Source organism: Chiloscyllium plagiosum, unplaced genomic scaffold, assembly GCF_037043375.1.
Source record: "Chiloscyllium plagiosum isolate Xiang-an unplaced genomic scaffold, Cpla_swu_hap1 HiC_scaffold_41, whole genome shotgun sequence".
Classification (NCBI taxonomy): domain Eukaryota; kingdom Metazoa; phylum Chordata; class Chondrichthyes; order Orectolobiformes; family Hemiscylliidae; genus Chiloscyllium; species Chiloscyllium plagiosum.
The window spans coordinates 40,722,779-40,866,957 of NW_028270179.1; the positions used below are offsets into that span (position 1 = coordinate 40,722,779).

At 46.5% G+C, this 144,179-nt stretch overlaps 1 protein-coding gene, 1 long non-coding RNA gene and 1 pseudogene across 3 annotated transcripts; 1 reads left to right on the forward strand and 2 right to left on the reverse strand.

Annotated features, from left to right (window-relative positions):
• Positions 1-32,293: 32,293 nt before the first annotated feature.
• LOC148138253 (putative G protein-coupled receptor 139) lies at positions 32,294-33,955 on the reverse strand (annotated as a pseudogene).
• Positions 33,956-50,613: 16,658 nt separating this feature from the next.
• Positions 50,614-114,293, reverse strand: LOC148138254 (uncharacterized). The gene is made up of 3 exons (XR_015754059.1): positions 114,061-114,293; positions 57,598-57,698; positions 50,614-50,816 (listed from the first exon to the last, which is right to left on the reverse strand). It is a non-coding gene; the product is annotated as an uncharacterized LOC148138254 (long non-coding RNA).
• On the forward strand, positions 89,821-109,645 carry LOC148138255 (perforin-1-like). 2 transcript variants are annotated; one of them, XM_087981920.1, is made up of 2 exons: positions 89,821-89,943; positions 107,713-109,645. In XM_087981920.1, exon 2 carries the CDS (start codon positions 107,743-107,745, stop codon positions 109,465-109,467), a length of 1,725 nt encoding a protein of 574 aa, XP_087838046.1. In that variant the 5' UTR covers positions 89,821-89,943; positions 107,713-107,742; the 3' UTR covers positions 109,468-109,645. The 2 variants fall into 2 exon arrangements, with proteins under 2 accessions (XP_087838046.1, XP_087838045.1); XM_087981919.1 differs by lacking the exon at positions 89,821-89,943 and adding an exon at positions 93,368-93,493.
• Positions 114,294-144,179: the final 29,886 nt, after the last annotated feature.

The following is a 144,179-nucleotide window of genomic DNA, read 5'->3' on the forward strand; positions in this document are numbered from 1 at the left end:
TATCTGCAGCCTGATGGTGTCTCTCAGTGCCGCCTCTCTCCGTCAAGGAGATAGAACATAGAACACAGAAAAGTACAGCACCGGAAAGGCCCTTGGCCCCACGATGCTATGACGAGGATTATTCCTCATCTGAAATGAAATAAGCTAACCTAAATACCCCTTAATTCACTGCTGTCCATATGCATGTCCAGCAGTCGCTTAAATGTTACTAATGACTGAGCTTCCATCAGCACCGCTGGCAACTCATTCCATGCATTCACAACTCTCTGCAATTTTACTGATACGTGTGTACTGGCTTCTGCATACTGCTGTGAGATAGAGAGAAAGGATAGTGAAAGACACCAGTCAGTGTCCAGATGTCTCCCAGAGAGAGAGGTGGGGGAGTGCGAATGACGAACACCAGTCAGTGTAAACATATCTCGCTGAAAGAGAGAAGTGGGGCAGGGAACAGAGAGACATTAGTCAGTGTGCAGATAACTCTCTGAGAGGGATAGAGAAAGACTGAGAGAGAGTGAGTGAGAGAGAGAGAGAGAGAGAGAGAGAGAAGACTGAGAGATACCAGTTCGATTCCCGCCTCGGTCATCTGTCAGTGTGGAGATTACACCTTCTTCCCATGTCTGCGTAGATTTCAGATGCCACAGTTTCCACTGACAATCCAAAGATTTGCAGGCTAGGGTGAATTAGCCATGCTAAATAGCCCTTATTGTCAGGTGCGTTATTCTTACTAGAGTTGGCGGGGACCTTTTCGGCCGAAGGGCATATTTCCATGCTGTAGGGAACCTAATTGAATTAATCAAAAGACACCAGTTAGTGGCCAGTAGTCTCCCTGAGAGAGAGAGACAATGGATGAAGAGACATTAGTCAATGTGCAGATGTCTCCCGAGAGAGAGTGAGGGGACTGAGAGTCACCAATCAGTATAGAGACATCCCCCTGAGAGAGAGAGTGAGGGAACTGAGAGACACAAGTCAGTAGTACAGATATCTCGCTGAGAGGAAGGCAGACAGACAGACAGACAGACAGATATTATTGAGAGAAACGAGTAAATGTGCAGATATCACCCAGAGAGAAAGGGGGTACTGAAAAACGCCAGTCAGGTTTGACAGGTCTCCCTGAGAAGGTGTTGTTTCTCAGGGAGGTGTCTGTACACTGATTGGTGTCTCTCAGTCCCCTCTCTCTCTCTCAGGGAGATATCTGTACACTGACTGGTGTCTCTCAGTCCTCTCTCTCAAGGAGATATCTGTATACTGACTGGTGTCTCTCAGTCCCCTCTCTCTCTCAGGGAGATATCTATACACTGATTGGTGTCTCTCAGTCCTCTCTCTCTCTCTCAGGTTGATATCTGTACACTGACTGGTGTCTCTCAGTTCCCCCCCCCCCTCCCCCTGTCTCTCAGGGAGATATCTGTACACTGACTGGTGTCTCTCAGTCCCTACTCTCTCTCTCAGGGAGATATCTGTACACTGACTTGTGTCTCTCAATCCCCTCTCTCAAGGAGATATCAGTACACTGACTGGTGTCTCTCAGTCCCCTCTCTCTCTCAGGGAGATATCTATACACTGACTGGTGTCTCTCAGTCCTCTCTCTCTCTCTCAGGTTGATATCTGTACACTGACTGGTGTCTCTCAGTTCCCTCTCTCTCTCTGGGAGATATCTGTACACTGACTGGAGTCTCTCAGTCCCCTCTCTCTCTGTCAGGGAGATATCTAAACACAGACTGGTTTCTCTCACTCCTCTCTCTCTCTCTCTCTCTCTCTCTCTCTCTCAGGAACATATCCGTCCACTGACTTCTTACGTTTCCCTTTGGTGGTGGAGATTTTCTTTTCTTTTTAGGGTATAGTTTCGAGTTGAGAGGACAAAGATTTAAAAATAACTTCAGGCGTTTTGTTTGTACAGTGGTTGCATCGTTTGTGATCTGAACGTCCAGAGGAAGCGGTGAATGTTGACACAGTTACAACGTGTAAATGTGTTTGAATAAAAGTGCATTAATAGGCAAGGTTGGTTGGATATGTGCCAAGCAGGCGTTGCTGGGACTGTTTTACTTTGGGATTCTGGGGTCAGCATGGATTGTTTGGGCCGAATGTTCTGTTTGCATACTCTATGAATCTTGAGGGTGCTCTCAGGCAGTTTCCAATCAACCCTCACTCTCAATGAAATATCTGTACAGGGACTGCTGTGTATAAGTACCCCCTCTCTGTATCTCGAGGAAATAACTGTCCACTGTTTAGTGTGTCTGATTCCCCACGCACGCTCAGGGGTGTATGTGTACACTTATTGGTATGTCTCAGTACACCCTCTCTCAAGGTGATATCTGTACACTGACTAGTGTCTCAGGATCCCTCTCTCTCTCAGGGAGATACATGTGCACTTTCTGGTGACTCACATTCCTCCATCTCTAAGTCATGGGAATATGTGTATACTGACTGGTGCCTCACGGTCCTCTCTCTGTCTTTCTCTCTGTCTTTGTCTCTGTCTCTGTCTTTCTCTCTCTCTCTCTCTCGCTCTCTCTCCCACCGCTCCTTCTCTCTCTCACACACTTTCTTTCTCCCACTCTCTCACTCTCCCTCTATGCCTCTCTGTCTCTGTCTCTGTTTTTGTCTCTTCCTCTCTGTCACTCTCTCTCTCTCTGTCTCTGTCTCTCTCTCTCTCTCGGACATATCTGTGCACTGACTGGTGTCTCAGTCCCTCTACTCTCCTTAAAGGAGATAGCTGGTGTCTGCCAGCACCCCCGTCTCTCTCAGGAAGACATTTGGACACTGACTGGTGTCTCTCAGAACCCCCCTCACTCTCTCGCTCAGGGACATATTTGCACACTGATTGGTGTCTCTCAATGCCCTCTCTCTCTCTCTCAGTGCCATTCCTGGACACTGACTTGTTTCATTTCCCTTGGATGGGGGAGTTTAGCTCTTTGGGATATGGTTTGGAATTGATAGGAGAAAGATTTAAAAATAACTTCAGGGGTTTTGTTTGTACAGTGGTTGGTTCATGTGTGATCTCAACGACCAGAGGATGTGGTGGATGTGGGTACAGTCACACATTGTAAACGTGTTTGAAGACAAGTGCATGAATAGGCAGGGTTGGAGGGATAAGTGCCATACAGGGGCTGATGGGTCTGGTTTTCGTTGGGATTCTGGGTTCAGCATGTATAGTTTCAGCCGAATGTTCTGTTCACATACTCTACGAATCTTGAGTGTTCACAGTAAGTTTCCTGTGAACCCTCTCTCTCAGTGAGATATCTGTACAGTGACTGGTGTGTCTCAGTCCCCCTCTCTAACTCTGATGGTACCTCAGCCCCATTTCTCTCTGTTAGGGAGATATCGGCACAATGACTGTTGCGTCTCAGTATAACCTCTAACCCAGGGATATATCTGCACACAGAAAGGTGTCTCTCCGACACCTCTCTCTCAAGGTGGTGTCTGTACCCTGACGGTGGTCTCTCAGTCTTTCTCTCTTTCTCTGGGGGACATGTGCACACTGACTGGTGACTTGCATCCCCCCCTCCTTCTGTAAGATATCTGTACACTACCTGGTGTCTCTCAGCTCCCCCTCGCCCTCTATCAGGGAGATGTCTGTACGCTGACACATTTTCCTTCCACCATTCTATGCCATGGCGATATCCTCTCTCTGTCTCTGTCTCAGTCTCCCACCCTCTCTCCCTCTCTCTCTATCTCTCTCTCTCTCTTGCAGGAAGATACGTGTACACTGACTGCTGTCTCACTGCAAAATCCCCTCCCCCACCCGCCGAGGGACATATCTATATTTTGAATTGCTTCTTTTCCCTTGGGTGTGGGACTTTTTTTTTCTCTTTTGGGGTATTTTTTTTTTTAAATTACTTTACAGTGTGGAAACAGGCCCTTCGGCCCAACAAGTCCACACCGACCCGCCGAAGTGTAACCCACCCATACCCCTACATTTACCCCTTACCTAACACTACGGGCAATTTAGTATGGCCAATTCACCTGATGTGCACATCTTTGGACTGTGGCAGGAAACCGGAGCACCCGGAGGAAACCCACGCAGACATGGGGAGAACGTGCAAATTCCACACAGTCAGTCGCCTGAGTAGGGAATTGAACCCGGGTCTCTGGCACTGTGAGGCAGCAGTGCTAACCACTGTGCCACCGTGCCGCCCACAGATGTTTGGATTCTCTCCCAATGATGACCCCCAGTATATTCTGAATGTCCAGAGGAAGTGGTGGATGTTGGCACAGTTACAACGTGGAAATGTGTTTCAATAAAAATGCATTTATAGGCAAGGTTGAGGTGATGTGTGCCAAGAGGTAGTTGCTGAACGGGATTCCGTTGGGATTCTGGGGTCAGCATGGATGGTTTGGGCCTAATGTACTGTTCTCATACACTGCGAATCTTGAGTTTTCTCGGGCGGTTTCCCGTCAACCCTCACTCTCAGTGAGATATCTATACAGGGACTTTTGTGTCTCAGTACCCCCTCTCTGTATATCGAGGAAATAACTGCCCACTGTTTCGTGTGTCTGAGTCCCCTTTCTCCCTCAGGGGTATACTGTACACTTACTGCTGTGTCTCAGTGCAACCTCTCACGAAGGGAGTTATCTGCACACTAAATGGTGTCTCTCAGTCCCCTCTCTCTCTCTCTCTCTCAAGTTGGTATCTGTACACTGACTGGTGTCTCTTCGTCCTTCTCTCTCTCTCTGGTGGATATGCACACACTGCTGGTGTCTCTCGGTCCTCTATATCTCTCAGAAAGATATCTGAACATTGACTGGTGTCTCCCAGTCTCCCTTCACTCCATTCGCGAGATATCCGTATACTGACTGGAGTCTCTCAGTCCCCTCTCCCTCTCTCCCAGGGAGATATCTATGCACTGACTGGTGTCTCTCGGTTCTCTCTCTCTCTCTCTCTCTCTCTCTCAGGTAGATATCTCAACACTGATTGGTGTCTCTCAGTAAACCCCCCCCCCCTCTCTTTCTCTCTCTCTCTCTCTCTCTCAGGGAGATATCTATACACTGACTGGTGTCTCTCTGTTCTCTCTCTTTCAGGTAGATATGTTAAAACTGACTGGTGTCTCTCGGTTCTCTCTCTCAGGTAGATATCTGAACACTGATTGTGGTCTCTCAGTCCCCCGACTCCTTCAGGGAGATGTCTGTACACTGACTGGCGTCTGTAAGTCTCTCCTCTCTCTCAGCGAGATATCTGTACACTGACTGATGTCTCTCTGACCTCTCTGTCTCTCTCAGTGTGACATCTCTTCACTGACTGGTCTCGCTTAGTCCTCGCTCTCTCATTCTCTCTCTCTCTCTCTCTCTCTCTCTCTGCCTCTTTCTGTGGGAGATATTTGCACACTAGTGTTTCTCCATTCCCCTCTCTGTGAGATATCTGTGCAATGACCAGTGTCTCTCAGTGCTGTGTGTGCGTGTGTGTGTGTGTGTCCCTGTCTGTCTGTCTCTCTCTCTCTCTCACTGTCTCTCTCTCTCTCGGGTTTATCTCAGACTGCTTTCTCTCGAGGGGGGATATATGCACATTGATTCGTATCTCTCAGTGCCCTCTCTCTCAAGGAGATATCTGGACACTGACTGGCGTCTCTCAATCCGCTCTGTCTCTCTCTCGCTCTCAGGGAGATATCTGAAAACGAGCTAGAGTCTCTCAATCCATTTCTCTCTCTCAGGGCGATATCTGTGCGCGATATGTGCATCTCTCATTGCCCTCTCTCTCTCTCTCACGTCCATATCTGTACACTGACTGGTGTCTCTCAGTCCCTTGGGCGGGCTTTTGCTCTTTGGGGTACAGTTCGGAGTTGAGATGAGAAAGATTTAAAAATGACTTCAGGGGTATTGTTTGTACAGTGGTTGGTTCATCTCTGATCTCAACTCCAGAGGAAGTGGTGCATGTGGATACAGTTACAAATTGAAAATGTGTTTGAATACAAGTGCATGAACAGGCAAAGTTGGAGGGATAAGTAGCAAGCAGGGTCTGGTGGGTCTGGTTTGCTTTGGGATTCTGTGGTCAGCATGGATTGTTTGGTCCGACTGATCTGTTCGAATACCCTATGAACCTTGCGTTTCCCATCAACCCTCTCTCTCAGTGAGATGTCTGTACAGTGTATTGAGTTCCCTCTCTCTCTCTCTCACTCTGTTGGAAATATCTGTCCACTGACTTCCTTTTTTTACCTTGGGTGGGGGAGATCATTTTTTTTCATTTTGGGGAATAGTTTGGAGTTGAGGTGAGAAAAATTTAAAAGTAACTTCAGGGGTTTTGTTTATACAGTGGTTGGTTCGTGTGTGATCTGAACGTCCAGAGGAAGTGGTGGATGTTGGCACAGTTACAACGTGTAAATGTGTTTGAATAAATGTGCATGAATAGGCAAGGTTGGGGGGATATGTGCCAAGCAGGGGTTGCTGGGACTCTTTTCCGTTGAGATTCTGGGACCAGCATGGATTATTTGGGCCGAATGTTTTGTTCGCATGCTCTAAGCATCTTGAGTGCTCTCAGGCAGATTCCCGTCTACCCTCACTCTCAGTGAGATATCTCAGAGACTGTTGGGTTTCAGTACACCCTCCTTCTATAACTGTCCACCGTTTGGTGTTTCTGATTTCCCACTCTCTCTCTCAGGGGTATATCTGTACATTTAGTGATGTGTCTCAGGGAGATATCTGTGCACTGACTGGTGGCTCACATTCCTCCATCTCTATCTCATGGAAGTATGTGTATACTGACTAGTTTCTAGATTTCCTCTCTCTGTCTTTCTTTGTCTATCTTTCTCTCTCTCTCCCTCTGTCTCTCTCTCTCTCTCCTCTCTCTCTCTCTATGCCTCTCTCACTTTCTCTCTCCCATTCTCTAACTGTATCTCTCTGTCTCACTCTGTCTGTCGCTTGCTCTCACTCTCTTCGGGGACATATCTGTGCACTGACTGGTGTCCCTCAGTGCCCTGACTCTCAGGGCCATACCTGGACACTGACTTGTTTCCTCAGTCCTTTAAGGAGATAGCTGGTGTCAGTCAGACCCTCGTCTCTCTAAGGAGATATCTGGACACTGACTGTTGTCTCTCAGACCCCCTCTCCCTCTCTCAGGGACATATCTGCGCACTGACTGGTGTCTCGCAGTGCCCTCTCTCTCTCTCTCAGGGCCATACCTGGACACTGACTTGTTTCTTTTCCCGTGGATGTGGTAGTTTAGCTCTTTGTTTTGGAGTTGATAGGAGAAAGATTTTTTAAAAACTTCAGTGGTCTTGTTTGTACAGTGGTTGGTTCATGTGTGGTCTCAACGTCCAGAGGAAGTGGCGGATGTCGGTTCAGTCACAAATTGTAAATGTGTTTGAATACATGTGCGTGAAAAGGCAAGTTTGGAGGGATAAGTGCCACGCAGGGGTTGATGGGATTGGTTTCCGTCGGGATTCTGGGTTCAGCATGCATTGTTTGGGCCAATTGCTCTGTTTCCATTCTCTACGAATCTTGAGTGCTCTCGGGCAGTTTCCTGTCAACCCTCTCTCTCAGTGAGATATCTGTACAATGACTGGTGTGTCTCAGTCACCCCCCCCCCCCCCCAACTCCAGCTCTGATTGTATCTCAGCCCCGTGTCTGTCTGTCAGGGCTTTATCCGTACACTGACTGGAGTCTCACGCCCCCCCTCTCTATTTAGGGAGATATCTGCACACTGACTGGTGACTTGCATCCCCTCTCCTTCAGTAAGATATCTGTACATTGACTGGTGTCTCTCATTCCCCCTCGCCCTCTATCAGAGAGATGTCTGTACAATGACTGGTGATTCTCATTTCCCCCTTTCTATCTCATGGAGATGTCTGTATACTGACTGGTGTCTCTCAGTCCTCTCTCTGTCTCTGTCTCAGTTTCTCTCTCTCTCTCTCTCTGACTCTTGCAGGAAGATATGTGTACACTGACTGCTGTCTCTCAGTTTTCCCCACCCCCCCCCCCCCCCCCAACTCTCTGAGGGATATATCTGTACCCTGAGTTCCTTATTTTCCCTTGGGTGTGGGAGTTTTTCTTTTTCTCTTTGGGGTACAGTTTAGAGTTGATAGGATAAGGTTTACAAATATCTTCAGGGCTTTTTTTTGTACTGCGGTAGGTTCATGTGTGATCTGAACGTCAAGAGGAAGTATTGGATGTTGGCACAGTTACAACGTGGAAATGTCTGAATAAAAGTGCATTAATAGGCAAGGTTGGGGGATACGTGCCAAGAAGGCGTCGCTGAACGGGTTTCCGTTGGGATTTTGAGGTCAGCATAGACTATTTCGGCCGAATGTACTGTTCGCTCACTCTAGGAGTCTTGGGTGCTCTCAGGCAGTTTCCCGTCAACCTCACTCTCAGTGAGATAGCTGTACAGAGACTGGTGTGTGTCAGTACCCCAGCTGTCTCTCTCGAGGAAATAACTGACTACTGTTTGGTGTGTCTGAGTCCCCCCTCCCTTTCAGGGGTATATCTGTACACTTACTGGTGTGTCTCAGTACACCCTCTCACTCAGGGGTACATTTGCACACTGAATGGTGTCTCTCCGGCCCCTCGTACTCAAGGTGGTGTCTGTACACTGACTGGCGTCTCTCAGTCCTTCTCTCTCTCTCTCTGGGGGATATATGCACACTGACTGGTGTCTCTTGGTCCTCTCTCTCTCTCTCAGGTAGGTATCTGAACACTGACTGGTATCTCTCAGTCTCCCTTCTCTCCATCAGCGAGATATCTGTACACTGAATGGTGTCTCTTGGTCCTCTCTGTGTCTCTCAGGTTGCTATCTGAATATTGACTGTTGTCTCTCAGTATCCCTTCACTCTATCAGCGAGATATCCATATGCTGACTGTGGTCTCTCAGTCCACTCTCTCCCTCTCAGGGAGATATCTGTACACTGACTGGTGTCTGTCACTCCCTCTGCTCTCTCAGCGAGATATTTGTACACTGACTGGTGTCTCTTATTCCTCTCTCTCTCTCTCTCTCTCTGACTCTCCCCCTCTCTCTCTCTCTATCACTCTCTCTCGCAGGGAGCTATCTGGACACTAACTGATGTCTCTCGGTGCCCCCCTGCCCCCACACTCTCTCAGGGACATATCTGTGCTCTGATTTGTTTCTTGTCCCTTGGGCCGGTGTGTTTACCTCTTTGGGGAATGCTTTGGATTTGAGAGGAGATATCTGTACACTGACTGGCGTCTCTCAGTCTCCCCTCTGTCTCTCAGGGAGATATCTGTACACTGACTGGTGTCTCTCAGTCCCCCCTCTCTCTCTCAGGGAGATATCTGTGCACTGACTGGTGTCTCTCAGTCTCCCCTCTGTCTCTCAGGGAGATATCTGTACACTGACTGGTGTCTCTCAGTCCCCCCTCTCTCTCTCAGGGAGATATCTGTACACTGACTGGTGTCTCTCAGTCCCCTCTCTCTCTCGGGGTGATATCTGTACACTGACTGGTGTCTTTCAGTCTCCTCTCTCTCAGGGAGATATCTGTGCACTGACTGTTGACTCTCAGTAACCCCACTCTATCTCAGAGAGATATCTGTGCACTGCCTGGTGTCTCAGTCCACTGCCACTCTATTAAGGACGTAACTGCACACTGAGCGGAGGCTCTCAATTTGCCTCACCTCCGCCCCCACCCCTCCTCCTCCCCGGTCCTATCGTCGCCTCCTTCTCTAAATGAAATATCCGTACACTAACCGGTGTCTCTCAGTCCCCTCTCACTCTGTCTGGGAGATATCAGCACACTGACTGCTGTTTCTCAGACCCTTCTCACTCTGCCTCAGGTAAACATGTGTACACTGGCTGGTGTGTCTCAGTGCCCTCTCTCTCTTTGGGGGATATGTGTATTCTGACGGGTGTCTCTCACTCTCTTTACTCTACCCCTCAGAATGGTATCTGTACACTGACTGGTGTCTCATAGCCGCTCTCTCTCTCAGCGAGACTAGTGACACCACTGACTGGTGACTCTCAATGCACTCTCTCTCTTATGGAGATACGTGTACACTGACTGGAGACTCTTAGGCCCTCCCCACCTTCTTTCTCTCTGGGAGATGTATGCACACTGACTGGCGAATCTCAGTCCCCTCACTCTCTCAGGGAGATATGTGTTCACTGCCTGGTGTCTCTCAGACCCGTCTCTCTCTCAGGGAGATTACTGTACACTAACTGTTATCACTCAGTCTCCTATCTCACTCTCAGTGAGAAATCTGTGCACTCATTGGTGTTTCTCAGTCCCCGCTCTCTCTCACGGAGATACATGCGCACTGACTTGTATCTCTCAGGATCCGCTCTCACTCTCTCAGGGAGATATCTGTACACTGACTGGGGTCTTTCAGTCCCCCTCACTCCTTAAGGGCGATATCTGTATAGTGATTGGTGTCGATCAGTTGCCTCTCTCTCTTTCTCTGTGTCTCTCAGGGAGTTGTCTGTACACTGGCGTCTGTCTCTCATTTCCTCTCTTTCGCTCAGGGAGAAATATGTGCTTTGACTGGGGTCTTTGAGTCCCATCTCTCAGTCTCAGTGAAAAGTCTGAACACTGACTGGTGCATCTCAGGTCCATCGCTCTCTCTCAGGGTGATATCTGTACATTGACTGATGTCTCTCACTCCCTCACTGTCTTTCTTCATTTCTCTATCTGGTTTTCTCTCTCTCTCTCTCTCTGTCGCTCTCTTTCTCAGTCAGAGAGATATCTATACACTGACTGGTATCTCTCAGCCCTCTCTCTCTCCCCGCTCTCTCTCTGTCTCTCTCTGTCTCTCTCTGTCTCTATCTATCTGTCTCTCTCTCTCTCTCTGCCTCCCTCTCTCTCTTTGTCTCTCTCTTTGAATGGTGCTTCCTTTTTTGTAAGAGATTTGGAGTTCAGATAACTTTTTGCAGCAATGCAGAGCCTTGATGAGACCATTCCTGGAGTAGTGTGGGAAGTTTTGATGTCCCAAGCTGAAACATGATATCATTATCACAGACAGCGTCCAGAGGATGCCACCAGACTGGTACCAGGGAAGGTTATTTCCACGAGGTGGAGTAGGTTCACCCGTGGCTGTGTTCACTGTAGTTCAGAAGGATGAGAGGGGGTCCTGATTGAAATGAACATGATTGTAACAGAATTCGACAGACTCGAGTCAGGGAGGATGTTTCCCCTGTTTTCGGGGGAACCCTCGGCCATAGGTGTACGTGCTCTCAGGGCATGAGGTCGGCCTGAGATGAGGAGACATTTCTTCTCTCAGAGCGTGGTCAGTCTGAGAAGTCTCTCCCACAGAAAGCTGGGGAGTCTGTGACACTGGGAATATTCCAGGCAGGTCGATCGATTGAACAATGATCGAGAGATGTGCACAGAAATTGGGTACAGAGATAGAGATACCAGTACTGACCATCTTGAATGAGGCAGCAGGTTTGACGGGCGGAATGGCCGACTCCAAGTTCGTCCAGTTTCTGTTCCTCAGTGGTGACCTATTCAAATGAACCTGTTGGACAAAAACTCGGTGTTGTGTGGTTTTTCGCATTGTTGACCTTGTCAAGCCCAGGCCATGGGAAGTGCCACTGGTCAGTGAAAAGATATCTTCCTGAGAGACAGAGAGAGAGGGCGAGAGAGTCCAGTTCGTGTTTCGATATCTCTCTGCGAGAGGGGACAGTGAGAGACACATGTTGGTGTCCAGATAATTCCACGAGAGAGGCGGTGGACTGAGAGGCATCAGTCAGTTTTCCCTGAGAGTGAGGGAACTGAGAGACACCAGTTAGTCTCCAGATACTTCGCTGAGAGAGAGAGGGGGACTGAGGGACATCAGTCAGTGTACAGATATCTCCCTGAGTCCCTGCTTCTTTCTCAGAAATGCTCTTTGACACTTTAATTGATGCTGTTGCTGGTAGTAATGCGTTGGAAACTTTCGAACGAGAGATGTCATTTTCAACTATCATTGCAAATCTCTCTTTCTCGCCCTCAGAGCTGTCATTGCCTTGTTCCCATTCCGGTTGCTGTGTCAGTCACAGTGAGAAACCTCATCCCCTCATTTCCTCCCCGCAGAGATTACAGAGATAGGGAGGGGGTGTAGGGACTGGAGTAGGTTACAGAGATAGGGACGGGGTGTGTGGGCTGGAGGGGGTTACAGAGATAGGAAGGGTGTGTATGGCCTGAAGGTAGGTAATGAGATAGGGAGGGGATGTTGAGGCTGGAGGAGTACTATCAACTTGTAAGTAATGCTGCCTCTGCAGTCTCCCTCCATCTGACACTTCCATTTCAGGGTCAGCACGGAGTTAACTACAGACTAAAGCTCCCTATGCACCCTCCCTCCATCCCAGAACAGGGACGGCTGTTAAATTAAGCGTAAAGCTCCGTCTACATTGTTCCCCCATCAAACATTCCCAAGACAGGAACAGCATGGGGTTTGATACAGATTCTACCTCCCTCTGCACTGTCCGCCCATCAAACACTACCTAGACAGGGAGAGCACGGGGGTTAGTTACAGAGCTTAGCTCCCTTTACACTGTCCATCAAAGAATTAGGGAAGTGGAAAGTTTTAAGCTCAGCGTCACTGAAGTTCTCTATCAGAGATGCAGTGTTCCGCTTCCTGACGTCCATTCTACAATCCGGAGCTTATGTCCATCCCTTGTTCTCCTGAAGGAGTAGAGGATTCTGGGTAAAGAGGTCATGGCTACTGGTTCCCGGTGGCATCATCTGCAAATAAGAGCAGAATACCCTCAGAATGCAGGGAGGAATGGAGGCCGCTCAGCCCCTCCAGCCATTCGCTCCCATCATGGCTGATCCCCCATCAGAACTGCAATGAAGAAACAAATATCAGCACTTTCCAAAACGCTCCGCAGTGGGTGCTTGACCTCACAACCATCCCAGTGCTAACAGCAAGCAGCATCCTACCGAGCCCCTCGGAATTCTGGGAGTGAGTGAGGCCTGCAGTCGCTGGAGATCAGAGTCGAAGAGTGTGGTGCTGGAAAAGCACAGCGGGTCTGGCTTGACTCCTTTGGGATTGAGATGACTTACAATGAACGTCCAGATCATTTAGCCATTGCGGTTGTCCCGAGGAGGAGTGTATTGGAAGGCGCTTCGATCCATTGGGATGGTGTAGAGTAAGAGTGAACAGTTGTGCGGACACTTACGAACTGAAAAGCAATGCGTGGTCCCTTTAAGAAGTAAAGTGCTTTTCTGAGCTGAGAGATTTTTCTAAAAAGGTGTGTGGGCGGGAGTATTCAGTTGCCCAATTTAAAACGTTTTGTCATCAAACACTCAAGCAGCATTTTTAACCAAGTTCACAACGTGACTCAGAGGCTCACAGCGCCAGGGATCCGGGTTCGATTCCAGCCTCGGGGTGACTGTCTGTGTGGAGCTTGTGCATTCTCCCCCTGTCTGCTTGGGAATCCTCTGGGTACTCCGGTTTCCTCCCACAATCCAGGTTAGGGGAACTGGTCATGTTAAGTTGCCCGTAGTGTACTGGGATGTGCAGGTGAGGGTGGATTAGCCATAGGAAAGTCTCCCAGTGTCTGGGGTGAGCAGGATAGACTGGCTTGCCATGCTATATTGTCCCATAGTGCCCAGGAATCTGCAGGTCAGGGTAGATTGGCCATGGGAAATGTTTCTGTAGTGTCCAGGGTGTACAGAATGGGGTGGATTGGCCACAGGAAATTGTCCCGTAGTGTCCAGGGATGTCTAGGTTCGGGTAGATTAGCCATGCTTAAATGTCCCATAGTGCCCAGGAATGTGCAGATCAGGGTAGATTGGCCATGGGAAATGTTTCTATAGTGTCCAGGGGTGTGCAGAATGGGGTGGATTGGCCACAGGAAATTGGCCCGTAGTGTCCAGGGATGTCCAGGTTAGGGTGGATTAGCCTTGCATAAATATCCCATAGAGTCCAGGGATGTGCAAGTCAGGGTGGATTCAATGTGGGAAATTGTCCCATAGTGTGAAGGGATGGGCAGCTTTGCGTAGATTGACCATGAGAAATTGTTCCATAACGTAGGGATTTGCAGGTTTGGGTAGATTGGCCATAGGAAATTGCCCCATAGTGCCCAGGGTTGTGCAGGTCAGGGTAGATTGGCCATGGGAAATGTTTCGACAGTGTCCAGGGATGCGTAGGTTAGGGTGGATTGGCCTTGGGAAGTTGTCCCTTTATACCTAGGAACGTGCAGGTTAGGCGCATTAGTCCCGGGTAAATGCTGCTTAAAAGGGTAGGGGAATGGGTCTGGGTGGGCTCCTTTTCAGCGGATTGGAGCAGATCTGTTGGTAAAATCCCAAATGGAGGTTCTATGATAGTTTAAACTCAGTCACTTTACAACGGCACTTGGAGACTCCGAACCAAATAAATTTATATTTGGGTGTTTTGACAACTCAGACCCAATCGGATTGTGAAGGCATGAATCTGTCACAGGGGCTATATAACCAAGGGGTTTTTTTTTTTAAATCAGGGGAGCGCCAATTGCCATCTGAAGAGAAATAATCACCTTGCTCTCACAAGAAATCTCTGCGATCTCTGAGATGAAAGCACCATCCAACCACCCATCCATAAACGGGACCACAGCACGTTCAGCCAACATTCCAGATATCAGCATTCGGTAGACAGAGACGTTCAGAACAGGCGACATTCCAGAGAAACATCCCTGACTGCAGGAGAGACAGAGGGGAAAGGCTGGAGATGTCAAAAGAACATTTCAGAAGACACATCCATTGTCAAAATTGAGAGATTAAGTTTTGATATATTGTATTGTTTTCTCAGTGGGAGTTGGATCTATTTGAACGCCATCTTTCTGGAATCTTGTTTTATTCAGGAATGGGCAGTGAAAGAGACATCGCTCGGTTATTACTGGTTCTGTTAATTTGTACCCTGTTGGAGTTCGTAAATACATTTTTACTTATTACAAATCACACTTTCCTTTCATATAACTGCATTTTTGACAGATTACAGGGTGGAAGGTGAGCTTTTCTGTGTGTTTCTGGTTTAATTATTCGAATATATCCTTTACCAACGTCTTAACAGATTGGGACTGGTGTTTCAGTTGAATTATCGGAGGTGCATGACCTTTGCCCCTTTGTAACATAGTGGGTTCGGATCCATTGGGTTTGTGTAGATATTGCGCTGCTGGAAAAGCTCAGCTGGTCAGGCAACATCCGAGGAGCAGGAGAATCGTCGTTTCGGGCAAAGGCCCTTCATCAGGAATGAGGTTGGCAGCCCCAGGGAGCTGAGAGAGAAATGGGAGGGGCTGGGGCTGTGCTGAAGGTAGCTGACTGTGTGACAGGTAGATGAATGTCGGAGGGAAATGGTGATAGGTCGGAGAGGAAGGTGGATCGGATAGAGGGGAAGGAAGATGGATAGGTAGGACAGGTCATGGGGGCGATGCCAGGTTGGAAGATTGGATCTGGGATAAGATGGGGGGGGGGGAGATGATGAATCTAAAGAAATCCACATTAATCACGTGTGGTTGGAGGGTTCCAAGGGGGAAGTTGAGGCATTCTTCCACCATGCGTTGGGTGGTTAGTGTTTGGCGATGGAGGAGGCCCAGGGCTCGCATGTCCTTGGTGGAGTGGGAGGGGGAGTTAAAGTGTTCGGCTGCGGGGTGATGAGATTGTTGGGAGCGTGTGTCCCAGAGATGCTTTCTGAAGCGTTCTGCAAGTAGGTACCCTGTCTGCCTAATGTAGAGGAGACCAGATCAGGAGCAGCGGATACAGTAGATGACATGTGTCAAAGTGCAGGTAAAACGTTGATGGATGTGGAAGGCTCCTTTGCGGCCTTCGATGAAGGTGAGTGCGCAGGTTTTCCATTTCCTGCGGTGGCAGGGGAAGGTGCCAGGAGAGGATGGTGGGTTGCTGGGAGGCGTGGTAGCAACAAGACAGAGGGAATGGTCTTTATGGAATGCAGATAGTGGTGGAAAAAGAAATATATCCATGGTGGGTTCCGTTTGTGCAGAGTGGGATTGAAGAAGAAGGAAATTTGGTTCATTAGGATTGTGCAGATTGGGAGTGAAATGGAAGGAGTTTGGGAGTGATTGGGAAGGATTTTAGTAACCATTGGGATGGTGCAGAGTGGAAGTGAATGGGAAAGGCGCTTGTGTCCATTGACATAGTGCAGTTGGGGAGTTAACGGGAAAGTGTTGGTGTCCATTTGGATTGTGAAGAATGAGAGTGAATGGGAAGGGGTTTCGTGTCCATTTGCACTTCATTGAGTGAGAGCGAATGAAAAGGGGCTTGGGACCATTGGGATTTTGTAGAGTGTGAGTGAATGGGATAGGGTTGGGTGTCCATTGGGGTTGTGTAGAAAAGGAGCGAATGGGAAGGGGCTTGGTACCATTGGGATTGTATTGATGGGAAGGGGTTTGGTGTCGTTTGGGATTCTGCCAAGTGGAAGTGAACGGGAAGATGTTTGGGACCATTATAAGCTTTGAGTATGAGAGTGAACAAAGAGGGGATTTGGTGTCCAATGGGATAGTGCAAAGTGGGAGTGAACGCGAAGGGGTTTGGTGCCCATTGGGATTGTGCAGAGTCGGAATGAAGGTGAAAGAATTCGGAACAATTGGGCTTGTGTTAAATCGTATTGAACATAATAGGCTTGGTGTCCATTGGGATAGCGTAGAGTGGCAGTGAACGGGCAGGGTTTTGGTGTCCATTGGGATTGTACAGAGTTAGAGTGAAGGGGAAGGGATGAGGGACAACTGGGCTTGTTTTGAGTGGGAGTGAACATATTGGGCTTGGTAACCATTGGCGTTGTTCCAAGTTGGAGTGAACGGGAAGGGGTTTGGATTCCATTGGGAATGTGCCAAGTTGGAGAGAAAGGGAAGGGGTTTGGATTTGTGGTTATTGATTTTGTATAGCTTGGGAGCAATTGGAAAGGGTTTTTAATGCGTTGTGATTATGAAGTATTGAGGTGAATTACAAAGGCTTTGGGTCCTTTGCGATTCTGTAGAGTTAAGGTGAATGGGAAGAGTTGTTGTTCCATTAGGCCCGTATAGAATGGGAGCAAATGGAAGGAGGTTTGGGTCAATTGGCATGAAGTAATGTGGGAATGCATGCGAAGGAGGTTATGTCCATTGGGCTGTGTGCAGCAGGAGTGAATACGAAGCAGATTTAGGAATGTGCATATTAGGATTGAATGGGATTTGGCTTTGGGTCCTTTGGATTCTAGACATTTGTAATGAACAGGAAGGAGGTTGGGTCCATTGGCAGTAAAGTGAAAGGGTTTTGAGTGAATCAATATTAAGAAGTTGTCATGGTCGATGTCAATTTCCCTCGGGTGTGGGATTTCAAGCCGAGAGAGCACATTTTTAAGGAGAGAGAAGAGAATTTTTATAAAGGCATGGGGGCATTGTTTTTTTTTCTACAGAAGGTGGTTGATGTGTGGAATGAACTTCCAGAGGAAGTGGTAGGTACAGTTACAGTTACAACGTTTAATGGACATTTGCATAATTACATACATGAGAATGGTTTGCAGAGATATACAGGCAGTTGGGACTAGTTTAGTTTGGGATTACTTTCGGCATGTATTGTTTGTATTGATGGTTCTGTTTCTGTGCTGTGAGTGTCTGCGACTCTGTAAAGTGTTTGAGTGAATGGGAAGGCATTATATTGAGTAGGAGTGAATGGGGAGTGGTTTAACTCCATTGGATCTCTGCAGAGTAAGAGCAAATTGGATTGGATTTAGGTGAATCGGGATTGTGTCGGGTTGGGGTGAATGGGAAATCAAATGATCTCTTTGAGATTGGTCACAAGACTGAATGGTGATTTTATGAAACCATGAGGGACATGGATAGGATGAATACACAAGGTCCTTTCCCCCGGGGTGGGCAAGTGCAAAACTAGAGGGTATAGGTTTAAGGGGAGAGGGAGAAGATTTGAAAGTGACCTGAGTGGCACTTTTTTTAATGCAGAGGCTGGCGCATGTATGGAATGAGCTGCCATGGAACTGGAAGATGTGGGTACAGTTGAAAAGACAATTGGACATGTCCATTAATGGGAAAAGTTTAGAGAGATCTGATCCAGAAGCAGATAGATCGCACCAGGTCAGTTTGGCGAACTTAGTCAGCATGGACTGGTTGGACTGAAGGGTCTGTTTCCAGGCTGTATGAAACCCTGGCTGTGAATGCAAAGGATTTTGGATGCATCAGGCTAGTGAAGATTGGGAGGAAATGGGAAGGGGTTTGGGTCCTTACAAAATGTGCCGACCAGGAGCCAACAAGAAGGATTATGCATAATTGCAGCGACCGTAGAGCGTTTTGGTTCCATTAGGATTGCGTAAAGTGGGAGTAAACGGGAAGGGAGTTGGGACAAGTCGAATTTTGTAGAGTGGGAGTCAATGGGAAGTGATTTGGGCCCATTGGGATTGTGTAGATTGGGAGTGAAAGGCAAGTGATTTGGGTCCATTGGTAATAACGAGACTGGGAGTGAACAGGGAGAGGTTTGGATGCATTTGGATTGTGTGCAGTGGAAATGAATGCGAAGGGGTTTCGGTCCATTTTGATTGTGTAGAGCGAATGTGAATGAGAAGGGTTTTGTGATTGTGCAGAGAGGGAGTGAAAGGGCAGGTGTTTTGGTCCATTGGGTTTGTGTACAGTAGAAGTAAATGGGAAAAACCTTTGGACCTTTAGGATTGTGTAGAGTGGGAATGAATGGGAAGGAGGTTGGATCCATTATGATTGTGTAAATTACGAGAGAGTCGGGAGGTGTTTTGCAATTAAGTAGAGTGGATGTGAACGGGAAGGGGTTTGGGTCCATTGGGATATGTAGGGTAGGAGTGATTGGGAAGGTATTTTTGGTCCATTAGGATTGCGTAGAGTGAGTGTGAATGAGAAAGTGTTTAGATTCATCGGGATTACATAGGGCGGGAGTAAACGCAAAGGGATTTGGGTCCATTGGGATTATGTTCAGTGGGAGAGAATGGCAAGGGATTTAGGATTGTGCAGAGTGACCGTGAATGAGACGGTGTTTGGGCCCATGATGACTGCATCGAGAGAGAGTCAATGAGAAGGGGGTGCGTCTTCTGAGATTGACGAGACAGGGAGACAATAGGAAGTATTTCTGTCGATTGGGATTGTGTGTTGTGGAAGTAAATGGGAAAACATTTTGAACATTTGGGAATGTGTTGAGGAGTTAAAACAATGTGGGTTGGAGTCCATAAAGATGGTGTATCCTGGGAGTGAACGCGAAAGGGTTTGAATATATCACAATTGTTGAGATTGTCAGTGAATATGGAAGAGTTTGGGTTCAGTGGGATTCAGATGAGTGAACGTGAATGGTCAGGGCTGTTTTCCTTTGAGATTATGCAGCATTGGAGTAAAGATAAACACACATTGCGTTCTAACCTTGTTATAGTGACAGCATCGCCACGATAGCAATCGCTGGAAATACCTTCCCACTCAGTCAAACTTTGCACCATCCCAGTAGATCAGAAACCATTCCCTTTCAGTCCCACTGTACATCAGCTCCATAGACCCAAACCCCTTCCCATAAACTCCCACTTCACAGCATCCCAATTGACCCAAACACCTTCCCATACACTTGCACTCTACGCCATCCCAATAGATCCAAATACCAATGCCCATGTAAGTATTAATATTGGCCCAGTCTGTCTAACAGACCGCCATGACACACTCCTTATTTTGATAACACAGGAAATCGAGTATCAGAGCTTATGCGACAGGACCCGACATGTCCTGACTGCAGTTTAAACCGAGGTAAGAGTTTTAACTAACTTGACCGAAATTCCCAGAATGCTCGATGTCGCTCAGAACTCTCTCTGCTGCTGGACACAGTGACCACAGATGCAAACAAGCATCTGATCGAAGAATTAATGTGCGTTATATATATATATAACTTCAACTCAATACACAGGACCAAGTTATTGACTGGAATCTATTCGAGAGATTTGGAGTGGTTGTGATATAGAATAATAGGTACCCAGGAGTGAGTTACCGACTGGAATGTATTTAAGGGGTTCAAATCGTTTTTTTTATATAGAATAACAGGTACCCAAAAGTGAGTTACAGTTTGGAATCCAATCGAGGGGTTTGGAGTTGTTTCCATACAGAATAACAGATAGCCAGGAGTGAGTGAGTGAGAAACTGAAATCTGATCGAAGGCTTCAATGTCAGTTACATATAGACATAGATACACTGGACTGAGTTACAACTGGAATGTTTTTAGATTAGATTAGATTAGATTAGATTACTTACAGTGTGGAAACAGGCCCTTCTGACCAACAAGTCCACATCGCCCCGCCGAAGCGCAATCCACCCATACCCCTACATTTACCCCTTACCTAACACAACGGGCAATTTAGCATGGCCAATTCACCTAACCTGCACATCTTTGGACTTTGGGAGGAAACCGGAGCACCCGGAGGAAACCCACGCCGACACAGGGAGAACGTGCAAACTCCACAGAGTCAGTCGCCTGAGGCGGGAATTGTACCCGGGTCTCTGGCGCTGTGAGGCAGCAGTGCTAACCACTGTTATCGAAGATGTCTGTGTGTTTTCAATACAAAATTTCAGTTACCTGGGAGTGTGTTACAGACTGGACATTAATCAAGAGAGTTTATAAAGCTTTATGAAGAGAAGAACAGATACTCAGGAGTGAGTCACAGATTAGAATCTAATCAAGGGGTTCAGGGTGGGTTTCAAATATATAAATAAAAGAAACCTGACCGTAGGTTGCAGACAGGTATCTCATAGAGGGGTTCAGGGTGGTTTATATGTAAACTAACAGATACCCAGGTGTGAATTACATCATGGAATGTCATTGAGGAGCCTGAGGTTAGTTTACATATCGAATTTCAAATGCTTGCGAGTGAGTTACGGAATGGAAGTTGACTGAGTAGTTTTGTCGCCTTTGTATATGCGGACAATACAAGATACCTGGGAGTGAGTTACAGACTGCAATCTAATCGAGGGGTTTGGGGTTCTTTATACATCGAATATCAGATATCCCCATGAGTGAATTACGGACTGGAATCTGAATGAGGAATACGGGGGCTGGTTTGTATCTATAATGTCAGACAAAGGGGATTGGAATCTATCGGGGTGGGTGAGGTGGTTATTGATAGAACATAGCACAGTACAGCACAGTGCAAACCCATCAGCCTCAATGTTGTGCCGGCCTTTTATTCTACTCTAAGATCAGACTAACCTACAGGCCCTGAATTTTTGCGATCATCCATGTGCCTATGCAACAATCGCTTAAATGTCCCAAATGTATCTGACTCTACCATCACTGATGGCAATGTATTCCACGCACCCGCCATTACCTGTGTCAATAATCTACCTCTGACATTGGCTCTAAATCTTCATCCAATCACTTTGAAATTATGCCCCCTCATTCTATCCATTTCCGCCGTGGGAAAAGAAAAACGTGTATCGGGTAATCCACGCTATCTATGCCTCTCAACAACTTGCACACCTCCATCAAGTCACCTCTCTTCCTTCTTCGCTCCAATGAGAAAAGCCCTAGCCCCCTCCATCTTTCTTCAGAAGACATGCACTTTAGTCCAGGCTGCATCCTGATAAATCTTCTTGGCACCCTCTCTAAAACTTCCATATCTTTCCTATGATGCGACCAGACCAATATTCCAATGTGGTCTAACCAGGATTCTATAGAGCTGCAACATAACCTCGCGGCTCTTCAACTCAATGCCCCTTCTAATGAAAACCAACGCACCATATGCCATTTTAACAGCACTATCAACTTGTGTGGCAATTTGGAGAGGTCCATGGACATGGACCCCCAACCTCCCTCTGTTCCACCACGCTGCCAAGAATCCTGCCTTCAACCTGTAATCTGCATTCAAATCCGACCTCCCAAAATGAATCACTTCACACTTTTCCAGGTTGAACTCCATCTGCCACTTCTCAGCAAAGCTCTGCACCTTGTCAATATCCTGTTGCAACCTGCAGCAGCCCTCCACACTATCCACAACTTCACCAACACTCGTGCCATCAGCAAAATTCCTCACACACCCTTCCATTTCCTCATCCAAGTCGTTTATAAAAAAGCACAAAGAGCAGAGTTCCCAGAATCGATCGCTGTGGAACACCACAGATTTGGGGCGGCACGGTGGCACAGTGGTTAGCACTGCTGCCTCACAGCGCCAGAGACCCGGGTTCAATTTCCGCCTCAGGCGACTGTCTGTGTGGAGTTTGCATATTCTCCCCGTGTCTGCGTGGGTTTCCTCCGGGTGCTCCGGTTTCCTCCCACAGTCCAAAGATGTGCAGGTCAGGTGAATTGGCCATGCTAAATTGCCCGTAGTGTTAGGTAAGGGGTAAATGTAGGGGTATGGATGGGTTGCGCTTCGGCGGGTCGGTGTGGACTTGTTGGGCCGAAGGGCCTGTTTCCACACTGTAATGTAATCTAATCTAACCACTGATGACTGAGCTCCAGGTTGAATACTTTCCATTGGCTACCACCCTCTGTCTTCCATGGGCCAGCCAATTCTGTCTCCAGACAGCCAGTTTTCCCTGTATCTAAAGCCACCTTACTTTCTGAATTAGTCTAACCATAACAAATGCCTTGTGAATATCCAGGTACACCATAGCCACCGCTCTGCCTTCACCAATGCGTTTTGTCACATTCTTAAAGAATGCAATAAGGCAGACAGCGTTGTGCTTGTCAGTGACAATCAGGCACATGACAGGACCGCCGTGATCTCAAGCAACAACAACTCCAACTGGAATGTGAAGTTGGACCCGGGCGAGGTCAAGGCCGAGAGTAGGGCAGGAGCTGACCATTGAGGTCTGGGACCAGGACACCAGGAACGGTGACCTCCTGGGCACCCTGCCGGGTCAGATTTTGTCTGCTGTGCAATAGCTGACAGACAGCTAGCGATTATCACCCTCCCTTCCCAGTGGCCAATAACAACTGACAGGAAGACGGAATGATGCTTCTGTCCATGTCCTAATGCCTTCATCAGCGAACTGCACACATCTGGAAAAATGGAGATTGAAGATGGGAAGGATTCGGATACAGGAAGGGGGAACATCTCATCGAAGTTTGGGGATCACTTCTGTTGAAATGTGATTTCTCCAATTTCTCATTTTTATCAATAACTTTGATGTTTCTGATCGTCGATATGTGTATGTGGATGTTGAATTGAGGTTATAGCTTCAGCCAGGCGAACTTTATAATTCATATTTTTACTTGGCAATGTTTAGAATGCATAAGGACCAGAAGTTCATGAGGAATGTAACTGAGAGGGTTAGGAAATAATAACCATTTAATGCATATGCCCTGAGGTAGAGAGAGAGGACTGAGAGACACCAGCAAGTGTACAGATATCACCCTGAGCGAGAGAGGGAGGACTGAGAGACACCAGTCAGTGTACATTTATCACTCTGAGCGAGAGAGAGGCAGAGAGCTCAGCGACACCAGTCAGTGTACAGATATCACACTGAGCGACAGAGATGGAGGACTGAGAGACACCAGTCAGTGTACAGATATCACCCTGAGCGAGAGAGAGGGAGGACTGAGAGACACCAGTCAGTGTACAGATATCACACTGAGCGATAGAGATGGAGGACTGAGAGACACCAGTCAGTGTACAGATATCACCCTGAGCGAGAGAGAGGGAGGACTGAGAGACACCAGTCAGTGTACAGATATCACACTGAGCGATAGAGATGGAGGACTGAGAGACACCAGTCAGTGTACAGATATCTGCCTGAGAGAGAGAGGGGACTGAGAGACACCAGTCAGTGTACAGATATCTCCCTGAGAGAGAGAGGGGACTGAGAGACAACAGTCAGTGGACAGATATCTCCCTGAGAGAGAGAGCGGACTGAGAGACAACAGTCAGTGGACAGATATCACACTGAGCGATAGAGATGGAGGACTGAGAGACACCAGTCAGTTTACAGATATCTCCCTGACAGAGAGAGAGAAGAGATTGACAAACACCTGTCAGTGCGAGGACATCTCCATGGAAGACAGAGAGTGTGGAGGAAGAGACACCCGTCAATTTACAGACATCTCTCTGAGAGAGAGGGAGCGAGAGAGAGAGAGAGAGAGAGAAAGAGAGGAGATTGACAGACACCTGTCAGTATATACATATTGTCCTGAGGGGTAGAGAAGGGACTGAGAGACAACAGTAATTGCAGAGATATCTCCATGACAGAGAGAGAGGGGGGACATTTTGAAACATTATTTCTCGACTACATAAATCAAGAAGAGGAAATTCAGCCCCTCCAGTCTGTTTCCCCGTTCTACAGGATCATTGATGATCCAACATTTCTCGCATACTGTTTGCTGCCCCTTACCTCCTGCCATTGATTCCCTGCTGATCAACTACCTATTTGTCTCAGACTTAAATCTACAAAAGGGCTCTGCCATATAACTCGCTGAGCCAAGGAGTTCTGAAGATTGACAACCTCCTGAGAGAAGAAAGACTTCTTCCTCTCAATCTTCACTTTGCATCCCATTCTTCTGAGATTGTGCCCTCTGTTCTTAGACTCTCCTATGAGGGAAAACGTTCCCTCAGCATTGACCCTGAGAAGCCCATTAAGAATACTGTTTTAGTTCAATGCGATCACTTGTCAAGCTTCCGAACTCCGGGAAGCAGAGTCCTAACCTGATTCATCATTGCTCATAAGGCAACCCCTCCATACCAGAGAATATTCCAGTGAGCTTCTCTGGACCTCATCCTGACTTAAACAGGGGGACCAAAACTGCTCACAGTACTCCAAATGTTGTCTACCAACATATTATAGAGTCTCAGAGCTATCAAGATGTACAGCACAGAAAGAGACTCTTCAGTCTAACGCATCCATACCAACTAGATATCCGAAAGTAATCAAGTCCCATTTGCTAGCATTCGTTCGATTATTAGATTACTTACAGTGTGGACACAGGTCCTTTGGCTGGGTCAGTGCAGCAAATCCTTTCATCACCACCCTGTTTGTCTGTGACTGAATCTTCAAGGAGCTGTGAACCTGAACTATAATATCTCTTTGTTCAGCAACGCTCCCTACCATTCAGTGCCTTCGCCTTTGCAAAATGCAGCAGCTCACATTTAACCCAGTTACACTCCATCCATTGTTGCATTTGGACTTCTGTGCTCCAATGCCCTTGAAATAAGTCCCAACATTGTATGGGCTTTACTGATTATCTTCTCACTCTGTGTGCTGCATATCTGTGTTCCCCACAATACATATTGTTTTCCAGATTTCTACAGATTTGCTCTGATTAAGTGATATTCTGTTCCTTTGTTGTCACTTACAAAATGAGCACCTTTGCCACTTCAATTTCACATCCCGCACCTCCCTTTCACATTGTCGGACTTTCTCTAAGCTTGGTTCACATTTTCCCCAGAACGTATTTTGAAGAATTCCTTGCACACTAAGCGTTTCACGTTTCATCCATCCCAATTATTATCTGGGAAGTCAAAACCTCCTGCTGCTCTTACCAAATTGCTGTTACGCGTCTTTGAGACTTGCAATCACATCGATAGAAGTGTTCTATGGACTCCGAAAGTGTCAGGGGGAGAAATTAAGCTTCCACTGTTCACCCCTGCATTATAGGTAAAGAAGCATCTTTGGCTAAGTGCTGGAATCCAGGCAGTCAATTTATGTGGAAGGAGGAAAAGGAAATTTAGTCAATCAGGAATCTGTACATTGTCGGTTCAAGTGACAACGTTCCACTTTTTATTCTTCCCAAATTCAATCTAAAGAATGATGTGCAGAACTTTAATTCAGTTTAACTGCTATTACACTCATCTTGGCATTGTGATCGGTTTTGCGTTATCGCTCATTTACATTTAGAACATAGAACATAGAACATAGAACAATACAGCACAGAACAGGCCCTTCGGCCCACGATGTTGTGCCGAACATTTGTCCCAGCTTAAGCACCCATTCATGTACCTATCCAATTGCCGCTTAAAGGCCACCAAAGATTCTGACTCTACCACTCCCACAGGCAGCGCATTCCATGCCCCCACCACTCTCTGGGTAAAGAACCCACCCCTGACATCTCCCCTATACCTTCCACCCTTCACCTTAAATTTATGTCCCCTTGTAACACTCTGTTGCGCCCGGGGAAAAAGTTTCTGACTGTCTATTCTATCTATCCCTCTGATCATCTTATAAACCTCTATCAAGTCACCCCTCATCCTTCGCCGTTCCAATGAGAAAAGGCCTAGCACTCTCAACCTATCCTCGTATGACCTATTCTCCATTCCAGGCAACATCCTGGTAAATCTTCTCTGCACCCTCTCCAAAGCTTCCACATCTTTCCTAAAGTGAGGCGACCAGAACTGCACACAGTACTCCAAATGTGGTCTAATAACTAATAAATGTGAATTTTTGGTCAACTCTGACAAAACACAAGGAGGAGAAGGACACCTTCGAGACCATCAAGTCTGCTTCGCCTTTCACTGAGAACATGGTTGAACTAATTTCCTCAATTCCATTGTCCTGCCTTTTCTCCCCCTTAACCCAATAATCCCCTCCGATCAAAGTTCTCTCTCTATCTCTCTCTCTCCCGGTCTCCCTTTCTCTAAGTCTCGAAATAGTTGTCTCGCCAACTTTAAGAGCAGTTAAATGGTCATTGGATAAACATATGGCTGAAAGTGGACTAGTTTAGGTTGGATGGGCTTCAGATTGGTTTCACAGGTCGGTGCAATATCGAGGGCCGAATGGCCTGTAATGCCCTATAATGTTCTATGTTCTATACTGAAAGAGCGAGCTTCAACAGACTTCTGCGGGGAAAGAATTCACTGTCCACAGAGATAAGGAATTTCTCCTCATCACTGCTTTAAAATTGCAGCACCTTAATGACCCACAATTCATCTCATCTCCTACCTATCGATTAACAGCCGCAGTTTGCAGCGTCTGGCAGGAGAAACTTCATAAGACCATGAGAAATAGGAGTGAAAGTAAGGTCATTGGGCCCATCGAGTCCACTCTGCCATTCAATCACAGCTGATGGGAATTTCAACGCCACTTACCTGCACTCTCCCGGTATCCCTTAATTCCTTGCGAGATTAAGAATTTAGCAACCTCTGCCTTGACGACATTTAACATCCCGGCCTCCACTGCACTCCATGACAATGAATTCCACAGGCCTACCACTCTCTAGCTGAAGAAACGTCTCCTCTTTCCCATTCTAAATTGAACACCTCTAATCTCAGGCTGTGCCTACGAGTTCTCGTATCCCCACCTGGCAGAAACAATTACCCAGCCTCCACCCTTTCTAAGCCATGCATTATCTTATAAGTTTCTATTAGATCTCACCTCAACCTTCTAAACGCTAATGAATACAATCCCAGGATCCTCAGCCGTTCATCGTATGTTAGTCAATTAGGTTTCATCAGTCTTTCATTGTATTTCCTGCAGAGTAGAAGGGCACTACCTCCTCTTGTGAAGTTGGGTAGAGAAGCTTAGAGTTAGAACGAACAGAGTTGTTGTCTCTGGTTTGTTACCCGTGCCACGTGATAGAGATTCGAGGAATAGGGAAAGAGAACACTTAAATGCGTGGCTACAGGGATGGTGCAGGAGGGAGGGATTCCGGTTTTTGGATAACTGGGGTTCTTTCTGGGGACGGTGGGACCTCTATAAACAGGATGGTCTACACCTGAACCTGAGGGGCACCAGTATCCTTGGGGGGAGGTTTGCTAGTGCTCTTGGGGGGGGTTTAAACTAACTCTGCAGGGGCATGGGAACCCAGATTGTAGCTTCAGGGTGCAGGGCCTGGAGTGTAGGGAGGTTAGGAACATGGCATCAATTTCCAAGGAGGGTGCCTGTAAACAGGAAAGTGGCTTGAAGTGTGTATACTTCAATGCAAGAAGTATACGAAATAAGGTAGGTGAACTTGCAGCGTGGGTTGGTACCTGGGACTTCGATGTTGTGGCTATTACGGAGACATGGCTAGAACAGGGACAGGATTGGCTGTTGCAGGTTCCAGGATTTAAATGTTTTAGTAGGGTCAGAGGTGGGGGTAAAAGAGGGGGAGGTGTGGCATTGCTTGTCAAAGATAGTATTACAGTGGTGGAAAGGACGATGGATGAGGACTTGCCATCTGAGGTAGTTTGGGCTGAGGTTAGGAATAGGAAAGGTGAGGTCACCCTGTTAGGAGTCTTTTACAGGCCTCCTAATAGTCCTAGAATCATTGAAGAAAGGATAGGGAAGGTGATTCAGGAGATGAGTGACAGTAATAGGGTGGTTGTTATGGGGACTTTAACTTTCCTGATATTGATTGGGAAAGCTATAGCTCAAGTTCGTTAGATGGGTCAGTGTTTGTTCAATGTGTGCAGGAGAGTTTCCAGACACAATATGTAGACAGGCCAACAAGAGGTGAGGCCATACTGGATTTGGTTCTGGGTAACGAACCAGGCCAGGTGTTAGAATTAGAGGAAGGTGAGCACTTTGGGGATAGTGACCATAATTCGGTGATTTTTACTCTCGTGATGGAGAGGGATAAGTGTGTACTACAGGGCAAGAGTTATAGCTGGGGTCAGGGAAATTATGATGCGGTGAGGCATGACTTAGGATGTGTGGCTTGGAAAAGTAGACTCCAAGGCAAGAGTGTAAATGATATGTGGAGCTTGTTCAAGGAGCAACTATTGAGTGTCCTTGATAATTATGTACCTGTCAGGCAGGGAGGAAAGGGTCGTGCGAGGGAGCCGTGGTTTAATAAGGAATTGGAATCCCTTGTTAAATGGAAGAGGGCGGCCTATCTCAAGATGAGACGTGAAGGTTCAATTGGGGCGATTGAGAGTTATAGGGTAGCCAGGAAGGACCTGAAGAGAGAGCTAAGAGCAGCAAGGAGGGGACATGAAAGGTCCTTAGTCGGTAGGATTAGGGAAAACCCTAAGGCTTTCGATAGGTATGTTAGGAATAAAAGAATGACTAGGGTAGGAATAGGTCCAGTCAAGGATAGTAGTGGGAAGTTGCGTGTGGAGGCGGAAGAGATTGGGGAGACACTGAATGAATACTTTTCTTCAGTATTTACTCAGGAACAGGGCATTGTCGTCGATGCGACAATGGTAGGCTACTGCAGAAAATACGGAGATATGGCATTGAGGGTGAGTTGGAGGTTTGGATTAGGAATTGGCTGGATGGAAGAAGACAGAGGGTAGTAGTTGATGGCAAAGTTTCTTCATGGAGTGCCGTCACTAGCGGTGTTCCGCAAGGATCTGTTTTGGGACCATTGCTGTTTGTCATTTTTATAAATGACCTGGAAGAGGGGTTAGAAGGTTGGGTGAGCAAGTTTGCGGATGATACGAAAGTCGGAGGAGTTGTTGACAGTGAGGAAGGATGTGGCAGGTTACAGCAGGATATAGAGAAGCTGCAGAGCTGGGCAGAAAGGTGGCAAATGGAATTCAATGTAGCTAAGTGTGAGGTGATTCACTTTGGGAAGAATAACAAAAAGATGGGGTACTGTGCTAATGGTCGGATACTTGGTAGTGTGGATGAGCAGAGGGATCTTGGTGTCCATGTACACAGATCTCTGAAAGTTGCCACCCAGGTAAATAGTGCAGTGAAGAAGGCATATGGCGTACTGGCTTTTATTGGTAGAGGAATTGAGTTCCGGAGTCCTGAGGTCATGATGCAGTTGTATAAGACTCTGGTGCGGCCGCATCTGGAATATTGTGTGCAGTTTTGGTCGCCATACTATAGGAAGGACGTGGAGGCACTGGAACGGGTGCAGAGGAGGTTTACCAGGATGTTGCCTGGTATGGAAGGAAGATCGTATGAGGAAAGACTGAGACACTTGGGGCTGTTTTCATTAGAGAAAAGAAGGTTTAGGGGTGACTTGATTGAGGTGTACAAGATGATTAGGGGGTTAGATAGGGTTGACAGTGTGAACCTTTTCCCGCGTATGGAGTCGGGTATTACAAGGGGGCATAGCTTTAAATTAAGGGGGGGTAGATATAGGACTGAAGTTAGGGGTAGGTTCTTCACTCAGCGAGTCGTAAGTTCATGGAATGCCCTGCCAGTAGCAGTGGTGGACTCTCCCTCTTTATGGGCATTTAAGCGGGCATTGGATAGGTATATGGAGGATAGTGGGTTAGTATAGGTTAGGTGGGCTTGGATCGGCGCAACATCGAGGGCCAAAGGGCCTGTACTGCGCTGTATTCTTCTATGTTCTATGTTCTAATTGCAGACATGTAAGCAATAAGTTCGAAGTTGATGTTTGCAAAATTGTAAACTGCTGAGGGGGAAGCGTTTTAAAAGCTTTTTATTTATTTTCCATGCTTAGCAATTTAAATGCTTCCACATAGAAAGCCTGAACAGAAACATTTGTACCAAAAGGCCGAACAGTTACTAGGCCAAGGAGCAGTTCTTACCAAGATCAGCAGACATTTGAATTCAACCAATCAATTTGAACCAGTCACCTAGATACCAAATTCGCTGGAACTAATGGCCCTCAACTCTCAACAGAGACTCACTGACTCTCATAGTCTCCTGTGTGTTTTCCAGAAGGACCATTTAAATAACAACAGTGTCAATGACAAGAGAAGGTGTTCCTGACCGAACAATGGATGGAGAATTGAATTGAACTGAATTATTGTCACGTGTACTGAGGCACAGTGAAGTCTTTGCCTTGAGAGCAATACAGGCAGATCACACAGTTAAGTAGCATATATAAGTAAACCATAAGCAAGCAGTGGCAAAGGAATAAAATATACCACAAGACACGTAATCTGACTGTTATTTTGAGAAGCTACATTCTATTTTTTGTAATCTGAGTGGGAATTGTCTGATTGGAGCAGCATTCCATTAGAATCTTGTTCAACTCAGGAATAGTTAGAAGTTAAAAAGGTTTTTTTTTTCCAGTTGCTAATCGTTTAATTACGTTGCTCACTGGTAGAGTCAGATAAATAACTTGTTATTTCTTCATTTTAAAGTGAGTGTCAGGGATTTATTTCATTTAACCACGAGAAGCAGGTTACACCACTTTTCGCAGTGGGCGGCACGGTGGCACAGTGGTTAGCACGGCTGCCTCACAGCGCCAGAGACCCGGGTTCAGTTCTCCGCCTCAGGCGACTGACTGTGTGGAGTTTGCACATTCTCCCCTGTGGGTTTCCTCCCACAGTCCAACAATGTGCAGGTTAGGTGAATTAGCCATGCTAAATTGCCCGTAGTGTTAGATGCAGGGGTAAATGTAGGGGAATGGGTCTGGGTGGGTTACGCTTCGGCGGGTCGGTGTGGACTTGTTGGGCCGAAGGGCCCGTTTCCACACTGTAAGTAATCTAATCACACGTTTTATCGATTATACAGCGGACATGTTTGGATGTTTCGGTTTTATTTCTCAAAGGGGTGGTCAACCCTCGCTTTCTAACATTCCCCTTTCAGATGTATAAATGGTTCTGACATTATTGTGAGAATCACAAACCCTTCGGCTGCCTCCGAGCCAATCACGTCACTTTGGGCATATGGAAGCCTTTGTTATGAACAACGGGTCCTCATTCCATAGGCCAATCACACGATCCTTTATTGGAGGGGTTATTCCATGAGTGAAGATTAAACAGGATCGGACTCGACAAGCTGCCAGCCAAATGTACTTTTCCACACATTCCTTGGTGCCATTTCATTGGTAATTAAATAAATAGAACAGACTTTAAAGAAAACTTCTGAAACTTCATTTGCAATAAGCTTTGAAGAGAGGATTTAATTTTAATTTTGACTATGAAATTTGAGGCAGTCCAGTGAAATCTTTAGGTGAGTGTGGCTGTATATGCGCATGCTCCTGTGACAGAACGATGTGGAAATGGAGCCTTTGGGGATAGACTGTGATGTTTGTCTTTTTTTAACATTGTTCCTTGTTTTTCTGACCTGTGTGTTCCTGTATCTAATTTGGTTTTTATTTCTTCATTTCTTAAATCTCTAACTAATCCTGAACACATCATTTAGAACTGAGTATATTTATGGTTCATAGTATAATACGCAGAAAGAAGCTATCTACATCATCGAGGGCCGAAGGGCCTGTACTGCGCTATATTTATAATCTACAAGTTGAAAACACGAATGAGTTAAAACAACTGAGCTGATGGTACAGAGTTTTTGCTATGAGTGAGAGTTGTTTCGGATACAGTGTTGGCGTTGTTTTGTGTTCTGAAGCTGAATTGTTTTTTTTTATTGAAACACGTGCTACAATCAAATGTTTTAATAGGATGTATTTGTTTCAACTACTTAACTTCGTGTAATTTGTCAATCTTTGTTGCATTGTGAAAACAAAACCTGCACTGCTTTTCTTACTCAGTTAGAGTCACCTCATTGAAAAACAAACCAATTCAAAATGTCACCTTACAAGACAGATTTCAGTCTTGGTGTTGACTGGCTCCATTATTCAAGGCCGTCGCGGTAAAACATTGAATTGGGAATTTCTCTAGAATCAGAGCAAATTTGGGAGTCTTCTCTAACCAGGAATGTGTTCTGCTGACGCAAATGCTTATGCCCTCCTCATCATTTCATGGCGTTCACAATCAGGACGAAGGGATATTTCACCACATTCTTCAACTCCCTTCTGAACATAGTTTGGGTCACTGCATAAATTGCAGTGTTGGTGCAGCAGCTCAGTAACTGCAACATGAATCCCAATTCTTGCACAAAGTCTGGTATATGCATAGTCACTCGTGCAACAAATATCATGCGGGTATATATAGAAATCAGCATTAACATTGACCATAACAGGATGAAGTTAGCAGAGATAACAAAGAGTAGAGTGATGGATTTCCTTCGACTCTCCATCTCTGGGTCTCTGGGACTCTCCCCCTTGCTGCGATTCCGGAGTCTCTTACGGGCTCTGCTACTCACCAAAATGTATCTGACGGTGAATGCATTGAGCATCAGGATGAGGACAAATGGGACACATGGCGTTAGAATGTGATGGAGAAATTCAATTGCAACCCAAGCCTTTGACATCAGTTACAACACGGCAGAACCAAGGCATGTTCTGAAGTTGATACCATTGTGTTAACATGAAATACCAGAAAATATTCTTTGAACAGCTCAGTGCAGTCACTGTTAAGAGAGCCACAACCACTGTTTTCTCAGTGCAATATCTACTTTTCAGCTTCTGGAGACAAATGGCCACAAATCTGTCAAAGGTGAATGTGACGGTGAACCAGACAGAACAGTCAGTGACTGCATAAAGCAGGACAGCATGTATATTGCATACAGGGAGGTGCGTCAGAAAGGAGAAGTCTTCCCGAAAGACAACAGGAATGTGTCTCAATATCAGGTCCAGTATAACGATCAGAAGATCCGCCACTGCCATGGCCACCAGGTAGCGAGTGATACACTTCGAGAGACCACACTTTCCCCGAGACAGGACAACAATAGTCAGTACATTGACTGTGAGGAATGTGAACACACAATGTTGATATACATTCAGACTTAGTGCAAGCTTACCAGTTTAATGGAGTAACATCTGGCATTTGGAAACACGTTAGTCTCTCTAGCCCTGAAGTGAATGAGTCTGTCCATTGGTTGCAAATCAGAGTCAATGTGTTGGAATGAAATTGACCATAAAATAAACTTGACATTTTTGGTTCCCATACATTCAGAAATAAGGAGCTGCTCATAACCCAATCGTGAGAATGGAGTAATGAACCTGATCCTACACAGTCCTCTGGGTCACACTGAGACCAATTTACAGAGTTAACCTGAAAGTCAATGCTATGTACAGAGATCTTCCTTTTCTTGGAAAAATGACAGCAGTAAACAGAACGCGCATAATGTCGATACCACCCAGACATTTCTGATTAACTTCCAGTGTTAATAGTGGAGGCAGATATACTCACCAGTAACTCCAATCACAGCCAGGACAGGATAGTAGCCAGCCTGAGCGATCTGCAGTATGTAATATATTCGATCCGATACGGATAATGGGAGGAAGCCAACATAATGTTCAAGCATATAATACGCCCATGATATACCCCGCCCCATTGCTGTGCGATTCCCAACTATTGATCTCAGGTTTGACTCCATTGTGGGAACACTTTCGTCCATTTCTCTCCCATTGCTTTCTCGCCTCTCCTTCTCCAACGGATGTTTCCAGTTAATGCCCGATGTGATGTTCCCACTGACGACATGCACTCGTACATCGAAGCTCATATATAGAGGGCTGTAACCTCTACAGAGAAATGCTTAGGATCTGTAGGGATTGGGATTAATTCCAGTCACTGAAACAAACAAGTTTAGTTAACTCATGTTAATCCGGCTTTTTTAAGATTCTGACATAATTATGTTTAAAGTTAACTGAGTCGCAATTGGAGGTGGTGTCTGAGGATCACTGAGGGAAGGGACAGAACAGAATCTCTGAAGAGCCCAGGTCAATCTTACTGAATCTGGCAGAGAGGGCAAAAGATCAAGTGATTGTGTGCTCCCTGAATGGGAGAGGACTTACTCTGTAGCGAAAAATCATTCATTGCTACTAGTGTCTGGGGAGGATTACAGGAACAAATATATAAAAATGAGCCGTTTGATTCTTGATGGGAAATAAAATGGGGTAATTATGGATCAGTAAGACTGCATTGTGATATGTGAAACTCTGATAGGACTGGGTATACATTTCAAAAGGGTGCGTTAATCAGGTCAGTGTCCATGATAATTTGATAATAGGTGATACAACCATCATACCAATATGATCAATGTTTTCCCTATCAATAAAACCGACAGCATCAAAATCTGTGGTTTATCATTTAGAGGGAATCTAACTATGGCCCCTGCTGTACAATGGACTAAGCATCACTAAAGTCCCACAAGAACAACATCCTAATTGTTACCTTTGAGAGAGAAAATAAGTAGCGAGCCCTTGACCTTCAATGATGTTGCCATCACTTAATGCCAGCACTATCAACATCCGGGGTTTCCCATTGAGAGAGGATATAATCATCACCCCCTTGACATTCAAAGGTGTCACGAGCACTGAAAAGTCTCAAATTCAATATCCTATGCGTTACCATTGAGAAGGAATCAAACCACGGCCCACTGAACTTTCATTGGTGTTACAATCACTGATGCACCTCAGCAGCTTTGGAGTTTAAGTTGAGAGATTATCTAACAATTGCCCCCTTGACGTTCAATGGGTTTGACTCACATCAGGAATCGACATCCTGGCGATTACCATTGAAAGGAAACTGACGTAGAGCCAGGCACATCAATCCTGCGGCTACAAGAACAGATAAGGTGGTAAATCCTACAGAATACAACTACCCTCCCCGACCAGACACCACCCTCTCAACACCTGTCCCACTCTCGACAAGGCACAAGCAAGGAGTGTGATTATATGTTCATAATGCTCTTAGTCTGGCCTGATAAGAGCCACCTCCAAACGGACCCCACCACCAGGGATATATTTCCCTCCCCTCCCCTATCAGCGTTCCGAAAAGACCACTCCCTCCGTGACTCCCTCGTCAGGTCCACACCCACCACCAACCCAACCTCCACTCCCGGCACCTTCCCCTGCAACTGCAAGAAATGCAAAACTTGCGCCCACACCTCCCCCCTCACTTCCCTCCAAGGCCACAAGGGATACTTCCATATCGGCCACAAATTCACCTGCACCTTCACACGCATCATTTACTGTATCCGCTGCACCCGATGTGGCTTCCACTATATCGGGGAGACAGGCCGCCAACTTGCGGAACGTTTCAGAGAACACCTCTGGGACACTCGGACCAACCAACCCAACCGCTCGTGGCTCAACACTTTAATTCCCCCTCCCACTCCACCAAGGACATGCAGTTCCTTGGACTCCTCCATCGCCAGACCATAGCAACACGACGGTTGGAGGAAGAGCGCCTCATCTTCTGCCGAGGAGCCCTCCAACCACAAGGGATGAACTCGGATTTCTACAGTTTCCTCATTTCCCCTCCCCCCCGCCTTGTCTCAGTCAAATCCCTTGAATCTTCTTCCTGACCTCTCCGCCCCCACCCCCACTCCGGCCTATCACCCTCACCTTGACCTCCTTCCACCTATCGCTTTTCCAACGCCCCTCCCCCAAGTCCCTCCTCCCTACTTTTTATCTTAGCCTGCTGGGCACACTCTCCTCATTCCTGAAGAAGGGCTCATGCCCGAAACGTCGATTCTCCTGCTCCTTGGATGCTGCCTGACCAGCTGCACTTTTCCAGCAACACATTTTCAGCTCTGATCTCCAGCATCTGCAGTCCTCACTTTCATCCCCCCTGATAAGAGCTTTGGAAAGCCTCAGAAGTACCTCTCTGCTTTTATATTCACATCCTCTTGGGCTGCTTGACGACATTGCAGTTACCTTCCTATCTCCCGTTTCAAACTTCAAATTAATCTTAACAGAAACCTGGCCGAAGAGTCCCAAGTCCTTTTGCACTTCAGGTTTTTGAAGTTAATCCCCATTCTGAAAATCATAGATGACTCTATTCTTGGAGCCAAAGGGCATGACCTCCCATTTGCCCATGTCGTAATCCCTCTGCCATTCATTGCCCGCTCTCCCAGCATGTCTAAATCTACCTGAATCTCCGTGCCTCCTCAACACTATCTCTCCCTGCACATATCTTTGCATTATCTTCACGTCGGTGGCTCGCCACCATCGTACCAAGGGGAAAGACGATAAGTGGTGAGGAAGAAAATGACGCACACGTCTGGGTGGATTTCTCTTCAGAGGGTCGGAGTGGATGTCTTGGGCAGAATGGCCTGTTTCTGCCCTGTAGTTTCTATTCTTTTTATGCCTTCTATGTTTGGCAAAAAAAACGACATTCTTGTGCAGTCCAGGCCAGTGAAAATGTTCGTGGATTTTAGCTTCAGTTTTTCTCACCCCTAAATGACCACATAGAGTCAGCTTGTGCGCCATTTGCAACACCTCCTTTCTATAAATAAATGGCAATTCGATTTGATGAATTTCTGCCCATTTCTCATCCATCTGAATATGTGATGTCCTCCATTCCGAGTTAAGACGACATTTTTACGATAATAACATCCAAGGATACATTCAGATTACTTTTCTGTGTATACATTTTGATGCAATTGTTTTAAATTTTCATCTTTCTGCTGTAACTCAGTTAATTTCTCTAAGATAAAGATGTCTGCTGTGTCATTTATCTCTTCTGCTTGTGTCATCCATTTGATCAAAACGGGTCTGTGATAATTCCACTTCAATTTCCTTTTCTGTGCTCTTTGATCTTTCCTGTTTCATCTGGTTGAGTTGAATTGAATTGTGTTTATTGTCACGGGTACCGAGGCACAGGGAAAAGCTATGTCTTGTGAGCAATATCGGCAGATCACAGATTTAAGTAGCTTAGATAATTAAATAATAGGGAAACAGCGGCAAAAACAAAAACTTAGGTACAGGCGAATACTTAGAGTTTGTGAGTCCATTCAGTATTCCAACAAGAGTAGGTTAGATTTTTTTATGAAACCGGCTGGTGCGTGTATTCAGGCTTCTGCATCTTCTCCCCGATGGTAGAGGCTGTGGAAAAGTATTAGGAGAAAGTGAGGACTGCAAATGCTGGAGATCAGAGCTGAAAAATGTGTTGCTGGAAAAGCGCAGCAGGGTCAGGCAGCATCCAAGAAGGGCTCATGCCCGAAACGTCGATTCTCCTGCTCCTTGGATGCTGCACTTTTCCAACAACACATTTTTCGGCTGTGGGAAAAGTATTGCCAGGGTAGGATGGACCTTTGGGAATGCTGCTGCACTTTTCCAACAACACATTTTTCGGCTGTGGGAAAAGTATTGTCAGAGTAGGATGGACCTTTGGGAATGCTGGTGCCTTTCCTTGACAGCCGGCCTGGTAGATGGATTCTCTAGATGGGAGGTTGGCCTTTGTGATTGTCCTGGCCGGGTTCACCACTCTCTGTAACTGTCTACAATCTTGAATGATACAAATGCTATACCAGGTAATGGTACACCCAGACAGAATGTCCTCGATGGCGCACATTTAAAAGCTGACAATGGTATTCACCATCATGCCAAATTTCCTCAGCTGCCTGAGGAAGAAGAGGCGTTGATGGGCCTTGTAACCAGTGCGACCACATGAAGAGTCCAAGAAAGCTTGTTATGGATGACCACTCCCAGGAGCTTGACACTCTCCACTCGTTCCACCTCGGTGCTGATAATGTGTAGGAGGACATGAGTAACATCCCACCAAAAGCGATTTTGTCACTTTGCAACCTCGTTGCCACGCATTCAGGAGAAATCCCAGGATACGTGACCTGCAATAATTCAGTTGTCTGAATTTCCACTGGCTTTTCAATCACAGTCAGCAGCACACCTACCAATGAATTGTCTTTATCATTGTCATTCCTGATGAAAGGCCTATGCCCGAAATGTCGATTCTCCTACTCCTCGGATGCTGCCTGACCTGCTGTTCATTTTGCATCGACAAATTCTCGACTCTGATCTCTAGCATCTGCACTCCACACTTCCTGCTGTATCATTCCCAAGGACAAATTGAACTCCTGGAGGTGCGAGCTTGTCCAGTGCTCCTACCCAGACTTCTCCACTGGACACTAGGCACACGAGCCTCACTTCACACAATTGAGCACTTCTTGTTCACCGTGAATTCGCATTACTAGCACATTTTCTGCCAATAGTCGTTCTGGGGTACATACCTCCTCATCTTGCAGCATCACAGATTGAGAGCACCCTGTGTCACTTAATATTGTAACCTCTGTACCTGCTGCTCCTGGCCTATGTGAATAAATTTTACCTTGGCTACTATATGGTTTAAGAAGATCTTGCACTTCCTCATTGACCAACTTCCGACCAGCTTGCACATTCTGATGCAGCTTTGTAGCCTCCACTGTGCTTTCCCACGAAATTCACTGGCTTATCCTGTTTTCCTCCATCTGGCTTCCCACTCCTTTTCTGAGCCAACCAAAACTGTCATTTCATGTGGCCTCCTGTATTGCAGAGAAAACACCGGAGCATTTGAACTTCTCTTTCCCCTTAAACGGTTTCCTTTTACCCTGTGGTAAGTCATCCTGATGATCGTCACTAAAAATCTACCTTTCCCTTTCCACGCGAGCATTTCTCATTCTCGCTCACGGATTGAAATTGATTTCGGAAGCCAATCTTTTGATTTATGGACCAACTCATAACCATCAGCCCTTTCAGCTGCTGATCTCGGCTCTTCCACTTGGGGTCTCACTACATCAGGAAGTGCATTTCTGAACTCCTCCAAAAGAATCGTCTCTCTAAAAGTGTCAAAGGTTAACGCTATAATTTATGCACTTATCCACCTGTTCAAAATACTTTGTTTGGTCCTTTCAAATTCAGTGTCTGTTTGACCAGGATCTCTAATTTGATTCATGAAACGTTGTATATAGACTTAGAACATAGAACATAGAACAGAGAAGAATACAGCGCAGTACAGGCCCTTCGGCCCTCGATGTTGCGCCGATCCAAGCCCACCTAACCTACACTAGCCCACTATCCTCCATATGCCTATCCAATGCCCGCTTAAATGCCCATAATGAGGGAGAGTCCACCACTGCTACTGGCAGGGCATTCCATGAACTCACGACTCGCTGAGTAAAGAACCTACCCCTAACATCTGTCCTATACCTACCCTCACCCTTAATTTAAAGCTATGCCCCCTTGTAATAGCTGACTCCATACGTGGAAAAAGATTCTCACTGTCGACCCTATCTAAACCCCTAATCATCTTATACACCTCTATCAAGTCACCCCTAAACCTTCTTTTCTCCAATGAAAACAACCCCAAGTGCCTCAGCCTTTCCTCATACGGTCTTCCTACCATACCAGGCAACATCCTGGTAAACCTCCTCTGCACCCGTTCCAGTGCCTCCACATCCTTCCTATAGTATGGCGACCAAAACTGCACACAATACTCCAGATGCGGCCGCACCAGAGTCTTATACAACTGCAACATGACCTCAGGGCTCCGGAACTCAATTCCTCTACCAATAAAAGCCAGTACGCCATATGCCTTCTTCACTGCACTATTTACCTGGGTGGCAACTTTCAAAGATCTGTGTACATGGATACCAAGATCCCTCTGCTCATCCACACTACCAAGTATCCGACCATTAGCCCAGTACCCCATCTTTTTATTACTCTTATTACTTCTGGCATAAGTTCATATGCACACTTAAGATGGCTTTCTTCCCCTCCTCACATACCCCAGATACCTCGTCTGAGAGTGATGCGAGGGCCTCACTAGCTCGACCTACATGTTTTGTTTGGACAAACAACACCCCCATGGTCACTGACCACGGCATTTGTTTAAACACCTTTTCAAATGACATTAAAAATGCTTCCACATCGTGCTCGTCAAATGTAGGCAATGCTTGAATATATTTAAAGGGTTTATCACAAGGTCTTTTGAGAAGCATTAAACGTTTGTCACCGGGGCTTCGGCTACCCTGGGTTTGTTCATTCTCACTCTGTCCCTCGCTAAGCTAACCTTCGTCCTTCATCTCCATCCTTTTCAGGTGACTTTCCAGTCTAAGCGCCAATTTCTGAAGTATAAACACCCTCTCTTTTTTTTCCTTTCCTCCTTCTCTTTTCCTATCTCTTCTCTCTCTCTTTCCCGCTCTTCTCTCCATCTCTTTCTCTTTCCTCTGCCTTTATCCGTAATACCTTGCCTTGAGCCTCCAACTCAAGGTGCTTTCTTTTCAATGTGAATTTTGGCCATCTATAAAGATTCTGCTGGTGTTCCCAGCAACTCAAAATGCTCATCTGATGCTGCAATTATCTCTCCTTTCCTCAGGGAAGGAGGCAGCTCCAGCTTCAGTTTGTTGGCTAATTCCAGCACCTTAGCCTCCATTGCCTTTCGCAAAACACTCAAAGTCACTTCTTCCACCCCCAGAAAACCCTTGGTGACGTAAAGAGCCATTGTCATCCCAAGCACTGCTGAAAACAATCCAACGCAAGACCCAGAACAAAGGACACTAATGCTTCCAACTCGATGCCTTCTCAAGGAGTCCCACGTCTGGTGTGGACAAGGACAAACCCTCGTAAACGTTTCAAGAAAATAGACGGGACCCAAATTTGCTTGTAGTTTGAAGGAGGTGTAGGATGGATATTCCACGAGAGAAAGTGAGGTCTGCAGATGCTGGAGATCAGAGCTGAAAATGTTTTTGCATGGAGGTTGGTGGGGTGGTAGGTGAGGACCAGTGGGGTTCTGTCCTGGTGGCGGTTGAGGGGGGGGGGGGGGGGGGCTCAAGGGCGGAGGAGCGGGAAGTGGAAGAAATGCGGTGGAGGGCATCGTCGGGGGGGAAATTGCGGTCCTTGAAGAAGGAGGCCATCTGGGTTGTATGTTTTTGGAACTGGTCCTCCTGGGAGCAGATGCGGCAGAGACGAAGGAATTGGGAGAATGGGATGGCGTTTTTACAGGGGGCAGGGTGGGAGGAGGTGTAGTCCAGGTAGCTGTGGGAGTCGGTCGGTTTGTAGTAGATGTCCGCGTTGATTCGGTCGCCCGAGATAGAAATAGAAAGGTCGAGGAAGGGGAGGGAGGGGTCTGAGACTGTTCAGGTGTCCTGAAGAAGGGTTTATGCCCGAAACGCGATTCTCCTGTTCCCTGGATGCTGTCTGACCTGCTGCGCTGTTCCAGCAACACATTTTCAGCTATTCCACGAGAGATGCAGCTGATCAAACCATGTAGCTTCAAGCAAAACAGAATTTATTCACAAGATTACGGAATGGAACACGATCAAAAAAGGACAGATTACCGAACCTATCCGAAAACCCGACAGAGCACCCCAATGTACAGATGTCCTTCCAAATACTCGCAAAAATCTCCTTGGCACAAAAGGTTAATGAAAGTCCAGGATATGACAGGAGAGAAGTCAGAGAGAGAGAGTGTGTGTGTGAGAGAGTGAGAGAGAGAAACAGAGAGAGAGAGAAAAAGAGAGAGTACTAAGAGACACCAGTCAGTGTACAGATATCTCCCTGAGAGAGAGGGGAGTGGGACTGAGAGACACCAGTCAGTGTACAGATATCTCCCTGAGAGAGAGAGAGAGGGGACTGAGAGACACCAGTCAGTGTACAGATATCTCCCTGAGAGAGAGAGAGAGGGGACTGAGAGACACCAGTCAATGTACAAGAATCTTCCACAGAGCGAGAGAGATAGATAGAGAGAGAGAGAGAATTGAGAGACACCAGTCAGTGTACAGATATCTCCCTGAGAGAGAGAGGGGAAGGGGACTGAGAGACACCAGTCAATGCACAAGCATCTTCCACAGAGAGAGAGAGAGAGAGAGAGAGAATTGAGAGACACAAGTCAGTGTACAGATATCTCCCTGAGAGAGAGAGGGGAGGGGGACTGAGAGACACCAGTCAGTGTACAAGCATCTTCCACAGAGAGAGAGATAGAGAGAGAGAGAGAATTGAGAGACACCAGTCAGTGTACAGATATCTCCCTGAGAGAGAGGGGACTGAGAGACACCAGTCAGTGTACAGATATCTCCCTGAGAGATAGGGAGACGAGAGTCAGAGACACAATTCCCATGAATACGCCTTGGCACAAACGGTAAAATCAATCCCAGGGTCTGACAGTGGAGATGTTAGAGAGAGAGAGAGAGAGGAGGGGAGAGTGAGACGAGAGAGAGACAGAGAGAGCGTGAGAGAGAGAGGAGAGAGACAGAGAGAGAAAGAGACTATGTGTGTGAGAGAGAGAAATTCCCAGCCTGAGCCTGCTTGTTTGAGTCCAGCAGTTTCAGAACACTGCTGTGCGAAAACCAAATCAAACCAGGGTGAGGCTGAGCTTGGAGGACTGGCCACTCCCCTTCCATTGTGCAAGTGTTTTTATTTACAAAAGACTTGAATACCTTTGGCCTGAGGCAGTTAGCTATAATCAAAATGGACTTAAAACCGTCGATTCAGACATTTGAGAATCTGTGTCTTTTACGACCTCTTTGAAAAAAACATCAATGACATCATAACCTTGATAAAGAAGCAGCGTTGACATCATCCTTTAAACTCTATCCTGTGGTCTGGCGATCAGAAACACGCACAATGCTCCAAATGTGGACTCACTGAAGTTTAAAACAGCTGGCACATCACTTACCAGATTTTAGCCTGAAATGCTCTCGAAAACAGAAGCCTGCAGACAGAGTTGATGCCCCCGAAAGATTAACGGCCTGGAGCTCATTGTGAGTTGTGTTTACACTGTTGCTTGATTGGCACAGTGGGGAAAGATGTTTGAGACCCTGTGGTGGTGGGGGATGTGCGAAAAATCGTTCATGGGCAAGTGTCTCGCAGTGGGGCAGGCAGTGTGGTGCTTTTTCCCAAAGGACCATAGGTTCGGCCCAACATCTTCATCAGAGAAGACTTCTTTGCTGTGCGATTGGGCAGCTACAGATATCGTGTGCACTTGCTGCAGAGGGAGGATTTTCTCTGCTGCGCAGTAGCTGACAGAGATCCAGCTACACTCGCTCTCCCTTTTTGCAGTTGCCAATAGCCAATGACTGGAGGACTGAGTAATGATGATATCCTTGTCCTCGTGCTTTCAGCAAGGAACTGAAACTATATGGAAACATATGGATTGAGGATTAGAAGGAGTCATATCCACAAAAAGGGGACACTTGATCGAAGTTTGGGGAATGTACTATTCAACTGTGATTCCCCAACATATCTCTTTAAACTAGAGCAATTATGTGACCATTTGTGTGTGTGCGTGGATTGTTGAAGAAGGGATTTTGGTTCCACCGAGCATAAGCTTATAAATCGTACTTTTATTTGCCAGGGTTCAGAATGCATAAGGTCCAGAAGACCATAAGGAAAAGAACTGAGAGGAATAGAGGAATAAGAAGCAGTCTACATATATGCCCTGTGATATCGAGATAGGTCCGAGATGCACCGATCAGTGCACACATATCGCCCTGAAAAGAGAGAGGGGACTGAGAGACAACGATCAGTGCACAGCCATCTCCCAGAGAGGGGGAAAACTGAGAGACATCAGTCAGTCTACAGACATCTCCCTGAAAAAGAGGGAGGTGACTGTGGGATACCAGTCAGTGTACAGAAAAATGCAGGGCGGGGGAATAGTGAAACACCATTTCGGAATACACAAGATGTGCAAGAGGGGTTATTTGGACCCTCCTGTCTGTTTCGCCATTGCCCAGGATCATTTATGATCCAACATTTCTCACGGATACTTTCCCCCCTCTTACGTACAGCACTTAATTCCCCCTGCTGATCAACACTCTATTAAAAAGACGAAATGACTCTGCCCCATGGCTCTCTGTACCAAGGAGTTCTGAAGAACGACAACTCCTGAGAAAAGAAATTCTTCTTCCTCTCAATGTTAAATTAATCCTTCGTTATTCCGAGATTGCTTCTTAGAATCTCTCCTGAAGGGGGGCACACTCTCTCAGCATTGGCCCTGAGAAGCCCGTTGAGAAACTTGGACGTTCCAATGAGATTATTTCTCATTTTTTCGAAACTCCATGGAGCAGAGTCCCGAGCTGTTCGTAAGACATTGCCTCCACATCAGAGATTACACTAGTGAGTCTTCCCTGAACTACCCACAATGACGTATCTTTACTTTAAAAAGGGAACCAAAACTGCTCACAGTACTCCAGATTTCATCTACGAACACCTTATAAAGTCTTAGAGTTTTAGAGTTTTACAGCATGGAACTGAGTGCTCAGTCCAAAATATCTGTGCCGACCAGATATCCTAAATTAGTCTCATCCCATTTGCCAGCAGTTGGTCTAAACCCCTCAAAACACTTCCTATTCACACCCCCAACCAGATGCCAGTTAAATTTTGTTATTGTATCAGCCTGCACCACTTCCTCTGGCAGCCTATTTCATGCAGACATCACCCTCTGCGTGAAAACGTTGCCCCTTAGGTCCCTTTTAAATCTTTCCCATTTAACCTTAAACCTGTGCCATCTACTTTTGGACTTTCCTACCCGAGGGAAAAAGACATTGTCTCTTCACCCTGTCTGTACTTCTCATGATTTTGTGAACTTCGAAAGGTCACCCCTCAGCCTCAGACGCTCCAGTGAAAGCATCCCCGGTCTATTCAGCCTCTCCCTAAAGCTCAAACCCTCCAACTTCCTTGTAAATCTTTTCCGAACACTTTCAAGTTTAACAAAACATTTTCAACAATGGGGCAGCAGAACTGAAAGCACAAAAGTGGCTTACCCAATGTGCAGCTGCAGCATGACATCCCAACTCCTATACTCAACGTACAAAACAATAAGGTTAAATGTACCAAAATAGTCATTCGCCACCCTGTCGACTTATAACTAAACCTTCACGAAACTATGATCCTGAGCTCGAAGCTCTCTTTGTTCAGCAACACTCCGCAGAACCCTCCCATTAAGTGCATTAGTTCTTACCAAGTATGCATTTCCAAACTGCAGTGCCTCAGTTACCTAAATAAAACTCCATCCAGTGTTGCAGGAAGACGTTCCCTTCTCCTTCAAATAAGAACCAAACATTCCTGCTGACACTGTGTGCTAGCTCTCGGTGTTTCACACAATTCCTTTTGTGTTCCAGTTTTCTTCGTTCAAATAAGATTCTGTTCCTTTGCTGTCACTTCCTAAATGACCAACTTCGCATCTTCAATATTAAATCCAGCCCCACCCTTTGACGCTGAAGGACTTTCTTCAAGCTGACTTGAAACTCTCTGCAGGACACATTTTTAAGATTTCCATGCCCACTAAGTGTTTTATGCATCCCAATTAAATCCGGAGACTTCGAAATCTCCTACAATTATTACCCAATTAGTTTTACATTTCTCTGTGATTTCCCACCCTATGTGCCCTGCTATGACTTCGTGACTGTATAAGCGTTTATAGAACACGCCCATCAACGTGGTTGTCCTCTGTGTTGTGTTCTACTCACATCACCTAACATTGTGGTTATCCCCCCCTCTTTACGCACTTCGCACTTCACTTCTCAGCTGAAGATTGTGCATCCCCAGCTATTGGGACGCTGGTCTATACCCTCCACCAACAATATCACTGTGACAACGCTGACATCAGCTCACACAACCAACACCCTCAACTCATCTACCTGCACTGGGGTGTAAAAGCATAGCCTCAAACGTTTCATCACATCAGGTTCTCTATCTTAAGTGTAACTCTCAGCACTTGCCTCAGGCTGAGTTGAAATGATTTCCTTCGCCTGGCTCCTTTGGATTTCGCTTCCAGCAATGCCACCTCGTTCCCACATCCTTACCGCTGCGCCTGCGCCCTTTCCAGAAACCACATCATCCCTGTCTCAAAATCCAACTCGAACCTGGTCTGTGTGCACTCACAAGCTGAGACAGTCGTGCGTGCTGGCCTGGCTGGAAGTGTCGTTGAATAAGCGTCCACTAATACATCCTGTTCTGAGTGCTGAAATCCTGCCAGTCTATCAATATGGAAGGGGACAGAGAAAGTCCAATTAAACAGAAATCTGTCAGATGACAGTTTCAACTGTGAACCTTCCAGTGGTCACTTCTTCTGAATACTTTATAAAGAATGACCCACAGACCTTTAATTCAGTTAAACTGTTATTACGCTCATTTCATCCATCTGACCTGATTTGCGATCTCTCTCATTTCCATTTCATACCTAATAATAGCGCATTTTTGTCAACTCTTTATGAGCCAACATTTCCATTTCCATTTCAAAAGGAGCAGAAGGTTACCCTCGAGCCCATCGAGTCTGCTTCACCATCCAGTCAGAACATGACTGACCTGATCACCCTCAATACCGTTCTGCTGCCTTTGTTTCCCATGCCCTCTTTCTCTCTCTCTCTCTCTCTCTCTCTCTCTCTTTCATCTCTCATTCTCTTTCTCTCTCTGTCCCCGCTCTCTCAGACCTCTGCGGGAAAGAATTCCAGAGATTGGTCTCTATAGAGATAAGAAATCTCTCCTCGTCTCTTTATCAAATTTCCTTATTCTGAGGTGACACCCTCAATTTATCGAGTCTCCTCCCTGTTAATTAAACGCCGCAGCTTACAACAACTCCAAGGAGAAATAAATAAGGCTTTCATTCTATTTCCTGCAGAGTAGTAAGATGGGGCCTCTTGTTGTGAAACTGGATCGAGTAAATGTCGATTTGGAGGCAGGAAGTTAGAATTTGGAGCCGTAATACTGTAAAATGCTCAGGAGGAAAGCATTTTAAAAGATGGTGTTTTCCCATGCTCAGAAATTAAAATGCATCAACATAAAAACACCAAACTGAAACATTTTATCCAAAGGCCTTACAGTTTTTTCCATGCCTAGAACTTAAATGCAACAACATACAAACGCTGAACTGGAACAATTCCTCCAAAGGCCGGACAGTTCGCACTGCAAGGGGCAGTTTTAACTAAGACAACAGACATTTGAATTCAACCAAACAGTTTGAACCAATAACCGAGTAAATTTTAATCTGACGTTTTTGAGAACTTAGGACAAATCTCATTGGAGGAAATATAAAAAATGTCATCATGTGTATAAAAGAAGTGGACAGTTGAAGAAAGATTTCAGAGCTACCTGCCATTTGCCTGAGCTAAGAAACCTGAGCTCTCAGGAGTGAGTCGTTGGCTCTGACAGCTTCCTCTATGTCTTGGAGAAAGCACCATTAAAAAAAAAACAACGGGACCAGTGATGGAGAAGGGACAGAACATTCTGGAAGACACTTAACGTACATAGAACATTGAACATTACAGCGCAGTACAGGCCCTTCGGCCCTCGATGTTGCGCCGCCCTGTCATACTAACCTGAAGCTCATCCCACCTGCACTATTCCATGTACATCCATATGCCTGTCCAATGACGACTTAAATGCACTTGAACATGACGAATCTACTACCGTTGCAGGCAAAGCATTCCATGCCCTTACTACTCTCTGAGTAAAGAAACTACCTTTGACATCTGTCTTATACCTATCTCCCCTCACTTTAAAGTTGTGTCCCCTCGTGCCCGCCTTCACCATACTTGAAAAAGGCTCTCGCTGTCCACCCTATCTCACCCTCTGATTATCTTGGATGTCTCTATTAAGTCACCTCTCAACCTTCTTCTCTCTAACGAGAACAGCCTCAAGGCCCTCAGCCTTTCCTCGTAAGACATTCCTTCCATACCAGGCAACATCCTAGTAAATCTCCTCTGCACCCTTTCCTAAGTTTCCACATCCTTCTTATAATGCGGTGTCCAGAACTGTACACAATACTCCAAGTGTGGCCGTACCAGAGCTTTGTACAGCCGCAGCATAACCTCCTGGTTCCGGAACTCAATCCCTGTATTAATAAAGGCCAAAACACTGTATGCCTTCTTAACAACCCTGTCAACCTGGGTGGCAACTTTCAGGGATCTGTGTACATGGACACCGAGATCTCTCTGCTCATCTGCACTCCCAAGAATCTTACCATTAGGTCAGGGCTTTGCATTCCAATTACTCCGGTCAAAGCATATCACCTCACACTTGTCCACATTAAACTCCATTTGTCACCTCTCAGCCCAGCTCTGCATCCGATCTATGTCTCTCTGCAGCCAACCACATCCTTCGTCACTATCCACAATTCCACCAACCTCAGTGTCGACTGCAAATTTACTAACCCACCCTTCTAAGCCCTCATCCAGGTCATTTATGAAAATGACGAACAGCAGTGGACCCAACACCGACCCTTGGGGTATGCCGCGCGTCACTGGACACCAAGATGAACATGTTCCATCAGCTTCAACCCTCTGTTTTCTTTCAGCGAGCCAATTACTGACCCAAACTGCTATGTCTCCCACAATCCCATTCCTCCGCATTTAGAGCGAGTCAAAGCACCGTTAGTTACCTAAAATCCTCTGGGGAGATGCACGGTCACCTGAAGAGTTGTATTCCAACCAGGCAGTCTCCCCAAATACAACAATCATCATTCTTTTATACCTTTGACCAGAAAAAGCGTGTAGGTTCGATTCCTCTTGATGATTCTCAGGCTGTTCCAGTCCTTGGTCAGTCGTAAAATATTCCCATTGGCAACAAGCTGAAGCGTGATGTTTCACAGTTATAATACTACTATTCTCAATAACAGGGACAGTATCTTACCATTATAGGAACATTTGCTGCAGCTACCTGCGGAATCTTGATTCTCTTTCCTCTTAGCACACCACTTGTCCATTGTCTTGCACAACAGTTGTTTCCTGCCTGTGGTTAGTTTTGCTAACATTCTCGTTACACGCAATTACAGTGGGAAATACAGAACGTTTTATCAGCAAGCAGGTTTTGGCCGAGTATCCCAATATACACTCGCAGTATTAACATTGTTCCCATGTTCAGTAACTAATGTCATCACTGAAAAAGTTGTACCTTGGTACTTTTGTAACTATAGTTGTGCTGCATGTGATGACTCATACACTTCTCACCAGGACTCATTTGAGTACATGTGACAACAAAGCTAATTCATTCATTCATGGCCATCTCCTGGGGAGTTGACGTTTCTCGTTGATAGAAGTATTGGCATAAAACCCTGAACAGATCCACATAGAACTGAATATATTTACGTTCATGTGTACAATACGTAGAAAGAAGCTGTCTACATTGGTAGTCTAAAGTTGAAAACACAAATGAGTTAAACCTACTGAGGTCATGGTACACAGATTCTACGACAAGTGTTGTTTGATAGTTGTTTTGGGTATAGTCCTGGTGGTTGTTTTGTGTCCTGTGCTAAAGTTACTACGCGATTTTATCCAAATCTATGCCTAAATATCTTCAAACTCATATCTTAACAGGATGGATTTGTTTCAACACTTTAACTTCATTTAATTTGACCATAAACTTTGCTAACATTTTCTAAAAAGTCTGCATTTTTCTGGCTGTTTCATTCAGAGTCGTCTCATTGAAAACCAAAGCAATTCACAACGTGCCCCAATCAGGCCAGGTGTCAGTCTGGGTGCTCAGTGGCTCCCCTGGTTACGGTCATCACAAACAAATATAGAATTGGTGTTTCTCTGGAATCAGAGTAACATTAAGTTAAAAATCACACAAAACCAGGTTCTAGTCCAACAGGTTTAATTGAAAGCCCCTGTTGGACTATAACCTGGTGTTGTGTGATTTTTAACTTTGTTCACCACAGTCCAACACCAGCATCTCCAAATCAGAGTAATATTGGGGGTCTTCTCCAACCAGGAAAATTGTTCCGCTGATGCAAATGTAGTTGTCCTCCTCACCGTTTCTTGACATTCACAAGCAGGGTGAAGGGATATTTCACCACATTCTTCAACTCCATTCTGAACATAGTTTGGGTCACTGCATAAATTACCGTGTTGGTGCAACAGCTCAGCAACTGCAACATGAATCCCAATTCTTGCACAAAGTCAGGTACATATATAGCCACCTGTGCCACAAATGTCATGCGGGTATATATAGAAATCAGCATTAACATTGACCATAACAGGATGAAGTTAGCAGAGATAACAAACAGTAAAATGATGGATTTCTTTCGATTCTCCATCTCTTGGTCTCTGGGACCCTCCCCATTGCTGTGATTCCGGAGTCGCTTACGGGCTCTGCTACTCACTAAAATGTATCTGACAGTGAAAATGTTGAGGGTCACAATGAGGACAAATGGGACACATGGCGTTAGAATGTGATGGAGAAATTCAATTGCAACCCAAACAATTGAATACCTGACCTCAGCCTCAACATGGCAGAACCAAGGCATGTTCTGAAGTTGATACCGTTCTGTTAACATGAAATACCAGAAAATGTTCTTCAAACAGCTCAGCAAAGTCACTATTGCCAGAACAACAGTGGCTGTTTTCTCAGTGCAACATCTAGTTTTAAGCTTCTGGCAGCAAATAGCCACAAATCTGTCAAAGGTGAAAGTGACGGTGAACCAGACAGAACAGTCAGTTATTGCATAAAGCAGGACAGCGTGCATATTACAAACAGGGATGTGAAACAGGAAGGAAAAGCCCTCCCAAAATACAACAGGGATATGTCTCAATATCAGATCCAGTATGATGACCAGAAGATCCGCCACTGCCATGGCCACCAGATAGCGAGTGATACACGTGGAGAGACCACACTTGCCCCTTAGCATGATGACAATCGTCAGTAGGTTCACTGTGAGGAACGAAAAAAAAACAGTGTTGATATACATTCAGACTTAGTGCAAGCTTACCAGTTTGACGGAGCAACACTTGGCATTTTGAAGCACATTACTCCATCCAGCCCTGACGTGATTGTGTCTGTCCTTTGGCTGCAGATGACAGTCAATGCATTGGCATGAAATTAACTATAGATCAAAATTGATATTTTTGGAAACTGGGTTCGCTTCCAGCCTCGGGTGACTGCCTGTGTGGAGTGTGCACATTGTCCCCGTGTCTGTGTCGGTTTCCTCCGGTTTCCTCCCACAGTACAAAGATGTGCAGTTCAGGTGAATTGGTTATGTTAAGTTGTCCATAGTGTTAGGTGCATTAGTCAGAGGGAAATGGGTTTGGGCCGATTAGTCTTCGAAGGGTCGGTGTGGACTTGTAGGGCCAATGGGCTGTTTCCACACTGTAGGGAATCTAATCGAAATCCACAAATAAGGAGCACCACTTAACTCAATTAAGAGAATGGCAGAATTAACTCAAAGTCAGGGTCACACTGAGATCAACATACAGAAAGTGAAAGTCAAGGCTGTGTACATTTTGGTACAGAGGTGTGCTTGCCTTGAGAAAGCTAAAGCAGTAAACAGAAGATACTTAATTTCATCATCATTCATACAATTCTGATTAATTTCCAGTGTTAATAGTGGAGGCAGATATACTCACCTGGAACTCCAATCACAGCCAGGACAGGATAGTAGCCAGCTTGAGCAATCTGCACTATGTAATATATCCGATCGGATAAGGATAATGGGAGGAAGCCATTATAATGTTCAAGCATATAATACGCCCAGGATATATCCCGTGCTATTGCTGTGAGATTCCCATCTATTGATCTCAGGTTTGACTCCATTATGGGAACACTTCAGTCTGTTTTTCTCAGACCGCGCTCTTGCCTCTCCCTCTCTAAAAGATGATCCCTGGTAATATCTGACGTGATCTTCCTGCTCGCGGTATGTGCTCACACAATGAAAGGTGTTGCAAATATAAACAGGGCAGTGAACTCTCCAAAGACACAGTTAGGATTCCTGGGGATTTGTATTAATTGCAGTCACTGAAACAAACATGTTTGGTTAACCCTGATTAATGCTGCGCTTTTTAAAAAATTTCTAACACACTTGAGATGAAAGTTAACTCTGTCGGGCAGGGTGGGTGGTGGTGTGAAGGTCACTGAGGGAAGGGAATGTCGTGGATCTCTGAAGATCCCTGGTCAACCCTCTTCCGACCTGGCACAGAGGACACAAGAACATGCTCTGTGCACAGTCGATTCTCAGTTGCAGCAGTGCGTACTATCCACAGGATTCAACAAGGCCATAACAAACACAAGGCTACTTCAGTCGAGAAGGACAAGGGCAGCAAACACAAGGTAACACCAACTCCTGCAAGCTCCCCTGCGATCAACACCACTCCATCACACCTTGGCGCAATATCAGCTGTTCATTCAGTGTCACTGGAGTCAAACCCTTGGAGCTCCCTCCCTCACGGCACTTTGCTGGGTGTCCCTGTACCACACACGGGGACGGCAGCAGCTTAGGTATTGAACATAGACAAGTCAAGATAACGTAAGATAAAATAAGTTGAGGTGAGATAAGACAAGACAAGACAAAACATGAAAGCAGAAATTAGCCCATTCGGCTCATTAAATCTGCTCTGCCTTCAGTCATGACTCTTCAGTACTTTTGACATTCTTCCCTTTTTTTCCAATATCTTTGATGTTACCACCCTGGGAAAAAAACTGCGATTATCCATGCCTATAATCATTTTATGTGCACGATGTCATCGCCCCTCCGCCTCCAATGCTCTCCCACCAATAACACACGTCTGCCCAATCCTTCCTCCTAACTAATATACTTCAATACAGGCACCAGCCTGGTAAACTTGTTTTTGCACTCTCTCCACAGCCTCCCAATAGTTTGGCGACGTGAACTGCACATGGTATCTCAGAATCGTGTTGTGTGGATACAGGCCATTCAAACAACTGAGTCCATGGAAGCGCTCTGAAGAACATTCCAGCCAAACCCTGCATTTCTCGTGACTAATCTTCTGAGGCTATACATCGCTGAACTCAATGGGACAATTTAGCGTGGCCAATCCATCCTAAACTGCACATTACTGGACTGCAGGGGCGATCTGGCATGGCCAAATCATCCTAACTAACACATCCCTGGATATTCTGCAATAATTTAGTACAGCCAATGCCACCAATCCTGTGTATCGCTGAACACATCTGGAGAATATAGCGTAGCCAACCGAGCCGAGCCTCCGCATCCCTGGACAGCTTGGGATAATTTAGTATGGCCAAGCCACCCCAAACTGCACATCCCTGGGCACTATGCATAATTCAGCCTGGCCAATCCATCCTATCCTGCACATCCATGGACATGTGGGACAATTTAGCACGGCCACTCCATTCTAACCTGCACATCTCTGGGCACTATCGGCAATTTAGCACAGCCAATCCACCCCAACCTACACATCTTTCGACTATGGAAGGAAACAAGAGTATCTGGAGGAATCCCACGCAGACACAGGGATGATGTGCAAACTCCACACAGACAGGCGCCCGAGGCTGGAATCGAACCCGGATCCCTGGCACCGTGAGGCAGTAGTGCTAACCAAGTATTCACTGCAATCATTGGACGTAAGAATAATAATTTGGGTTGGGAGGCTCCCATTGTTTATTTTTTTCTCAAATCCAAGGCTTTTTAGTCATGTGTTTACCCATTTGTCCCCCATGCCAATGGGATGAGAGTTCCTGTCCATTAACTACAGCCCTTTGTTTTAAAGCACTTGGAGCAAATCTGTCACCTTGGGCAGAGTTTGCATTTCTTAATTTCTTAACACTCAATTCCCCAAAGCGTGTGTGCCATTGTAAGATCATACTTTCCTTTTAATTATTGATAAACTACAAACTTTGGAATGCCTGTTCCCAAACATCTTTTGTGGTGGGCAGCACGGTGGCACAGTGGTTAGCACTGCTGCCTCACAGTGCCGGAGACCCGGGTTCAATTCCCGCCTCAGGCGACTGACTGTGTGGAGTTTGCACGTTCTTCCTGTGTCTGCGTGGGTTTCCTCCAGGTGCTCCGGTTTCCTCCCACAGTCCAAAGATTTGCAGGTCAGGTGAATTGGCCATTTTAAACTGCCCATAGGGTTAGGTGCATTAATCAGAGAGAAATGGGTCATAATGGCTCTTCGGAGGGTCTATGTGGACTTGTTGGGCCGAAGGGCCTGTTTCCACGCTGTAGGGAATCTAATCTAGGAAGGAAAATTAGAGTGGCTCTTTCTATCTTCAGATTAATTCTCAGCAGCTGCCTCGGTCGAATGTGAACACATTTCCTCAGTCTGGAATCTTTGTATTTCGAGTCCAGCAACATCACCTCTTTGTGATATCCTTCCCACATCACGTGTCCCCTTTCAACAATCTACAGGCAAAATCCATAATCAAAATCCAGTCGATACCTCCCCTGAGTGCACTCTGGCAGTGGAGCTGTTCATGTGTACTATCCAGGGATAGAGCAGTGGTCAACTCAACATGTGCTAGTCACCCCTGCATTTCAGGTGAAGGTGTCTCTTGCTCGGAATGCTGGAAGCCAGCAAGTCAGTGAAAAGGGAAAAGGGCAGAAGGAATTCATTCAGGAATCGACAGTTCAACTGTTAATGTTCTGCTAGTCAATCTTACTGAATAAAGAACACTCCATCGATCTTTAATTCAGTTTTAACTGTTTTTACACTCACATCGACGGGTTGTTCAAAAAAGCATAACAACGCCCTTACTTCCTCAGGAGATTTAGGAAATTTGGCACGTCCACAAAGACTCTTAATAATTTTTATATGAATAGCGAAATGTGGAACTTGGAGCTTTGCTGTTTATTTCTCTATTTTTGTACTTAATCTATTTTAGCATCTAATTTTTATGTATGTACTTTGCACCAAAGACAGCACCATGTGTCGTGACATGCTACTCCTTTCACTGTCCTCCTGTCCGTTCTACCTGGGGACACGTGACAATATAACAAATTCTAATTCTAATGCGAGAAAGCATCCTATCTGGATGCATCACACCGCGGCATAGCAACTGCGCTTTCCAAGGTTGCATGAACGTGCGAAGAGTTGTGAGCGCATCTAGTCCATCACGCAAAGCAACCTTCCATCCGTTGATTCCAACGAGATTTTCCGCTGCCTCGGGAAACCAACAACAGGAGCAAAGACCCCCCTCAATCATTGGGTTACTGTTTTGCATCCTCTTCGGTGGGGCAGAAGATTCCAAAGGTTAAATAAATGGATGAACGGCTTCAAGGACAGTTCCTGCCTCGCTGTCAGAGACTTTTGACCTGATCTGTCAAATGCTCATTCCAATCTCTCTCCCTCTGCACCTTCCCCGCGTCTGTGACACTGTACTCTGCACTCTGGTCTGTTAGTCTCAAGCATTTTGTTAGGTACGATCAGCTGTAGAGCATGCAAACAACACTTTTCACTGTATCCTGGCACGTGGAAACAACAATAAATCGATCTCAAACTCACTTCTTATTCTTGATGCTTTTGCATTGTCATCGTTCTTTTCCCATTTAAGTGATGGACCGAGATACAGTGAAAAGTTTTGGTTTGCGTGCTGTGCAGTTCGATAATTCTCAACTCTCCTGCCTTTCTTCTGTAGTCCATTACTCCCTCTCTGGTAGAAACATCTGTTTCTTTCTCAACCTCGCATCGACCGAATGACCCAGCATCGATACACCTCTGGGGTAAAGAATTCACTCGCCTCTGAGAGAAGATGTTCCTCCTCATCTCCGACTAAAATGTCCAACCCCTTATTCTGAGTTGATACCTTCAATTGATCAAGTCTCTGATCTGTTGGTTCAAGCTGCACATTATAGTAATGGGTGTGTGTCTGTAGTGAGGTATGGGGGGGGGGGGGGGGGGTGTGGTGGGGGATGGAGAAAATGACCTGCCATTACTCAGGTTTTCGTTATTTAATTACTGCAGAGAAGAAATACAGTCTCTCCCCTTTCAGAAGCCCAAACGATTCCGGCTACATTGTGCACAATCACATGCTGTCTCAGGGTCAATCATAGTGGGAAGTCAGAACCTTTGTGAATCGACACTTGGCCATCAGATTGCTCACTTGGCCAAACAGCAAGGGATGCCGGGGACATTGGCCAAGTTAAAACCTGTTGCCGCAAAATGCACCCATGTGCGAAACAGTGCTAATGACATGAGCATCATGTAAAATGCAGCAGTTATCCTGGATAGCCAGCCCTCCAACAACTTACCCACGAAATCCGGAAAGACATGAGGCCCTGTTACGCGTAGAAATTAACAGGAACATTTCAATCTGAATTATTAACTCTTTTTTCCAATTATGAAGTTTATGCCCTCGATTGGTTCTAAAAGCATGGTTAACTTGCAGAAAATCTGAGCAGGACTTACACACTTAATGGCGAGAACATTGCTGAACAAAAAGTCTTTCTGGCACTTGTTTATAGTTTCTTTAAAGTGGAGTTGCAGGGGGTAGACAGGATAGTGAAGGTGGTGTTAGGTACACTTTCCCATTACACATGCCCCCTTTCAAAAATTTGCAGTCAAAATCCACGATCAAATTTGTCTTTAATTAATTCCAAAGTACCTTTTACTTTATGACCGAATATTAACTGAAAGGGAGTAAACTGAGTAGATTCATTTGGGGCATCGCTAATGGCAAACAATACGAATGGGATACCTTTATCCCAATCATTTGGGTAATCCTGACAGTCTGCTCTAACATGGTCTGCAGGGTCTGTGCCACCATTCCAGAGGTCCCTGGGATTCCGGATTATACGCACTTTATTTAAAGTGTTATATTTCAAAGCTATCCAAGACATCCTGAAAGAACCTAGCAGTAGAATTCGGCCCTTCATCTGACTGAATCCTCTCTGCATAGCCCATACCGCATGAAGAAAGGGAATAACTGCTCTACCTGATACTCCACAATGGAATTGCTTTCGGAAATCTGGGTAAACACATTCATTATGGTTAGCAAGTACTGGTTGCTTCTTTTAGTTCTCGGGAGGGGGCCGACACGGTCAATCATAACCCATGTGAAAGCTTCTTAGAATGTGGAAATTGACAACAAAGGTGCTGGTTTTATGACTGCCTGTGGCTTACCTACTATTTAGCATTTCTGACAAGTTAACCACATCCCTGTGCTTTCCCGGCTAATGAAAATGCTTTTGTACCTCAGCCTGAGTCTTTCGTCCCCCTCAGTGACCTCTCACAGGCAGTCCATGTGCTACCTGTAACACTTCCTGTCTGTATGCTACCAGGAACACCATCTGGTGTACTTCGGCCCATTTCTCCTCCTCACTGACCTGCCGTGGTCTCCATTTTCATTGTAGGATTTATCTTTGAGATCATACCCCTGAGGAATACATTCTGCCTCCTTTATTGATTGGAAAGAGTGCAAATACTGTCATCTCTTACTATTCGAGACTGATTACACCCCGTATCTCTCAAACATAACTTCTTTCCCTTCTCCATCTTCTTTCTGAATAAACGTTACTCACAGAGGCAAAGTCTTTATGGAGCTCAGGCACTGACTCCATACTCAGCCCCTGCTGAGGCTGTGCGCTCTCCTGCAGCTCCTCGCCTGTTCTTGGCTTTCCTCTACTACCTTCACTAATGCAATTGGCTTAGCTTCTTTTACCACATCTTTACCCACAGTGCCTTTCCTGAACGACCAGCACTGTGACTTTACGTGTCCCACTTCCTCGCACTGAAATTACCTTTTCCATCGGCACTGTAATTTTCTGTGTCCCACTCCATTACAGAGGAAACAGCCGAGGCCTTTCACCTCTTTTCCACCCTCTTGGGCTTCTTCTTTAACCTGCTGAAAACAATTACAAGCGTGCTCTAATCCTTGCTTTGCAGTGGAGGATCTCCCCTTCTCCCAATTTCTGTCCCTCACAGGATGAAATTCTTGCCGGAAGCTAAGCTTTGCCCTATGCACCAATGCATCTGCCATATCTGCTGTCCATCTCACTTTCTGAACTTTCTGTTTATCCACATGAATTGTATCATCTCGAGAAGTGAGGTTTTAAACTGCTCCAGCAGAAAAAATCTCTCTTAGAGCCTCATGGGTCTGATCTATTTTTACGGCCCACACCAATCTATCAAAATTACTATCTTTCATTCTTTTGAACTCAACATAAGTCTGACCTTGTTCCTTCTGTATGTTTCTGAAATGCTGTCTAAATGCTTCTGGTACCAATTCCTAAGCACTCAAAATCGTCTGTTTGACCTCTTCATAATCTCTTGACCCCTCTTCTGACACTGCAGTAAATACCTGACGAGATTTGCCTCCCAGGTCAGTCTAAACTAGCATTACCCATAAGCTATCTGACCATTCCATCTGCCTAAGCAATTTTTCAAATGACGTATAGAAGTCTTCAACATCTTTCACATCAAAATGTGGCAGTGTTTTAACATTTTTGTGTACATCCCTATCTCTCCATTTTTATCCAGTGAACACGACTTTCCTGAGTAATTCGCAACTTCAGAAGTTCAAATTCTCTCCCCCTTTCTCTTTCCTCTCTCTCTAACTTTTTTCTCTCTCTTTCTCTCCCTTTTCACTCAACAAAGAACTTTTCTACTTTTCTTTTTTCTCTCTATCTTTCTCTTTCTCTCACCTTTCCTTCTCTCTCTCTCTCTCTCTCTCTCTATCTCGCTATCATTCTGTCTATCGCTATCATTCTCTCTCTCTTCTCTCATGGCTATTCTTTCCCTTTCTTTATCTCCATTTTCCTCATGTGTACTTTAAGTTTTTTTTTCTCTCACTCTACTGTACTTGTCTGTTACTTTAACACACCTAAGTACTTTTCTAACTTTTCAGCTTTACTATTGTCCCTGGTTAAATCCAATTCAAACCTATTTGCTCATTCTGAAAGTATGGCCTTTCTCTATCTTTCGAAACTTACTTGGAAAATTTGGGAATGTGGGAATCATCTTCAAACCCCACAACCTCTTTCACAATTTTAAGAGCCATTTCTTTCACTTTTAAGTTAACTATCGACGAATAACCAAAATTAATCAAATGACGTTTTATTTGAAGATCTAGGACACTAATCAGCAAATGCTTAAATCTGCTGAGATCTTTCGTACCCCAAATCGATTCAAATCTGTCCAAATCTCAGATTGAATCTGTCTAACCGTGTCCAAATCACGGACGTGAGCCCTGAAACTGTTCCAAAGCAGTGTGAACTCTCTGTTAATTATGCCAAGCAGCAGAAAAAGCTCACCTCACCTCGTAATCTGTATAATACAAGTGACAGAGAACTCCCAAATCCCACTCTTGAAAGAAAATGTCATCAATCTATTTTAACTCTCAAAGTGAACATTAAATAACAACGATTCACAACTCTAAGACCCCTTTCGCTTAACAGCTTATTATCTGCTGACAACTCTGCAAACATATACTCTTCCAATAACAAAAACAATTATTTAAATCACATCAACTTTATTTCAAAATCAGACAGCAGCTGTCGTCTCTGGCGTCATTCTGGGAAGGGTTGCAGGGCTGGCAGGGGCTACAGAGATACGGAGGGGATGTAGCGGCCAGAGGACATCAGAGAGATAGAGAAGGCTGGAGGGATCAGACGAGGGTACACAGATCAGGAGGGGTGTGGGTGCTGGAGGAAGTGCCAGAGTTAGGCAGGGGGTGTTTGAGCTGGCGGGGGATACAGAGATACGGAGGGATTGTAGGAGCTGCAGGGCGTTATGGGATACGGAATGTATGTAGCGTCTGGCAGAGTTGACAGAGATAGGATGGGCTGGAGGAGGCTGCAGACTCAGGGAGGATGTGTAGGGCTGGAGGAATCTACAGAGGTTGGAAGGGGTCGTTGTATCTGGACGGGGTTAAAGTGACAGGGAGAGGATCTGGGTGTGGAAGAGGTTACAGAAATAGGGAGTGATAGTAGGGTCCAGGCGGTTTTAAGAGTTAGGGATGGGGTGTAAGGGCTGGAAGAGGCGTCAAGGATGGGGAGGAAATGTCTGGGCTGGAGAGGATTATGAGATCGGGAGGGGGTGTAATGGAGGGGGTGTAAGGGGCTGGATGGAATAACAGAGATAGGGAGGGGGCATAGCGGCTGGAAGAGGTGTCAAAGATAGGGCAGGAGTGTAGAGGCTGGATAGGGTTTACAGAGATAGGGAGGGAGTATTGGTGCTGGAGGCGTTTATGAGAAGGCAGAGGGAACAGGGGCTGGAGTGAGTTATGAGATAGGAAATGTATGTAGCTTCTGGCGGAGTTGATAGTGATAGGGTGGGACTTTTGGGGCTGCAGGAGGCTGCAGAGTTAGGGAGGATGTGGAGGGCTGGAGGAATCTACAGAGATGGGGAGGGTGTGTGGGGTCTAGACGGGGTTACCGTGACAGGGAAAGGCCATATGTGTGGAGGAGGTTACAGTGATGGGGAGAGGGGGTAAGGCTGGAGGAGGTTACAGAGATGGGTAGGGGGCGTAGGGGGCTGGAGGAGGTTACAGAGATAGGGAGGAAGTATAGGAGCTGGTGGAGGTTATAGATGTAAGGAGGGGATGTTGGGGCTGGAGGGAGTTGCAGAGATATGGAGGGTTTGCAGTGGCTGTTGGATGGCACAGATCGGGAGAGAATGTAGTTGCTGGAGGATGTTACAGAGATAGAGAACGGTTATTGTATCTGATGGAAGTGACAGTGATAGGGAGGGACTGTCGGGGCTGGTGGAGGTTACTTTTGCACAGGAGGTAAGGCCTTTAGGAGTGTAGCAGAACCGAGGGATCTTGGAGTTTAAGTTCACAACCCTGAGAACGTGGAGTCAGAGGTAGACAGGGCAGTGAAGACGTCTTTTAGCACACTGGCCTTCATCAGTCAAGGCACTGAGTACAGAAGCTGGGAAGCAGGGTTACAGTTATACAGACATTGATGAAGCCACACTTGGAGTAATGTGTTCAGTATTGGTCACCTTGCTCAAAGAAAGATGTTATTAAACTGGAAAGAGTGCAAAGTAAATGTACAAGTATGTTACCAGTACTCAGCGGTCTGAGTTATAGGGAGAGACATTTCTTTTCGGAGCATACAAGCTAAGACATTTCTTTTCGGAGCATAGAACACATTATAGAACTGTATAAGATAATGAGAGGCATGAACAGGGTGAATCCACTCAGTCTTTTTCCAAGGATTGACGAATCGAGGAGTAGAGGGCCTCAGTTTAAGATTAGAGAAGAAACAATAAAAGGGAATCCGTGGGGCAACTTTTATACACAGAGGGTGGTAGACGTGTGAAATGAGCTACAGGCAGAAGTGGTTGAGGCGGGCACATTAACAACATTTAAAGGGTATGTGGACAAAGAAAACATGGGTAGGAAATGATTAGCTGTATATGGGCCAAGTGCAAGGCAATGGAATTAGCGTAGATGGATAATTTTGGTCAGCATAGAGCAGATTGTGCCAAAGCATCTGCCTCCGTGCTGTAGGACTCTATGAGTCTATGACTGTAAAAGCTGAAGCCTCCTTTGCTCTCTGAAACAAAGGTACTTGCCAGTAACTTCAAAGTATCTCCAACTTTGTGATACACGTGGCCTGCCCCACTTTATCCTCACAATCCTCCAGTCTTGGAATTGGGAACGAATTAGATTGAGTCACAGCATTGAAATTCCGATAATCTGTACAGAATCGTTGAGTAACATCAGGTTTAGAAACCAATACGATCGCTGCACTCCATTTGCTTTGACCACACTTGGAATATTGAATTCAGTTCTGGTCGCCTCGTTAATGTGAAGATGGGGAAGCTTTAGAGAGGGTGCAGAGGAGATTTACCAGGATGCAGCCGGGATTGGACGGCATGCCCAATGAAGAAACGTTGAGGGAGCAAGGACTTTTCTTAATGTAGTGAAGGATGAGAGGTGACTTGATAGAAGTATACAAGATGTTGAGAGGAATAGCTAGAGTGGGCCGCCAGAGATGTTTCCCAATGGTGGAAATGTATATCACAAGGGAGAAAAATTGGAGGAAGTTTTAGAGGAGACGTCAGAGGTAGGTTCTTTACTCAGAGAGTGGTGGGTGTGTGGAATTTACTGCGAGCAGTGGTAGTAGAGTCAGATACAATAGGGACATTTAACCGACTCTGAGATAGGCACATGAAAGACAGTACAGTGAAGGTTATATAAGTTACTTTGATGTGAGAGTAGGATAAAATGCTGGCACAATGTCAAGGGCCGAAGGGCCTGTATGTTGCTGAATTGCTCAATGTTCCACTTCTCGCTTTAGTTTTACTTAAAGGCCTAAGACATTAGACCTGAAAATGTATTGCTGGAAAAGCGCAGCAGGTCAGGCAGCATCCAGGGAACAGGAGAATCGACATTTCGGGCATAAGCCCTTCTTCAGGCCTTATGCCTGAAGAAGGCCTTATGCCCAAAACGTCGATTCTCCTGTTCCCTGGATGCTGCCTGACCTGCTGCGCTTTTCCAGCAACACATTTTCAGCTCTGATCTCCAGCATCTGCAGACCTCACTTTCTCGTCTAATACATTAGACACCAAGTCTGTTTTCATCTGCTGGGACATGTTGTGCCCTACATTTTTTTCAAATCCGTCCGAACCCCAGTCCAAAATCCTGAACCCGAGCCCCGATCTGTTATAAAGTGATGATTGACTCCCCACCCACACTACTTCTGAGAATGAATGCTGAAACACCCAAGGAGGAACACCACGCACTATAATCTGTAAAAGTAGTGCATGAAGTCACGTAACCTACTTTCAGTGACATCTAGTGGTCAAATAAAATAAATCACTGACACTACTTTATGATCAACAAGTACCAATTTATTAATCTCACTTAACTATTACCAAACCGAATAAATCCCTGCTAACTATTAACATATTCACGAATAAAACAAGATTCGCATGTTACGATGTTGCAATAAACGCAAGTCCCACTCAGATAAAACAATGTATTCATTCTCTCGAAATAACAGTCAGGTTACACGTCTTCTGCAATATTCTGTGCTTTCTCCATTGATTTGCCTGTCAGGAGTCTTCACCAGACATGCCATTGGTACCAATGTTATTGAAACGGTGCTTTCTCTTCAACAGAGAGGAGGCTGTGAAAGCCAGCGATTCTCTCTGCAAAGCTGAGGGCCGTTATCCTGAGTGGACAGCAACTAGCTCTTAAGTCTTTGCCCAACTGACACCTTCCATTTACATTCTTGATGATATATACATATTTCTGACAATATGATTGGTTCTATGTTGTCAAAAAGCATCAGATTTTTAATTTGGCAGGTCTTTGATATATACGGGCCTGTTTCAAACTGATTGGCTCAATCCAAAAGCCTGTTGTCTTGGTAGCTGCTTGTAACTGCTCGGCCTTTTGATGCAAGCATTTCAATTTGGGTGGTTTCTGTTTCCTTGCAAACTTTCAAGCTGCAGCTTGCAGAAGTCCATTATAAATTTCTAATCACAGAAAAATCATTATCTTTTCAAAGGACCATGCACAACTTTCCCAATTTTATGAACACAAAATTCGGACTTCTTGCCTACCCATCGAGCCAGCTCCCCAACATCATCCCAAAGGTAACATTATCCCTAATGTTAGCGTGGAATTCTTATAGACTGGAAGCAAACCCATTCAGCCCATTGTTTCCACACCGATCCTTCCAGACACACACTACATTTATCACGGCGAAATCATCGACCCTGCCCCTGGACACGATGGGACAAATTAGCATGGCCAATACACTCAAACCTGCACACCCCTGGACACTGTGGGACAATTTCCCATGGCCAATCCACCCTAACCTTCACACCCCTGGACACCATGGGGCAATTTCCCAAAGCCAACACACCTTAACCTGCACATCGCTGGACGCCATGGGACAATTTAGCATGGCTAATCCACCCTGACGCTAATCCACCCTGGACAGTTCAGGACAAATTAGCATAGCCAATCCACCCTAATTTGCATATCCCTGGACACTGTGGGAGAATGTAGCATGGTCAATATACCCTAACCTGCACATCATTGGACACTATGGAACAATTTAGTACGTCGAATCCACCCTGACCTGCACATCCCTGGACAGTACAGGACAATTTAGCATGGCCAATCCATCCGAACCTGTACATCTCTGTACGCTACGTGACAATTTAACATGGCCAATCCACCCTAACCTGCAAATCATTCGACACTACAGGATAGTTTAGCACGTCCAATCCATCTTAACCTGCACATCCCTGGACAGTACAGGTCAAATTAACAAGGCCAATCCACCCTAAACTGCACATCCCTGAACACAACAGGGCAATTTAGCATGGCCAATCCACCATAACCTCCTCATCCCTGGACGATTGATCATGGCTAATCCATGGGAGTCAGCCAGAGCACCTGAAGGAAACCAATGCAGACATGAGGGTGGCTCAGTGGTTAGCACTACTGCCTCACAACGTCATTACAGGGTTGGTGCCACAATCTGTGGAAGTCTGCACATCCTCCCCGCATCTGTGTGAGTTTCCTCCAGGTACTCTGGTTTCCTCCCACTGTCCAAAGATTTACATACTCTGCGAATAGGCCATGCTAAATTGTCCATAATGTTCAGGGATGTCTGGGTTAGATGCATTAGTCAGGGAATAGGGATTGAGCCGAAGCAGGATACGCTTTGGAGGGTCAGAATAGATGTTTGGGCCAAATGACCAGTCTCCACACTGTGGGGATTCTATAATGAATGTGCAAAATCCAAACAGCCAGTCGGCCAAGGGTCAAGTCGAATCCGGTCCCTGGTGCTTTGAGGCAGAAATGTTGAGCACGGTGCCGCCCACTGGACCCAATCCACTTCTCATTTATTCCCACCGTACACAGTCCCAGTGGAAACGTAGCCACCACCCCATTCACTCCAACATTATCCAATCCTAACAGACCCAATCCACATCCAGTTTACTCCTGTTGTACACGATCCAAATTGACTCAAACCACTTCCTGTTCACTCCCACGCTCCAATATTGCCATGGACACAAAAGCATTCACGTTCAATCTCATTGGACCCAGGCCCTTTGCCACTCGCTCGTTCTGTGCAAAAGCCCAATGGATACAAAGCCTCCGTATTCACTCCTGCTCGATTTAATCTAAATGCAACCTAAGTCCTTCCAATTCACTTGCTCTCCGTACAAACTCAATGTTCTCAAACTGCTTTCTATTCCAACCAACACTACATCTTCTCAGAAGCGCTTTTTGCCTGAAACATTGATTCTCCTGATTCTCGGATCCTCCCTGAACTGTTGTGGATTCCCAGCACCACCCTGTCGACTCTAATCTCCAGCATCTGCAGTCCTCACTCTTGCCAAAAATGTTCCCGTACAATTCACACTTGACACTGTTGCAATGGACTCAAACACCTTCCCGTTCACTCCTACTCTATACAACCCAATGGACATAGACTCCTTCCCATTCACTCCCACCCTCCACAATCCCAACGGACCCAAACCCCATTACATTTACTCTCACTCTACACAATTCCAATGAACTCAACCTCAATTCCATTTACTCCCACTCCATGCAATCCAAATAGACCCAAGCCCTTTGCCTTTTAACCCCACACCACACAATCCAAATGGACTCAACTGCTTCCCATTAACTCCCACTCTACATTGTCCAAATGGATCCAATCCCCTTGTGATTCCCTTTGGGTCTCAACAATCCCAGTGGACCCAAACCTCTTCCTGCTCATTCTCATCCACACAATCCCAATGGATTTATCTGCTTTCCATTCATCCCTACTGTACAAAATCCTAATCAGCCCAAACCCCTTCCCATTCCCTCCCACACCACACAATTGCAATGGACTCAAACCCCTTCCTATTCTCTGCCACACCACACAATCACAATGGATCCAAACCCCTTCCTATTCAATCTCACATCACACAACTCCAATGGTTTCAAACCCCTTCCCATTCACTACCACTCTACACAGTCCCAGTGGACCCAAAATCCCATGCTCTTCACTTCCACTCGTTACAATCACATTGTACCTAAACCCCTCCCCATCCAATTCCACTCTACAGAATCCTCATGAATGCAAAGACCTTCCTGATCACTCCCACTCCACACAATCCTAATGGACCCAAACCCCGACACAGTCACTCCTACTCTACCAATTCCCAATGGCTCCAATCCGCATCATGTTCATTCCCACTTTGCAGGATCCCACTGGGCACCAAATCCCCTCCTGTTCTCTGTCATTCTCAAAATTTACAACGATCCCAAACTCCTTCCCGTTCACTTTCACTTGGCAGCACCCCAATCCACACCAAACCCCATTCACTCCCACTCTACACAATCCCAATGGTCCCAATCCTCTTCCCATTCGCTCCAACGCTACACAGTCCCAAGGGACACAAACCCCTTCCTAATCACTCGCATTCTACAGAATGCCAATGGACACCAATGCTTTCCCGTTCACTCCCAAACTGCACTATCTCAAAGGACACAAAACCCTTTCCCATTCACTCCCACTCTATATAATTCGAATGGACCCAAATCTCTTCCAGTTCACTCCCACTCTACATAATCCAAATGGAATGAATTCCCGCTCCATTCACACCCATTCTGACAATCCCAATGAACCGAAACCCCTTCCTGTTCGCTCCCACTCTGCACAAAATGATTTACCTGCACTTGCACATCTACTGTATCCGTCGCTCCTGATGAGGTTTCCACTACACTGGGGAGACAGTGCCAATTTGCAGAACTCTTCAAAAAGCATCTCTTGGACATGCGCGTCCACCAACCCCACCACACCGAGGCCGAACACTTTAACTCCCCCTCCCACTCCACTAAGGACATGCAAGTCCTGAGCCTCATCCATCGCCAAACACTAACCACCCAATACCTGGAGGAAGAAAGCCTCATCTTCCGCCTTGGGACCCTCCAACCACACGATTAATGTGGATTTCAACAGTTTCCTCTTTTCGCCTCCACACAATTTATCCCAGATCCAATCTTCCTACGTGTCACCACCCTCGTATTCTGTCCTACCTGTCCATCTTCCTTCCCACCTATCCACCCCCAATCCTCTCCGACCTATCATCATTTTCCCCCACCTTCATCTACCTATCACATTGCCAGCTACCTTCAGCATAGCCTCGCCCCCCCTCCCATTTTTCTCCCAGCCCCTGGGCAACCAGCCTCATTCCTGATGAAGGGCTTTTGCCTGAAACGTCAAATTTTCAGCTCCTCGGATGCTGCCTGACTAGCTGTTCTTTTCCGGCAATGCACTCTGGACACAAACCCAATGGACCCGAACCCCCTTTGTTTCGAAGGGGAAAAGGTCTTGTACCTCTGATAATTCAACTGACACACCAGCCCCAAACCGTTAAGATGCAGGTAAAGGTAGTTAAACCGGAAACGCACAGAAAAGCTCACCTGTCTTCTTGTAATCTGTTAAAGGTGTGGTTATATGGAAGGCATCTCTGATTTGTAACAAGTAAAAATGTATTTATTCAACTCCAAGAAGGAACAAATTAACAGAACCAGTAATAACCGAGTAATATCTCACTAACTGCCCATTCCCGAATAAAACAAGATTCCATTCGAATAAATAAAACTCCCACTTATTAACCAACACGATATTTCAAAACTTAATCTCTCAGTGGTGACATTGGATGTGTCTTCTGATATATTATTCTGACTTCTCCAGCCTTTTCCCTCTGTCTCTCTTGTGGTCAGGGATGTTTCTCTGCAATTTCTCCTGTTCTGAACGCCTCTCTCTGCCAAATTCTAATGCAGGAATGTTAGCTGAACGTGCTGTGGGCGTGCTTGTGGATGGGTGGGTGGATGGTGCTTTCATCTCAGAGATCGCAGAGATTTCTTGTGAGAGCAAGGTGATTATTTCCTCTTCAGATGGCAATTGGCTCTTTCCTGATTTGGTTATATATCACCTGTCAAACATCAATGTTTTCACAATCCAGATGGGTCTGAGTTGTCAAAACAGCCAAACTTAAATTTATTTGTTTTTTTTTAGTCTCCAAGTGCCGTTTTAAACTAACTAACTGAATTTAAACTGTCAGAGAATCTTTAATTGGAATTTGGCCCAGCAAGTCCACTCCAACCCACAAAAACGTAACCCACCCAGACCCATTCCCACACCATTTTAAGCTACATTTACCCCTGACAAATGCACCTAACCTGCACATTCCTGGGTGCGATGGGACAATTTCCCACGGCCAATCTACCCTAACCTGCACATTCCTGGACATTACTGGACAATTTCCCCTGACCAATTTACCTTAACCTGCACACCCCTGGACACGACAGGACAATTTCCTGTGGCCAACCCTCAACAACCTGTACATCCCTGAACACTACGGGACAATTTTGCATGGCCAATCCGTACTAATCTGCACATCCCTGGACACTATGGGACAATTTTGCACAATCCACCCGATCCTGGACATCCCTGGACACCACGGGGCAATTTATAACGGCCAATCCACCCTCGCCTGCACATCCCAGAACACTACGGGCAATTTAGCACGACCAGTTCCCCTATCTTGCATGATTTTGGATTGTGAGAGGAAACCGGAGTACTCGGAGGAAACCCATTCAGACACGGGGAGAAAGTGCAAACTCCACACAGACAGTCGCCCTGAGACTGGAATCGAACCTGGGTCCCTGGCACTGTGTGTTGCCAGGCCGCCCTGTGAATTTGGGAGAATTGCTGCTCGGCTGTTTGATGTAAAACGTTTTAAATTGGGCGACTGAAACCTGCCGCCCACACAGCTTTTTTTTTAAAAAAAAAAAAATCTCTCAGCTGAGAAAATGACTTGGCTTCTTAAAGGGACCGCGCATTGCTTTTCAATTCCTAAGGATTGTACACAACTTCACAACACCTTCCCATTCTCTCCCATCTACGCCATCCCAATGGACCGAAACCCCCCTTTCCAATACACTCTTACTCTGCACAACCGCAATAGCTAAATGCCCTGACCATTCCTTGTAAGTCAGCTAAATACCAGACCAGCTGTGCTTTTCCAGCGCCACACTCTTCGACTCTGAGCTCCAGCAGACCTCACCCTGTCCCAGAATTCTGAGGGGCTCACTGGGATGCTGCTTGCTGTTAGCACTCAGAAGGTCGTTGGGTCAAGCCACCATTGCAGAAGGTTTTGGAAAGTGCTGACCTTTCTGTCTTTCTCAAAGTTCTGATGTGGATCAGATTTGAATGGCTGGAGGGGCTGAGCGGCCTCTTTCTCTCTCTGTGGTCTGAGGGTATTCGGATCTTGCTGGAGGGTGATGCTGCCAGGAACCAGCAGCCATGACCTCTTTACCCAGCATCCTCCACTCCTTCAGAAGTACAAGGGAGGGACATCAGCTCCGAAGCAGAACCCCCCACCCCCCACCACCCCCCATCTCGGAGAGAGACCTTCAGTGACAATGAGATTAAAACTGTCTCCACCTGTGACTCTTTGATGGCGGGACAGTGTAGAGGGGCTAGACTCTGTAACTAACCCTATGCTGTTCCTGTCCCAGGAGTGTTTGATTGGGGTGGCAGTGTAGAGAGAAATTTACTCTGTATTTATCTCCGTGCTGTCCCTGTTCTGGGAGTGTTTGATGGGGGGAGAGTTTAGAGGCACCTAGACTCTGTACTTAACTCCATGCTCTCCCTGTCTTCGGATGGGGACAGTGTAGAGTGAGCTCGACACTGCATCTAACCATATGCAGTCCCTGTCCTGGAAGTGTTTGATGGGGTACAGTGATGTCTCTGTTATGGAATGGGAGCACAGTGCAGAGTGAGATTTATTCTGTATTTAACCCCGTGTGCTTCCTCTCTGAAAGTGGCTGATGGAGGGGAAAGTGTAGAGGGAGGTTGATTCCCACGTTCAAAGCCTCTAAACCCCACCCCTATCACTATTCCTCCTCCAGACCCTACACTCCTTCCCTATCTCTGTAATCACCCCCAGACCCAACAAATCCTCTATCTCTGTAACCGCCTCCAGCTCCTGCAAACCCTCCATACCTCTGTAACCTCATTCAGCACCTACACCCCCTTCTTGTCTCGGTAACCCACTACACCCCGATATCCCTTCAGCAGCTACACCCAGTTCCTATCCCACTCAGCCCATCCAGTCCCTACACCCCCTCCGTATCATTATAACACACTCCACCACTACAAACCCTCCCTAACTCGGTAAGCCCCTCCAGCACGTACACCCAGTTCCTATCCCTCTAACACCATCCAGCCCCTATACTGCCCATCTTTATAACCCTCTCCAGCTCCTACACCGCCTCACTATCTCTGTAACCACCACCAGCCCCGACATCCTTCCATACCTCTGCAACCCCCTCTGTCCCCAAAACCCCCTCCCTATCTCTGTAAACCTTTCCATCCCCATAACCACCTCCCTATCTCTGTGACCCCCTTCAGCCCCTACACTTCCTCCCTATCTCCGTAAGTCCTTCGGCCCCTGCACCCCTCTCTATCTCTGTAACGCACTCCGGCCCCTACACCCCCTCCCTATTTCTGTAAGCTCCATGGTGAGGGGGTGAGGGAATGAGGTTTCTCACTGTGACCGAGACAGCAGCCAAAATAGAAAGAAGCCAGTGACAGCTCTGAGTGTGTGTGAGAGACAGAGATGTGAACTGACAGTTGAAACTGACACCTCTCGTTGGAAACTTTTCAACGCAATGCTAACAGCCACAGCATCGACTGGAGTGTTAAAGAGCATTTCAGAGAAAGAAACAGGGTCTCAGTCCCCTCTCTCTCTCAGGGAGATATCTGGACACTGACTGGTGTCTCTCAGTCCCCTCTATCTCTCTATCAGGGAGATATCTGTACACTGACTGGTGACTCTCAGTCCCCTCTCTCTCAGGGAGATATCTGTACACTGACTGGTGACTCTCAGTCCCCTCGCTCTCAGTGAGATATCTGTACACTGACGGCTGTCTCTCAGTCCCCTCTCTCTCAGGGAGATATCTGTACACTTACTGGTGTCTCTCAGTCCCCTCTCTCTCTCAGGGAGATATCTCTACACTGACTGGTGTCTCTCAGTCCCCTCTCTCTCAGGGAGATATCTGTACACTGACTGGTGACTCTCAGTCCCCTCTCTCTCTCTCAGGGAGATATCTGTACACTGACTGGTGTCTCTCAGTCCCCCCTCTCTCTCAGGGAGATATCTGTACACTGACTGGTGTCTCTCAGTCCCCCCTCTCTCTCAGGGAGATATCTGTACACTGACTGGTGACTCTCAGTCCCCTCTCTCTCTCTCAGGGAGATACCTGTACACTGACTGGTGTATCTCAGTCCCCCCTCTCTCTCAGGGAGATATCTGTACACTGACTGGTGTCTCTCAGTCCCCCCTCTCTCTCAGGGAGATATCTGTACACTGACTGGTGACTCTCAGTCCCCTCTCTCTCTCTCAGGGAGATATCTGTGCACTGACTGGTGTCTCTCAGTACCATATTTCTCTTTCTCAGGGAGGTATCTGTGCATTGATCGGTGTCTCTCATTCCACTGTCTTCCACTCTCTCAGTGAGATATCTGTATACTGACTGGTGTCTCTCAGTACCCACTCTATCGATCTTTCTCTCAGGGAGACATTTGAGCACTGGCTGGTGCCCCTCAGTAGCACTCTCTCTCTCTCTCTCTCTCTCTCTCTCTCTATCAAGGAGGTATCTGTACATTGATTGGTGTCTCTCATTCCACTGTCTCCCACTCTCTCAGTGAGATACCTGTATAATGACTGGTGTGTCCTCGTACCCATTCCACCGTTCTTTCTCTCAGGGAGATATCTGCACACTGGCTGGTAGCTCTCAATACTCTCTCTCTCTCTCTCTCTCTCTCTTAGGGAGAGATCTATACACTGACTGGTGTCTCTCAGTCCCCTCTCGCAGGGAGATATCTGTACACTGACTGGTGTCTCTCAGTCCCCTCTCTCTATCTCTCTCTCTCAGGGAGATATCTGTGCACTGACTTGTGTCTCTCATTCCCCACTTTCCCTCCCTCAGGGAGATATCTGTACACTGACAGATCGCTCTCTGCCCCCTTCCTCTCTCTGTCCGTGATACAGATATCTGTAAAGTGGCTGCTGTCTCTCAGTCCTCCATCTCTCAAAGAGTAATCTGAACACTAATTAGTGTCTGTCTGTCCCCTCTCTCTGTCTGTCTAGGGAGATATCTAACATATCTATACACTGACGGGTGTTTCCCATTGCCTTCTTTCTCCCTAAGTGAGATAACTGAAGACTGAGTGGTGTCTCTCAGTGCCCTCTCACTCACAGGGAGACATTGCTACACTGACTAGTGTGACTGAGTCGCTCCTCTATATCTCAGGAATATATCTTATACTGACTGCTGACTCTCATTCCCTCTCTCGCCGTCAGGGGAAAGACCTGAACACTGACTGGTGTCTCTAAGTCCCCTCGGTCTCTTAGAGAGATTTCTGTGCACTTGCTGGTGCCTATCAGACACCTCCACTTCTTCCGCACCACCAGCCCCCGCTCTCTCTCTGGGAGATATCTGCATATTGAGTGGTGTCTCTCAGACCCATTCTCTCTCTCTCTATCTGTCTCTGAGGCAGATATCTGCACACTAACTGTTTTCTCTCAGACCTCTCTCTCTCTCTCTCTCTCTGTCTCTCTCTCTCTGGGAGGTATCTCAGCCCTGACTTGCGTCTCTCAGTTCCCTCGATCACAGTCAGTTAGATATATGCACACGTACTGGTATCTATCAGTCGTCTCTGTACCTCTCAGCGAGATATTTGCACTTGGATCTTTCATTCCACTCTCTCCATCTCAGCGAGATCTGTACACTGACTGATGACTCTCAGTCCCTTCTCTTACACTTTACCAGGGAAATATCTGCACACTTACTATTGTCTCTTAGTCCACCCTCTCTCATACACTCACTGTGAAATATCTGGACAGTGACTGGTGTCACTATTCCCCTCTTTGTCGGGGAGATATCTGTTCACTGACTGCTGCCGCTCAGTCCGCTCTCTCTCTCTCTCTCTCTCTCATTGAGATATATGTACACTGACAGGTGTCACTCAGTCCTCTCTCACTCTCTCAAGATGTCTGGAGACCGACTCGTATCACTCAGTCCACTCTCTCTCTATCTCAGGGAGATATCTGCACACTGACTGGTGTCTGTCATTCCCCATTCTCTCTCTCTCTCTCTCTCTCTCTCTTTAGTCGATATCTGTCCACTGACTGGTATCTTTCAGTCCGCTCTCTCACTGTCTCACGGACATATCGGGACACTGACTGGTGTCTCTGAGTCCTATCTCTCTCTCTCTCTCTCTCTCTGTCAGGCAGACATCTGTACAATGACTGATGTCACTCAGTCTCCTTTCTCTCTTTCTCAGTCAGGTAACACTGACTGGTGTCTCTCAGTGCCCCCTCTCCCTCTCTCAGGGAATAATCAGAACACTGACAGATGTCTCTCATACACTACAAACACCCCCCCCCCCCCACCCACTCCCCCATCAGGTTGATGTCTCTCAGTCCCCTCTCTCTGTCTCTCACAAGAAGATTCCTGTGCACTGACTGGTATTTCTCTGTTCGTTTCGCTCTCTCTCTCTCTCTCTCCCTCTTTCTCTCTCTCTTTCTATCTATTTTATCTATCTATCTTTCTCTCTCCCTCTCTCTCAGGGAAATAACTGAACCCTGAATGGTGTCTCTCAATTCTCTCTCTCTCAGTGATACATCTCTACACTGAATGGTGTGACGCAGACCCTCCTCTCTCTCTCTCTCAGTGATATATCTGTACAACGCCTGCTGTCTCTTTCAGGGAGATATCAGAGCACTTAACTGGTGTCTCACAGTCAGTTAGGTATATGTGCACTGACCGGTGTGTCTGCATCTCAGACGAAGATATTTGCACACTCTTGCTCTATCAGTGAGATGTCTACACACTGACTGATGTCTCTCAGCCAACACCCCTTCCTCACACACATACACACTTACATATCTGGACAGTGACTGGTGTCACTCAGTCCCCGATCTCTCTCTCAGGGAGAAATCTGATCACTGACTAGTGTCTCTCTCTCTTTCTCTCTCTCACTGAGATATATGTAGTGACTAGTGTTTCTCAGTCCCTCTCCCTCTCTCTCAGGAGATAGCTGTACACTGACTGGTGTCACTCAGGCCATCTCTCTCTCTCTCTTTCTCTCTGTCTCTCTCAATGAGATATATGGAGACGGACTGGTGTCGCTCAGTCCTCTCTCACTCTCTCAGGAAGATATCTGGACACTGTCTGGTGCCTTTCAGTCCCGTCTCTCTATCCCTCAGGGAAATATTTGTGCGCAGATTGGTGTCTCTCATTCCCCTTTATCGCTATCTCTCAAACAGAGGTCTGTGCATTGACTGGTGTCACTCAGTCACCTCTGTCTCGATCTCGGGGAGATACCTGTACACTGACTGGTGTCTCTCAGTCCCCCCTCTCTCTCAGGGAGATATCTGTACACTGACTGGTGTCTCTCAGTCCCCTCTCTCTCTCAAGGAGATATCTGCACACTGACTGGTGTCTGTCATTCCCCATTCTCTCTCTCTCTTTCTCTCTCTCTCTCTCTCTCTCTCAGGGAGATATCTGTCCACTGACTGGTATCTTTCAGTCCGCTCTCTCACTGTCTCAGGGACATATCTGGACACTGACTGGTGTCTCTGAGTCCTCTCTCTCTCTTGGTCTCTCTGTCATAGAAGGCAGACATCTGTACAATGACTGATGTCACTCAGTCTCCTTTCTCTCTTTCTCAGTCAGGTAACACTGACTGGTGTCTCTCAGTCCCCTCTCTCTCTCAGGGAGATATCTGTACACTGAATGGTGTCTCTCAGTCCTCTCTCTCTCACTCAGGGAGATATCTGTACACTGACTGGTGTCTCTCAGTCCTCTCTCTCCCTCTCAGGGAGATATCTGTCCACTGACTGGTGTCTCTCAGTCCACTCTCTCTCTCAGGGAAATATCTGTACACTGACTGGTGTCTCTCAGTCCCCTCTCTCTCTCTCTCAGGGAGATATCTGTACACTGACTGGTGTCTCTCAGGCCCCTCTCTCTCTCAGGGAGATATCTGTACACTGACTGGTGTCTCTCAGTCCCCCCTCTCTCACTCAGGGAGATATCTGTACACTGACTGGTGTCTCTCAGTCCCCTCTCTCTCTCAGGGAGATATCTGTACACTGACTGGTGTCTCTCAGTCCCCTCACTCTCTCTCAGGGAGATATCTGTACACTGACTGGTGTATCTCAGTCCCCTCTCTCTCTCACTCAGGGAGATATCTGCACACTGACTGGTGTCTCTCTGTCCCCTCACTCTCTCTCAGGGAGATATCTGTACACTGACTGGTGTCTCTCAGTCCCCTCACTCTCTCTCAGTGAGATATCTGTACACTGACTGGTGTCTCTCAGTCCCCCCTCTCTCACTCAGGGAGATATCTGTACACTGACTGGTGTCTCTCAGTCCCCTCTCTCTCTCTCAGGGAGATATCTGTATACTGACTGGTGTCTCTCAGTCCTCTCTCTCTCTCAGGGAGATATCTGTACACTGACTGTTTTCTCTCAGTTCCCCCCCTTCCCCACCCGCTCTCTCTGGGAGGTATTTCAGCCCTGACTTGTGTCTCTCAGTCCCCTCAATCACAGTGAGTTAGATATATGTACACTGCCTGGTGTCACTCAGTCCTCTCTCACTCTATCAAGAATATATCTGGTCGCTGACTGGTATCATTTAGGCCGCTCTCTCTATCTCAGGGAGATACCTGTACACTGACTGGTGTCTCTCAGTCACCTCTCTCTCTCTCAGGGAGATATGTGTACACTGACTGGTGTCTCTCAGTCCCCTCTCTCTCTCTGGGAGATATCTGTACACTGACTGGTGTCTCTCAGGGAGATATCTGTACACTGACTGGTGTCTCTCAGTCCCCTCACTCTCTCTCAGGGAGATATCTGTACACTGACTGGTGTCTCTCAGTCCCCTCACTCTCTCTCAGGGAGATATCTGTACACTGACTGGTGTCTCTCAGTCCCCCCTCTCTCACTCAGGGAGATATCTGTACACTGACTGGTGTCTCTCAGTCCCCTCACTCTCTCTCAGGGAGATATCTGTACACTGACTGGTGTATCTCAGTCCCCTCTCTCTCTCATTCATGGAGATATCTGTGCACTGACTGGTGTCTCTCTGTCCCCTCACTCTCTCTCAGGGAGATATCTGTACACTGACTGGTGTCTCTCAGTCCCCTCACTCTCTCTCAGGGAGATATCTGTACACTGACTGGTGTCTCTCAGTCCCCCCTCTCTCACTCAGGGAGATATCTGTACACTGACTGGTGTCTCTCAGTCCTCTCTCGCTCTCAGGGAGATATCTGTACACTGACTGGTGTCCTCAGTCCCCCCTCTCTCACTCAGGGAGATATCTGTACACTGACTGGTGTCTCTCAGTCCTCTCTCTCTCTCAGGGAGATATCTGTATACTGACTGTTGTCTCTCAGTCCCCTCACTCTCTCTCAGGGAGATATCCGTACACTGACTGGTGTATCTCAGTCCCCTCTCTCTCTCACTCAGGGAGATATCTGCACACTGACTGGTGTCTCTCAGTCCCCCCTCTCTCACTCAGGGAGATATCTGTACACTGACTGGTGTCTCTCAGTCCCCTCACTCTCTCTCAGTGAGATATCTGTACACTGACTGGTGTCTCTCAGTCCCCCCTCTCTCACTCAGGGAGATATCTGTACACTGACTGGTGTCTCTCAGTCCCCTCTCTCTCTCTCAGGGAGATATCTGTACACTGACTGGTGTCTCTCAGTCCCCTCTCTCTCTCTGGGAGATATCTGTATACTGACTGGTGTCTCTCAGGCCCCTCTCTCTCTCTCAGGGAGATATCTGCACACTGACTGGTGTCTCTCAGTCCTCTCTCTCTCTCAGGGAGATATCTGTACACTGACTGTTTTCTCTCAGTTCCCCCCCTCCCCCACCCGCTCTCTCTGGGAGGTATGTCAGCCCTGACTTGTGTCTCTCAGTCCCCTCAATCACAGTGAGTTAGATATATGTACACTGACTGGTGTCACTCAGTCCTCTCTCACTCTATCAAGAATATATCTGGTCGCTGACTGGTATCATTTAGGCCGCTCTCTCTATCTCAGGGAGATACCTGTACACTGACTGGTGTCTCTCAGTCACCTCACTCTCTCTCAGGGAGATATGTGTACACTGACTGGTGTCTCTCAGTCCCCTCACTCTCTCTCAGGGAGATATCTGTACACTGACTGGTGTCTCTCAGTCCCCTCACTCTCTCTCAGGGAGATATCTGTACACTGACTGGTGTCTCTCAGTCCCCCCTCTCTCACTCAGGGAGATATCTGTACACTGACTGGTGTCTCTCTGTCCCCTCACTCTCTCTCAGGGAGATATCTGTACACTGACTGGTGTCTCTCAGTCCCCTCACTCTCTCTCAGGGAGATATCTGTACACTGACTGGTGTATCTCAGTCCCCTCTCTCTCTCACTCAGGGAGATATCTGTACACTGACTGGTGTCTCTCAGTCCCCTCTCTCTCTCAGGGAAATATCTGTACACTGACTGGTGTCTCTCAGTCCCCTCTCTCTCTCACTCAGGGAGATATCTGTACACTGACTGGTGTCTCTCTGTCCCCTCACTCTCTCTCAGGGAGATATCTGTACACTGACTGGTGTCTCTCAGTCCCCTCTCTCTCTCTCAGGGAGATATCTGTACACTGACTGGTGTCTCTCAGTCCTCTCTCTCTCAGGGAGATATCTGTACACTGACTGGGGTCTCTCAGTCCCCTCTCTCTCTCAGGGAAATATCTGTATACTGACTGTTGTCTCTCAGTCCCCTCACTCTCTCTCAGGGAGATATCTGTACACTGACTGGTGTATCTCAGTCCCCTCTCTCTCTCACTCAGGGAGATATCTGCACACTGACTGGTGTCTCTCTGTCCCCTCACTCTCTCTCAGGGAGATATCTGTACACTGACTGGTGTCTCTCAGTCCCCTCACTCTCTCTCAGTGAGATATCTGTACACTGACTGGTGTCTCTCAGTCCCCCCTCTCTCACTCAGGGAGATATCTGTACACTGACTGGTGTCTCTCAGTCCTCTCTCTCTCTCAGGGAGATATCTGTATACTGACTGTTGTCTCTCAGTCCCCTCACTCTCTCTCAGGGAGATATCTGTACACTGACTGGTGTATCTCAGTCCCCTCTCTCTCTCACTCAGGGAGATATCTGCACACTGACTGGTGTCTCTCTGTCCCCTCACTCTCTCTCAGGGAGATATCTGTACACTGACTGGAGTCTCTCAGTCCCCTCACTCTCTCTCAGTGAGATATCTGTACACTGACTGGTGTCTCTCAGTCCCCCCTCTCTCACTCAGGGAGATATCTGTACACTGACTGGTGTCTCTCAGTCCTCTCTCTCTCTCTCAGGGAGATATCTGTACACTGACTGGTGTCTCTCAGTCCCCTCTCTCCCTCAGGGAAATATCTGTACACTGACTGGTGTCTCTCAGTCCCCTGTCTCTCTCTCAGGGAGATATCTGTACACTGACTGGTGTCTCTCAGTCCCCTCTCTCTCTCTGGGAGATATCTGTATACTGACTGGTGTCTCTCAGGCCCCTCTCTCTCTCAGGGAGATATCTGTACACTGACTGGTGTCTCTCAGTCCTCTCTCTCTCTCAGGGAAATATCTGTACACTGACTGGTGTCTCTCAGTCCCCTCTCTCTCTCTCAGGGAGATATCTGTACACTGACTGGTGTCTCTCAGTCCCCTCTCTCTCTCTGGGAGATATCTGTATACTGACTGGTGTCTCTCAGGCCCCTCTCTCTCTCAGGGAGATATCTGTACACTGACTGGTGTCTCTCAGTCCCCTCTCTCACTCTCATGGAGATATCGTACACTGACTGGTGTCTCTCAGTCCCCCCTCTCTCTCTCAGGGAGATATCTGTACACTGACTGGTGTCACTCAGTCCTCTCTCACTCTCTCAGGGAAATATCTGTACACTGACTGGTGTCTCTCAGTCCCCTCTCTCTCAGGGAGATATCTGTACACTGACTGGTGTATCTCAGTCCCCTCTCTCTCTCTCAGGGAGATATCTGTACACTGACTGGTGTCACTCAGTCCTCTCTCACTCTCTCAAGAATATACCTGGTCGCTGACTGGTATCATTTAGTCCTCTCTCTCTCTCCATCTCAGGGAGATACCTGTACACTGACTGGTGTCTCTCAGTCACCTCTCTCTCTCTGGGAGATATCTGTATACTGACTGGTGTCTCTCAGGCCCCTCTCTCTCTCAGGGAGATATCTGTACACTGACTGGTGTCTCTCAGTCACCTCTCTCTCTCTCTCAGAGAGATAGCTGGACAGTGAGTGGTGTCACTCAGTTCACCATATCCGTCTGGCAGGGATGTACCTGTTCACTGACTGGCGTCTCTCAGTGCCCTCTCTCTCAGGTAGATATCTGAACATTGGTAGGTATCTCTCTGTCCCCTCTCTCTCTCTGTCAGGGAAATACCTCTGCACTGACTTGTCTCTCAATCCCCTCGATCACTGTCAGGGAGATATCTGTACATTGACTGGTGTCTATCAGTCCTGTCTCCATCTCTCAGGGAGATATCTGCACACGGACTGGCATCTGTCAGTCCATTCTCTCTCTCAGAGAGTTATCTGTACACTGACGTTTGTCTGTCAGTCCCCTCTCTCTCCCTCAGAGAGTTATCTGTACACTGACTTGTGTCTTTCAGTTCCCTCGATCACTGTCAGGGAGATATTTGTACACTGACTGGTGTATGTCAGTTCTGACTCCATCTCTCAGGAAGATACCTGCTCACTGACTGGTGTCTCTCCGTTCCCCCTCTCTCTCTCAGAGAGTTATCTGTACACTGACTGGTGACTCTCAGTCCCTTCTCTCTCTCTATCAGGGAGACATCTGCACAGTGACTGGTGTCTATCAGTTCCCCCCTTCTCTCTCAGGAAGTTACCTGAGCGCTGACTGATGTCTCTCTGTTCTCTCTCTCTCAGGAAGATACCAGTACACGTATTGATGTCTATCAGAACCATCTCTCTCTCTCTTTCTCAGGATGATATATTTGCACAGACCTTTGTCTCCCAGTCACCTACTCTCTCTCTCTCTCTCTCTTTCTCTCTGTGTATCAGCGAGGTATCTATACACTGACTGGGGCCTCTCAGTAACCCCCCCCCCTCCTCTCTCTGGGAGAGTTAAAAGCAAAATTAAAAGCCACACAACACTGGGTTGTAATCCAATAGATTCATTTGAGTAGGTCACCACAGAGGGACAGAACCTGGACGGGAACTGCTCATTCTGTTCGTCAAACCTACTGCCCCATTCAAGATAGTCAGGACTTTAAACGTCGTCTCTGTTCCCACTTCCCTTGTACATGGAGTTCAATGTAGCTAAGTGTGAGGTTAAGTGTGAGGTGATTCACTTTGGTAAGAGTAATAAAAAGATGGGGTACTGGGCTAATGGTCGGATACTTGGTAGTGTGGATGAGCAGAGGGATCTTGGTGTCCATGTACACAGATATCTGAAAGTTGCCACCCAGGTAAATAGTGCGATGAAGAAGCATATCGTATACTGGCTTTTATTGGTAGAGGAATTGAGTTCCGGAGCCCTGAGGTCATGTTGCAGTTGTATAAGACTCTGGTGCGGCCGCATCTGGAGTATTGTGTGCAGTTTTGGTCGCCATACTATAGGAAGGATGTGGAGGCACTGGAACGGGTGCAGAGGAGGTTTACCAGGATGTTGCCTGGTATGGTAGAAAGATCGTATGAGGAAAGGCTGAGGCACTTGGGGTTGTTTTCATTGGAGAAAAGAAGGTTTAGGGGTGACTTGATAGAGGTGTACAAGATGATTAGGGGTTTAGATAGGGTCGACAGTGAGAATCTTTTTCCACGTATGTAGTCAGCTATTACAAAGGGGCATAGCTTTAAATTAAGGGGGGGTAGGTATAGGACAGATGTTAGGGGTAGGTTCTTTACTCAGCGAGTCGTGAGTTCATGGAATACCCTGCCAGTAGCAGTGGTGGACTCTCCCTCATTATGGGCATTTAAGCGGGCATTGGATAGGCATATGGAGGATAGTGGGCTAGTGTAGGTGAGGTGGGCTTGGATCGGCGCAACATCGAGGGCCGAAGGGCCTGTACTGCGCTGTATTCTTCTACGTTCTATGTTCTATGTTCTATCCCTTGATCCCTGTTCAATCGATCGATCTGTATGGAATATTCCCAGTGTCCATCTTGCCCCAACCATCTGTGGGAGTGAATTCTCAGAGTGACCACCCTCTGAGTGAAGAAATGTCTCCTTATTTCAGTCCAACCTCATGTCCGGAGAGTACGTCCACCCCACGGTCTTGCGTCGCCCTATAACAGGGAAAACTAGCCCATCTGTTACAATCATGTCCATTTGAATCAGGATCCCCTGTCACCCTGCTGAACTGCAGTGAACACAGCCCCAGGTGAACCCAACCCCTCCCCATGGGACCAACTTGTCCTGGTACCAGCCTGGTGAATCCCCGCTGGACGCTGTCTGTGGGAATGCGATCCTGTCTCAGGTAGGGATATCAAAACCTCACACACTACTCCAGGAATAGTCTCACCAAGGCCCTGTGTTGCGACAATTAGATATCCCTGCTTCGGAACTCCAGTTCACTTCCGATGAGGAAACACCAGTCACGGTATTGATATTTCCCAGAGAGAGAGAGAGACAGAGACAGAGACAGACAGAGAGAGAGAGGGGATTGAGACACATCAGTCACTGTACAAATATCTCCTCGAGAGAGAGAGAGGGTCGAGGGGAATCTGCCTGAGAGCACTCAAGATTCTTAGAGTGTGGGAACAGAACATTTGACACAAGCAATCCATGCTGACACCAGATTCCCGACGTAACCCTGTCCCACCAGCCCCTACTTGGCACATATCTCCCCAACCTTGCATATTCAAGCACTTTTATTCAAGCACATTTACTCGCTCTAAATATAACCACATCAGCCATTTCCTCTAGACGTTGAGCTCACGCACGAACCTACCGCTGTACAAACAAAACTCCTGAACTTATTTTTAAATCTTTATCCTCTCAATTCTAAACTATACCCCAAAGGGCTAATCTCCCCCACGCAGGGGAAAAGAAACAAGTCAATGTACAGGTATCTCCCTGACAAAGGGGGGTGGGGTGTTGGATTGCGAGACACCAGTCAGTGCACAGATATCTGTCTGAGAGAGAGGGTTGACAGGAAAGTGCCCCAAAGCAGACAGGTTTCATAGTGTCTGGGAACAGAATATTTGGCCGAAACAATCCGTGATGACGCCAGATTCCAAACTTAAACCAGTCCCATCAGTTCCTGCTTAGCACATATCCCTCCGACCATGTGTATTGATGCACTTTTATTCAAACACATTTACTCGCTGTAACAGTAACCACATCCACCACTTCCTCTGGACGTTGAACTCACACACGAACCAACCACTGTGTAAGCAACAATGCTGAAGTTATTTTTAAATCCTTCACCTCTCAACTCCAAATTATACCCCAAAGTACAAAAATCTCCACCCAAGGAAAAAGAAACAAGTCAGTCTAAAGACATATGACCCTGAGAGAGTGGGGGGGCGGGGGGGGGGGGGGGAACTGACAGACACCAGTCAGTGTCCAGATATCTCCCTTAGAGTGAGCTTACTGCGAGACAGCAGTACGTGTACAGATATCTCCCTCAGATACAGAGAGGGGGGCACTTAGAGATAATGGAGAGAGGGGGGCACTTAGAGACAATGGTCAGTATATAGATATCCCCCTGAGAGAGAAAGACAGACACAGAGAGGGAGAGAGTGGAGTGGGACATCTCTCTGATTGAGCTGGTAGACTGAGAGACACCAGTCATTGTACAGAAATCTCCCTGAGAGGGAGGATGGTGCCTGAGAGACGCCAGTCAGTATACAAATGTCCCCCTGACAGAGACAGGGGGATTGAGAGATTAGAGTGTGTTCACAGATATCTCACTGAGAGAGAGAGATGACAGACAGACACGAGTCAGTGTACAGATATCTGCCTTAAGGAGACAGGGGGTCTGAGAGACACGAGTCAGTGTACAGATATCACCCTGAGAGAGAGGACTGAAAGACACCAGTCAGTGTACGGATATCTCCCTGGGAGTGAGAGAAGGGGGACTGAGAGACACCAGTCAGTGTACAGATATCTCCCTGAGAGAGAGAGAGAGGGGACTGAGAGACACCAGTCAGTGTACAGATATCTCCCTGAGAGAGAAGGGACTGAGAGACACTAGTCAGTGTACAGATATCTCCCTGAGAGAGAGAGGGGACTGAGAGACACCAGTCAGTGTACAGATATCTCCTTGAGAGAGAGAGAGAGGGGACTGAGAGACACCAGTCAGTGTACAGATAACTCCCTGAGAGAGGGGGGACTGAGAGACACTAGTCAGTGTACAGATATCTCCCTGAGAGAGAGGGGACTGTGAGACACCATTTAGTGCAAAGATATCACCTAGAGAGAGGGCCCAGACGGAGAGGCACCAGTATGTGTTCCGAAATCTCCCTGAGAGAGAGTGGGGTTGTCTGAGAGACGCTAGTCAGTGTACAAATGTCCCCCTGACAGAGACAGGGGGGATGAGAGATTAGAGTGTGTTCACAGATATCTCACTGAGAGAGAGAGAGATGACTGACAGACACCAGTCAGTGGACAGATATCTCCCTGAGACCGATGGGACTGAGAGACACCAGTCAGTGTACAGATATCTCCCTGAGTGAGAGGGAGGGGGGACTGTGAGACACCAGTCAGTGTACAGATATCTCCCTGAAAGAGAGAGAAAGGGGACTGAGAGACACCAGTCAGTGTACAGATATGTCCCTGTGAGAGGCAGAGACATGGGGGACTGAGAGACACCAGTCAGTGCAAAGATATCTCCCTGAGAGGGCGATGGGGGACTGAGAGACACCAGTCAGTGTACAGATATCTCCCTGAGAGAGCGAGGGGACTGAGAGACACCAGTCAGTGTACAGATATCTCCCTGAGAGAGAGAGAGGGGACTGAGAGACACCAGTCAGTGTACAGATATCTCCCTGAGAGAGCGAGGGGACTGAGGGACAGCAGTCAGTGTACAGATATCTCCCTGAGAGAGAGAGAGGGGACTGAGAGACACCAGTCAGTGTACTGATATCTCCCTGAGAGGGAGACAGGGGACTGAGAGACACCAGTCAGTGTACAGATATCTGCCTGAGAGAGAGAGGCCGGACTGAGAGACACCAGTCAGTGTACAGATATCTCCCGGAGAGAGAGAGAGAGGGGACTGAGAGACACCAGTCAGTGTACAGATATAACCCTGAGAGAGAGAGGGGACTGAGAGACACCAGTCAGTGTACAGACATCTCCCTGAGAGAGAGAGGGGACTGAGAGACACCAGTCAGTGTACAGATATCTCCCCCAGAGAGAGGTGGGGGGGACTGAGAGACACCAGTCAGTGTTCAGATATTTCCCTGAGAGGGAGTGGAAACTGAAGGACATTTGTCAGTGTACAGATATCCCAATGAGAGAAAGCGGTGAGTGTGGATACACCGCCCAGTGTACAGATATCTGCCTCAGACAGAGAAGAGACAGAGACACCAGTCAGTGTACAGATGCCTCCCTGAGAGAGGGGGTACTGAGTGACAGTAGTCAGTGTACAAATCTCTCCCTGAGAGCGAGCGAGTGTGGAGACTGAGAGACACTAGTCATTGTATAAATATCTCCCTAAGACAGAAAAAAAGAATGACCGAGAGAGAGAGAGACAGAGAGTATGGGGTGGACTGTGGAGACCTCTGTCAGTGTACAGCTATCTCCATGAGATCGAGAGGCAACGGAAGGGCATTAGTCAATTTGCAGGAATCTTTCTGAGAGAGAGATTGAGGGAACTGAGGGACATGGTTCAATGTGCAGATATCTTCCTGAGAGAAAGACAGAGAGGCGACTGAGAGATTCACATCTGTGTATATATATGTCCCTGTGTGAGAGAGAGAGAGAGGAATGAGAGACACCAGCCAGTGTACAGGTATGTCCCTGAGAGAGAGCGCGGAGGGAGGGGTCTGAGAGACACCAGTCAGTGTACAGATATCTCCCTGAGAGAGAGTAAGGGCTCAAAGAAACACCAGGCAGTGTACAGTTATCTACCTGAGAGAGAGTGAGGGAACTGGGAGACACGGGTCAGTTTGCAGATATCTCCCTGAAAGAGAGAAGTGACTGAAAGACACAAGTCAGTGTATATATATCTTCCTGAGAGAGAGAGACAGAGAGAGAGACAGAGGGAATGAGAGACACTGGTCTGAGTATAGATATCTCCCTGAGAGTGAGAGAGTGAGACAGAGAGACAGAGAGAGAGATCGAGAGGGAAGGTACTGACAGACACGAGTCAGTGTGCAAATATCTCCCTGAGAGAGAGAAAGAGTGAGAGACAGACAGACAGAGAGAGATAGACAGAGAGACAGAGAGAGATTAGGAATGAATGCGACCAGTCAATGCACAGATATCTACCTAAGAGAGGGGGAGCGTCTGAAACACACCTGTCTATGCACAGATAGCTCTCTGAGTGAGATGGAGTGAGCGGACTGAGATACATCAGTCAGTCTGGAGATATCTCCCAGAGAGAGGCAGGGGCCTCAGAGACGCTAGTGAGTATACAGATAGCTATCTGATAGAGAGAGGTGGAAGCAACTGAGAGATAGCGGTCAGTGCGCAGATATCTCCTTGAGAGAGAGAGGTGACTGAGAGACACTAGTCCCTGGCAGAGAGAACAGGTGTACTGGGAGTCACCAGTCAGTGTATAGATAACTCCCACCTGAGGGGGAGAGAGAGGGGGGGAGAGAGAGAGAGGGAGAGAGAGAAATAAAGGCCCAGAGAGAGAGAGAGGACTGAGAGAGAGAGAGAGAGAGGGAGAGAGAAATAAAGACACAGAGAGAGAGTGTGCGCCAGTCATTGTACAGATATCTCCATGAGAGATAGAGTGTGGGGACTGTGTGACACCAGTCAGTGTACACTAGCTCCCTTAGAGAGAGAGAGAGGGGACTGAGAGACACCAGTCAGTGTACACTAGCTCCCTGAGAGACTGAGGGGACTGAGAGACACCAGTCAGTGTACACTAGCTCCCTGAGAGACTGAGAGAGGATACTGACAGACAGCAGCCAGTGTACAGATATCTCCCTGAGAGAGAGTGGCAACTGAAGAACATTTGTCAGATATCCCAATGAGAGAGAGCAGTGAGTGTGCAAATATCTCCCTCAGACAGAGAAGAGGCTGAGAGTCACCAGTAAGTGTACAAATAACTCACTGAGAGACAACAAGTCAGGAGACTGAGAGACACTCGTCAGTGTACAAATGTCTCCCTGAGAGAGAAAAATAGAAAGACTGAGCGAGAGAGAGAGAGAGAGACAGAGAGAGAGAGAGAGAGAGAGAGAAGGAGAGTATGGCGTGGCCTGTGGAGACAGTGTACAAGTATCTCCCTGACAGCGAGAGGCAACTGAAGGGCATTAGTGAGTTCACAGGAGTCTCTCCGAGTGAGAGATGAAGTAAACTGAGGAACATGGTCCGTGTACAGTTATCTCCCTGAAAGAAGGAACTGCCTGCGTGCACGAGTCAGTGCTCAGATATCTCCCGGAAAAAAGGAGAGAGAGAGAGAGATGGGATTGAGTGACACGCATCTGTGTAGAGATATCTCCCTGACTGAAAGTGATGGGACTGACAGACACTAGCCAGTGCACAGAGATCTCCCTGAGCGAGAGACAGTGGACTGAGAGTCACCAGTGTACAGATAACACCCAGAGAACGAGAGAGACGGTGGGGTGGGTGGGAGGGATGGACTGTGGAGACACCAGTCAGTGTAGAGATATCTACCTGAGCGAGAGAGAGGAGACTGACATATACCAGTCTGTTTCTGGATCAGTGGTGCTGGAAGAGCACAGCAATTCAGGCAGCATTCGAGGACAGGCAAAATCAACGTTTCGGGCAAAAGCCCGTCATCAGGAATAAAGGAGTCTGTGTCCAGATAATTCTTTGAAAGGGAGAGGCAACTGATGGAAATTAGTCAGTGTGCAGATATCCCAATAAGAGACGGGTGACCTAGATATACCAGTCAGTGTACAGATATCTCCCTGAGAGAGAGAGAGGGGACTGAGAGACACCAGTCAGTGTACAGATATCTCCCTGAGAGAGGGGACTGAGAGACACCAGTCAGTGTACAGATATCTCCCTGAGAGGGGGTACTGAGAGACACCAGTCAGTGTACAGATATCTCCCTGAGAAAGAGAGAGGGGGCTGAGAGACACCAGTCAGTGTACAGATATCTCCCTGAGAGAGAGAGAGGGGGGGGGGACTGAGAGACACAAGTCAGTGTACAGATATCTCCCTGAGAGAGAGGGGGGACTGAGAGACACCAGTCAGTGTACAGATAAAACCCTGAGAGAGAGAGGGGTCTGAGAGACACCAGTCAGTGTTCCGATATCTCCCTGAGAGAGAGAGAGAGGGGACTGAGAGACACCAGTCAGTGTACAGATATCACCCTGAGAGAGAGAGGGGACTGAGAGACACCAGTCAGTGTACAGGTATCTCCCTGAGAGAGAGAGAGGACTGAGAGTCACCAGTCTTTGTACATATATCTTCCAGAGAGCGAGAGGGGACTGAGAGACACCAGTCAGTGTACAGATATCTCCCTGAGAGAGAGAGAGGACTGAGAGTCACCAGTCAGTGGTCAGATGTCTCCCTGAAGGAGAGAGAGGGGACTGAGAGACACCAGTCAGTGTACAGATATAACCCTGAGAGAGAGAGAGAGGGAACTGAGAGACACCAGTCAGTGTACAGATATCTCCCTGAGAGAGAGGGGGGGTGGGTACTGAGAGACACGAGTCAGTGTACAGATATCAACATGAGAGAGAGAGGGGACCGAGAGACACCAGTGAATGTACCGATATCTCCCTGAGAGAGAAGGGGGGGGAGGACAGAGAGACACCAGTCAGTGAACAGATATCTCCCTGAGAGAGAGGGGGGGGGGGGGGACAGAGAGACACCAGTCAGTGTACAGATATCTCCCTGAGGGAGAGAGAGGGAACTGAGAGACACCAGTCAGTGTACAGATGTCTCCCTGAGGGAGAGAGAGAGGGGACTGAGAGACACCAGCCAGTTTATACACATCTCTCAGAGTGAGGGGGTATTTTTAGAATCCACTTCAGTGTTCCGTGGGCATTTTCTTTTATTTTGTGATGTGCAACAGCTTCTCTTGTGGTTGATGTTTTGTTTTTTTGAATTCGACACCTCTGAGCCATGCTTCGGTGCAGCTCAGATGTTTCTTTGTATTTCAGATTATCACTCCTTTATGAATTGGAAGTGCAACGCTCCCACAGTCAGAGCCCTGTGGTGTATACCTTCCCACTGTCGAGAGCTAATGGCAATTTTCAAATTGTGTGGCATCACATCCCATTCCTACCCACCACACCGATGCTCAGCAGCAGCAGTGTGTCCCATCTACAAGACCCACTGCTAAAACTCAGTAGAGATCCATAGACAGCACCTTCCAAACCTCACGGCTACTTCCATCTGGAAGGACAAGGGACAGCAGATACAGGGGAACACCAGCTCCCCTGCAAGTTCCACCTCCCAGCCCCTCAGCGTCCCCCACTCAGAAATATATCGGCCCTTCCCTCAGTATTGCTGGGTCAGAATCCTGGGATTCCGCTCCCTCAGGGGCATTACGGGTCTACCCCACAACACGAAGACTGTAGCGGTTCAAGATGGTGGCTCACCCCCACCTTCTCAAGTGGGGCAACTAGGGATGGCGAAATAAATGTTGGGCCCAGACAGCGACGCCTACACATAACCACAATCAAACTCCACTTGTATATCTTGATTGGTAGTGGGGGTTTGAGTCCATTGGGTCAGTATGGAGTCGGAGCGATTGGGAAGGAGTTTGAATCCATTGGTGTGGTGCAGAGTGGGAGTGAATGGGAGGGGGCTGGGGTCCATGAGGATGGTATAGAGTGGAGGTGAATCGGATGGTGTTTGGCGTCCATTGGGATAGAGTAGAGCAGGAGTGAATGGACAGGAGTTTCGATCTATTGGGATATGTAAAACGGGAGTTAATGGGAAGGGGCTCGGGTCCATTGGGATGGTGTAGAGCGGGCGTGAATGGGAAGGGGTTTGGTGACAACTGGGACAGTGTAGAACGGGAAACAACGGGAAGGAGTTTTGGTCCGTTGCAATCGCACAGAGTGGGAGTGGGAAAGGAGGGGTTTGGGTGCATTAGGATGGTGTAAAGTGGGAGTGATTGGGAGCTGGTCCATTTTGGAATCTGTCATGTGGTAGTGAATGGGAAGGAGTTTGGATTCATTCGGACAGTGTAGGGCGGAAGTAAATGAGAAGGCGTTTGGAAAACATTGGGATGGCGTAGAGTGGGAGTGAACTGAAAGGGTTTTGTATCCATTGGAATGGTGTAGAGTGGGAATGAACGGGAAGGAGGTGGAGTCCATTGGGACAGTGTCGAGCGTGAGTCAACGGGAAGGAGTTTGGGTCCATTGCAATTGCAGAGAGTGGGAGTGGGAAAGGAGGGGTTTGGGTGTATTGGGATGGTGTAAAGTGGGAGTGAATGGGAAGGCTTTTATGATCCATTGGGACTGTGGAGAGTGGGAGTGAATGGGAAGTGTTTTGGATCCATTGGGATATATGTTTTCCAACTAAGACAACAATCCTTCCCATCCTCACAGTTCCAGTGAGCTCTTCCTTGTCTCCCCACACACCTCTGCCCCCTATCGTTAGCGGACAGCAGTGCAATCCAATGGGCACAGTTTGGGAGATGAAAGGCACCAGGCAGCAAGATTAAATATCGCAGGAGGGTTGCACAAGCTTTGTGCTGGACAGTGTGCTGAGAGTCAGTGACACTCTGTCATCTGGCAGAACTCATTTCTGTTGAGAAATGACACTTACTGTCACACCAGACCAAAGTGAAAGCACTCAGGCATGTGGTTTAGGCTGGGGCCCAGTGAGCTGTGTCAGACAACATAAAACACAGGCCTCCCTGTCCTTTGCACTCTCTCAGACACGGCTGGTGTGAGGTCGGAGGGGATCAGCAGTTAACACTGCACTGAGGTACGTGCAAACCGAGCACTGAACAAAGGGATACAAAACTGAGGGCAAATTTATCAGCAGCTCAGGACAGGTTTCACATTACAGAGAGAGAAAGCTGAGTATTTGGGATGGTGCTAAACAGGATAACAGATACCCAGGACTGAGTTACAGACTGGAATCAATTCTAGGAGTTCGCAATAGTTTATGCATATAAAACAACAAAAACCTAGGAGTGGGTTACAGATTGGTATCTAATCAAAACGTTCAGGATGATTTATATACAAAATAACAGAAACCTGGGAGCGATGTACAGACTGGACTCTAATCGAGGCGTTTGGGGTGGTTTGTGTAGAGAATAACAGATTCCTGGGTGTGAGTTAAAGAGTGGAATCTAATCGAGGGGTTTATTTAAAGAATATGAGATACCTGGGAGTGAGGTGCACACCCAGAATATAATCAAGGGTTTTGTGGTGGTTTATGAGTATAATAGGTTAGATACAGAATATCCAGGTGCAACTTACAGACAGGAATCCATTTGAGGTGTCCAGGGTCGTTTATGTGCAGATGAACAGGTAGCTAAGAGTGAGTTACAGATTGGAATCTAATCAAGGGGTTCAGGGTGGGTTATAAAGAAAATAACAGATACCTGAAAGTGAATTACAGATGGAATTTGGTTGAGGCGTTCAGAGTAGTTTAAACATGGAATAATAGATACCCAGGAATGGTGTACAGATTCGAATCTAATCCAATGATTTGTGATGTTCTTTGTATATAGAATAACAGACACCCAGGAGTGAGTTAAAGACAGAAATCTAATCGAGGAGTTCAGGACAGATGATATGCAGAAAATGAGATTGGCAGGAGTGAGTTATGGACCAGAATATAGTCGAGGAGCTAGGGGTGGTTTATATATAGAATAACAGATACCCTGGATTGAGTTAAGGACTGGAATATAATCGAGCGGTTTGGTATGGTTTCAATACAGAATAACAGATATACAGGGGTTAATTACAGACTTGACTTCAATCGATGTGTTCAGTGAGGTTTAATAATAGAGTAAGAGATATCCAGGAGTAGGTTACATCCTGCAATCGACTTGAATTGCTCAGGGTGGTTTTTATATGGAACAACAGATACAAAGGAATGAGTTGCAGACTTCAATTCAATTCAAGTTTTCAGGATAGTTTTTGGATGGAAGAACAGGTATCCAGGAGTGAGTTCGAGACTGGGATTTAATTGAGGGATTCAGGGGGGTTTCTGTACAGAATAACATACCCGGGAGGGAGTTACAGACTGGAATCTAATCCAGGAATTTGTGGTGTTTTATATATGGAATGACATATACTCGACAGTGAGTTACAGATTGGAATCTGATTGAGGAGTTTGGTTTGGTTTACATACAGGAAAACAGATAACCAGTAGTGATATAGAATCTGGAAACTAATCGTGGGTTCCAGGGTAGTTTTAACATGGAATAACAGGTATCTGGGAATGCTCCACAGACTGCAAATCAAACCTGAGATTTGTGCTCTATGATATCTGGTATAACAGATACCCGGGAGTGAGTGACAGATTGGAATCTAAATGAAGGGTTCAGGGTGGCTTACATATACAGTAACAGTTACCCAGGAGTAAGGTGCAGACTTCAATCCATTTCAAGTTTTCAGGATGGTGTTTGAATGGAAGGAGAGGGATCCAGGAGCGAGTTACAGACTGGAATTCAATCGAGGTGTTCAGAGTAGATTATATATAGAAAAACAGATTGGCGGGAGTGATTTATGGACTGGAATGCAATGAGGGGTTTGGGGTGGTTTAAATATAGTATAACAGACACCCGGGAATGAGTTAAGGACTGGAATCTAATTGAGCGGTTCGGTGCGGTTTTGATATGGAATAATACATATACTGGGGTTAGTTACAGCCATGACTTCAACCGAGTGAGGTTTAATAATGGAATAAGAGATATCCAGGAGTGGGTTACAGCTTGCAATTGATTTAAATTGCTCAGGGTGATATTTATACAGAACAGCAGATACAAAGGAATGACTTACAGACTTCAATTCAATTCAAGTTTTCAGGACGTTTTTTGGATGGAAGAACAGGTATCCAGGAGGGAGTTACAGACTGGAATCTAATCGAGGGGTTCGGGGTGGTTTATATACAGAATAACAGATACCCAGGAGGGAGTTACAGACTGGAATCTAATCGAGGGGTTCGGGGTGGTTTATATACAGAATAACAGATACCCGGGAGGGAGTTACAGACTGGAATCCAATCGAGGGGTTCAGGGTGGTTTATATACAGAATAACAGATACAAGGGAGGGAGTTACAGACTGGAATCTAATCGAGGGGTTCGGGGTGGTTTATATACAGAATAACAGATACCCGGGAGGGAGTTACAGACTGGAATCTAATCGAGGGGTTCAGGGTGGTTTATATACAGAATAACAAATACAAGGGAGGGAGATACAGACTGGAATCTAATCGAGGGGTTCAGGGTGGTTTATATACAGAATGGGCGGCACGGTAGCACAGTGGTTAGCACTGCTGCCTCACAGCGCCAGAGACCCGGGTTCAATTCCCGCCTCAGGCGACTCTCTGTGTGGAGTTTGCACATTCTCCCCGTGTCTGCGTGGGTTTCCTCCGGGTGCTCCGGTTTCCTCCCACAATCCAAAAAAAAAATGTGCAGGGGTTAGGTGAATTGGCCATGCTAAATTGCCCGTAGTGTTAGGTGAAGGGGTAAATGTAGGAGAATGGGTCTGGGTGGGTTACGCTTCGGCGGGTCGGTGTGGACTTGTTGGGCCGAAGGGCCTGTTATCACACTGTAAGTAATCTAATCTAATCTAATCTAATAACAGATACCCGGGAGTGAGTTACAGACTGGAATTTAATCGAGGGGTTCGGGGGGGGTTATATACAGAATAACAGATACCCGGGAGTGAGTTACAGACCGGAATCTAATCGAGGGGTTCGGGGGGGGGGTTTCTGTACAGAATAATGTACCCGGGAGTGAGTTACAGACTGGAATCTAATCGAGGGGTTCAGGGTGGTTTATATACAGAATAACAGATACCCGGGAGGGAGTTACAGACTGGAATCTAACCGAGGGGTTCAGGGTGGTTTATATACAAAATAACAGATACCCCAGGAGGGAGTTACAGTCTGGAATCTAACCGAGGGGTTCAGGGTGGTTTATGTACAGAATAACAGATACCCGGGAGGGAGTTACAGACTGGAATCTAACCGAGGGGTTCAGGGTGGTTTATATACAGAATAACAGATACCCGGGAGGGAGTTACAGACCGGAATCTAATCGTGGGGTTCGGGGGGGTTTCTGTACAGAATAATGTACCCGGGAGTGAGTTACAGACTGGAATCTAATGGAGGGATTTGGTGTGGCTTTTTTATGGAATAACAGGAACCCAGGAGGGAGTTACAGACTGGAATCTAATCGAGAGGTTCAGGATGGTTTATGTTCAGAACAACAGCTCCCCGGGAGGCGGTTACAGACTGGAATCTAATCGACGGCTGCAAGGGTTTTTTTTAAAATGCAGATTAACACATACGAAGGTTGGGTTACAGACTATAATTTAATCGAAGTGTTTTGTGCGGTTCATGGAAAGAATAACAGACAGCTGGGAATTAGTTACAGCCTGGAATCGAATCGAAGGATTCAGGGTGGTTTTTCTGTAGAACAAGATATCCCCGGGTGTGAGTTGCAAACTGGAATGTAATTGAGCGGTCCAAGGTGGTTTCGGGATAGAATAAGGGATACCCAGTAGTGACTTACAGACTGAAATCCATTCGAGGTGTTCAGGGTGGATTACGTACAGAATAACACATATCTGGGAATGAATTACTGACTGGAATCAAGTCCCGGGTTTCCAGGGGGATTTATTAGAATAATACAGAACCGGTACTGAGCTACAGACCAGAACATAATTGAAGTTTTGGGGTTGTAGATTCCTGGGAGTGAGGTACAGACTGGAAGCTAATAGAGGGTATAATATGGTTTGTATAAAGTATATGAGATACCTGGGAGTGAGGTACAGACCCAGAATATAATCGAAGGTTTTGAGGTGGTTTCTATGTATAATAAGAGATACCCAGGAGTGAGTTACAGATGGAATTTAATTGAGGCTTTCAGGATAGATTAAACGTGGAATAACAGATACCCAGAGGTGATTTACAGACTGGAATCTAATCCAGGGATTTGTGGTGTTTTATATATGGAATAACAGATACCCGAGTATGAGTTACAGACTGGAATCTAATCGAGGAGTTTGGTTTGGTATATATACAGAAAAATAGATAACCAGTAGTAATTCAGAAACTGCAATCTAATCGAGGATTCCAGGGTCGTTTTTACATGGAATAACGGGCATATGGGAATACTCCACAGACTGCAAATCAAACAAAGGATTTGTGGTCTGTTATATCTTGAATAACAGATACCCTGGAGTGAGTGGCAGATTGGAATCTAGATGAATGGTTCATGGTGGCTTATATGCAAAAAAGTAGATACCCAGGAGGGAGTAACAGACTGGAATCTAATCGAGGGCTTCAGAGTGGGTTATATATACAATAACAGTTGCCCAGGAGTGAGTAACAGACTTCAATCCGTTTCAAGTTTTCAGGATGGTTTTTGGAAAGAAGGAGAGGGATCCAGGAGTGAGTTACAGACTGGAATTTAATCGAGGGGCTCAGGTTAGTTTATGTACAGAATAACACATATATGGGAGTGAGTTAACCACTGGAATCGAGCCAAGAGTTTCTGGGCGCTTAAAATATCGTAATAATAGGGGTCTGTGAGTGAGTTACAGACTTGAAACCAGTCGAGGGGTTCAGGGTGGTTTATATGGAGAATTACAGGTACCCGGGAGTGAGTTACAGACTGGAATCTAATTGAAGGGCTTAATGTGGTTTATAGAAAGAATAGCAGACAGCCAGGATTTAGTTACAGCCTGGAATCGAATCGAAGGACGCAGAGTGTTTTATGTATAGGACAACATATTCCCGGGCGTGAGTTTCAGACTGGAATGTCATCGAGGGATCCAAGGTGTTTCCGAAATCGCATAAGAGATATCCAGAACTGAGGTACAGGCTGAAATCCTTTCGAGGTGTTCAGGGCGGTTTATGTGCAGAATAACACATATCTGGGAATGAATTACTGACTAGAATCGAGTCACAGGCTGCCGGGGGCTTTATACATAAAAATTAAGAGAGTAACGGGAGCGAACTGCTGACCAAAATCTAATTAAGGGTTCGGGGTGGTAGGTTTCTGGGAGTGTGGTGGAGCCTGGAATCTAATCGAGGGTTTCAGATGATTTATATAAAGTATATGAGACACCTGGGAGTGATGTCCAGATGCAGAATACAACTGAAGTTTTGTGGTGGTTTATATGTAGAATAAGAGATAACCAGGAGTGAGTTACAGACTGAAATACAGGCGAGGTGTTCAGGGTCGTTTATTTACCGAATAAAAAATTGTTGAGAGTTAGTTACGGACTGGAATCTAATCGAGGGGGTTCAGGGTAGTTTACGTATGGAATAACAGGTACCTGGTACTGAGTTACAGCCTGGAATCTAATCGAAGGTTTTAGTGTGGTTTATGGAAAGAATAACAGACAGCCAGGACTTAGTTACAGCCTGGAATCGAATCGAAGGATTCAGGGTGATTTATCTATTGAATAATGTATACCCAGATGTGAGTCTCAGACAGAAATGTAATCGCGGGGTCAAAGGTAGCTTTGATATCGAATAAGATATGTCCAGAATTGAGTTACAGACTGAAATCCATTCGAGGTTTTCAGGGTATGTTAGGTAAAGAATAACACATATCTGGGTACGACGTACTGAATGGAATCGAGTTCGGTGCTTCCGGGGCAGTTTATATATAGAGAATAATAGGGAACTGGGAGTGAGCTACAGACCGGAATGTAATTGAGGGGTCGAGGTGGTATTTCCTGAGTGCGTGGTACAGGCTGGAGTCTAATCGAGAGTTTCAGATGATTTATCTAAAGAATATGACATACCTGGGAGTGATGTGCAGACCCAGAATACAATCGATGGTGTTATGGTGGTTTATATGAAGAATGAGAGATACCCATGAGTGAGTTACAGACTGGAATCCAGCCGAGGTGTTCAGGGTCGTTTATTCACAGAATAACAGGTAGCTGAGAGTTAGTTACAGCCTGGATTCTAATTAAGGGGTTCAGGGTGGTTGAGAGAGAAAATAACAGATACCCAGTATTGATTTGCAGAGTGGCATTTCATCCAGGCATTTGAGGTGTTTTGTTTATCGAATTTCCGGGGAATGAGTTATAGACTCGTACCGAATTGAGGGGTTTGGGTTGGTTCATCTACAGAATAACTGATAACCAGTAGTGATTTACAAACTGCAATCTAATCGAGGGGTTCAAGGTATATATACATAGATATAAAATTACACACAACCAGGAATGCCTTTTATACTGGAATCTAATAGAGGGGTTCAGGGCAGTTTTGACATGAAATAACAGACATCAAGGAATGCTTCACAGACTGGAAATCAGCCCAGGAATTTGTGCTGTATTATACCTCGAAAAACAGACACCTAGGATTGAGTTACAGACTGGAATCTAATCGAGGGACTTGGGATTGTTTGTATATAGAATAACAGTTACCCAGGAGTGAGTTACAGACGTCAATCCAATTCAAGTTTTCAGGATTTTGTTTTTGGATGGAAGAACAAGTATCGAGGAATGAGATACAGACTGGAATTTAATCGAGGGGTTCAGATTGGTGTTTGTACAGAATAACATAAATGTGGGAGTGTGTTACCCAATGGAATCGATCAAGAGTTTCAGGGTGGTTTATGTGTCGAATAATAGGGGCCTGGGAGTGGGTTACAGACTGGAATCAAATCGAGGGTTTCAGTGTGGTTGGAACATAAAATCACACGTATCTGGGAGTGATTTACAGACTAATCTAATCGAGGAATTCATGGCAGTTAAAAAAAATTAATAACAGATATCTGGGAATGATTTACAGAACAGAATCTAATCCAGGGGTTTGTGGTGTTAATATATAGAATAACAGACACCTTGGAGTGAGTTAGAGACTGAAATCTAATTGAAGGTATTAGTGTGATTTATGTACAGAATAGCAGATAGCCAGGATTTAGTTGCAGCCTGGAATTGAATCGAGGGGTTCGGGGGGTTTATGTATAGAATGACAGGTACCCGGGACTGAGTTTACAATTGGAATTTAATCGAAGGGTTCAGTTGTCTTTATGTATCGGAAAACAGATACCCGGGAGTGAGTTACAGACTGGAATCTAATCGAGGGGTTCAGGGTGGTTTATATACAGAATAACAGATACCCGGGAGTGAGTTACAGACTGGAATCTAATCGAGGGGTTCGGGGTGGTTTATATACAGAATAACAGATACCCGGGAGTGAGTTACAGACTGGAATCTAATCGAGGGGTTCGGGGTGGTTTATATACAGAATAACAGATACCCGGGAGGGAGTTACAGACTGGAATCTAATCGAGGGGTTCGGGGGGGTTTATATACAGAATAACAGATACCCGGGAGTGAGTTACAGACTGGAATCTAATCGAGGGGTTCAGGGTGGTTTATATACAGAATAACAGATACCCGGGAGTGAGTAACAGACTGGAATCTAATCGAGGGGTTCAGGGTGGTTTATATACAGAATAACAGATACCCGGGAGTGAGTTACAGACTGGAATCTAATCTAGGGGTTCGGGGTGGTTTATATACAGAATAACAGATACCCAGGAGTGAGTTACAGACTGGAATCTAATCGAGGGGTTCAGGGTGGTTCATGTCCAGAATAACAGATACCTGGGAGTGAGTTACAAACTGGAATCTAATCGAGGGGTTCAGGGTGGTTCATGTTCAGAATAACAGATAAGCAAGATTTAGTTACAACCTGGAATCGAACCGAAGAATTCAGTGTGTTTTATGTATGGAATAAAAGATGCCTGGAGATAGTTGCAGACTTAACGCTAATCGAGGTGTACAGCCTGGTTTATATGTAGAACAACAATTGAAAGGCCGTGCGTTAAAGACGGGAATTTAATCTAGACTTTCATGGTAGTTTAAAAATAAAGAAAACACATACCTGGGAGTAAATTACAGACTGGAATTTAATTTAGCGTTTCAGGATGGTTTGTATATAGAATAACAGATACCCAGGAGTGATGTAGAGACTGGATTTCAGTCAAGTGGTTCAGGGTGGTTTATATACAGAATAACAGATACCCGGGAGGGAGTTACAGACTGGAATCTAATCGAGGGGTTCGGGGTGGTTTATACACTGATTAACAGATACCCGGGAGGGAGTTACAGACTGGAATCTAATCAAGGAGAATGCGATGGTTTCCATCCAGAAGAACAGATTCCCGGAAGAGAGTTACAGACTGGAAATTTGATTGAGGCATTTGTTGTAGTTTAAACATAGAATAACAGACACCTAGAAATAAGTTACAGACTGGAATCTAATCCAGCCGTTTGGGGTGCTTTTTGTGTGGAATAAAAGATACCCAGGAACGAGGTACAGACAGTAATCAAATCGAGGCGTTTGGGGCGGTTAAGACATTAAATAACACATATGTGGGAGTGAGTTACTGACTGGAATCTATTGTAGGTGTTTATGGTGCTTTATGCTTTATGAATATCAGATATCCAGGAGTGAGTTACAGACACAAATCAAATGGGGTTCAGGGTGGTTTATATACAGAATAACAGATACCCGGGAGGGAGTTACAGACTGGAATCTAATCGAGGGGTTCGGGGTGGTTTATATACAGAATAACAGATACCCGGGAGGGAGTTACAGACTGGTATCTAATCGAGGGGTTCGGGGTGGTTTATATACAAAATAACAGATACCCGGGAGGGAGTTACAGGCTGGAATCTAATCGAGAGGTTAGGAGTGGTTAACATAGAGAACAACAGATACCCGGGAGGGATTACAGACTGGAGTATAATTGAGGGTTTTGGGGTGGTTTATATACAGAATAACAGATACCCGGGAGGGGGTTACAGACTGGAATCTAATCGAGAGGTTAGGAGTGGTTAACATAGAGAACAACAGATACCCGGGAGTGAGTTACAGACTGGAATCTAATCGAGAGGTTAGGAGTGGTTTATATACAGAACAACAGATACCCGGGAGGGAGTTACAGACTGGAGTATAATTGAGGGTTTTGGGGTGGTTTATATACAGAACAATAAGTATCTGGGAGTGAGATATTGACTGGAATTGAATTGAGGTTTTACGTTCGTTTTTGTGTAGAATAATACGTATCTGTGTGTGAGTTCCAGACTGGAATCTACTCAACGGGATCAGGGTGGTTTAAATATAAAATCTCACATACCTGGGAGTGAGTTTCTGCCTGGAATATAATTGAAGGGTTCAGGGTTTCACATGGAATAACAGTTACCTGGGAATGAGTTACAGATCGACTCTAATCCAGGAGATTGTGGTATTTTATGTATGCAATAACAGATACCTGGGAGTGAGGTAGAGATTGGAATCTAATCGAGGGGTTCGGGGTGCTTTATGTATAGAATAACATACAGGCAGGAGTGAGTTCCAGTCTGGAATCTGTCCGAGGCGTTCAGGATGGTTTATAGACAGAATAGCACATACCTGAGACTGAGAATAGACTGGAATCTAATCTGCTTTAAATATACAATAATAATTACCTTAGAGCCAGTTACAAACTTGAATCTAATCGAGGGGTTTAAGGTGATTTATATACAAAATAACATATACCCGGGAGCGAGTTACAAACTGGAAACAAATCGACGGGTTTGGGGAGGTTTATATAAAGAATAACAGATGCTCGGAGTGCATTAAGGACTGGAATCTAATCAAGGGGTTCCAGGTGATTTATATACAGAATAACAGATACCCAGGAGGGAGATATAAACTGGAATCTAATCGAAGGATTTTTATCCAGACAAACAGATATCCAGGAGTGAGGTATAGAATGGAATTTAATCGAGGGGATTGGGGTGGTTTACATACAGAATAACAGACACCCGGGAATAAATTATAGATTGGAATCTCATCGAAGGTTTTATATGCAGACTGACAGATTCCTGGGAAGGAGTTGCAGACTGGAATGCAATCGAGGTGTTCAAGATGGTTTGTATTTAGAATAACAGGTACCTTGACTGTGTTACAGACTGGAATCTAATCGAGGGGTTCAGGGTCGTGTCGATACTGAATAACAGATACCCGGGTGTGAGTTACAGATGGGGTCTAATTGAGGGGTTCAGGATGGTCCATTTACAGAATAACAGACACCTGGATGTGAGACTGGAATGTAATCGAGTGGTTCAGGGTGGTTTATATACAACATCGCACATAACCGGCAGTGAGATACAGAGTGGAATCTAATCGAGAGGTTCAGGGTGGTTCAGATACAGAATAACAGATACCCGGGAGTGCCTTACAGACTGGAATATAATGGAGTGTTACGGGTTGGTTTATATATAGAATAACAGATACCTAGATGTGCGTTATAGACTGGAATCTAATCGAGGGGTTCAGGTGGTTTACATACAAGATCACATTTACTTGGGATGGAGTCACAGACGGGAATCGATTTGAGCAGGTCAAGATCCTTTATCAACATAGAATATCAACTACGCAGGATTAACTTTCAGACTGGAATTTAATTGAGGTCCTCCAGATGATTTAAAAATTGACTAACATATGCCTGGGATTTTGTTTTCAGAATGAAATCTAATGGTGGGATTTATGTTGACTTCTATATCGAATAACAGATACTCGGGATAGTCTAGGCGATGGGTGTGTTGAATAACAGTTACCCAGGAGTGAGTTAAAGGTGGTTATCTCATTGAGGGGCTGAGGATGATATTTACATCGAATAACAGATGCGCGGGAGTGAGTTACAGCCTAGAATGCAATCGAGGGATTCAGGGTGGTTTCATTGTAGAATAACAGATACCCGGGAGTTGGTTATGAACTGGAATCTAATTGAGGGGTTCGGCATGGTTTATACATGGAATAACAGATACCTCGGAGTGAGTTACAAACTGGAATCTAATCGAGGGGCTCAGGGTTTTTTATAATGGAGAATAACAGATACCCGCGATTGGTAACATATTGTGCCTCCAATTGAATGGTTAGATTAGATTAGATTACTTACAGTGTGGAAACAGGCCCTTCAGCCCAACAAGTCCACACCGACCCGCCGAAGTGCAACCCACCCATACCCCTACATTTACCCCTCACCTAACACTACGGGCAATTTAGCATGGCCAATTCACCTACCTGCACATCTTTGTGACTGTGGGAGGAAACCGGAGCACCCGGAGGAAACCCACGCAGACACGGGGAGAACGTGCAAACTCCACACAGTCAGTCGCCCCGAAGGTGGGATTGAACCCGGGTCTCTGGCACTGTGAGGCAGCAGTGCTAACCACTGTGCCACCGTGCCACCCACATATTCTATCATATATAGAATAAACGATACCTGGGCGGGAGTTAAAGACTGAAGTCCAATCGAGGGGTTCGGAGTATTTCATATATAAAATAACACATACCTGGGAGTGAGTTACGAACTGGAATCTAACTGAGGCTTTCAAGATGATTTCTTACAGAATAACAGATACCCAGAAAAGTGTTACAGACTGGATACTAATTGATGCATTCACAATGGTTTAAAATGGGATAACAGATACCTGGGAGATTTTATTTTAATGATTGGAATCTAATGCTGGAATTTATGATGATTTAATTATCGAATAATAGATACCTGGGAGTGAGCTACAGACTGGAATTTCATTTGGGGATTTGGTATGGTTTATATCTAGAGTAACAGGTACTTGGAGTGAGTTACAGACTGGAATCTAATCGAGGGATTTGGCAGGATTTTCTATAAAGAAACAGGTGCCTAGGAATGAGTTACAGACTGGAATCTGACCCAGGGGGTTGTGGTATTTTAGCTATAGAATGACAGATGTCCGGGACTAAGTCACAGATGGAAAGCTAATCGAGAGTTTCTGTGTGGTTTATGTACTGAATAGCAGATACCTAGTTTTTAGTTATAGCTTGGAATCTTATCGAGTGAGTCAGGGTGGTTTCCACATGGAATAACAGTTAGGCGGGACTGAGTTAAATAACTGGAATATGTTCGTGTTGTTCAGGGTGGTTTATATACAGAATAACAGATGTCTGAGAGAGAGTCGGAGACTGGAATCTAATCGAGGGATACAAGTTGTTTGATATATAAAATAACAGACTGATTTACAGACTGGAATCTAATTTTGAGGGGTTTGGAGCAGTCTGTAAACACAATAGCTGAAACCCGGCTTGGGTGAGGTGGGGGTGGGGGGGGTGAGTTACAGACTGTTATCTACTCAAGTTGTTCAAGGTGGTTTATGTACAGAAAAACAGATTCTTGGGAATGAGGTACAGACTGGAACCTAATTGAGGTGATCTGGGTAGGTTACATGTGGAATAACAGATAACCCAGGAGTGAGTTACTGGCTTGAATCTCATCGAGGGGCTTAGGGTGTTATATCTTCGAGGAGAAAGTGAGGACTGCAGATGCTGGAGATCAGAGCTGAAAATGTGTTGCTGGAAAAGCGCAGCAGGTCAGGCAGCATCCCTGAAGAAGGGCTTATGCCCGAAACGTCGATTCTCCTGTTCCTTGGATGCTGCCTGACCTGCTGCGCTTTTCCAGCAACACATTTTCAGCTTAGGGTGTTATATGTACAGAATAACAGATACCGAGATCGATCTACAGATTGGAATCTAGTCGAGGATTTCAGGGTGCTTTATGTACAGAATAACACATATCTGGGAGTGAGGCACCCACTGGAATCAAGTCAAGGGGTTCAGGATGGTTTATACACAGAATAACACGGATGGGGGAGTGAAGTACAGTCTCGAATCTACTCGAAGGCTCTGACAGTTTTTAGACAGAATAACAGATACGTGGCAGTGAGTAACAGACTGGAAGTTCAGCGTTGTTTATATGTAGAATAACACATAATCAGATGTGAGTTACAGACTGGAATCCAGTCGAGATGTACAGGATGGCATACATAGAGAATAATAGGTATTAGTTACTGACTGGAATCTAATCGAGGGGTGTAGGATGGTTTATACACAGAATAACAGACTGGAATAGACTGGAATTAATGAAGGGCTTCAGGATCATTTATAAACAGAAGACCAGACACAGGGAAATGAGTTACAAAACGTAATCTAATTGAGGGATATGGGGTGGTTTATATGTAGAATAACAGTTACCCTGGAGTAAGTTGCAGACCGGAATCTAACCGAGGTGTTCCGGGTGGTTTATATATAGAATAATAAATACCTGGGAGTAAACTACAGACTGGATTGTAATCTAGGTGTTCCAGGTAATTTACACACAGACTAACAGATAGCTGGGATTGCGTTGCAGGCTGGACTCTATTCAAATAACAGATGCGTAGGAGGGTGTTATAGACTGGCATCTAATTGATGCGTTCAGGACGGTTCACGTGCAGATATTTGAGAGTGAGCTGCCAACTGGAATCCAGTGGCGTGGTTCAGGTTTGTTTCTGTATAGAATAACAGATACCCAGGAGTGAGGTACAGGCTAGAATTTACATTTGCAGAGTGAAATGTAATCAAGAGTATCAGCATTGTTTCGAGAGAGAATAACAGATGGCTGGGAATTAAGTTACAGACTGGAATCCAATCGAGGGGTTTAAGGTGGTTAGGAGAGAGAATAACGGATAGTTGGGAGTGAATTACAAACTGAAATCAGATTGAGGTGTTCAGGGTGGTCGACATAAGGAATAACAGATCCCCAGGACTGAGGTACAGACTGGAATCAAATGAAGGGTTGCAGGATCGTTTATAAAGAGAATACCAGATACCTTGAAGTGAGTTACATAACAGAGTTATTGGAGGTGTTCAGGGTGTTTTCTATGCAGAGTAAGTTACAGACTCGAATCCAATTGAGGTGTTTAAGATGGTTTGTATGTCGAATAACAGATACTCAGGAGTAAGTTACTTTCTTGAAACTATTCGAGGTGTTCAGCGTGGTTTATATGTAAAATACCAGGTACACAGGAGTGAGTTACAAATTGGAAATTCATCCTGTGAAGTGTGATAATTTAGATATCTAACAACAGATACTTGGGACTGAGTTACAGACTGGAATATAAATAATAGGTTTGTAGTGGTTTATATAGAGAATACTAGATATCTGGGAGTGGGTTGCAGAATCAAATCAAATCGAGGTGTTCGAGGTGGTTTACACATAGAATAACAAGGACCTGGGAGTGAGTTAGGGACTGGAATCCCGACGAGGGGCTCAATTTGTTTTTATGAATAGAATAATAGATACCTGGAATGAGTTACAAAGTGGAATTTAATTTACGCTGTCAGGGTAGATTAAACTTGGAATAACAAATTCATGGGAATACGCTACAGGTTGGAATCTAATCCAGGAGTCTGTAATGTTCTATATATGGGTACCCAGGAGTGAGTTACAGACCGGAATCGAATCGAGGGACTCTGTGTGCCTTATACTGAGGAGAACAGATACCGGGGAGTGAGTTACAGCCTGGAATGAATTGCAGGCTGTCGTGTTTTTTTATGTACATAACAACAGATGACCAGCAGTGAGTTCCAGTCTAGAGATGTACAGACTGGTGTTGAAATCGAGAATAACAGGTATACAGAACTGAATTACAGACTGGAATCTGATTTGTGGTTTATGTACAGAATAACAGATGTCTGGGAGTGAGTTTCCCAATGGAGTTTTGTCAAGAGGTTCTGGGTGGTTTGTACACAGAATAACAGGTACCCAGGACTGTGTTGCAGACTCGAAACTAATCAAGTGGTTTGCGATGGTTTGTGTATGGAATAACAGATACCTCGAATTGGTTTACAGGCTGGAATTTAATTAACGCTCAGGCGTTTTTAAACATGGAATAACAGATACCTGGGAATGATGTACAGATTAGAAACTGGTCCAAGGGTTTGTGGTGTTTTATATGTACAGAATAACAGATATCTCCCAATTTGTTATAGACTAGAATCTAATCGAAGAGATCAGGGTGGTTTATATATAACATATAAGGATACCTTTTAGTGAGTTACAGACTGTAATTATTTCGGCAGTTCAGTGTGGTTTACAAACAGAATAACATATTCTAAGGATTTAGTTATGGCCTTGAATCTGATTGAGAGGGGCAAGGTTGCTTGTATATCGAAAAACAGGTGAGTGAGTTGCAGACTGGAATCTAATCGAGGGCTTTCGGATGGTTTAAAATTTTTAACAACAAATTCCTGAGATTTACTTACAGACTGGAAACTAATCATGGGATTTATGATGATTCTAAGATAGAATAACAGGTGGCTGGGAGTGAGTTACAGATGGGAATGTAATTGAGCGGTTCAACGTGGTGTCAGAGCAACAGATAGTCCTGAAAGAGTTATAGACTGGAACCCATTTGAGGTGTTGAGGGTGATTAATATATCGAATAAGAGATACACAACAGTGAGTTACGGAGACGAACGTAATCGAGGGATTCAAATCAAATTAAATGAATTGTCCATCAACACTAAATTAAAGTTAACATTCTGCCCATAGTAGTCTGTAAACCTATGAGATTTAGCAAACAGGTCTTCAAGTGACACTTAAAATTTCAGAAAGCTTTGAACAGCTCATAAATCTGTCAAATTAAACAATCTGGCTTTCAACACCCAGTGTGGCTCATGGAGCCATAGACATCCACAGCGCAGAAACACACCCTTCAGTCCAACTTTCCCGCGCTGACCAGATACCCTAAATTAATCTAGCCTGCATTCCCAATGTCCTTCCAAACTCTTGCTATTCGAATAGCCATCCAGATGCATTTTACATGTTGTAATTATACCAGCCCCCACCACTTCCTCATTCCAGGCAGGCAGGCATCCACTGCGTGAAAAAGTTATGCCTCAGGTACCTTTTAAGTCTCCCTTTCTCACCTTAAACTTATGCTCCTCCAGTTCTGGACTCCCACACCTCAGGGAAAAGAACTTGTCTACTTGTCCTATTCATGCCCCTCATGACTTTATCAACCTTTCAGGTCACCTCTCAGCCATCTGATGCCCCAGGAGAAGCAACGCCGGCCTATTCAGCCTCTCCCTCTCGTTTAAGGACTGCACTCCCCATCAAAGCTCATAAATCTGTTATGGTTCACACAAGCATCATTAACACTCACTCAGGTTCGGACAATGCTCTTTACAGATTCGGATGAATCATTCCTGAGGAAGGGCTTATGCCGGGAAGGTCGATTCACCTACTCCTCAGATGCTGCCTGACCTGCTGTGTTTTTCCAGCACCACACACCCTCGGCTCTGATCTCCAGCATCTGCAGTCCTCACTTTCTCCTAATGCTCTTAACAGCCGATTAATTGGTCATATTAAGCAAACGTATCTGCTCCGCCCATTTAAAATGCCACACTGACATTGATCGTCCACTCTCGAGATGGTCAATAATCGCTGGCCAGCCAGTGCTGCTGACATCCCATGAGTAAATTGAATAATTTTAGATGGCACTTTCTGGTGACCCCTCAGAAAACTTTCAGATCTAGTGCGCAGGTCTTCACCAACAATTTAACAGAAAATTCTGCTGTGAATTCTTACAAATCCGTCAAATTAAGCAAATTTAGGAAGCTCACTATCATTCGTCATGGCTAGCATTTCGGGTTGGAGAATGCACTTTTACAGCTCATACAATGTCATAATAAGCAATAATAATAAGCAAATGTCATAATTACTAGTTACCTAAAATAGCAAAGAAGTCTTTCACTAACACAGAACATGGCATAATACCTCTCTTGGCTCATAAATATGTGAAATTAAGTGAACAAATGGTGAATCTATCAAATTAAGAAGACAGATGCCCATCACCCACTTACGAGAGCAAACCTCTTGAACAGTTCATAAACCTGTCAAGTTGAGCAAACGGAAAGTCAAAACTCACTTGAGATTGGAGACTGATTTCAACATCTTGTAAATCTGTTGAATTTCACAAGCAGAAATTTACTGCCCACTAAAAGTAGCACGCAGATCTTGAAATCTCAACATTTGCCAAATTAAGCAACCAGAATTTCAACAACCCCCCTCCCCCCTCCCTTTTAACAGCTCTGGCATATGTGAAATGAAGTGGCCAGTCTATCAATACGCTTGTAAGATGGCATTCCCGTCGTATCAATTTACCCACGTTTCAGATTTAGCAAAAAAAAAATGACTGACACACTTAAAATGCCATATTTTTTGACAGCTCATACGTCTGTCACATTAAGAAAATATGAACATCAAATTCCATTTAAGAAGCATAGAATTACTCACAGCTCACACGTCCTTCATGTTTAGCGCGCATCTATGCTCAAACTCCATTGAAGACAGGATAATGCACTTAACAGGTCATCAATCTGGTAGATATATCATTCAGGAGTTCATCACACACTTAATAGAATAAGAATCTCTTAACAGCTCATAAATATGCCAAATTAAGCAAGCAGAACTTCGACACCTATACAAAATATCACACCTGTCTCAATAGCCTCTTAAATATGTCAAATAAAGAAAACAGATTTTCAAAATGTACATACTACAGCATATGACAACACTTAATTTTGGCTCACAAATGTGTCACGTTAAGAAACAGATCTTCACCAACCACTGAAGGAATGATGCTGCTCATAAATCTGTCAAATTAAGATGTTCACTGTTACTCTTGCAGATTCGCTATTGGACTCACCAGCGGAGCAAAATGCCAGAATGGAATTCACAACTGGGCACTCTTCTCTTTCTCTGCCTGCTCTTCCGGGGTGCCCTGAGTGCCTGCACCATGAGCATCACCGAGGAGTGCCGCAATGCCGGATTTGTGCCGGGGGCGCGGCTGGCAGGGCAGGGTTATGACGTGGTGACCCTGCAGCCCAAAGGAGCCTTCGTCATTGACGTGAACACCTGGCACACGGCCAACGGGAGCTGCACTCTCTGCGATAATGAGCTGCTCAATGACGTGCGCCAACGGCTGCCCATCTCGCTGGTGGACTGGCGCACCCTGAGCTCCTGCCGGCGCTCAGTCTCCAGCCGGCTTTACCGATCGGCCGCAAAGTTGGCAGAGTCCACCAGCTCCTCCATCACCAACAACTGGCATGCAGACCTCTCTGTGCAAACGCCCGAAGTCGGTGTCAATGTGGTGCTGGCTGGATCCCATTCCAAGATGGTGGAGTTTGGCACCAGCCGCTCCCAAAGTGATCACTACAGTTTCGCCAGTCACCAGTTCCAATGCCGATACTACCAGTATCGGGTGAAGGAAAAGCCCCTTCTGTCTCCCGATTTCCAATACTCTCTCTCCAAACTCCCAGCCAGCTCTGTTGGTCATGACAAGTACCCTTATCAGAAGCTGGTGGCTACCTACGGTACCCACTACCTCAAGTCAGTGGAGCTGGGCGGGCGCTACAAGGACGTGACGGCTATTCGGACATGCGAGGCAGCATCCGAGGGCTATACCACCGAGGAGGTGAAGGACTGCCTGTCGGTGGAGGCCAGTGTCACGGTGGGCCTGACCACCACAATTTCACCGGGCTACAAGCGATGCCAGGAGAAGGCGCGCTCCATGAAGCACCATGACAACTTCCACCAGGCCTTCAGTGACCGGGAGACGGAGGTGATGGGAGGCCGGGCCCGGCAAGGGGCCGACCTCTTGTTCTCCGGGGATGGCATGGCCTTCGCCCGCTGGATGGACAGCTTGCTCGCCTCCCCGGGCCTTGTGCGCTATGCCCTGGCACCGCTGCACCACCTGCTGCCCGCTGGCGACCTCAGGCAGAAGAACCTGCGGCGCTACATCAGTGAGTACATCATGGATAATGCCCTCTCCCAGAAATGTGGAGCGGGCTCTCGGTGCCCTCACGGGTCCTACCGTGATCCGCGCCAACCCTGCTCCTGCCTGTGTCGCGAGGACAGCCGTGTGGACCGCAACTGCTGCTCCAAGGTGAAGGGACTGGGCCACCTAGTGGTCACTGTCCAGGAGGGCCGGGACCTCTGGGGGGACGTCTTCTCGGGCACCGACGGCTACGTGGTGGTCAGGTACGGCCAGGCGCAGGCCAGGACCTCGGTGATCTCAGGCAACAACAACCCCAGGTGGAACGCCAAGCTGGACCTTGGCCAGGTCAAGGCAGAGAGCGGGCACAAGCTGACTATCGAAGTCTGGGACCAGGACGACATCAGCAACAATGACCTCCTGGGCAAGTGCCAGGTCAGACTGACTTCCGGCAACCACTGTGAGGTCTGCTACCTCAAGTACGGCAAGGTGACCTATGCCTACACCTTCACCTGCGGCCTGCACCTGGGTGGTGCCACCTGCCAGGATTACACGCCTGGTCCTGGCAGTGTGCCCTTCACCACTGCCCTGGGTGGAACCAACCGCACCCTCCTTCTTAACACACACTTCCCGAACACCCGCTCCAAATCGCCAATCCCCATTATCTAATTCCCCTTACCTTTACCTCCGACAGTGTCTTTCCCAGACACCATTGCAGCATTGTAAGCGCCGTCTATGCTATTACATCGAAACGTTGAAGGCTTTTTCCAACCGTGCAAGCAGCTCAGTTCACAAGCAGGTGCATCTTTATAATCTTACACTTTCTCAATAAATCTAACTCTGTGCATTTAGCCTGTTCCATGTGATCTGTCTGCACGGGCACACTCGTTCAGCGAGCTTGTGGAGTGCTGTGGGGCTGTACATAACGGGCATGGGGGGTAGGGGTAAAAAGAAAAAGCGTCCTGGCACAATTACACTTAAAAGAAAAGGCAACTGTTAAGACATTGGTTGCAACAGGTGAATTTGAACCCAGGACAAATTTAGCTGTGATACATTGGTGCAATAGCTGGTCAAGGATCAGCTTAACTTCCTCACGAACATAGTAATACCTAGGAAAAAGGTACATTGGGGAAAATGGGCGGATGCTTGCGTGCATAGTGATTGCAGAGAGCGGGAGTGAAATGGAAGGTTTTTCAGTGCATTACATGAGCATAGAGCAGGAGCGAGCTGGGAGGGGTTTTGCTCCCTTGGCTTTGTGTGGGATGGGGGTGAACGTGAAGGGAGATGGGTCCATTTGGAATTGGTGGACTGGGGTTGGAAGCGAAGTGGCTTCAGACCATGGGGTTTGAGAAATGTGGGAGTGAACTGGAATGGGTTGGAATCCGTTGGGATCAGAGTAGTGTAGGCGTGAATGGGAAGGGGTTTGAATTCGTTGGGATTGCGTAGAACAACAGCAAAGAGGAAGGGCGTTGGGTCTATTGGGATCGTGTAGAATAAGAATGCACAGGAAGGAGTTTGGGTTAATTGGGATGATGTTGAATTGGAGTGAGCAGGAAGTGGTTTGGGTCCATTGGGATTACGTAGAATTGGAATGATCAGGAATGGGTTTGGGTCCATTGGGATTGTGCAGAGCCAATGAGAACGGGAACGGAACAAAAGCCAAAGTTGCTGGAATAGCTCAGCAGGTCTGGCAGCATCTGTAAGAAGACATCAGAGTTAACATTTTGGGTCTTGCTATCCTTCCTCAGAACTGGAAGTCGTTTGTGTCCATTGGGTAGGAGTGAACGGGAAGGGGTTTTGGTCAGATGGGATTGTATAAAGTGGGTGTGAGATTTAAGTGCTTTGGGTCCTTGGTGATTGTGTCGCCTGGGAGTGAATTGAAAAGGGATTGGGTGCATTGGGGTTGTGCAGGATGGGAGAGAATTTGACCCTAACCTGCACAACTTTGGCTTGTGGGACAAAACTGGAGCACCCAGAGGAAACCCACACAGACACGGAGAGAATGTGCAAACTCCATACGGACAGTCGCCCAAGGCTAGAATTGAACATGGGTTCCTGGTGCTGTGAGGCAGCAGTGTTAACCACTGAGTCTACATCATGTAGAAAGGCCCCATTTCGCTGTACTTGGCCCATATCCTTCTCAACCTTTCCTGGCCTTTTATTTGTCCAAATGCCATTTAAGTAGTATTAATGAAAACACCTCAACCACTTGTGTTGGCAGCACCTGTGTAAACCAAAAATTTCCCTCGGGCTCCCTTTTACTCCTACCTCTCTGACGTTAAACTGATGCCCGCTCATCCTCAATTCCCCAACCCTGGGGAAAAAGACTGAGTACATTCACCCTATCCATACCTCTCATGATACTATATACTTCTATAAGATTCCCACTTCGTGTCTTGTGCTCTAAAGAAAAAAGAAAACCCTAGCTGGTCCACCTTCTCCATAAAAGTCCTGGCAACATTCTTGTAAATTTCTTCGGCACTCGTTCCAGTTTAATAAGACCCCTCCTATAGCAAGGTGAACAAACGTGAACACAATATTCCAAGAGCGGCCTCACGAACCTCCTATTCATTTGCAAAATAACTTCCCAACTGAGCACTGAATGTCCTAACTGAAAACTGCCAATATACCAAAAGTCAATATGCCAATATGTCAAATTCTTATGCGTAAAGTCAGGAGGCATGGGATAGAGGGAAATTTGGCCAGTTGGATAGAAAACTGCTAACCGGTCGAAGTCAGAGAGTGGTGGTAGACGGTAAATATTCAGCCTGGAGCCCAGTTATAAGTGGAGTTCCGCAGGGATCAGTTCTGGGTCCTCTGCTGTTTGTAATTTTTATTAATGACTTGGAAGAGGGAGTCGAAAGGTGGGTCAGTAAATTTGCAGATGATACGAAGATTGGTGGAGTTGTGGATAGTGAGGAGGGCTGTTGTCGGCTGCAAAGGGACTTAGATATGATGTAGAGCTGGGCTGAGGAGTGGCAGATGGAGTTCAACCCTGTCAAGTGTGAGGTTGTCCATTTTGGAAGGATAAATAAGAATACGGAATACAGGATTAACGGTAGGGTTCTTAGTGAGGTGGAGGAACAGAGGGATCTTGGGGTCTATGTTCATAGATCTTTGAAAGTTACCACTCAGGTGGATAGAGCTTGTAAGAAGGCCTATGGTGTATTAGCGTTCATTAGCAGAGGGATTGAATTCAAGAGTCATGAAGTGATGTTGCAGCTGTACAGGACCTTGGTTAGGCCACATTTGGAGTACTGTGTGCAGTTCTGGTCGCCTCACTTTAGGAAAGATGTGGAAGCTTTGGAGAGGGTGCAGAGAAGATTTACCAGGATGTTGCCTCGAATGGAGAACAGGTCGTTCGAGGATAGGTTGAGAGTGCTAGGCCTTTTCTCGTTGGAACGGAGAAGGATGAGGGGTGACTTGATAGAGGTTTATAAGATGATCAGAGGAATAGATAGAGTAGACAGTCAGAAACTTTTTCCCCGGGTACAACAGAGTGTTACAAGGGGACATAAATTTAAGGTGAAGGGTGGAAGGTATGGGGGGATGTCAGGGGTGGGTTCTTTACCCAGAGAGTGGTGGGGGCATGGAATGCGCTGCCTGTGGGAGTGGCAGAGTCAGAATCATTGGCGACCTTTAAGCGGCAATTGGATAGGTACATGGATGGGTGCTTAAGCTAGGACAAATGTTCGGCACAACATTATGGGCCGAAGGGCCTGTTCTGTGCTGTATTGTTCTGTATTCTATGTTCTATCTATATTCTAAGCCTTCTTCACTGCTCTGTTTACCCATTGGTAAACCACCTTCATAAAACCGTGCACCTGAACTCCAACGTCCCTCTGTTCCACTACACTATTTAAGGCCCTGCCATGCACCATGAAACTCCGACCTTGATTTGACTTTCCAAAATGCAAGACCTCACACCCATCGAAATTAAATTACATTTGCCATTTCTCGGCCCACTTTCCAAGCTGATCGGGATCCTGATGGAATTTTGATAACATTCCTCACTGCCCATGTTATCGCCTATTTTCATGTCGTCTGCAAAGTTACGAATCATGGCTTGTGCATTCTCCTGCCAATAATTGACAGCGATGACAAAACGACAATGGGCCCAGCACTGACCCCTGAGGCAATCCACTGGTCACCGGGCTCCAATGTGACAAGCATCCACCCACCATTGCCATCTGCTTCCTACCATCAAGCCAATTATGTGTTCAATTTGCCAACTCCACCTGGCTTCTCTGCAACCTCCCTTCCAGCGTGTGGAAACCTTTCAGAGGTGTTACTGAAATCAGGATCGACAACTTCTCCTTGTTTCTACTACTTAAATCCTCAAGAACACCTAAAGCACCTGCAATAGGTTTCCGTGAGCTAAGCTAACACCAAGAGGCGTCATTACCAACTTTTCACCGCAGTCGTTTGAGTGCGCATGACAATTAAGGCTATCCTGTATGACTATTTCAAATATCTTGTATCAGCATTTTGCTTTTAAAACCCGCTATAAAGCATCTGAGAGAACATTTTCGTGACCCGCATCATGTGTAATTTAGAGCATAGAACATTACAGCACAGTACAAACCCTTCGTCCCTCCATGTCCTGTCGACCCGTGAAACCAGTCTGAAGCCCATCTGACTTACACTATTCCATTTTCATCCGAATGTCGATCTAATCACCATTTAAATGCTGTTAAAGTTGGCGAGTTTACTATTGTTACAGGCAGGCCATTCCAGACCACTACTATCTCCGAGTAAATAAAATACCTTTGACATCTGTCCTATTTCTATCATCCCTCAATTTAAAGCTACGTCCCCTCGTACGAGCCGTCACCATCTGAGGAAAAAGGCTCGCACTGTACACGCTATCTAATCCTCTGATTATCTCATATGTCTCAATTGTCACCTCTCACCTTCTCTCGAATGAAAGCAGCCTCAACTCCCTCAGTCTTTGCTCTTAAGACCTTCACTCCATACCAGACAACACCCCAATAAATCTCCTCTGAACCCTTTCCAAAACTTCCACATATTTCCTATAATGCAGTGACCAGAAGTGTATGCAATACTCCAAGTGTGGCAGCACCAATGTTTCGTACAGCTGCAGCATAACATCATGGCTCTGAAACATAATCCTTCTATTCATAAAAACTAACTCACTGTATGTCGTTTTCACAACCCTATCAACCTGGGTGGCAAATTGCAGGGATCCATGCACACGGACACCGAGATGTCTCTGCTCATCCAAACCACCAAGGGACTTACCATGAGCCCAGTCCTCTGCATTCCTGTTACTCCCTCCTGTTTGTAATTGAAACTTCTGGTTTGAGAAGCAAGTTTGCTCTCTGAGTGGAAAGTTTCATTTTCAGACTGTTCATCACCATGCCAGGTAACATCATCAGTGAGCCTCCGGTGAATTATCACGCGTAGAAAGTGAGGTCTGCAGATGCTGGAGATCAGAGCTGAAAATGTGTTGCTGGAAAAGCGCAGCAGGTCAGGCAGCATCCAGAGAACAGGAGAATCGACGTTTCGGGCATAAGCCCTTCTTCAGGATTCCTGAAGAAGGGCTTATGCCCGAAACGTCGATTCTCCTGTTCTCTGGATGCTGCCTGACCTGCTGCGCTTTTCCAGCAACACATTTTCAGCAAGTATCACAAGTATCCTTACATACAGATGAGTAAGGACACCACGTCGATTGGGGCAACACACCCATCCTCGGGCAAGCCAAACAGAGACAAGTATGAGAATTCCTAGAAGCATGGGCAGTCCAACCGGAAGTCTATCAGCAAACGCATCGACTCGGACCCTGTTTACCACACACTGAGAAAAAGAGCAGGAAATGACTTCGTCGCAGGAACCGTGATCACCACAGGAAATGACATCACCAACCGAAGGATCTCTAAACACATAAATAGGAATTGGATCATAAAACCAGTGCTTCATCTGATGAAAGTTACCTAGTATGGTGACAGAACGTCGGAAAATGAACCTTCCAGCTCAACGAGCAAACGTGCATCCAGATCTTCAGACCTTTCAGCTTCCCCAGCACCTCCTCCTCAGTGAACACTACGACATTCACCTCAGCCCCCGTTTCTCTGAAAATTCTGGTGTGCTGATACCGCTCTGAAGATTGGTGCAAAGTACCTATGCACTTCCTCTGCTATTTCTTTGTTCCCTATTACTACTTCTCCAGCCTAATTTTTCAGAGGTCCAATTTTGACCTTTCAGTGTCGAGCTAAAAACTCTTCTGAAATCTTCTGAGCTAGCTTACCCGCTTAGTTCATCTGCTCTCCCCTTATTTCCTTCTTCAGTTATCCTCTGCGGATTTTTGAAGTCTCCCCAACCTCCGGCCTCCTCCTAATCTCTATCGCAGTGTATGATTTTTCCTTTTGGTTTTGATGATGTCCCTGACTTCCCGTGCCAGCGATGGTTGCCTCATCCTTCCCTTTGTATGCTTCGTCTTCATCGGGATGAATTTTCTTGTGCCGCCTGACTATTGGGTGGCACGGTGGCACAGTGGTTAGCACTGCTGCCTCACAGCGCCAGAGACCCGGGTCCAATCCGGCGACTGACTGTGTGGAGTTTGCATGTTCTTCCCGTGTCTGCGTGGGTTTCCTCCGGGTGCACCGCTTTCCTCCCACAGTCCGAAGATGTGCAGGGTCAGGTGAATTGGCCATGCTAACTTGCCCATAGCGTTATGTGAAGGGGTAAATGTAGGGGTATGGGTGGGTTGCGCTTCGGCGGGTTGGTGGGGACTTGTTGGGCCGAAGAGCCTGTTTCCACACTGTAAGTAATCTAATCTAATCTCATACCCCCAGGATTTCCTACCATTTCAACTCCACCATCTTCCAGTCCATTTTGGCCAGAACCTCTCTCATGTTTTCGTAGTTACCTTTACTCAATTGCCGTGCCATTACACTTGGTTCCCGCCTCTTCCTCTCAACCGTCCGGGTGAATTTTATTATCTTATGGTCATTGCTTCCTAAAGTTGCCGTTCGGGAGAGAGTTCCAGGATGGTGACCCCGGAAAGCCTGTAGGAATGTATGATGTTGTACCAAGTCAGAATGGTCTTGTTGAGGAATGGGGTGGGGCACGGTACTCGGAGGAGGAATCGCAGGGAGTGGTGCTCCCTCTCCTGTGTCTGCTTTCCCTCGTCCTCCTAGGGTGTAAGAAGACTCGCGTTTCGAAGGTGTTGACATTTCAAGGAGCCATGGCGTGTTGTATAGATGGTACGCACTGCAGCCACTGTACATTTGGTGGTGGACAGAGCGAGTGTTGAAAGTGGGGCCCAACGTGTCAATCGAGTGGAGGGCATGGTGCCTGCTTTGTTCTGGTGACACAAGTGTGTAGGAGCTGACTGAAGAGGTGATAGAAATATTGTTCCTTCGCATTCAGCAGTGACGCATTCCATTGTTTACCCAATGAGAAACATTCCGGGGGTTCCATTGAGAGAGAATCTCGCCATCGCCCACTTGACGGTCATTGGTGTTCCCAACACCGAATCTGCTCACTATCAACATTCAGGGGGTTATCATTGGGAGAGAATCCAAACATCTGTGGGCGGCACGGTGGCACAGTGGTTAGCACTGCTGCCTCACAGCGCCAGAGACCCGAGTTCAATTCCCGCCTCAGGCGACTGACTGTGTGGAGTTTGCACATTCTCCCCGTGTCTGCGTGGGTTTCCTCCGGGTGCTCCGGTTTCCTCCCACAGTCCAAAAATGTGCAGATTAGGTGAATTGGCCATGCTAAATTGCCCGTAGTGTTAGATAAGGGGTAAATGTAGAGGTATGGGTGGGTTGCGCTTCAGCGGGGCAGTGTCGACTTGTTGGGCCGAAGGGCCTGTTTCCACACTGTAAGTAATCTAAGTAATCTAATCTAATCACCACTTAATGTTGAATGGTATCACCATCTCTGAATCACATCACTATCAGAAACCTGAACGTGACCATTCATCATTGCATGGGTACTGTTACAGTAGGCATGCAATTGCAGCTGGACCTTGACACGATATACACGCTTTGGCTCACAATTGACAAATGTTCTGAGGAGTGTTGTCGCACAAGGAGACCTGGAGTGTGCTTCATCATTCCTTGACAGTGGCATCGCAAGGACAGGATAGCGAAGAAGGGTTTGCCATCATCTCCTTTATTGATCATAAGCGTTGGGAGGTCATGCTGCAGCTGTACAGAACACCGGTTAGCCCACTTTTAGAATATTGAATGCAGTTCTGATTTCCCTCCTATAGGAAGGATGTTGTGTAAGTTGAAATGGTCGGAAAAGGTTTCGATGGATGTCGCCAGGATTGGAAGGGTCAAGCTACATGGGGAGGATGAATATGCTGGAGTTGTTTTCCCTGGTGTGCCGTTGGCTGAGGGATTACCCTAGAAAGGTTTAGAACATTGAACAATACAGCACAGAACAGGCCCTTCGGCCCACGATGTTGTGCCGAACATTTGTCCTAGCTTAAGCACCCATCTATGTACCTATCCACCTGCCGCTTAAAGGTCACCAAAGATTCTGACTCTACCACTCCCACAGGCAGCGCATTCCATGCCCCCACCACTCTCTGGGTAAAGAACCCACCCCTGACATCTCCCCTTCCACCCTTCACCTTGAAAATTAATGAGGGGAATCAGTAAGTTAAGTAGACAAGCTCTGTTCACTGGGGTGGGGGAGTTCAGTACAAGAGGGCGAAGATTTCGGTTGAAAAGGGAAAGACTTAAATGGGATAAAAGGGATAACATTTTGATTGAAAGTATGGTGCGTGTATGGAATGATCTGCCAGAGGAAGTGGTGGAGGCTGGTACAGGGCATCTCTTTGAGCATATGAAGAGGAGGGTTGAGAGGGATATGGGCCAAGTGCTGGCAAGTGAGTTCCATTCACACAAAAGAAAAACAAATAAACAAATACATTTGTTGGAGGTGAATTTTGTTGAAATCTCACCATTTGTAAAGTATTCTTGTCGCGAAATTATTGAGTGTGTGGAAGAGCAGAACGTTTGGAGCTGATAAATTATTCAATGAGGTGAAGAAGAGGTTTCACCTGGTCGTTACGAATTCTCTCCCAAGTCTGGAATCATTCTGTAGAATGGAGAGAGAAAGGAGGTTGGACCACTGTCAGAGACTCTGTCTCAGTGTCTGTGCCTCACTCTGTCTCGACCTGTCTCCATCCATCTTTGATTTTCTCTTTCCTTTCTCGATCTCCCCATCTCTACTTCTTTCTCCCTGGGTCTCTCTGACTTAATGACACAGTCTCGCATCTCTCTGTCTCTCTGTCTCTCTCTCTCACACACACACACATTCACTCTCTCTCTGTCTTTGTCTCTCTCTTTCTCTCCCTCTCTATTTCACCTCCCACCTCACTCTTCATTCTTCCACTGTCATTCTCCTTCTCTATCTCTGTCTCTCTACATGTCTCTTGTCTGTCTCTGCCCCATCTGCCAGGATCTCTCACACTCTTTCTTCCTGCTTCTGTCTTCCTCTGAATCCTTTTCTCTCTCTTCCTCATTTCTGTATGTCTCTCCCCATTTCACCTTCTGTATGCCTCTCTGTGACTCTCTTTGCTCTGTCGCTCTCTCCCTGTCACAATCCCAAGGCCCCATCATGCCTCTTCCTTTTGCTAAATCTCGCTCTCTGACGATCTGTCTGCCTTCTTCACTGTACCGGTCATTCTGTGTCCTTCTCGTTCTCTGCAGGCCCACGCACTTTTACCAGGGAACAGGCTGTAATGAGTGTCGATCATTAATCTGGGGATTTACCGAGAAAGATTGACTTCTGTTTCGTTCCTAATCTTTGGTTGTATTAATCGATGAATTATTTCACGGAGCATACCTATGGGATATCTCAAGGCAATTAGAAATCTCTTTCACAATCTTAAGAGCCATTTTCCTCACTTTTGATCTCACCAATCACGAGTAACCAAAATTAATCAAACTACGGTTCATTTAAAGATCTAGGAAACTAATCGGCAAATGCTTAAATCTGTTAGTACCCCAAATCTATTCAAATCTTTCCAAATCTCAGATTGAATCTGTCCAAACGTGCCCAAATCACGGACCCGAGACTCCAGAGTATTACAACACGGGGTGAACTCCCTGTTAATTCTACCAAACAACCCGAAAAAATCTCACCTCACCTCTGTAATCTGTTAAAATATGAGTGACAGACAATTCCCAAATTCCACTGTTTAAAGTAAATTCCATCAATTTATTCTTTAACTCTCAGCATGAACATTAAACAACTTTTCACAATTCTAAGCCCCCCTTTCTCTGAATAGCTTATTATCTGCCTGACAACTCTACAACAATTTTCTGTTCCAATTAAAAAAGAAATATTTAAATTGCAAAAACTTAATTTCAAAACCATCCAGCAGCTGTTGTCTCTGGTGTCTTTCTGGGGAGGGCCTATAATGGTTGGAAGAGATTACAGGGGGGTTGTAGGGGTTGGAGGGGGTTACAGAGATAGGGAGATATGTAGGGGGTTGGAGGGGGTTATGCAGAAAGGGAGGGGTGCAGGGGCCAGAGGAGTTTATGGAGACAGGGAGGGAATGTAGGGGCTGGAGGGGGTTACAGAGATAGGGAGAGGATGTAGGGGCTGGAGAAGGTTACAGAGATAGGGAGGGTGTGTAGGGGTTGTAGGGGATTACAGAGATAGAGAAGGTGTGTAGGGGCTAGAGGGGATTACAGAGATAGGGAGGGTGTGTAGGGGTTGTAGGGGATTACAGAGATAGAGAAGGGGTGTAGGGGCTAGAGGGGATTACAGAGATAGGGAGGGGGTGTCGGGGGATACAACGATAGGGATGGTGTGTAGGGGCCGGAGGGGGATACAGAGATAGGGAGGGGGTGTAGGGACTGGAGAAGGTTACAGATATAGGGAGGGTGTTTAGGGGCTGTAGTGGATTACAGAGTCATGGAGGGGGTGGAGTCTGGAGGAGTTTATCGGGACAGGTAGGGGCTGTAGTGACTGGAGGACATTACAGAGATAGAGAAGGGTGGGGGGATTGGAGAAGGTTACTTAGATCAGGAGGGGTGTGGGTACTGGAGGAGGCAACAGAAATAGGGAGGGATTGTAGGAGCTGGAGGGGATAGAGTGATAGGGAAAGTGTAGGGAGTACAGGGAGTTACAGAGTTAGGGAGGGTTTCGGCGCTGGAGGGGTAACAATGATAGGGAGCGGGTGTAGGGGCTTGAGAACGTCTCAGATTTGGGGGAAGGTGCTGTTGGGGGTTACAAAGATAGGGAGGGGGAGTAGGGGCTTGAGGGGGTTATGAGATAGGGAGTGTATGTAACATCAGGTGGAGGTGACAGTGACAGGGTGGGACTGTAGGGGCTGGAGGAGGCTGCCGAGTTAGGCAGGATGTGTGGGCTGGTGGAGGCTACAGAGATAAGGAGGGGTTGTCATCTGGACGGGGTTACTAGGTTAGGGAGAGGGTATAGGCGTGGAGGAAGTTACAGAGATAGGGAGGGAGATGTAGGGGCTGGAGGAGGTAATAGGGACAAGGAGGGGGTGTTGAAGCTGGAGGGCATCACAGAGATAAGGAGGAGTTGTAGTGGCTGATGGATGACAGAGATAGGGAGGGAGTGTCAGTGGCAGAGGATGTTTCCGGGATAGGGGTTGGATGTAGCATCTGGCAGAGGTGACAGTGATCGGGAGGGACTATAGGGGCTGGAGGAGGTTACTTTTCTCCTGGAGGTAGGGGCGTTAGGAGTGTGGTGGAACGGAGGGACCTTGGAGTTCACGTTCACAATTTTCTGAAAGTGGAGTCACAGGTAGACAGGGCAGTGAAGGAGGCCTTTGGCATATTGGCCTTCATCAGTCATTGAGTATAGAAGTTGGGAAGCAGTGTTGCAGTTATAAAGTCATCGATGAGGCCGCACTTGGGAGTATTGTGCTCAGTGTTGGTCACCTTGCTGTAAGAATGATATTACTAAACCTTTTATATCTTACTATTCAAGACAGACCATCTCCCGCATCTCTCAATATTTTACCTTTGCTTCCTACTCCCTCTATTCTACCTGAGTAAATCGGACCCGCACAGGTGAGGTGTTTGGAAAGATCAGACGCTATCTCACTCTCCTGCCCCTGAAGAGGCAGTGCACTCTCCTGTAGCCCTTCCACTTACCCTGAGATTTATTTCACTACCTTAACTAATCCCCATGGTTTAGGATCTTTTCCCACATCCTCTTTCCCAGTGTCTTTCCATAGCCAGCAGCACTGTGACTTTGTGTGTCCCACCTTACTGCAGTGAAAACCCCCTGAGGTCTTACCCGTCTTTTCCACCCTCTTGTGTTTTTTTTTTCCACCTCTGCTGAACTCTTCCAAGTGTGTGATATACTTATTTTTTTTAGATTAGATTACTTACAGTGTGGAAACAGGCCTTTCGGCCCAACAAGTCCACACCGACCCGCCGAAGCGCAACCCACCCATACATTTACCCCTTTAACCTAACACTACGGGCAATTTAGCATGGCCAATTCACCTGACCCGCACATCTTTGTGACTGTGGGAGGAAACCGGAACACCCGGAGGAAACCCACGCAGACACGGGGAGAATGTGCAAACTCCACACAGTCAGTCGCCTGAGTCGGGAATTGAACCCGGGTCTCTGGCGCTGTGAGGCAGCAGTGCTAACCACTGTGCCACCGTGCCGCCCACCGTGCCGCCCAAAACAATTTTGTTGTTTGTAATTGAATGATCCCCCTCTTTCTTCATGCAGGTTCGATTCCTACCTCGGGCGACTGTCTGTGAGGAAGTTTGCACATTTCTCCCTGTGGGTTTCCTCCGGGTGCTCTGGTTTCCTCCCACAGTCCAAAGATGTGCAGGTTGGTTAAATTGGCCATGCTGAATCGCTGGTAGTGTTCAGGGATGTGTAGGTTAGGTGCATTGTACAAGGGTAAATGGAGAATGGGAGGGAATGGGTCTGGCTGGGTTACTCTTCGAAAGGTCGGAGTGAACCAAAGGGCCTGTATCCCTACTGGAGAGTATCTAATTTATTCTGTCCCTTACGAAATGGTTTTGCTGTCGGATGCTTGATTTTGATTCATGCACTATTGTGTATTCATCCGCCATCTCTGCAGCTTTTCTCTGTGTTTCATCTTTCTGTTCCTCACCATGAGTTCCTATCTCTTCCGCAACTGGGGTTTTTAAACATGATGACATCTCTAAGATGTTCGTACGTCTTGTCTATCTTTCATTCTCTCATCCATCTGTGGGAGTTGCTCTGTTTAATTCTTTCAAGCTTGGCATACGTGTGACCTGGTTTCTTCCTTACATTTCTGAACTGTTGCCTATATGTTTCCGAGACCAAACCATAGGCAATGAAACTCGCATTTAATACTTCTTCATATTCTCCTAATACCTCCTCTGACAGATTGCGGATACCTCACTAGCCCTGCCAACAGCTAGGTCTGAATTAACATGACCTACACGGTCTCCGGCCAATTCGTCTGGTTAGCCAATTTCTCGAAGGAAATGAAAAATGCTTCCACATCTTTTTCATTGATTTCTGGTAATGTTTGGACATATTTGTAAATATCCCTACCAGGCCTTTGGCTATGATGGGTTGGAGAAAGTGAGGACTGCAGACACTGGAGATCAGAGCTTAAAAATGCGTTGCTGGAAAAGCGCAGCAGGTCAGGCAGCATCAAAGGAGCAGGAGAATCGACGCTTCGGGCATAAGCCCTTCTTCAGGAATGAGGAGGGTGTGCCAAGCGGGCTAAGATAAAAGGTAGGGAGGAGGGACTTGGGGGAGGGGCGTTGGGGATACGATAGGTGGAAGGAGTTTAAGGTGAGGGTGATAGGCCGGAGAGGGGTTTGGGGGTAAGAGTTCAGGAAGAAGATTGCAGGTCAGGAAGGTGGTGCTGAGTCCGAGGGTTGGGACTGAGAAAAGGTGGGGGGAAGGGAAATGAGTAAGCTGGAGAAATCTGCATTAGCTTCAGGGCAGAGGAGATGACCTGGGGGTGGTTCAGTGAGAGAGGGACTCACTGAGATCCTTGTAGAGGGAGGAGGAGAGCGTCTTCAAGGAAGACATCCTTGCAAGAGAATTCGCAGTAGGTTAAAATCAACAGCCTACTGCAGTCTCGTTTGTTCTCTCTTCCTTTCCCTTTCAGATTCACTTTCTAACTCGAAATGTCTTATTCAGAATGTAATTTATTTTCTAACTCCACCACATTCGACTGTTTTTCTAGTATATCTAATTGCTTGGTTAACTCCGTTACAATTTCAAATTTCTTGTCATCATTGGTCAAACCCAACTTTAACCTGTGTGCCAATTCGACCACTGTCACCTTTTTCTGCCTTTCTAAACCTTTTTTTGGCAAATTTGGGAAGCAACTTCATTCCCAGAACCTCTTCAGCAATGTAAAGAAACATTTCCCAACTGTTGATTTATCCAGCAATGCCCAACCAAATTGAACAGATTTCCTGTGCGATTTTTATTAATGACTTAAACGAGGAGGTGAAAGAGTGGGTTGGTTAGTTTGCCAATGACGCAAAGGTTGGTGGAGTTGTGGAATAGTGTGGAGGGCGGTTGCAGGTTGCAGCTGGATAAGTGGCACATGGTGTTTAACCTGGAAAAGTGTGGATAGTCGAATTTGACTACAGATGTATGGGTTAAAGTCAGGATTCTTGGTCGTGTGGAGGAATAGAGGGATCTTGGGATCTATGTCCGTAGATCTCTCCCAAACTGATCGGGTTGTTCAGAAGGTGTATGGTGCGTTGGCTTTCATTAGCAGGAAGATTGAGTTTATGCTGCAGCTCGATAAACCCTAGTTGGAGCACATTTGGAATATTGTGTTCGGTTCTGGTTCTCAAGGATGCAGAAGCTTTAGAGAGGATGCAGAGGAAATTTGTCAGGATGCTGCCTCGACTGGAGGGAGTGTCTAATGAAGAAACGTTGAGGGAGCTCGGACCTTTCTCATTGGAACGAAGGATGAGAGGTGACTTGATAGAAGTATACAAGATTTCGAGAGGCATAGGTAGAGTGGATAGCCAGAGACGTTTTCCAATGGTGGGAATGTCTATCACAAGGAGGCAAAGTGAAAGGAAGTTTTAGAGTAGATGGCAGAGGTAGACTCTTTACTCAGAGCGAGGTGAGTGTGTGGAATTTACTGCTAGCAGTGGTAGTAGAGTCAGATACAATAGGGGCATTTAAAGGATTCTGAGTTAGGCACATGAAAGACAGTATAGTGAAGGTTATGTAGGTTACTCTGATCTTAGAGTAGGATAAACGTCTGGCACAAGTCAGGGGCCGAAGAGCCTGTGTGTTGTTGTATTGCTCAATGTTGCACTTCTCACTTCAGTTTCATTTAATGGTCTAGGACATTAGTCCTTTCGTACCCTTGATTTCTTAAAATTTGTCCAAACCCCAGTCCAAAATCCTGGACCGCAATCCCTGATCTGTTATAAAGTGGAGGTTGACTCCCCACCCCCTCTCCCTCTGAGAATTAAAACCGAGACACTCAAGGAGGAACACCACGTACTTTCCTCTGTAAAAAAAGAGTGCATGAAGTCACATAACCTGCTTTCAGTGACAGATAGTGGTCAAATACATTAAATCCCTTACACGACTTTATCATCAACAAATAACCAATGTATTACTCTAACTTAGCTCAACTATTAACAAACCAAATCAATCCTTCCTAACTACTAACACAATCACGTCAAAAACAAGGTTCGCATGTTATGTTGTTCCCATACATACAAGTCCCACTATGATAAAACAATGTATTTATTCTCTTGAAATAAGTCAGGTTACGCGTCTTCTGGAATGTTCTGTGCTTTCTCCGTCGATTTTTTTGTTGTTGTTTTGGTCAGGAATCTTCACCAACTGTGTCATGGGTGCCACTGTTATTGAAACAGTGTTTTCTCTTCGACAGAGAGGAGTCTGTGCAAGCCAGGGATTCTCTCTGGAGAGCTGAGGGCCGTTATCTCCAGTTGACAGCAACTAGTTTTTTGGCCTTTGCCAACTGACCCCTTATTTTTTTACATTTTTGACGATATATCAACATTTCTTACAACATGATTGGTCCCATGATGTAAAAAAAAATCAGATTTAAATTTGGTAGGTTTTTGGTATCGAAGGGCCTGTTTCAAACTGATTGGCTAGATCCCAAAGCCTATTTTCTTCGTTAAAATGGCTGCTTGGAACTGCTCGACCTTTTGATGCTGTTTTCTGTTTCTTTGTAAACCTTCAAGCTGCAGCTTGCAGATTTCAATTTAAATTTCAAAGCACAGAAAAGGCACGATCTTTTAAAATGACCAGGCAGTGCTTTCCCCAATTTATGAACATGAAATTCTAACTTCCTGGCTCCCCATCTAGCCAGATTAGATTAGATTAGATTAGATTATTAGATTAGATTACTTACAGTGTGGAAACAGGCCCTTCGGCCCAACAAGTCCACACCGCCCCGCCGAAGCGCAACCCACCCATACCCCTACATTTACCCCTTACCTAACACTACGGGCAATTTAGCATGGCCAATTCACCTGACCTGCACATCTTTGGACTGTGGGAGGAAACCCACGCAGACACGGGGAGAACGTGCAAACTCCACACAGTCAGTCGCCTGAGGCGGGAATTGAACCCAGGTCTCTGGCGCTGTGAAGCAGCAGTGCTAACCACTGTGCCACCGTGCCAGCTCGGCAACGTTATCCCAAAGGGCAAGAGACCCTTCCTATTCATTGCAACGTTATCATAGCATCCTTACAGTGGTGATGCAGGTCATTCAGCCCATTGTTTCCACATTGATTCTCCTAGATGCACCCCATCCCTGTCACGGTGCATTTACCATGGCTAATCCGTCTAGCCTGCTCCTGGACACGATGGAAAATTTAGCATGGCCAATCCACCCTAACCTGCACATTTATGGACATTACGGGACAATTTAGCACGGCCAATCCGCCCTATCCTGCAAATCCCTCGGCACTATGGGACAAATTAGCATGGCCAATCCACCCTAACCTGCACATTTATGGACATTACGGGACAATTTAGCACGGCCAATTCGCCCTATCCTGCAAATCCCTCGGCACGATGGGACAAACTAGCATGGCCAATCCACCCTAACCTGCATATCCCTGGGCACTGCGGGACAAACTAGCATGGCGAATAAATCCTAACCTGCACATCACTGGGCACTTTCGGAAAATTTCTCATGGCCAATCCACCCTAACCTGCACATCACTGGGCACTATGGGACAGTTTAGCACGGCCAATCCACCCTAACCTGCACATCTTTGGACTGTGGGGGTTAGCCAGAACACCCGGAGGAAACCCATGCAGACACGAGTGTAGTACGGTGGCTCAGTGGTTAGCACTGCTGCCTCCTGGTGCCAGGGATCCAGTTTCCATTCCAGCCTTGAGGCAACTGTCTGTGCAGCATTTGCATTCTCCCAATGTCTATGCGGGTTTCCCCCGGTTACTCTGATTTCCTCTCACAGTCCAAAGATGTACATGCTAGGTGAGTTGCCCATGGTATTCAGGGGTGCCTGGCTTCAGTGCATAAGTCAGGAGGAGTATAGAGCATACACTAATAGGATAAGGGGTGGGCCTGTGTAGGATACTTTTCGGAGGGTCAGTGTGGAGTTTGGGCCAAAATGTCTTTTTCCACTCTGAAGAGATTCTATGGTGAATGTGCAAATTCCACACAGTCAGTCAGCCAAAGATGAAATCGAACCCTGGTCCCTGATGCTTTGAGGCAGCAGTGTTAACCATTGTGGTGCCAAATGGGTCCAATCCATTTCTCCATTACTTCCACGTAGCCACTCCCGTTCACTCCAACATGATCCGATCCTAATAGATCCAATCCACACCCAGTTCACTCCTGTTGTACATGATCCGAATGAACTCAAACCACTTCCTGTTCACCCACACAGTACAGTAGTGCAATCGACGCAAAAGTCTTTGTGTTCAATCTCATTGACCCCAGACCCTTTCCCGTTCACTCCTTCTGTCCACAAGTCCAATGGACACAAGCCACTTGTGTTCACTTCCGCTGTATACGCCCAAATGCCTGCCCATTCACACTCTATAAACCAATATGAATTAATACACGTCCCTTTCAAATCCACTTTACACATTTCCAGTCCAAGCACCTTCCCCTTCATTGCTAATGACCTCAGCTGCAATGGACACAGAGTTCCTCCAGTGTACCCTCAGTCTGCACAACCGCAAAAGATCCAAAATTCTTCCAGTTCAATCCAACTCTACACAATCTCAATGTACCCAAATCACTTTCCATTCACTCCCATAATTTCAATGCACCAAAATCCCGAGCCATTTGCTCCAACTCTATATGATCCCATTGAACCCCAAACAATTACCCGTTCGCTCCCACTTGACTCACTCCCAGTGGACACAAACCCTTTCCCGTTCACTCAAATTCTACATAATGCTAATGGTTCCAAACCCTTTCCTGTTCACTCCCACTCTTCACAAACGCTATGGATCCATACCCCCATCATGTTCACTTCCACTCTACACGATCCTAATGGACCTAAACCCCTTCCTGTTCACTGGCACTCTCCAGGATGCCTATGGACCCAAACCCCTTCCCGTTCACTCCCACTCTAAACATTCCTAATGGACACCAAAGTGTTTCCAATTTATGCAACCCACTTGCCACAGTCTCTGACTCACTCAATCCGATAGACGAAGACCATTTCCAATTCATTCCCACACTACATATTCTGAATGGACACAAAGCACTTCCCTTCAACTCTACACAATCCCTCTGCACTGCATCCTGGTCCCGTACACTCCCACTCTACCTATACCAATTGACCCAAACCACTTTCTCCACATTCCGACTCTGCAAAATTGCAACAGAACTAGGTTTCTTCCTGTTCACTCCAACTCTACACAATCCCAATTGAGTCAAACCCCTTCCCATTCTCCTCCAATTTGCACAATACCAACAAACACAAACTCTTTCTCTTTCACAATCCTCGATGGACTTAAATTACGACCCGTCTATTCTTAATCTGCACCATCTGAATTGTCCCTTGCCTCTCCCTATTCACATCCAGTCAACACAATCCCAAATGGTTCAAACCTTTCCTGCTCACCCCCACTCCATACTGCGTCAATCATTCCAAACCCCTTCTCGTTCTTTCCCACTAAACACAATCCCAATTGGAAATAAAACCCTGTGCATTCACTATAATTCTATTCAGTTCCATTGGACCCAATCCCCTCTCTATGCATCCCACTCGACAATGTCCTAAAGGATCTAAACCTCTCCCCATTCTCTAAATCTAAATCTAAACCATCCAACTCTACATAGTCCCAATGAACTCCAGTGACTTCCCATTCACTCCCATTCACTTCCCATTCACTCCTCCTGTAGACTATCCAAATTATGACAAGTTCTATGCTCATTCAATCCCACAGTGCACAAATCCAAAGGACCTATACTCCTTTGTATTCACTCCCAACCTACACTATTCCAACGATCCCAAATCCCATCCCATTCATTTCCACTCTCTACAAACGCAATGGACCTATTTGCCTTCATACTCAATCCAATTCCATGCAGCCTCAAAGGATCCAATCCCCTTTCCGTTCATTCCTACCCCACACGATCGCAAATAGACCCAAGCTACTCTCCATTCAAGCCACTTCTGCGCTGAGCAATCCCAATCGACCCAATCCCCTTCCCATTCACATCAGCTCGACACAATCCCCGTAGGACCCAGGTCCCTTTCATTCATCCTCACACTACACAATCACAATGGACTCCAACCCTTTCCAGTTCACTGCTGCTCTTCTTAATCTAATTGGACCCATATCGACTCCCTTCATTCTAACTCTACATAACCCCAATTGATTGAACTCGGTTGCTTTTCACTTTGACGCCGCACATTCCCATAGACCACACGTCCCTTTCCATTCACTCCAACTCAACATAATCCCAATGGTTCCAAACCCCTTCCCTTTCCTTTCGAGTCCAGACAATCCCAATGGACCGAGTTCGCATTGAATCAATTAACCAAATAATCAATTATCCAGAGGAGATAATGCCCGCCCATCTTGTTTAGATAATGTAGGTTCCTTTGCTTTAGACAATTTTGCTTCATGATCTAATAGTAAGTATTTTGATTTTTTCTGCTGCAAGCTGACGGTTTCAATTCTTGGCACTCGGTCAGCATTTTGTTGTTATAGTTTCGTATAATTGGTGCTAACTAATTAAGTACCTTCCAATGTTGAGGGGGAGTTAAGCTCTTTGTTTCTCTAGTTGGTTTCCAAAGACTTGGTGATATTTAGGATTAATTGAAATAAATTAAACCGTTCCATAAAGAATCCATGGAAACCCTTAATCAGGACAAAGGGCTAAAATTAGGAATAACTAATACCTTAATTTTTTTTTTGAAAAATTCTCCTTGTTGTCCCTTCCAAAAAACGTTTTTGTAATGACTTTTCTTATTTTTTGCTCTGCAAAAGATTTTAAGTTTTTTTTTTTGCTTTCTTACCTTCTGCTCTCCGTGAAGAGGAAGCTACAGAACTCTCTTTTCCATCTAGACCATAGCATTAATAGAGTAGATGTGTTTTACTTGAGTTGTACAAACCACTTAAAATCTCATAGTTCGATACCTTTGAAAGCATCAAATATTTCTGACTTTTTTTGGAGTCATGTTGATGCTTACAGTGGTCGTTGGTACTACATGTTTCAATAGAACATAGAAGAATACAGCGCAGTACAGGCCCTTCGGCCCTCGATGTTGCGCCGATCCAAGCCCACCTAACCTACACTAGCCCACTATCCTCCATATGCCTATCCAATGCCCGCTTAAATGCCCATAATGAGGGAGAGTCCACCACTGCTACTGGCAGGGCATTCAATGAACTCACGACTCGCTGAGTAAAGAACCTACCCCTAACATCTGTCCTATACCTACCCCCCTTAATTTAAAGCTATGCCCCCTTGTAATAGCTGACTCCATACGAGGAAAAAGATTCTCACTGTCGACCCTATCTAAACCCCTATTCATCTTATACACCTCTATCAAGTCACCCCTAAACCTTCTTTTCACCAATGAAAACAACCCCAAGTGCCTCAGCCTTTCCTCATACGATCTTTCTACCATACCAGGCAACATCCTGGTAAACCTCTTCTGCACCCGTTGCAATAATTTCGTTGCAAGGTAAAATAAGTATTTGGATTGGGGTTGAAGGGGACAATTAACTCGACTTTAGGAAGTTATGGTGATCTTTTGCAGAGCTACAATTTTGAATATCTTATTTCAGTGAATGTAGTTTTGTGTATGTTTTGTTTAAAGCTCAAATGCAGGATTATGTCTTCGTTATAGGTGTAAAATTATTGGATGTCGTTCATTCTGTTTGTTAATTATGGAAATATTTTCAGTTTTTCAAAAATAATCCAAATGAAAATGATGTCGGTATATCTTTCCAATATAAATCCCAAATTTGGAGGTGAACTAAGTTGAGGCTTTATGCAAAGTCTTGCAGTTTTTATTTTTGGTTCCTAAAGGTGATATCTTGGGAGCACTTCCTTAATTTTTTTTTAAAATTGTACACTGGTTAAGAGAGGACTTTTTTGTGTTTCCAGTGTAAGTACCAAGTGCTACCAGCTCAGATCAAAGTGTGGTTTGCCTCAATAATGTGCATGCAAAGAGCAAACAGCTGCAATATGCCAGTGGTCCATCTTTATTCAATACATGGTTTTCCTATTTCAGGGATAAATTTTTCTAATGTAATTTCAATAAAGTCCAGTTACAAAATATTAACATTATCATGTTTCATCTAATCAATAAACAGCAAAATAGCCAGTCAAAGGTGAGCATTTCTGTGAACTGAAAGAAAAATATTTTCAAGAAAACGCTTTTACTCTTCCCTTATTCCAAGCAAGAAATGCCATATATAAAGTAAATTATGTTTACATATACTATCTGAGAGTGAAGAAGGCGTTTGGTATGCTTTCCTTTATTGGTCAGAGTATTGGGTACAGGAGTTGGGAGGTCCTGTGGCTGTACAGGATGTTGGTTAGGCCACTGTTGGAATACTGCGTGCAATTCTGGTCTCCTCCCTATCGGAAAGATGTTGTGAAATTTTAAGAGGTTCAGAAAAGATTTACAAGGATGTTGCCAGGGTTGGAGGATCTGAGCTTTAGGGAGAGGCTGAACAGGCTTGGGCTGTTTTACCTGGAGTGTTGGAGGCTGAGGGGTGACCTTATAGAGGTTTACAAAATTATGAGGGGCATGGATAGGGTAAATAGACAAAGTTTTTTTTCTTGGGATCAGGGACTCCAGAACTAGAGGGGCATAAGTTTAGGGTGAGAGGGGAAAGATGTAAAAGAGACCTAAAGGGCAACTTTGTCACGCAGAGGGTGGTACGTGTATGCAATGAGCTGCCAGAGGAAGTGGTGGAGGCTGGTACAATTGCAACATTTAAGAGGCATCTGGATGGGTATATAAATAGGAAGGGTTTGGAGGGATATGGTCCGGGTACTTACAGGTGGGACTAGATTGGGTTGGGATATCTGGTCGGATTGGACTGAAGGGTCAGTATCCATGCTGTACATCTCGATGACTCTCTGACTCTAAGTGTCTTTCCACTCATGTCCACTCTACTCATTCCCAATGGATCCAAACACCTTCCTGTTCACTCCTATTCTCCACAATCCTAACAGACTCAAACTCATACTCATGCACTCCAACTCTAGGCAAACTCAATGGACACCATCCTCTTGTCGTTCACGCCCAGTCTAAATATCCCAACGGACTTTAATCCCTTCCCGTCCACTCCCACTTTATGCAGACCTAATGTACCCAAGACCTTTCCCATTCAATCCACTCTACAGAGTCCAAATGGACTCAAACATCTTCATGTTCACTGCTTCACTACATAATCTTAATGTACCCAAAACTTTTCTCATACTCTGCAACTCTCCACAATCTCAGTTGAGCTGGACCCCTTCTCCTTCATTCCTATTCCTGGCAACCCCAATGGGCCACAGCCCCTTTTTCCATTTTCTACTAATGCATCATTTTCGTGGATACTATTATTCTGTTCCTGGGGAAGCTCAGCTGAGCCCTGGGTACCCGGGATTCAGGAGCATTTTCTGGTGCACCATTGTAACACTGCTGAATCTTTTCCGGGCTCAATTGCTCCCGTTATAAGCACTTTCTGACATTTGCCTCCGGTTTCAATCGTTATGGAATGATGATACTTTCTTTAAAACACCACAAGTGCTCCTCACGTACTGCTACTTAGTATTCCACAAGCTCACTCACCAAGTGCGTCCATGTAGACTGATCACATGAAACAGGCTAAAAATCATTGAGTTGGATTTATTACTAAAGTAATAGATTATACAAAGGTGCATAAAAATCAGCACAGTTGCACTTCCTGATGCACTGCACTGCTTGCTTTTCAGAAAAAAAAAGCTTAAAAAGCATTTTGATTTAACGGTACACCCACGTAGAAATGACAGGTACAATACTGCTGCAATGCAGTCTTGATGGAGTCCCAGATATGAGCTACCAGGGAAAGGGTCAAGAGCAGTAGACCCCTGGTGGTTTGGAGAGGGTGGGCCAAGAGCACGGAAATGGGGTGGGCTTGGTTGGACATTTTTGTTGGCATTGACCAGTTTGTGCCAAAGGACTTGTCTCCGTGCTGTAGGACCCTATAACTCTTAGACTCTACGACATGGTCTGAGCAAGATGCTTCCAGGGACAGGGTCATGGAAAGTAGATCACGGGGAATGGTCGTTCAGAGAGGGTGGGAGGGAGAGTGTTGAGAAGGAGGGTGTGTTTGGCAAGACCCAGTTAAGGTGAAGGGTCACTCGGTAGGGCGTGGTATGGAATTGTGGGAGAAAATAAAATAAACCAGCCCGCCCTGCCCACTACTTGTTCACAGGAACCAGGGCTGTTCGGAGTGAAACAGTTCATACCTCTACTGGACCACAATCAGCTCGAGGACTAAACTGAAAAACAAGACATCACCCAAACAGCTTCCTAGGCTGAATGAATACACTGCTTTGATGATCTGCTAACAGGCTCTCTACCTCACAGCAGCATCACAGCTCCTGCAGCCCCCAGAGCATCCCCACTCTCCTCCTCAGGTACTGCAGCCCCACAAAAAACTACCTAGACTGAGTGGCAGCCAGATACCGGGCAAGACTGCACACCACTCTGCAGACCCATTGGGACCAGGATACTGGGCATTAGCAGGAGCTGGAGCAGAGGAACAGGACCTCCTGCTACAATATTGCTACCACCGGACAGCCGATTGTTTTTCCATTGAATATAGTTTAATTCATATTAACCTGGAATTAAAACGACACCACTGTAACATGACAAACAAAAATCCAGCTACATCTGCATTTCAGGGAAGAGAACTCTTGGCTTCACTGTGCAGAGTGCAGTCTGTACCAATACTGTCAATTTCTCTTCCCCACCATACCGTGAGAAATGAACCAATTGACTTGCGTCGAATTCGCAAGGTCTGGGTGAGGCCTTCATTTGTAGTTGGACAATCCTCCGGCACTCATCCTGGCATGTGGTACCACCCAGGTGAGAGGACCACAGGTGAAGGTGCAGCCATAGGGTCACTGCCGGAGAAATTAGCCCAATAAATTAGAGGCTGCAAAACACAGATCGAAGTGAAATTAGCAAAGAGTCTGTTCGTACGGCGATATCGCAGAAGAGAAATTGACTACGCTGAAACAGGAGGAAGTGAGGACTGCAGATGCTGGAGATCAGAGCTGAAAACCTGTTGCTGGAAAAGCGCAGCAGGTCAGGCAGCATCAAAGGAACAGGAGAATCGACGTTTCGGGCATGAGCCCCTTCTTCAGGAATGAGGAAGGGCTCAAGCCCGAAACGTCGATTTTCCTGCTCCTTGGATGCTGCCTGACCTGCTGCGCTTTTCCAGCAACACATTCTACGCTGAAACAGCTCAGACAGTCTGTCCAGGTAGTCGAGCATTCTCTTCCCCGAGCTGAGAATCAAACCTTGTTTTATAGGGATCTTGTACAATGAGGTTAATTCAAATGGGGAAAGTTACAATGTATTTGGAAATGAAATAATACAGTTGCAATGATGATAATTGAAAAACAGTTATCAGAACTAAGTACTAATTGTCGGTACAAAGTAGCATCCTGACATTATCTGGGCTGACACCAATTATTAAAGTTAACCTGAGAATGTAACTTGGAACAACAGTTTGTGATTTACCTGTGAAAGAAGTGAAACTAACATGGTCATTCTAACAGAATTTGCACTTAACAAACAAACAAGGTATTTTTCATTGTATAATTTCAGTTACATCACACTGCAAACTTCAGCTATAAATTCCATTCACTCCTACGCTACACATTCCCAATGGACCCAAATCCCTCCCACTCTGTACAATCCCAATGGAATCAAGCCCCTTCCAGTTCACTCCCACTCTGCACAATCCCAATGATCAAAATACCCTTTCTTTTCACTCCCACTCTTCACAAATGGAACCCACCAGGGATATATTTCTCTCCCCACCACTATCTCCATTCTGTAAAGACCATTCCCTCTGCGACTTTCTTATCAGGTCTACACCCCTCCCCCCCCACAGCAACCCACCCTCCCCTCCTGGCACCTTCCCCTGCCACTGCAGGAATTGCAAATCCTGCGCCCACCCCTCCCCCCCCCCCAATCTCTGTCCTAAAGAGCCTTCCACATCCATCAGAGATTTACCTGCACTTCCACACATGACATGTACTCTACCCGTTGTTCCTGATGTCGCCTCCTCTACATTGGGGAGACAGGATGCCTACTTGCAGAACACTTCAGAAAACATCTCTGGGACATGCACTCCCAACAACTTCACCACCCCGTGGCCGAACACTTTAACATGCTGTCCCACTCTACCAAGGACATGCGAGTGCTTGGCCACCTCCATCGCTAAACAATAACCAGCTGGAGGAAGAATGCTTCATCTTCCACCTTGGGACCCTCCAAGCACACGGAATTGACGTGGATTTCAGCACTTCCCTCTTATCGCCTCCACACACTTTATCCTAGATCCAATCTTCCTACGTGTCACCGCCCTCATGTTCTGTCCAAACCTGTCCATCTTCCGTCCCACCTATCCGCCCCCCCATCCTCTCCGACCTATCATCATTCCCCACCCCACCTTCATCTACCTGTCGCATTGACAGCTACCTTCAGCACAACCCCACCCACCTCCCATTTATCTCTCAGCCCCCTGGGGCTGCCGACCTCATTCCTGATGATGGGCTTTTGCCCGGAACGTCGATTCTCCTGCTCCTCAGATTTTGCCTGAGCAGCTGTTCTCTTCCATGATATCTCGGCACAAACCCAATGGACCCGAACCCCTTTGTTACAAAGGGACAAAGGTCATGCACCTCTGATAATGCAACTGAATCACCAGCCTCAATCTGTTAAGATGCGGGTAAAGGATATCTTCTAATAATTAAACCAGAAACACACAGAAAAGTTCACCTTCCACCTTGTAATCTGGTAAAGGCTTTTTTTTAAGATTACTTACAGTGTGGAAACAGGCCCTTCAGCCCAACAAGTCCACACTGACCTGCCGAAGCGCAACCCACCCATATCCATACCCCTACATTTACCCCTGCATCTAACACTACGGGCAATTTAGCATGGCCAATTCGCCTAACCTGCACATCTTTGGACTGTGGGAGGAAACCGGAGCACCCGGAGGAAACCCATGCAGACACGGGGAGAACGTGCAAACTCCACACAGTCAGTCGCCTGAGGCGGGAATTGAACCAGGGTCTCTGGCGCTGTGAGGCAGCAGTGCTGACCACTGTGCCACCGTGCCGCCCAAAAGGTGTGGTTATATGAAAGGAATCTGTCATTTGAAGCAAGTAAGAATGTGTTTATCTAACTCCAACAGGGTACAAATTAACAGATCCAGTAATAACCGCGCAATGTCTCTCTCCCTGCCCATTCCTGAATAAAACAAGATTCCAATAGGATGCTGTTCGAATAAATCCAACTCCAACTTATAAAACAACACAGTATATCAAAACATAATCTCTCAGTGTTGACACTGGCTATGTCTTGCGAAATGTTCTTCTGACCTCTCCAGACTTTCCCCTCTGTCTCTCCTACTGTCAGCGATGTTTCTCTGGAAATTCTCCTGTTGTGAACGCCTCTCTCTGCCGAATGCTGATATCTGGAATGTCAGCTGAATGTGCTGTGGTCATGCTTATGGATGCGTGGGTGGATGGTGCTTTCATCTCAGAGATCGCAGAGATTTGTTGAGAGGGCAGGGCGACTATCTCTCTTCAGATGGCAATTGGTGCTTCCCTGATTTTCAAAAAAACACCCTTGGTTATATAACCCCTGTGACACATTAGTGTCTTCACAATCCGATTGGGTCTGAGTTGTCAGTATAGACAAATTTAGAAGTGTTTGGCTCTTAGTCTCCAAGTGCCGTTGCAAACTAACTGAATTTTAAGTGTCCCAGAATCTCCATTTGGGATTTGGCCAAACAAGTCTATTCCAACCTGCCCAAAAGTATCCCACTCAGACCCATTCCCTGACCCTTTTAAGCTACATTTACCCCGGACTAATGCAACTAACGGGTATATCCCTGAACACTATGGGACAATTTAGCAAAGCCAAGCCACCCTAACCTGCATATCCCTGGACATTCCAGGACAATTTCTCATGGCCATCCTACCCTAACCTGCACATTCTTGGATGCTACGGGACAATTTTCCATGGCCAATCCACCCTAACCTACATATCTCTGGACACGGCGGGACAATTTAGCAGGGCCAATCCACCTTAACTTACACATCCCTGGACACTCCGGGACAATTTCCCATGGCCATTATACCCTAACCTAAAAATCTTTTGACACTATGCTACAATTTCCCATGGCCATCCTACCCTAACCTGCACATTCTTGGATGCTGCGGGACAATTTCCCATGCCAATCCACCCTAACTTGCACTTCCCTGGACACTATGGGACAATTTCCCATGTCCAATCCACAATAACCTACACATCTCTGGACACGATGGGACAATTTAGCACAGCCAAATCACCCTAACCTGCACATCCTTGGACACTATGGGACAATTTCCCCTGTCCAATCCACCCTAACCTGCACATCCCAGGCCACGATTGGACGATTTCCCATGGACAATCCACCAGAACCTGATCATCTCTGAACACTGTGGGGCAATTTAACCCTGTGAACGTGCACCCTAAACTTCACATTTCAGAACACTACAGTCAATTTATCACGAGCAGTTCCCTTATCCTTCATGTCTTTAGACTGTGGGAGGAAACCAGAGCACCTGGAGGAAACCTATTCAGACATGGGGAGAATGTGCAAACTCCACACAGACAGTCACCCCGAGGATGGAATCGATCCCTGTGTGCCGCTGGGTCACTTCGTGAACTTGGTAAAAATGCTGCTTGGCTGTTTCATGCAAAACATTTCACACCAGGCAACTGAAAACCGTTGCTCACACATCCTTTTTCCTAAATCTCTCAGCAGAGAAAAGCACTTCACCTCTTTAAGGGACCACGCATTGCTTTTCAGTTCATAAGTGTTCTGCACAACTTTGCAACACCTCCCTGTTGACTCCCACTCTACACGATCCCAATGGACCGAAACCTCTTCCAATACATTCTTACTCTGGACAACCGCAATGGCTAAATGCTCTGCCCAATCATTGTAAGTCAGCTAAACCCCAAAGGAGCCAACGCAGACCCGCTGTGCTTTTCCAGCACCACACTCTTCTACTCTGATCTCCAGCGTCTGCAGGCCTCACTCTCTCTCTCAGAATGACGAGGGGTTCACTAAGATGCTGTTTGCTGTCAGCACTGAGACAGTCGTGAGGTCAAACCCCCACTGCAGAGCGTTTTGAAAAGTGCTGATATTTGAGTCTTCCTCACAGTTCTGTGGGGATCAGACATGATGGGAGCGAATGGCTGGAGGGGCTGAGCGGCCTCCTTTCCTCCTGTGTTCTTACGGTATTCTGCTCTTGTTTGCGAATGATGCCACTGGGAACTCTTTAACTCCCTTCGGCCTCTACACTCCCTCCCTATCTCTGTAACCCCCCTACACCCCCTCCCTATCTCTGTACACCCCCTACACACCCTCCCTATCTCTGAAACCCCCCTACACCCCCTCCCTTTCTCTGTAACCCCCTACACCCCCTCCCTATCTCTGTAACCCCCTACACCCCGTCCCTATCTCTGTAACCCCCTACACGCCCAACCTATCTCTGTAACCCCCTACACCCCCTCCCTATCTCTGTAAACCCCCTACATTCCCCTCCCTATCTCTGCAACCCCCTACACCCCCTCCCTATCTCTGTAACCTCCTACACCCCCTCCCTATATCTGTAACCCCCTACACCCCCTCCCTATCTCTGTAACCCCCTACACGCCCTCCCTATCTCCGTAATCTCCAACACCCCCTCCCTATCTCTGTAAACCCCCTACACATCCTCCCAATCTCTGTACACCCCCTACACCCCCTCCCTATCTCTGTGACCCCATCTGGCCCCTACACCCCCTCCCTATATCTGTAACCCCCTACACCCCCTCCCTATCTCTGTAACCCCCTACACCCCCTCCCTATCTCCGTAATCTCCAACACCCCCTCCCTATCTCTGTAAACCCCCTACACATCCTCCCTATCTCTGTAACCCCCTACACCCCCTCCCTATCTCTGTAACCCCCTACACCCCCTCCCTATCTCCGTAACCTCCTACACCCCTCCCTATCTCTGTAACCCCCTACACCCCCACCTATCTCTGTAAACCCCCTACACCCCCTCCCTATCTCCGTAACCTCCTACACCCCTCCCTATCTCTGTAACCCCCTACACCCCCTCCCTATCTCTGTGACCCCATCTGGCCCCTACACCCCCTCCCTATTTCTGCAACACCCTCCATCCCTACACCCCCTCCCGATCTCTGTAACCCCCTACACCCCCTCCCTATCTCTGTAACCCCCTACACCCCCTCCCTATCTCCGTAACCTCCTACACCCCTCCCTATCTCTGTAACCCCCTACACCCCCACCTATCTCTGTAAACCCCCTACACCCCCTCCCTATCTCTGTAACCCCCTACACCCCCTCCCTATATCTGTAACCTCCTACACCCCCTCCCTATCTCTGTAAACCCCCTACACCCCTCCCTATCTCTATAAACCCACGACACCCCCTCCCTAATTCTGTAACCCCTTACACCCCCCCCTATCTCTGTAACCCCCTGCACCCCCTCCCTATCTCTGTGACCCCATCTGGCCCCTACACCCCCTCCCTATTTCTGGAACACCCTCCAGACCCTACAACCCCATCTCTATCTCTGTAACACCTTCCATTCCTACATCCCTCCCTATCTCTGTAACCCACTCCGGCCCCTACAACCCCTCCCTATCTATGTAAACCCCTCCATAACTCCCTACACCCCCTCCCTATCTCTGTAACCCCCTACGCCCCCTCCCTATCTCTGTAACCCCCACACCCCCTCCCTATCTGTGTAACCCCCTACACCCCTCTCTATCTCTGTAACCCATCTGGCCCCTACACCCCCTCCCTATCTCTGTGACCCCATCTGGCCACTACACCCCGTCCCTATTTCTGCAACACCCTCCAGCCCCTACACCCGCTCTCTATCTCTGTTACACCTTCCATCCCTACATCCCTCCCTATCTCTGTAACCCATTTCTGGTCCCTACAACCACTCCCTATCTCTGTAACCCCCTGCACCCCCTCCCTATCTCTGTAACCCCCTACACCCCCTCCCTATCTCTGCAACCCCCTACACCCCCTCCCTATCTCTGTAAACCCCTGCATAACCCCCTACTTCCTCTCTATGTGATCCCTGAGGGGAAGGGGTGAGGGGATGAGGTTTCTCACTGTGACTGAGATTGCAGCCAGACCAAGAACAAGCCAGTGACAGCTCTGAGGGTGTGTGAGAGAGGGAGATATGAAATGGCAGCTAAAACTGACAGCTCTCATTCGCAAATTTTCAACGCAATGCTACCAGCAACATCATCAACTGGGCATTACAGAGAAGGAAACACGCTCTCAGTCCTCTTTCTCTCAGGGAGATATCTGTACACTGACTAGTGTCTCTCAGTCCTGTCCCCTTCTCTCTCTCAGCGAGATATCTGTCCACTGACAGGAGCCTAACAGACACCTCTCCTTCTCTCTCTCTCTGTCTCTCTCTCTCTTCCTGGAGATACCTGTCGACTGACTACTTTCTCTCTGTTCCCTCTCTATCATTGCAGGGAGGTAGCTAAGGACTAGCTTGTGTCTCTCATACCCCTCGATCACCATTACAGAGATGTATGCACACTGACTGGTGTCTGTCGGTCCTCTCTGCATCTCTCTCAGGGAGATATCTGTACACTGACTGGTGTCTCTCAGTTCTCTCTCTCTCTCTCTCTCTCTCTCTCTCTCTCAGGGAGATATCTGTCCACTGACTTGTGTCTCGCAGTCCTCTCAGTCAACCTCGGGGACATGTATGTGCACTGACTGGCGTATATCAGTCCTCTCTGCATCTCCGAGACAGATGTTTGCAAACTGACTTGAAATTTTCAGTCCATTCTCTCTGTCAGGAAGATCTGCACACGAACTGATGGTTCTCAGTCTCTTCTCTGTCTCTCACACACAGTTAGATATTTTGACACTGACTGGCATCTCTCAAAAAGAGACAAACAGACACAGAGAGCGAGAGAGACAGAGAGACAGATCGACAGAAAGAGAAAGAAAGTGGACAGAGAGACACCAGTCGGTCGACAGTTATATCACTGAGAGAGAGAGGGGACTGAGAGACACCAGTCTGTGTACGGATATCTCCCTGAGAGAGAGACAGGGGACTGAGAGACACCAGTCAGTGTACAGATATCTCCCTGAGAGAGAGAGAGGGGACTGAGAGACACCGGTCAGTGTACAGATATCTCCCTGAGAGAGAGGGTACTGAGAGACACCAGTCAGTGTACAGATATCTCCCTGAGAGAGAGAGGGGACTGAGAGACACCAGTCAGTGTACGGATATCTCCCTGAGAGAGAGACAGGGGACTGAGAGACACCAGTCAGTGTACAGATATCTCCCTGAGAGAGAGAGGGGACTGAGAGACACCAGTCAGTGTACAGATATCTCCCTGAGAGAGAGAGGGGACTGAGAGACACCAGTCAGTGGACAGATATCTCCCTGAGAGAGAGAGGGGACTGAGAGACACCAGTCAGTGTACAGGTATCTCCCTGAGAGAGAGAGAGGGGACTGAGAGACACCAGTCAGTGTACAGATATCTCCCTGAGAGAGAGAGGGGACTGAGAGACACCAGTCAGTGTACAGATATCTCCCTGAGAGAGAGACAGGGGACTGAGAGACACCAGTCCGTGTACAGATATCTCCATGAGAGAGACAGGGGACTGAGAAACACCAGTCATTGTACAGATATCTCCATGAGAGAGGGGGGACTGAGAGACACCACTCAGTGTACAGATATCTCTCTGAGAGAGTGGGGGGGTGGGGGGGGGGGGGCGGGGGGAACTGAGAGATACGAGTCTGTGCACAGATATCTCCCTGAGAGAGAACGAGGGGGAAATGAGAGACACCAGTCAGTGTACAGGTATCTCCCTGAAAGAGAGAGAGGGAGGCGGGGACTGATAGGGTTTGGGAGGAAGTGGGGGAAGGGGTTTGAAACACCAGTCAGTGTTCCGATATCTCCCTGAGAGAGAGAGAGAGATAGAATGAGACAGACAGAGAGAGTGTACTGAGAGACACCAGTGTACAGATGTCTCGCTGAGAGTGAGAGAAGGGATTGAGAGACACCAGTCAGTGTACAGATATCTCCCTGAGAGAGAGAAAGAGATAGAGAGAGACAGACAGAGTGGTACTGAGAGACACCAGTCAGTGTACAGATGTCTCGCTGAGAATGAGAGACGGGACTGAGAGATAGCAGTCAGTGTACAAATATCTCCCTGAGAGAGGGGACTGAGAGACACGAGTCAATGTACAGATTTCTGAATGAAAGAGAGAGAGAGAGAGAGAGAGAAGGATGGGGACTGAGAGGGTTTGGGGGGAAGTGGTGGGGGGGAGTGAGTCACCAGTCAGTGCACAGATATCTCCCTGAGAGAGAGGGAGAGAGAGAGAAACAGACAGACAGACAAAGAGAGGGGAACTGAGCGACACGAGTTAGTGTACAGACATCTTCCTGATAGATCGGCTGAGAGTGAGAGACCGAGTGAGAGAGAAAGCGAGGGAATGGGGGAGAGAGAGAGAGTGAGAGAGACAGCGAGAGAGAGAGAGATCGAGAGAGAGAGAAAGTGGACAGAGAGACACCAGTCAGAGGACAGTTATATCCATGTGTGTGTGTGACCAGAATTGCACGCAATATTCCAAAAGTGGCCTCATTAACGTCTTGTATAGCCGCAACATCACCTCCTAACTCTGACACTCAATACTCCGACCGATAAAGAAAAACAGACCGAAAGTATTTTTTTCATTACTCTATCTACCTGCAACCTTACTTTCAAGGAACTATGAACCCGCACTCCGAGGTCAGTTTGTTTGCCACCCCCCCACCCCCCCCACCCCCCCCCCCTCCCCCCACGACCTGGCCAGGAAGTGCATCAGTTCTGCAAAGATTTGCTTTCCCAAGTTCCAGCACCACTGTAACTCCAACTCCAACTGCCACTCCTCAGCCCATTGGCCCATCTGATCACGATCCCGTTGGGTCAGTTTTGAGGATTATTCTCGGTTTTAATTTCAGTCCATTGTAAACGTAAAGGTAGAAAGTCTGATTCAGTTCGTCTGCCTGCTCCGCGAGCTAAAAATGTGATGCTATCCAATAACAAAACAGCCGGCCAAATTGGCATTACACCCACAAATATCCACCATCCACCACGTATGTTCAGTACCACTTATGTGCATCATGTTTAACACACACTGTGTAGCCACTGACTGTTCTGTCTGGTTCACCGTCACTTTCACCTTTGACTGATTTGTGGCTGTTTCTTGCCAGAAGCTGAAAAGTAAATACTGCACTGAGAGAAGGGTGGCTGTCATTCCGCAGACAGTGACTGTGCTGAGCTGTTGAAAGAACATTTTCTGGTATTTCATGTGCTCTCGAACCACCCCTGGCTTTGTCTGAAATAGACGTTTCCTCTATCCACTCACCATTCTGGGTAGCAATGGAGTTAGCCTCCAGCATTCTCGGGCCCAGGCGACCCGTTTATCCTGATCCTGCTGTTGAACACTTTCACCGTCGGGCACATTTTCGTGACCCAGCAAGAGACTTGGGGATCCCAGCAACGTGGAGAGTCCCAGAGAAGGAGAGCTGAAGAAAGGCAATCATTTTACTGCTGGTTATCTCGGCCAATTTCATACTGTTGTAGTCATTATTCAATCTGTATCCACATGTTCTGGTTGAGTTGTCAGACGATAGTCCCTGGCAGTTTCATGATGGAATTGAGCTTCATCCTGCAGTTGCTGAGTTGCTGCACTAACACTGGTATTTATGCTGGACGCAGACTAGGCTTAGAGAGCAATTCATGATTGCGCTGAGACCTCCAATGGGTGTCATTTGTGATATCATGAATAGATTAATAAAATGGAAGGATAAATCACATCAGAAGTCAATGTTTTCTCATAATTCTGAACAATTAATTGATTTCCATTAGATCAGCGATAGAGATTCACTACAGACAGAGTTAGAGTGTATGCATTCGGCGACAGAGAGGTAGAGAGTGAGAGGCAGATATAGAGAGTGATTGGGGCGGCAATACAGAGAGAGAAAATAGAAAATGGGAGAAGGGGAGAGATCAAGGCCAAGACAGGGAAAGAGAATGATAAGAGAAAGATAGAGCTTGAATTAAGGGGACAGTTCCAGACAAATCGAGACAGGAAGATGGAGAAAAACGGGAAGAAAGAGCGACGGAAACAGGAAGAGACATGAGGAGAGGCAAAGTGAAAGAAACACAGAGAGAGAGAGAGGACTCAGGTACAGAGAGAGGAGTGATAAGCAGGGCGATGGACATGGAGAGAGAGTGAGAGAAACAAAGAAGGAGTTGGAGAGAGAGAGAGAGATGGAGACTCTGACAGTACTTTCCCTCTCCATCCGACAGAACGGGCTTGGTAAGGGATTCGCCTCAGTGATGTGTATCCGATCCTGTGCTGCATTGAATAACGGGACATCCCCCAAAAATCTGCTTTCTGACAGTCTCAATAAATTCTCATCAAATGTGTACAGGTCCTGAATGGCGTCGCCCTGGGCATGATTCAGCTCAATAAAATCAAGCAAGTATGTTTCGGTAGGAAGTGCAGATCCTTCTTTTCCTGTGAAAACGTAATAGTCCACAATGCAAGCCAATCTCCCAACCATTGACCGCGTTTATACTTCCGGCTGCCTCAGAAGGGTGG

Excerpts from the sequence above, each read along its gene's own strand:
- LOC148138255 (XM_087981919.1), top strand. The coding sequence starts at position 93,389 with ATGGTTTATGTTCAGAACAACAGCTCCCCGGGAGGCGGTTACAGACTG. Across the intron at positions 93,494-107,712 it reads GCAGATTAACACATACGAAG|ATTCGCTATTGGACTCACCA; the intron begins GTTGGGTTACAG and ends TTACTCTTGCAG.